At 42.3% G+C, this 124,670-nt stretch overlaps 1 protein-coding gene across 2 annotated transcripts; it reads right to left on the bottom strand.

Annotated features, from left to right (window-relative positions):
• Positions 1 to 9,292: 9,292 nt before the first annotated feature.
• LOC124550343 lies at positions 9,293 to 68,374 on the bottom strand. Of its 2 annotated transcripts, none has more exons than XM_047125306.1 (4): positions 68,250 to 68,374; positions 42,832 to 42,948; positions 19,089 to 19,380; positions 9,293 to 9,666 (listed from the first exon to the last, which is right to left on the bottom strand). In XM_047125306.1, the coding sequence occupies exons 1-4, from the start codon at positions 68,314 to 68,316 to the stop codon at positions 9,660 to 9,662; spliced, it is 483 nt and encodes a 160-aa protein (XP_046981262.1). In that variant the 5' UTR covers positions 68,317 to 68,374; the 3' UTR covers positions 9,293 to 9,659. The 2 variants fall into 2 exon arrangements, with proteins under 2 accessions (XP_046981262.1, XP_046981261.1); XM_047125305.1 differs by having other exon boundaries at positions 19,089 to 19,383.
• Between the last annotated feature and the right edge of the window lie 56,296 nt (positions 68,375 to 124,670).

Consider the following 124,670-nt stretch of genomic DNA (forward strand, 5'->3'; position numbering starts at 1 on the left):
ATCACTTTACACAGTTACTGGCCATTCCATTTACAATTTTTCTCATACATATGACCTTCTGGGCTTCTAGCACTCAAACGAAAACGAATTTCTAATGGATTCAATTAATTATTGAAAAAAAGCACACTACTGATGCTTTGTTATTGCTTCGGGATTATAATACGTACAACTCTTATTAGATTTCCGAAACTATAATTTTTCGTACGTTTGAAAATCATCAAAAATAAGTTCAAATGTCTCTGAGCACTATGGGACTTAACTGCTGTGGTCATCAGTTCCCTAGAACTTAGAACTACTTAAACCTAATCTAACCTAAGGACATTGCACACATCCATGCCCCAGGCAGGATTTGAACTTGCGATCGTAGCGGTCGCGCGGTTCCAGACTGTAGCGCCTAGAACCGCTCGGCCACTACGGCCGGCGAAAATCATCAACCGTGTATGAAATAGTGCAGGATCCGAAAGCATTAGAGCGGAATTGGCACGGTCGCTGCACATACATGTAGGATTCACATGTCTTAAATCTGAAAGATCTTCCTTGTGCTCCTGTGTTATAGTCAGACAGACACATTCACGTCATAGAGGATGCTCATTTGTAGAAAGTGCAGATTCAACTACAACACTTCTGTAGAACAGATTTCTTTAAATGATTAACAAAGACAATGTGCAAGGGCCTTTCAGTAAGTAATGTAATACCTTTTTTTCTCGCCCCATTTAGGTTAAAAAATGTGGAATTTGTTGTGAGATGTCGTGGAAATTCCTCCTTCAGCCCTTATAGTTTAATGGAGCTTCGATTAAGTGGCAGTACTGTAAGTAGTCTTCAAGTTGGCGTCTCTAACGGAAGGGAGTTCCCGGCGGAGAGCTGTAATTGGGTTTCTTCTGGGGGAAAACCAGAGCATCGCAGATATTTATAGATGTTTGCAGAATGTCTACGAAGACTCGACAGTGAACAAAAGCACGGTGAGTCGTTGGGCGAGGTATCTGTCATCATCACAATAAGGTGGCGCAAACCTGTCCCATCTTCCGTGTGCTGCCTGGCCGCACACAGATGTGACTCTATCAATGTCGGAACGTGCGGACATTCTCATTCGAAGTGATCAACGGATCACAAACCATCAGCTCACTGCTCAATTGGACGTCTCTATTGGTGGTGCTGACACTCTCGCCCTCCAGTTGGGGTACTCAAGGTGTCTGTCCACCGGTGGTCCTCGCCGTCTAACAGAAGACCATGAAGAGGAACGAAGGACCATATGTATGGAATTTCTTGCTCTTTACGAGGCTGATCGTGACAACTTTTTGTCGAACATTGTCACGGGCGATGAAACATGGGCTTATCACTTCCAGTCGGAAACAAAACGGCAGTGTTTGTAGTTTACACCACCTCTCACTAGAAGAAAAAGTTTAAGGCCACACCTTCAGCCGGTAAAGCCACGACGACGGTCTTCTGGGACTGTGAAGGGGTTATTCTGTTTGATGTCCCCCATCAGGGTGCAACGATCAACTGTGAAGTGTATTGTACAACCCTCAGTAATTTGAAGAAACGACTTCAGCGTGTTCTTTGCTGTAAAAATGGGGTACAACATTGTTTATTGGAATCCTTAATAAAAACAACCTGCTTTCAGAAACAAAATGTGCTGCATTACTTACTTAACAACTCTCGTACCACGTTTCCGCACAAACGTCATATACAGAAGATATCTAATCTACAACATGACTTCTGTCGTGGTACTCATGAGAAATTGAGACTCTCACAGTAATGTCAACACTGCTTAGGATTTACGAATTAATAAGCTGTTAATATCATACGACTTAATTTCAGCACTCAGTTTGTGATTCAGACATACTTGAGTATTTTTATGCGTTTGGATTCTCTTGTATTTTATTTTCGCCTTGTTTATTTTAAATCCAAATCGATACTTACCTTTTGCGAATTACATGTGTTTCTCTCTTCGTATACACCTATGTTTACATGATACGCTTGATGGCGATCAACTGCATCGGAGGTCTGTTCCAGATACAGCAGTCATGCCGCCGTGCCACATGACAGTGGGGTCGTCAGATCTTTTACTAGTCACATGAGTAATAAGAGCCGCGAACAGTGTGATCAGGACAGCAGATATCAGAGTATTTGATCGACACGAATCCATGTACCCGTTGGAGCTTTAACTGGATTTAGTATAAAAAATCGATCGTTGGTGACTCGGTTCAAATAAAACCATCACTGCCAAAGCTACCAGCACGGGCTGAGAATGGGGGAGCGAAGGCACTGCCGTCAATGACCTGAGCTTGAAAGGACAGGTAGAAAGCCCACAGTGATGTAAAACACTTATCAAAACGTCCGAGTAGGTTTTCCATTCGGAAACATTTCTCGCTTTGTGATTCGCCTCCAGCCACTCCTTCCTCCCCCACCTTTTTACTTACACTTTCCACGTACACACAAAAGCAACACTCCCTATCTCTCTTACCAGGCCACTGAGATTACTGGGGGCGCAGGGTCACCACAGTTTTACAAGCTCTGCGTGTGGAAAAAGATCTTATGTTGTGGTGGTTTGCGTTACACGACAGAGCACAGGCGTGTTGAAGGGGCGAAAGTTATCTAAATGCATATGCAATTAAAGGTATCTAAAAGAGTGGCTGTTAAGATAATTATCAAAAACAATAAAGTCATCTTGCGAGGTACCACTTTAGTCTTCGGAACTCAGTGGGTGTATTTTGCCCTTTTCCACTTACCAGAACGTCGAGCCTATCATTAAGTATAATTTTTCTGTGAAGAGTTGTGTAAAAAACAAATTTGTATCTTCTACAGAGTATCAATTGAGACGACAATGTTATGTTGCGTGTATTTATAGTACGTCGCTTGACAGAGCTTTGGCGACGAGAACATGGACCACAGATGCTGCCGGACGTCAAAGACATCGTTCGGGATCGAAATAGTGGCTAAATTTGAAGGCCGTTATTATTAAAAATAACGTAAAGTATAAAAATACTGTTCTTTTGAGCAAGAATTTTTTTAGTGAGAAAAATATTTTTTTTGGTTAGAGTTAAGCCTGAACCAGCTCATCGAGCACAACTTTTAAGTTAGTACGTGATAAGGTAAGAGAAGGAGCATACTTTGACTCTCAGATGTTGACGTGTATTCTTGAGTATAATTTACAAAATGCTGTGTGAGATAATAGTGAGATAGTTGAATGCAGTTCAGAATGCAACGTCTGAAATGGAAAAAGCTCTGTTCCTTTGGTAGGTGTCGAAGTTGCGAAGTCGTTTAGGATTTGTTCCGATTTTTGTTTTATTCTTTTGAGTAGGAAGCATAGTTCGGAAATACTACAGAATTAGTTGGATTATCAAATGTCTTCTATGGCTCAACACCACGCATACCGGTGTACTAATTTTGATCGACAAATCGCTAGTGGTCCAGTATCCTGTATTAATTCCCGTATGAATTCCTTTTATTTTGCATTTTTATTACGCTTTTGACGAGATACACCACATGCAATGCGTTCTCGTACTAATTGATTCTCATTGAAGCTGTCACCAACTCTGAACCATCTAAATAAAATGATCAGATTATAATTTTAACTTCAAAAACTTCTGTTCGGAATCTGAATGAGAATTATTTCTAATGTCACGCTAGCTGCCTGAGCATTATCTTTGCTTCAGAGATAATGCAGCGTAGCTGGTTGGACAAAAAGGAATATTTTTATTGTTTCACTGAAAAAAAAACCTTGATTTATACTTTAAATCTTCTTTTCCATCCGACTATTCTGAGTTAATGGTATGGAAAAGAAAAACGAGAAGCAAGAGCGAACAGAATTGTCGTTCAAGCATTCAGCAAATTTTTATAAAAGTTCACGACACATTATCACTAACTAGCCACAAATCAGCACTGGTAATTTGGACAAACAATGAACTTACTTGCGCGGGTGATTAACAAAAGGGAACAGCATACATAAAAAAGGTGTCGGAGCCATAAAATATGGGCTATCTTTCAAATACATCCCAAATGTTCGATGAGAAGCAATATGGACAATGATCCAACAGTTGCAATACGGGGCAGAAACTTTTCACGTCGTTCATATTTCCGTCGGCGACCCCAGAGGACACTGGCAGACCTTTCGCTTTGTGGACGCAGCAGCAGTGTCTCATTCACAAAGTATTTATCTGCGGAACGATCGGCGGAACTGGCGTTACATTCCTTACAAACTTTACAGAACTAATCGAAGCTGAGCACATGCATGGCTCAGGTCCGAAGACTTTCCAGCTTCAGGTGTGTCGGTAGCAAAAGTACATCTCTTTGAATTTGTGGATATCGTCTGCCAGAGCATTAAGAGCAAACAACTACGCCTGCAGAATTTTAGACTATTTAGAGGAGAAAAAATGCCATAATGTACCATTTCCCTGTTTGTGGTCCACGAAATTTTTTACTCTAGTGATGGTCAGAGATTGTATACATACTTCCTTCTGATAAATATAGTTTCAGAGATGTTGCTGGAAATATTCGTTTACATTAATACATAACTGGCATGTGCGTGCTAATGACTGTCTAACATCTTCAAAACAACGAAGTGATTCACAAATAATGGCTGCAGCTTTAGTCAACTGGGCAACGAGCTCTTCTGTAGTGTACGTCGGTATCTTGTACACCAAATTCTTCATCTTCCTCCACAGAAAAAAACACACAGGACTGACGTCAGGAGAACGTCGTGGCCACGGTACTGGCGCCCCTCCCACCCTAACCAATCCGACAAGTGGTGAAAATATTATCCAAATGTTCTCTGACAGCTGCACCAAAGTATGGCGGCGCCCCGTCATGCTGGACCGCAGTCGATACCTGATTGCTAGCGGGATATTCCTCAGCATTTCTATGTAGTACTTCACGGAGATAGATACGGTACTTTCCACCACCGTCAGTATTATGTAGAAGGTACAGCTGTAGTGAAAACGTACCCTTTCTAGTACTGACACGTAATTTCATTGCAGATTGGGTTCCAATGTCAGAGTATTCCATACGAAGCTAAATGCCTTTCAAGTGTGCAGTTCATGTTGATGATGGTATTCTCATGGGGGAAACGGGTATTTACGTCGAATGGAACGGAACTTCGCAAGGGTAAACGATTCAGTGATCTCTTACAAATCTCATGCCCTGTTCATTCATCTCCAGCAATGCTCCAGGGACATATACTACAAGCAAAATATTTCTCCTACAGTCGACCAGAGACCAAAACCTTAGCATTTCATACAAGTTTGATGACTGTTGTGCAAATGTGAGTATACTATCCTGGCCATCCAGGTTGCCATCAATTCATGTTCCCATCGAGCGCACCTGAAATGTTTTATTGTTCTGTCCATTCCCAATGAGCTGTACCTAACTGCGGAGCGACTAGATCAGATTGTCTTTCTAACAGTTCGACAGTATTGTTGTCTCCATTCCGTGATGAATCAGAGTATTTATCAATGAGAAACTGAATGAAAAGAATGCCTCTAATCGAATGGCTCATCATTCTGTGTTCTAGATAGCTTCACAGAAGAAAATTAATGTCCTGATAACATAAGGGGCGATCAAAAAGTTTCCATTTGAAGGCAGAGCAGAATCGGTATGCCGATCGGGTAAAATGACTTTGAGCATTGACGCAATCATTCCACCGAAGCACTAGATTGAAGGTACTTGTTTGGTGCTAGCGTTGCGTTGCACATTCCCTGCAGAAAGTCCCTCAATCGGAAAATTTTTGATCTCTCCTTATATATCTCAATCACATCGACTAAACTTTAGAGGGTTCATGGTCGATCACTTGGATTGGTTGTTTCACTCCTTGCCCTCTCCTCGTCTTCTACACTTGAAAAGAATGTTCCACCCATTTTAGACAGATGGGTATAAGATGGCAGTAATGTTCCTACATCCACTTTACTTATGTTTCGGTATCAGTGAAGTAAACTCACCATAAACGTATTACTATTAAAGCCACTGGTGTGATGCCGTCATTCACTTCCATATTTTTTTTACTTTTATGAACTTCTTAATTTAAGTATTAGCTATTATTATTGGCAACATCTTGTACCCCTGCTAGTGTAATATTTTTACCCGATGTACCAGTGTGTCTATTGATATTATATAGGATTTCAAAGTATTTCGTAGAGCAGGACCTGACACCTCAGTGCTGTATTGTATTCACCTTACAGAGTAGATACAAATTTATCATGTTTATAAACTGAAAGAGTATTTTACCTCTGAAAATGCCGATGTGTGTGATTTTCGTTGCTGCAGTGCTACAACAGCTCTAATTTCAGTCTACATAATTTGTTACTAAAATTCTTAGTCACTAATAAATTTTCTCGTCTGTTCCTTCCCTTACTTCTATTGTATTCCTTACCATTTCAGTTTTTATACCATAAAGCTGTAACTTAACCTCTTATAGTATCAGTAACAAGGTCCAAAGTACATATGCCAATCATACAAGTTCTGACGCTGTTTATGTGATGTAAGAGGGAGACTAAGACCATAATCGGGATGTGTAAACAATTCGAGAACAAAATGAAAGCAGATTCTGAATTGCATTACAGTTTAGATGTTCGTATAGGATTTAGCAGACATTTAACAGTATTAGCCACTCTTAAGGTAAAGACTTTCCATATACGACAACTGCCAAGTTATAAGATGATCTACAGCTCAGTAGTAGCTGCACATTGGGCTCCTTTACTTTTCATTTCTGCTTCTCTAATGAATTAATGAAGTAAAATAACTAAATTCTGATCATTCAAGAATGAAAAATATGTTGATGGATGTGATACTGGAGTAGTTGATGGTGGACAGGCCGAAGTAGAAAATGGACCAAAAATGCAGTATTCAGTCATTTTTTTGACAACACTTCGTAGTATGATGAAAATCTGAGAGTACTCGATGACCAAAAACTATTGTCAGTCGTATTAACAACGATGTCAATAAAACAAGAAATGTATTTCATATTTATATATGTCAGTTTTCTTTAAAAAATCCAACATTTTTTTCTGAATTTTTATCTACAACTACCTATCCACCTTTCATTGCGTACCTACCATTTGCCTCCTGCAGTTCGTGGTAAAAACGGCAATTTTTTTCTGTAAATTGTTGGTTTCCTGGCGTTTTAAAAATATATTCCCTTTCGAAAACGCAAAACAATTGTGTGTTGATTATTTGATAAGGAAGTTAACTGATGCAGTACAACTTTTGTCTCTCCTTGTACGTCTCTGTTTCTTACCTGCAGATGACTGCTGCAAAAATGTCATTCAACGACAAAATAGTGTAAAATACAACTATATAAGCAATGAATTCTGTGATATCATGCAACAGGAAACAGGAAGAGACAATTACAAGCATAATAACTTACAGGTAAGGTCAAGGTATAAAATAATAAATGTTCCATACTACATAGAAAACTAAGTAAATGAGCAATTTGCGACAAAAATTCCCAAAAACGGCTATCACACATGCAAATCATTATGTGCTAAGTACAATGATGTTATTACCAAGAACAAAGCATGAAGGCAGAAAACTGTAGAAAAACCTACAAAATAAAAAGTTAATAGTTAAAGATGAAGTACCATCCTTTGTTGCAAAACAACACATACTAAGTAATCAAGTTACCTTCAGAAACATGATAACTGAGTCATTCTCATCAGGGTACTTTGCAGAGTATTGAAAGCACACAAAATTTGTGCCTCTGCTACAGGAATGTAATGCAGAAGATATGGAAAGCTAATAAGCCCATTTCCCTGCCATCATCATTGTAAAAGATAAAAGACACATTAATGAATTTTTAAAATAAATACAATCTTGTATGTGAAATATTGTTTTAGTTGCGGAGCCGTAGAAGAATAGAATGAGCCATAGCACAGCACAGAAGGGTGTACTTAAAGCTCCTGGCAAGGTTGAGTGTCTCACAGGCATAGTCTCGGATCTTTCTACGGATTTTGATGCTGCTTATCACATGGTTCTACTAAATAAACTCAGTGCATGTAGAATAAAACTAGCAGTGCCAGGCATAATGAGTCTCCACTGTGCCTTGGCTTCAGGTAATAACATCTTGAAACAGGATCTGAACTTCACCAGATTTTAATGAAGGACACAGCTGCTTACGCTGGGAATGCAGAACTGGAATAAATACTTTGCTATACACTACTGATCATATTCGACCTTCAGTCGTTCACATATGCACCTACAACATAACATCAACAACCAAAATAGAAAAGAAGTGAAATCAGTGAAAAGAATGAAGGATCTATAAAGTTCAGCTCGATGTAACATTAGGTACGGTGGATGCCGCTAGTAATAAACATACATATTATTAGATTTTAGTCATAGCGTGGAAACGGTGTACCAACAAAGATGTTTGCCATCTTCAGAACATTACATACCCATTGGCCTCTGTTAGCCCTCGACCATTTTAACAGTTAATTCAAACCACGAAGTATGTCCAGTGGTACAGAAACGCAATATTAACACAGGCACTCTCTGAATAGAATTTAGTCTTTCCATAGTTCACGGTGGTTTTGAGGGACACGCAGCACTAATTTTATATTGTCAGACTTAAGTGATTCCTCAGAGAGCGCTTTACTGATTTACTTATTTTATTGTACGTTATCGATTTCGGGACATCCTGTTCCATCGTCAAATCTATCTGAGTGATCAGGCACAGGTGATGATGTTCTTAAATCTGTGATATGAAATATAATAATAACTAATACAGTGCAGTCTGAGTAGTTATTTAAGTCCAACAACGTCTCTGAATAGACTGCATGGCGACTATTTTCGGCCGGCCGTTGTGACTGGGCGGTTCTAGGCGCTTCAGTCTGGAACCGCGTGACCGCTACGGTCGCAGGTTGGAATCCCGCCTCGGGCATGGATGTGTGTGATGTTCTTAGGTTAGTTAGGTTTTATTAGTTCTACGTTCTAGTGGACTGATGACCTCAGATGTTGAGTCCCATAGTGCTCAGAGTCATTTGAACGATTTGATTATTTTCGAGCATATTATGAGGCAACAAAATCTGCATTTAGCACCTTAAGATACACACTTGACAGACAATGAACATTGCACACAAAGAAAAAGAGCAGGCACATACTTCGTTAATGAAAAATATTTTTAGAATAATTGATTGCGTATACTCAGCTTTTCTTTGGTGTTGTTGGTATTGCCAGTGATTTCTAAGAATGTCTTGACATACAAATAAAACCAGTTCTGCTCGTCGTTAAGTAATCGACCTTATTTTGCATCATAGTTATGAGGGACATGAGAGGAAAATGCAGGTAAAGATCTGTCAGCAAGTTGCAATATCTGCTAGAATCCTTTAATTATACGGTTACCAACAGAAGCATTTTCTGTGTTTGTTGTAAGGAAACATAATCAATACATAATTTACATAGAAAGTCCCTCGCACTACTTTGAACATAATTTCTTAGAACACATGTATTAAAAATTAAATTCTGAAATGCTTGATACTTTTCCCCCTGTCTTTCAGATAAACGGTTGAATCCGTTTTTTCAGCACACCGTGCACAGTTCCTGTCTTGCCCAGTGGAAGTCTCGACAGTTCCACTACGACCGGGAGATGAACGATGTAACAATGGAAAAAGTGTGCGGTGACAGGGGGCATAGTAGCGTCAGTTGACAATGATGTTGCTGGATCATTTCCTTTAACCGCTGAAACAGAGGAATATAGTTGTTAGTTTACAACTTTCCACAAAACATTTAAACAAGTACAAGTCGAAAGAAACAGTAGGACGTTATTTCAATAAGGGTATTATGTTGTCTGCATCTACATCGGCAATCGAAAAGCCATTTTACATTAAGTTATGCAAAGAGCTTTGCTTGTCGCTATAATATCCCCATTTATTGTTCCAATCTCAAATGATAACGCAGGAAGAACTAAAGTAGGGAAGCCTCCGCATGTGCTCGAACTTTGTTATATATTGTTGTTGCTGTTAAAAAGCTGTTACTTCTGACACCTAATGCATGTCGTTATAGTCAGAATAAGTGAAACGGCTTGGAGTAAAAGTGTGATCTATGTTTTTGAGCGAGGAGAAATACGACAGTGCAGTGCAGTGTGAGTAATGGAAGTATTCTAGCAAGTGAATAGTCAATGTATACCAGTAAAAAGGGAATATACTGGAGTAATATTCGAACTGTGATTCGTGGAGATGAGTTTTATAGGAAGTAGTTGAAGTAGAAGGATACAAAGTGAAGCTAACCTGAAATGTTCGGCTGTACGTAGAAGAGTATGGTCAGGCAATGGGTAATGGTGTCGTGCTAATAAGGGTCGGTAAACTTCAGTTTGAACAATCAGTTACGTGAAACTATTCAGAGGCTGTGGAAGTACAAGCGAAAGGCAAAAGAGTAGACTGGAAATGAAAAGACAGAGTTACTTATTGGAGAAGATTTTACGAGCCAGAAGAGAAGAGCCGAAGAAACTAGAATTAGATTGTTACGTGGAAAATAAAGAACGAGAACATTTCAATAGATAATGACCCCCAATTTTTTTTCTCAGAACATATTTGTTTTTAAGAGCTAGAATTTGGTGACAATACCAACCAATATTCCTTTTACATGTACTGCTCTTCTGCACTGCTCCACCAACTTCGATGACCTCAACCCAGCGTTGTGTAAGAGCGTATATTCCTGCCCTACGCTCATAGCCATGTTTACCTCATAAATTGCGTTCTCATCACCTCCAAAGTGTGTTCTACGAAGAGAATCCTTAAATGGTCCAAACACATGAAAGTACGAGGACGCCAGGCCTCGGCTATAGGGTTGATTAGGCAACGACTTGTGTGTTGGCGAGTTTTGTCGTTTTGGAGGAAGATTACTTTTGGTCACTTGTCAGACTGAATGAGTCGGAAATGGTTCTAGAATTTGTTCAGAGACTTCACATATACCTCTGAATTAATAGTTTGCCCTTTTGGCTACATATCCACGAGAATCACACCATCACTATCCCGAAAGACTGTCATCATATCTATGTCTTGAAGTTCTTCTTTTTTGGTGATTTCGGATGGTGCCATTGCAGTAACTGCCTTTTTGCTTCTTGCTCAAAGTGATGCAACCAGGTCTCGTCAGCTATAACGATTCATGAGAGAAAGGCCTCTCTATCGGTCTCAGATAGTTCCAACAGTTCAGATGAAATGAATTTTCTTTGAATTTTGTGGCTTCCTGCGAATATTTGTAGAATCCATTTCGAGGTAATCTTGGAGTGCCTAAGAGTGTCAATCACTTCACACGCACTCCCAGTGTTCATCGATAACAGCAGAGCCAACTGTCGAGTTGTAATGTACTGAACTCCACGAATAATTTCATCCCTGCGATTCATCATGTAAGAAGCAGTAGCTGTGACAGGAACATCCCGATGATGGATCTCAGTTTATGGACATCCAGCCAGAAGAGAAGAGCCGAAGAAACTTTGGGAACGTTAATGATGGATAGCATTTGTTTTAAATTGGCCAAGTTTAGTAACTGGTGGACACTACAGAAAGACGTAGGGCTGCAAAGGAGTGGAAGAAAGGATTACGGTCAAGCATTAATACTCTTGTTGGAAAAGGAATTAAAACGTGAACGAAGTGCAGCTATTGGACAACTGTCTATAAGGTTAATGCAATGTCAAGTGAACATTCGAAAAGATAATTAGTCAAATTATCTGTTGTAAGGGAACAATGTAGTGTGCTTAAAAATAAATGTGCGGTAAATAAATTTATTCTTGCGTGTACTGTTACCAATACAATACTGTGTTCTGCTGAAAACAACAAGCCATATCCAGTCCATCAGTTTCCATGTGATATTTAAAAATTTTATTCTCCATCTCAAGACGATTTGGAGAAAGACTTCAGTCACATAATTTTCAGTGAAATTTTTTGTAAATGGTTACCAAGGGCCGCCATATGTATCAGATTGTGGCATTCAGCTATTACGGGAGAGGACCAGAGGTTCACGCAGCATCCTGCTGCAACCAGGTGACATCACCCAGGCAAGAAGCACAGAAAAAGCACTTCACTGGTCAGGAAAAGAGAATAACGACCGAACATGTAAACGGAGTATGAACATCGCTATTACGATCTCAACTTCTGCAGGTATTCCCACTGGCAGTTGCGTCAGTTAAATTATCAAAGCTTAGCCATACATTTAGAAGCAAAATGAAATAGTTAAATAAAATAAAATAAATGTTGTAACGAGAGACCTTGCGATGAGATCACTGAAAAAATCTGACAGTTTGACTTGTTCGTTACGATACACAAAGTGTAATGTTTCTAGCAGTCCAAAACTATCTAAAAACACTACGTAGACTTAGTTAAATTCTTGACATTCATGGGAATTTTTGAAAGCGCATGCTGTAGCAGTGATGTCGGAAAGTAGGTATCAAAAGTTTCGGGGTTTAACTTTGTCATACAGAGTCCATCCTAGTTATCAGCGTTGTTCACACACCATTAATTACAGATACCTCTGTTTTAATTTTAATTCGTACATATACTCACATCACATTATATCATCTAATTAATTTTGATGTCTGCATCTGATTCGACTAATGTATTTGTGGTAGGTTTTGGATAAACGAGTGTGTATGTGTGTATAAATTCTAGTGATGAAAACAGAGGCATTGTTTTAACAGAGAACTGGTTACCTTATACATGTTACATTTCATCATATTTATATATATAGAAGAATAATAGAATTTCGTCAACGTTAGATTAAGCTCTGAGCGGATGTATAAGAATCAGTTTACTTGTGCAGATACAAGAGTATACAAAGAGAAGGTAGCAGTTTTTTTAGCGAAGGGAAAAGGATTAGTAGAGGGGATAAATTTTCTACACTATATTTGGCGAACATGGTACAGCAAGCTGTTATTTCACAACTGTAATAGCTAACTGTTCCGGGCCAGTTGAGCAATCTTCATATTTGAAGTAGTAATTGGAACATAATTTTTTATTACCAGGGCCCGAGCTAAATTAACAGAACGCAAGACGTCAGCGGTAGAAGAAACAATAGAAGGAATAATTACGGGTAGTACTTTTCAGGAATAATGGGGGCACGTGGAACATCTAATAGTCAAACCTGATCATCTGTAACAAACACAAAAGTAGAAGCAGATCCAACAGGGGAAATGAACACTAATTTTATATTGTGTCACTTATTTAATATGATGGCAGAGATGAAAGTAGGCCAAAATAAACTAGAAGCTGCAATAAAAGATAAAAATAGAAATGCCGGCCGATGTGGCCGTGCGGTTCTAGGCGCTTCAGTCTGGAACCGCGAGACCGCTACGGTCGCAGGTTCGAATCCTGCCTCGGGCATGGATGTGTGTGATGTCCTTAGGTTAGTTAGGTTTAAGTAGTTCTAAGTTCTAGGGGACTGATGACCTCAGAAGTTAAGTCCCATAGTGCTCAGAGCCATTTGAACCATTCTGAAAAATAGAAATAGATTTGAGCAAACTATAAGCTGAGGTGAAAGCAAGCCAGAGAAGCTAAAACAGAAAAAGTCAAAGCAAGACAGAAACTGAAATTAGAACGAGTGAAATCGAACTCCAACATAAAAAAAGTAACCGGTCAGATTAGACTGGAGGGAGCATCGAAAAAGTGCAAGTTGGACTGTAGGCAGAAATACGAAATGTGAGACAAGAATTAGGACAAATCAGTTCTGGAAAGGAAGAGACTGAAGAGACTGGAGAGGAAGATTTCAGGTGTCGTAGATCAGCTGAGCACGTTAGGCTGATGGAAGCTAGTGTGAAAGAACTTGTAGGAAAAGGGGAAAAAACCAGAACTGATAGAAGCCTTACAGGAACGAACTACAGCTATAGAACAAGAGATAAATAGGATAAGGCAGGACTTTTGTTGTATTTGGAGTGCCACACGAAAACTTTGAACGGCGCTGTGAGACGCCAAAATTTATCAATTTGGAATTTGAAAGAGGAGGGTTCGGTGCATCTTACGGATTTCCATCAAGGGCTGAAGAGAAATATACCATGTCATGGAAATGAAGTGAAGAAAATAGAAGTAACTTGCACTTTAATGAAGGAAGCCAGAAAAATCTGTTAAATGTTTATTTGACACTGCAATAGTGAAGCCATATTAACAGTAGATAAAATTTTTCTTTTAAAAAAGGAATTACATTAACGGTTGCAACGAACTATGTCATCAATATCAAATGTATAACATCAGTTGGAGAATATACGAAGGATATTCGTAAAGTAAGTTCGGATCGGTTAAGAAATGGAAATCACTGTGAAAATCTAATAAAGCTTTGCACATATGTGTTCGAAAGTGTCTCTAGTATGCCTGTCGGTTGCATCACTTCGCCCTTTTCAGTTCTGAGGGCATGGCGAGGACATAAAGACGCGTAGAAAATAATGTCCCTCGCCATGTATGAGGTCATTTTGAGAGATTTCGTCTGATGTTATGCAGCCCACATTAGAGAACTGTTATACAGTCCCACTTCGTAAGACTTCTCGGTAGCAATCTGCAGGGGCAATGAAAATGCTCCTGCAGCGTTTTCGATGGGAAGTGTTTCATCACCCGCCCTGCAGCGCGTAATTGGCTCCTTCTGTGTTTCATCTCTGCTCACATTAATTACTGGCTATGAAAACAACATTTTCGCACAGACAACGAGCTATAGATGAGCGTAGAGAATTGGCGGGAAGCAGAGGCGGCTGCCTTCTATGACGAGGGTCTTGGAAAGTTGGTACAACGCAATGAAAATCCATAAGTCGGAGTGGTGACTATGTAGAGCAGTGGCTGGAAGCTGTAACTAACTATTGCAGATAAAATATTTCTGATTATCACAGTGTTTTCCATTTCGCCATCATTCGGAACTTACTGTCCGAATAGTCCTAGTATAATGGGATTTGTGACCGTACATCTGACATCAATTATGAAAAATAATGAGACGAGGCAACTGAGTCAATGGTGGCACAACCACGTCACTACAAGTTATGCCCATGCTTGCCCAACCGTTCATTCCATGTCCTAATGTAGAATAGATTAAAAACTACACAGGGTAAATTGCCAAGGATTCTTGCAGTGTGTTTTGCCATGACACAACAGTCGTATGGCTGAATTAAATTCACAAGTTGTAAATGATTCAAACACAGCAAGCTTCCCTATTTAATGTAGCACATAGTTTTGCTATGTTCCAAAAAAATAATCTCAAAACATGCTGTACTCTCATGTAGGACTGACATACTACTAACTTCCTAACATACCATTGCTCCATTTGCCTGGTAACCCATTCTGTCACTAGAGGGCATGAACATAGTAGAATTCTACGAAAACAAAGTAAGACCAAAACTGAGCGGATCGCTGTGATTAAGGAGGATCATAAAGTAGCCGGTATAACTCAGGCAGAATTTACAGATAGAAAATCATTCAGACAAAAGATATTTGATTAGAAAGTTGGTCAGTGGAAAATTAGAAAACGGACTGGAACACCGTGGTCTGGTGAAAGAAAGATACTTCATTCTAAAAGGATAGAACAAATTTGGACACAAAGGAGGGTCAACCATTAAAACTGATGAATGTACCTCGCGTTGTCCTATTGGATCCATAAGGGAATAATAGTTATAATGGGAGGGTTATTCGTAAAGTAAGGAACGATCGGTCGCGAAATGGAAACCACAGTGAAAATTCGATGAAGTTTTGCACAGCTGTGTTGGCCAGTGACTCTAGTATGCCCATCGATCGCGTTACGTCGTTCTTTTTAGTTCTGAGCACACAGGGAACACATAAAGATACCTAGAACAGTAGTGTCTCTCGCCAAGTACGAGGGGCTGGTGAGAAATTTCGCCTGAAGCTATGCAGCCAACATTACGCAACAGTCGTGCGTTTTCTTCTTCAAGACAATTCTCAACAGCATTCTGCAGGGGCAATGAAGATGCTTCTACATCGTTTTCAATTGGAAATGTTCAATTGCCCAGAATACAGCCCGTAATTGTCTCCCTCTGAGTTTCATCTCTGCTCACATGAACCGCTGGCTATGAAGCCTACATTTTGGCACAGACAACGAGCTGTAGGCCAGCGTAGAGAATTGGCGGAAAGCACTGGCGGCTGCCTTCTGTAACGAGGGCATTGGAAAGTTGGTACAACGCTACGACAATGTCTATGTCGCATCAGCGACTATGGAGATAAGTAGCTGGAAGTTGTAACTAACTGTTGCAAATAAAACAGTTTTGATTTTCACTTTAGTTTCCATTTCGCGACCTATCGTTCCTTACTTTCCTAATAGCCCTCTTTTAACCCTATAATCAGTCGAGTAGCATGCGTGGGACGTTTTAGCATTTTCGTAACGTTTGCTACTTCTTTTTTAATAGTAGTACAAGAGAACACCTTTGTAAAGAAATGGGGTAAAGACTGGAATCAGTGTATTCCGCGAGTAACGAGAATAATGGGCAAGGGGCACTACATTAGTAGTGTGTGAGTAATTTGAGAGTTTTGGTCTGACAGAAGGCGAGATATGGTAGATCTTGCAGTTGCGATGGTCACAGTGGTCAGTGAAAGAAGAAGAGCTGGGTTCGAATCCCGGTCTGGCACAACGTTTCCCATTGATTTAATCAATGACCACTCCCTGCCAGTGTCTGTAATTCTTTTGTGTCTTAATTAATAGTGGTTGCTGGACCAAGACAGAGTCTGAAAGAACTAACACTAAATATACGAGGGTCGTTCAGTAAGTAATACTCCACTTTTTTTTTTCTCAGAACATACTTATTGTTAAGCTTGAGAACCTGGTGACAATAGCTGCTGAGAATTCTTACTGGGTTGTATGGTCGCGCCGGCCGTTGTGACCGAGCGGTTCTAGGCGCTTCAGTCCGGAACCGCTCTGATGCTACAGTCGCAGGTTTAAATTCTTCTTCGGGCATGGATGTTTGTGCTGTCCTTAGGTTAGTTAGGTTTAAGTAGTTCTAAGTTCAGGGGACTGATGATCGCAGATGTTAAGTCCATAATGCTCAGAGCCATTTGAAACATTTCTATGGCCATGGTGGATGGAACTCTTCCATCCCTGACGTTTCATCCAAAGCTACGTCGGACACTGGAGGTGCTTCGGAGGTGGTTTAGCCAGGTGATCACGTAGTGAAATTTTCGGAAACTGAAGTTTTTGTACTATGACGAACTATTATCCACGGTCATTTAGAGAAGTCATCGAAATATATAAACATGGGCATAATTTGAACAGAAAAGAAGGAGCTATGAAACTCAGCGGTATATGGACAGTGGGGCTACAGAATCGGCGAGGTGTTTTTATCTTTGACGTACAATGATCGATAGTTATATTTTATATTTGATAAGGTTTATCTCTGATGTCATGTGAAATCCAGACCGTTCCCACTTTCCACGGTGTTGAGGCCGCTCTTCGACATCCGACTCGTCTGTCGGCAAGACTCAGCACAACCAGGAGTACCTCCGAGGATGTCCAACGTAGCCTTGGCGAAACGTCAGAGATAGAAGAGTTCCATCCACCATGGCCATACAAATGGTTCAAATGGCTCTGAGCACTATGGGACTTAACTTCTGAGGTCATCAGTCCCCTAGAACTTAGAACTACTTAAACCTAACATCACAATCTGCCTTGGTTCAAACTCAGATTGTGCGACTTCCCCATTCTACACACTGACAGTGCGCTCACTGTTATTCCTCGCCAGATGTCTCTGCTATCGCATGGACGGGTACATATCGATAGTAGGCAGGTGGTCGTGATTTTCTGGCTGATTAGGGTGTGCTTTTAACAATTTGTAAATATTGTAAATGAATATTGTCATGTTTTAATCATTTATTGATTGTTTATATTGACTACGCCACTTCTTGTAGCTATGGACAATAAAATTGGTTGCTGGTTTCACAATAAAATTATTAAAAATGGAAATAGCATTGATACAGCACGTACCACCCATCGTATGTCTTTCGAATAACAGAAGCAGATGCAGAACTTCAATTTCTGGGTAAGATCAGGGCCACCATGCATCTGAGTGACAGCGATTAAGATGAAGGTAAAAACTGAGCTTCCTACAGCGAAGGAAGAGCATTGACATCAGGCAGCGCTGTTGCCAAGTTTCAACTGCGAAACGCAAAAGGCCATTCGCGGTACCGAAGCTATGTGACTCAAAACAATAGTCGTCTATACTGCTGCAGCAACACACAGTCTTTGCCACAGCGATATATACAGAAGCGTGGTACACAATTGGTTAAGGTAGAAGCGCGAAGCTGCTGTGCCAAGCCCAGTTTAACTGTCAGGTCTCTTCTTTCACCGTAGAGACAGTAAAATGTGGTCAGGAACAATCTGAAAAGCCGGTCGGTGTGGCCGAGCGGTTCTAGGCGCTACAGTCTGGAACCGCGCCACCGCTACGGTTGCAGGTTCGAATCCTGCCTCGGACATGGATGTGTGTGATGTCCTTAGGTTAGTTAGGTTTAAGTAGTTCTAAGTTCTAGGGGACTGATGACCTCAGAAGTTAAGTCCTATAATGCTCAGAGCCATTTGAACCATTTTTTAACAATCTGAAAAGGTTGTAAGGATGTTCACGATAGATTGTGGCGAGAAATAATTGTTATAAAATGCAGATTTGATTAGCACTGCTATGCGGCTGGTCAAGGCGGAGGTTCGAATCCTCCCTCGGGCATGGGTGTATGTGTTTGTCCTTAGGATAATTTAGGTTAAGTATTGTGTAAGCTTAGGGACTGATGACCTTAGCAGTTAAGTCCCATAAGATCTCTCTCTCAGACACAGCCACACAATTAGCACTGAAATTATCCTATCAGGCCGCTTCGTGTGCAATTTCAAGCAACCGGGCAGAGATTTTGTCGCCAAACGTGATATTCGCTTGGTTTCCTAAAAACTGAGAAGAGAAATACACAAAAATGGACAGGGGATGGCAAGAAGGATCGAACCCGAACCAAAGGGTGAGCAGTATCGTGCACTGTCATAAGCGCTGTGAGGACAACTGACACTAACTATATCTGCTCGATTTGCGCGCTCATATGCCTGATTGGCTAACTTGAATCCTAATGAGCCTGCAACATCCTTGAAAGCTTTTCAGCTTGTTTCTGACCACTCTGTGTTGTTACATTTGACTTTGTAGAGTTTGTGGATGCTGAGCTTACTAGCTGTAGGAGCGGCTGTAGCTGAAGGACTCGGCATAGGAGCCGCCCCCGCCGCCGCCCCCGCCGCCGCCCCCGTAGTAGCGCCTGCGGCTGCACGGGTCGCAGTAGCCGCCGCGCGGCCGTTGACGGTAGTAGACGGGGCGCGGCTGCACCACCACCAGCCTCACCGGCACCACGACGGCGTACGCCTGCCGGTAGCCGCCCCCGCGGCCGCGGTAGCCGCCGCCGTAGCCGCACTTCTTGCAGAAGAAGGTGCGCTTCTGCCGGGGGCTGACTGCCCCGTCCGTCGATTCTGCTGTCAACACAGAAGGCCATCTGAGGCGTTCCGATCCACTCCAGTAGTGAAGTCGTACGGGGTTTAGCCATAAAGTTTTAATTATCATCTCGACAGAATAAAGCTTTATTTTATCTTAGTAGATCATGCATGTAGGCTTGCTACACATTGAAATTCATGCTCCACAGATCTGTGAATATTTTGTGGGATTCGTTTTCTTCATCTTAAGGAAACAACACTGCAAGATTTCGTATTCAGATGGTTGAACTACAAGGTGCAATAGTAAAGTAATGAGACTGACTTTCTTTGCGAGATGTGGCAAACCTGCAGGCATACGCAGGCCTTTGACCTTGGTCTATAAGCTGCTTCTAGTCCAAGCGGCACATCGATGCAACTGCTCAGTCGTGAGTTGTGCTGTAATAAGTTAACACGTGTTTGTGTCTCTCGTCACGGAAATGAAACGGCGTAATATTGCGCAATGGTATGCCATTTCTTTTTGCGTTAAATTGGGTGAAAACGTGACGGCAACTTACGGTAAGCTTCATAAGGCTTTTGGAGACGATCCAGAGAGAAAACGCCAAAGTTCGCAATGGTGCTCAAAGGGATCACCCAGACCAAAAAAGCTCGCATACCAAAGTCAAAAGTGAAATGCATGCGTGTGTGCTTCTTTGCTTCCAAGGGAATTGTTAATAAAAAATGGGTACCTCCGGTACAAACAGTTAACCAAATTACTACAAAGAAATTTTAGAAAGACTTCGTAAAAGTTCTTCGTGCCCTACCAACATTGCTGATAATTGGATTCTGCATTACAATAATGCGACATCCCATACTGCTCTGTCAGGACAGCAATTTTTAACCTCAAAACAAATTTTAGTTCTACCACAGCCACCTTATTCACCAGATATCGCTCCATGCAACTTTTTTTTCCAAGAGTCAAAACGGCGGTCAAGGGACACCATTTCCAAACACAAAATTCCAAGAAGATGTGACGAGGGTCTTGGAGGACATTACAGAGGATGAGTTCCATTAATGTTACCATCAATGGCAGAAGCGCTGGAAAAAGTGTGTGCAATCAAAAGGGAACTACAAGGTGCATTCAAGTTCTAAGGCCTCCGATTTTTTTCTCCAGACTGGAAAGAGATAGAAACATGCGCATTGTTTTAAAATGAGGCCGCAATCATTGTCAATACATCCCAGAGATGGCAGCACCGTACGGCAGATGGAATTTTGCCGCCAGCGGCGAGAATGAGAACTGTTTTAAATACTTAAAATGCCGACGTTTTCCTTACTTGAACAGCGTGCAATCATTCGTTTTCTGAATTTGCGCGGTGTGAAACCAACTGAAATTCATCGACAGTTGAAGGAGACATGTGGTGATGGAGTTATGGATGTGTCGAAAGTGCGTTCGTGGGTGCAACAGTTTAATGAAGGCAGAACATCGTGTGACAACAAACCGAAACAACCTCGGGCTTGCACAAGCCGGTCTGACGACATGATCGAGAAAGTGGAGAGAATTGTTTTGGGGGATCGCCGAATGACTGTTGAACAGATCGCCTCCAGAGTTGGCATTTCTGTGGGTTCTGTGCACACAATCCTGCATGACGACCTGAAAATGCGAAAAGTGTCATCCAGGTGGGTGCCACGAATGCTGACGGACGACCACATGGCTGCCCGTGTGGCATGTTGCCCAGCAATGTTGACGCGCAACGACAGCATGAATGGGACTTTCTTTTCGTCGGTTGTGACAATGGATGAGACGTGGATGCCATTTTTCAATCCAGAAACAAAGCGCCAGTCAGCTCAATGGAAGCACACAGATTCACCGCCACCAAAAAAATTTCGGGTAACCGCCAGTGCTGAAAAAACGATGGTGTCCATGTTCTGGGACAGCGAGGGCGTAATCCTCACCCATTGCGTTCCAAAGGGCACTACGGTAACAGGTGCATCCTACGAAAATGTTTTGAGGAACAAATTCCTTCCTGCACTGCAACAAAAACGTCCGGGAAGGGCTGCGTGTGTGCTGTTTTACCAAGACAACGCACCCGTACATCGAGCTAACGTTACGCATCAGTTTCTTCGTGATAAAAACTTTGAAGTGATTCCTCATGCTCCCTACTCACCTGACCTGGCTCCTAGTGACTTTTGGCTTTTTCCAACAATGAAAGACACTCTCCGTGGCCGCACATTCACCAGCCGTGCTGCTATTGCCTCAGCGAACTTCCAGTGGTCAAAACAGACTCCTAAAGAAGCCTTCGCCGCTGCCATGGAATCATGGGGTCAGCGTTGTGAAAAATGTGTACGTCTGCAGGGCGATTACGTCGAGAAGTAACGCCAGTTTCATCGATTTCGGGTGAGTAGTTAATTAGAAAAAAAATCGGAGGCCTTAGAACTTGAATGCACCTCGTACTTTGAAGGGGACAACACTAAACTTGACTAAAACGGTAAGCATCATTTTTTTTCACATCAGTCTCATTACTTTATTGTCGCACCTCGTACATGGCAACACTGTGGTATCATATGACACAGTGGTTAAGTAGCGCAGAGACGTCTAGTACAATATAGAAGTTATTCGCCGTGGAATCCCCCTCGGCACATATAGCCGGTGAGTGTTCTATCAGCGGTCCATAACGCTCTTTCGCCAAGAGCTATTTAAAGAATTTAACAAGGATGAGACAAAGAGCATGAGACCTGATTAACTATTTTAAATTAAAAAAATCGAAGACGTACATCTAAAAAACCGGAAATACATTTTAAAAACACGGCACAGAATGGTAAATTCTTCTAGGAAAAAAACACGGAAGCACAGGACTTTTGCTTAAAATCTGAAGGATCTGCATTCGGGAGACAGAGCATCTTTCCCGAGCCGTGGCGTGCGATTTTTCTACTAAGGTTGTGGCTAGTAAGATATGTTTGCTCTTGATTCATAGGTGCATATTCGGTGGTTGTCACCAGGGGCAGGCGGAAGATGGGTAGATCTCTCCGGCGACAGCGCTCTTAGAGCGGTAACAAGTAGTCATGCTTTGGTCTGCAAGCAGTGTGGGGGCGGTGTTCACGCCAAGAACGCTCAGCTGTGTTTCCGGGTTTGGCCTAGTGCAGGAGAGGCCAGTACAGCGTGGAATGCAGCTGATAGCCGGCAGTGAGCTTGAATAATTCTGTACAAAATTTTCTCTGTGGTCATACCGTGTTGAATCTAAGTTGCAACCTGAGGTTTCGATGATGATTCAAAATGGTTCAAATGGCTCTGAGCACATTGGGGTTTAACTTCTGAGGTTATCAGTCCCCTAAAACGTAGAACTACTTAAACCTAACTAACCTAAGGACATCACACACATCCATGCCCGAGGCAGGATTCGAACCTGCGGCGGTAGCGGTCGCGCGGCTCCAGACTGTAGCGCCCATAACAGCTCGGCCACCCCGGCCGGCGTCGATGATGATTATTCTTCGTTAGGAGATGACTGTCTTACAAGAGAAAAGTTTGCTTCTTTTACAGTGGCGTTCAAGCCTGTTATTGGTCGTACGACGTCACTTGGTATTCTAATTTCTATCCGCAGAGGGGCACCTCCTGTAGGGTGGGCTCCACATGTGCAAATGTGAAAAATCGGCAGCGAGGCAGTAAAACTACCTCTCCTCTCATATTAATTACATATTTGTTTTGTTTTATTTCTTTCAAGATGCTCCGACAATCGGTAAAATTGTTGGTGCGTAAGGGAATTTCGAGAGCTTCTTTTATTACAGAATCACACCAAGGTGATGTGCGAGAGAGGATCTTCGTATTCTCAAGGTTAATGCCCTTCCGTAAAGCTGTGTTCCGCTATCGCTAGTGATTCAAAATTTCTGTACTTGATATACCATCTTCTTCAATGCAGCGTGTTTCTTTTTATTTTATTTTTGTTTGGAAAATAGAAGAAGAAAACAGGCAGATGGAGCGCCGGGTGCTTGAAGATCAAAGTATTAGTATCGAGGCGGTAGTGGAGAAAATAGAATTCAGTTTCTAATGTCGAGCATGCCATAATAGGACGAAGCAACGCTTAGTTTTGTGGTACTGCAGAGGTATGATGCTAACAGATTATGCTCGTCTGGAGTAAACAGTCACAGAGGAGCGTGGTAGCACAGTCTCCTGCTGAGTTTGCGGAAGGTTGTCAAGACGAAGCGTCACAGGAAGTTGTCCAAGCGAGAGCTTTGTGCTCCACAGGACACAGTCAAACGTGCTGCTTGTTTGGACTATCAAATTTCTCCTCAGCCGGTACTCTCGGTACATGGCACCCAATGACTTGTTCCTATTTCCTCCGATGAAGAAATCATTACATGTCGGGCTTTTTCAAAATGAAGACTAAACGATTTTCGAAGTGGTACGTCCATGAACAACAGCAATGCAGACTGCTACAAACTTGTCATTCAAGGTTGGGGAGAAATATGTCGCACTGTAAGGCGAATTATGTAGAGGAAGACTAACGCCATCGCCAAATTTCATGGTAGCAGGCTTATATTATCAGGGTGATAATTAAAAGTTTATGACTACCCCACGTATGTGGTTCTCTACACGGGCTAAGAATAGGAAACGTTATAAATGGCTAGAAGGTAACTGGTGTTAGGATCACCGGCAAACAACATATAAAAAATTGGTGAGCGGATGATTGGTGGAGTGAGTGATATATCACTGCTAAAGGCTGAGTAGCTTACTTATTCCAATCATCCTGTACGACACACACTCGAAGAGGCGACTGTGAGTGCTGAGACCGTAGAAGGAAGACCTGCAGATTATCAGTGATTTATTCAGGGACTTGCAGTTGCCCTAGAAAGTAAATATATGTAACACCCACATCTGCTTTTGCGAGAATACTTTGTGATTCACACTTAAGAGCCTGGCAGAGGAGTTTCGAAACACCTACCGCTCCACGCTCTAACAGTGCCTGGGAAAATTAACACTTAAATTTTTCCGTACGAGCTCTGATTTCTCTTACTTTTTTACGAAGAACATTTCTCCCCATGTAGGTTGGCGAAGGTAAAATATTTTCGCATTGAGACAAGAAAGTTGGTGTTTGAAATTTCGTCAAAAGATCTTATCGTAATTAAAAACGCCATTGTTTTAATGATTACTACCCCAAATCGCTTATCATGTCCAAGACACTCTCTCCACTGTATCACAGTAATAAACGACCTGCCCTTCTTTGAACTTTTTCGGTGTAGCCCGTCTATCCCATGTGGTAAGCATCCCACACTCCACATCAATACTCTAGCAGAGGACGAACAAGCGTAGTGTGGGCAGTGTCTTTAGTAGACCCATCTAGTAAGTGTTCTGCCAATAAATCGCAGTCTTTGGTTTGCCTTCCCCGCAACATTATCTACGTGATCGTTTTAATGTAAGTGTTGATAATTGTAATTCATAGATATGTAGCCGAAATGACGTTTAAATTTGTGTGATTCATGGAATGCCGAAATTTAAGATATTTCTTTTAGTATCCATATCGATAACCTCACACTTTTCGTTAACGGAGACAACTGCCACTTTTCGCACCTTACAGATATCGTTCCTAAGTCATTTTTCAATTGGTTTTGATCTTCTCATGCCTTCACTGGGCGGTAAATGACGTAGATCAGGAAAAGCAGATGCCCTGTAATACTTCCTTGGGGAATGCCAGTATCACCTCTGTTATATTCCTGTTAGATTCGATAAGTTTCCGTCGATTACTGCATTTCATCAGGAAATCACGAATCCAGTCGCACAAGTAATCCTCTGCTCCATATGTACGCAGTTTGATTCAAGTCTATTGTGAGGAACATCCATGGAAATTTAGAAATATGCATTCAATTCCCCTACCGATAGCGCTCATTACTTTTGCGAATAAAGAGCTAGTTGTGTTTAACAAGAAAGATATTTGCTGAATCCATGTTATGTATTATTAGACCGCTGGTTTCGAGATAATTCATAATGTACGAACAAAGCATATGTTCCAAAATCCTACAGCCAGTCGATATCAGTGTTATGAGTCTGTAGTTCATCGGATTACTCTTGTTTCCTTTCTTGAGAATGGTGTGACCTGTTCAATTTTGCAGTCTTTTGGCACGGATCTTCCGTCGAGAGAGTGGTTGTATATGCATGCTTAAGTATGGGGCTATCGTATCAGCGTATTTTGAAAGAAACCTAATTGGTATACTATCTAGACTGGAAGACTTGCCCTTATTAAGCGGATTAAGTTGGTTCGCTACACCGAGGATACGTGCTTCTAAATTACTCTGCTGGCAGTGCTCTGTTGGCAGTGCATTTGATTACCGTTCGCTTAGGTATAAACGGCGAGATCTACTTAAAGTGGAATGACCACATGGAACTGCAGGGAGTGCAAAATAAAACTGGCCCGCACTATATTTCATGCACCGAAGACAGGTATCCCACATACATCATCCACATCAGGGGAAGGTGATGTGCATAGGGTTTCCCACCCCGTAGAAATCAATTGTTGGGAAAGTGTATGAGATACATTATTTTAAGGAAAAGTAATTTGTCTACCAAAGAAGTGGTCTACTAAATACTTGTAAGATCAATTACTAAATACCGCCCATGTCTGGAATCCTTACCTGTTTGGGTTAATAGGAGAGATAAAGAAGATTCAATTAAGAGCGGACGTCTTGTTGTGTCTAGCAAGTGCGACAGCTTTTTGATATGCTCGACAAACTCCAGTGACTGACATTAGATAAAAGAGTTGTGTATCACGGAGAAGTTTACTGTTGAAATTCCGAAAACGCGTGATCGAAGAACAGAGACGTAAGTCTCGTGAAACGACCACGACCAGAGAAATTAGAGGTAGTACGGAGGTTTGTCAATAATCGATCTTCCCACGTAACATTCAATTGTGGAACAGAAGCGAGGTTGTGACAATACACTCATACTCATAAATTAAGGATAATGCTGATACATGGTGAAACAACGCTCTATTGGGCGGTTTGCGGGTTTAAATCACCTAGGGTTATGACCATTTGACCTGCGGTCGTTGCGCGGTGACGCTGGCAGCATTCCACATATGCAGAGGTGTGTTGGTGCATGTCAGAGTACGGTGCAGCGAGTAAGTGTGCAGACGTTTTCAGACGTGCTAATCGTTACTGTGTGTTGAAAATGAGTCAAAGAACACATGTTGATGGCGTTATGAGGGGTAGAAAACTAGAGCGACTGGAGGCTGGTCAAACACAGCAGGTCGTAACACGGGCCCTCCGTGTGCCACAAAGTGTGATCTCAAGATTATGGCAACGATACCAGCCGACAGGAGACGTGTCCAGGCGCTACAGTACGGGACGTCCACAGTGTACAACACCACAAGAAGACCGATATCTCACCATCAGTACCAGCAGGCGGCCGCAGAAAACTGTACGTAACCTTGCTCGGAACCTAACGGCAACCAGTGTGACAGTTGTCTCCAGACACACAGTCTACAGACGGCTGAACAGACATGGTTTATTCGCCCGGAGACCTGCAAGGTGCATTCCACTGACCCCTGGTCACAGAAGAGCCCGTAAAGCCTGGTGTTAAGAACACAGTACATGGTCATTGGAACAGTGGTCCCAGGTTATGTTCACGGACGAGTCCAGGTATAGTCTGAACAGTGATTCTCGCCGGGTTTCCATCTGGCGTGAAACAGGATCCAGATACCAACTCTTTAATGTCCTTGAAAGGGACCTGTATGGAGATAGTGGTTTGATGGTGAGGAGTGGGATTATGATTGGTGCACGTACACCCCTGCTTGTCATTGACAGAGGAACTGTAACAGGTCATGTCTATCGGGACGTAATTTTGCACCGGTATGTCCGCCTTTTCAGGGGTGTAGTGGGTTCTACCTTCCTCCTGATGGATGATATCGCACGGCCCAACCTAGCTGCCATCGTGGAGCAATACATTGAAACAGAAGATATCAGGCGAATGGAGTGGTCTGCCTGTTCTCAAGACCTAAACCCCATCGATCACGGCTTGGATTCTTTCGGTAGACGTATCGCTGCACGTTTTCAAATCCCTGGGTCACTTTTGGAGCTACGACAGGCACTGGTGCAAGAATGGGAGGCTATACCCCAGCAGCTGCTCGACCACCTGATCTAGAGCATGCCAACCCGTTGTGCGGCCTGTGTATGCGTGCATGGTGATCATATCAAATATTGATGTCTGGGTACATGCGCAGGAAACAGTGGCGTTTTGTAGCACATGTGTTTTGGGACGGTTTTCTCAACTTATCACCAATGCCGTGGACTTACAGCTCTGTGTCGTGTGTGTTCCCTATGTGCCGATGCTATCAGCGCCAGTTTTGTGTAGTGCTACGTTGTGTGGCACCACATTCTGTAATTATCCTTAATTTATTAGCATGAGTGGAGTTTCAGAAGTACCTACTGTTACACGCCGTAACGTAGCTTTTGGAGAACAGATGTTGATGTAAATGTACATGTAGATGTACACGGTCTCCTGTGCGTTGTTTATCACCTCTAGACAGAACATCCCGTTTCCATGCGACGTACACAAGGCTGATGGCTGCGTTGGAGACTTCACCCAATCTCTTCCTATTTTTTATGCTTTGTTTTCTCTCACTCTCTTTCACGTAGTCCTCAGTTTTCCGCGTAGTTCATATGTTTTAGATTAACTAATAATACACTTCACAAATCACAACTGGGTTGCTGTTATACCATCATTCTAATTTCATACTATAAGGGGCGGTCAAAAAAGTAGCCGTTCGACGACAGTACAGTCCAGTATCGGTATGCCAGTCAGACAAAATCGCTGTAAGCATTGAGGCAATCATCCCACTGACGCACCAGGTTGAAGATGCCCGTTTGGTAGAACACCGTGTCCTGCTGTACGAAGAAGACCGTAACTGCCAATGGCACATCCTCGTCAGACAGGAATCGTCGGCCCTCCAAGGCCTAGTTGAAGGACACAAAGGCGTGATAATTGCATGGGGAGGAATCCGGACTAGGAGGCGGGTACTCCAGCGTCTCCCACTTGAGTTGCTGTAACTCCGGCATTACGAAATATACGACGAAGCAGTAGCACTCTTTGTCGCAAAACTTGGCGCACCAGCTCAAATCGGTGGGTTTTGACAGACACACTGCCCCATACGCATTTTTATTCTCTAATGGAGGTCTACCGGCGTTTGCCCTCTAGCAGACAAGAAAAGAACAGCAGCACGTTGGTCCTGTTTGGACGCCTTTGATAATAACGATGCCATAGTTCAAGTTTCCACATTTACCGACGCACATTGGAGAGGCACGAATGCCACACTAATCCTTGCCTACGTGCCTATACCCGCATCGGAGTCACACTTAGTTGTATATACGCCCAGCAATGCCCTCAGTCAGAAACTTTTTGGTCGCTCCTTATCCACTTTATACATGAGTTGTGACTGACTACCATAATTGTACACTCAAGCGCCAAAGAAACTGGTATAGGTATGTGTATTCAAATACAGAGATATGTAAACAGCCAGAATATGGCGCTGAGGTCGGCAACGCCTATATAAGACAACAATTGTCTGGCGCAGTTGTTAGTTCGCTATCTGCTGTGACAATGGAAGGTTATCAACATTTAAATAAGGTTTAACGTTGTGTTGTGGTCGGCGCACAAGCGATAGGACACAGCGTCTCGGAGGTAGCGATGAAGTGAGGACTTGACGTATGACTATTACATGAGTGTACCGCGAATATCAGGAATCTGGTAAAACATCAAATCGCCGACATCGCTGCGGCCGGACAAAGATCCTGCAAGAACGGGACCAACGACGACTGAAGAGATTCGTTCAACATGACAGAAGTGTAACATTTCTGCAAATTGCAAGTGTCAGCGTGGGAACCATTCAATGAAAGATAATCGATATGGGCTTTTGGAGCCGAAGGTCCACTCGTGTGCCCTTGATGACTGCACAACACAAAGCCTTACGCCTCACCTGGGCCCGTCAGAACAGGCATTGGACTGTTGATGACTGGAAACATGTTTCCTATTCGGACGAGTTTGGTTTCAAATTATATAGGGCGGATGGAAGTGTACGGGTATGGAGACAACCGCATGAATCAATGGACCCTGTATGTCAGCAGGGAACTGTTCAAGCTGGTGGAGGCGCTGTATGGTATGGGGTCTGTGCAGTTGGAGTAATATGAGACCCTTGATACAGCTAGATACAACTCTGACAGGTGACACGTACGTAAGCACACTGTCTGATCAGCTGCATCCATTCACGTCCATTGTGCATTCCGACGTACTTGGGTAATTCCAGCAGAACAATGCGACACCCCACACGTCCAGAATTGGACAGAGTGATTCCATGAACACTCTTCTGAGTTCGAATGCTTCCGCTGCCCGCCAAACTCACCGGATACGAACATTGTTGAGCACGTCATTTATGCCTTGCAATGTGGTGTTCAGAAGAAATCTCCACCCCCTCGTACTCTCACGGATTTATGGAGAGCGCTGCAGGATTCATGGCATCAGTTCACTCCAGCATTAATTCAGACATCAGTCGAGTGCATACTACGTCGTGTTGTGACACTTTTGGATGCTCGTGGGTGGCCTACACGATATTAGGCTGGTCTAGCAGTGTATCTGAATATATTATTATAACTACTATAGACGTATCGATTATGGAATCTATAGTCCGTATTAATCTGTAGGCGGGCGGAGTATGAAGTGCTTGCCTGAAGTAAATAATAAATAAATAATAATGTCAACACATGAACTTCATTATACAACTATATTGATAACGTTAAATTTTTGTAGACTTACGTAGATTGCTTTATGCTCACACATTGTCAGTTTCAGAGAACAAAAATTCCTCTACAAAAATCAATAGGAGTTCCGAAGGCAGATGTCGTGCGAAATTAAGCTCGATTTTTCGTCGTTATACATCTACATCTATACTTCGTAACTCATCTGACGTTGTATTGTGGGGGGCACTTTATGTACCACTGTCACTTAGCAACTTTCCTGTTCCAGTCCTGTATGGCTCGCTGGAAGAAAAATTGTCAGTAAGTCTCCCTGGGAGCGGTAAGCTCTCTAACGTTTTCTGCACGTTCTTTTCACGAGATATGCGTAGCATGGATGTACACTTGATTGATCTAGGAACGTATGCACTCCAAATTTTAAAGTAGGCCATATCGCGATGCAGAACGCCTCTCTTGCAGCGTCTGCTACAGCAGATGTCTGAACATCTCCGTAAAGATTTCGCGCTAAATGAACCTTTAACCAAATGTGCTGCTCTTCTTCGAATCTTGTCTACTTCCACTGTCAATCCTATCTGGTACTAATCCAAGACTGACAAGCAACACTCAAGTGTTCCTATTTGTAGAACGAGGATTTCGTACGTTTCCTTTGTGGTGGACTACATTTCTGAATATTCTTCCAATGTACCTCAGACAGGCATCTTCATTACCCGCGATTAATTTTATGTGGTCACTCCATTTTAAATCGCTCCATACGCGTATTCCTAAATATTGTATGGATGCGTCTGCTTCCAGTGATTGTAATCGTTTAATCATAAAGTAATGGGTCTTTCTGAATATATATATGCGCAGTACGTTACATTTGCTTAGGATGAGAGTCCGTTGCCAATCCTGCACCACGCGCCGATCTTCTGCAGGTCTTCCTGCATTTCGCTACAATTTTCTGGCGTAGCGACTTATCTGTATACGACAGCATCATCCGCGAAAAGCCTCGTGGAAATTCTGGGATTATCCACTTGGTCATTTGTATTCCGAAAAGTAATGGGCCAATAACAGTGTCCTGCCGTACGCTCGAAACTGTTTTTTACGCCTGAAGTTATTTTTTCGTTGAGAATGTTTTCTGTCTGCTAAAAACCCTTTTATTCAGTCACACAGCTGTTGTCATATTCCGTACTCTTGTATTTTGTTCATTAGGTGGTAGTGTGAAACTGTACTGAACGCCTTTCGGAAGTCGAGGAACACGGCATCAACATGTCTGCCGGTATCTATTGCTTTTTCAATGTCGTGGAGAAACAGAGCGCTGTATACGACTGCACCGAGGCTGCAGCCATGTCCCCTGAGGATGGGAAATGAAAGCGACTCTCTCGAGAAACTCGAGAACTTCCAGAGCCGTTTCTCTCAAAGCGTGCGACATGAGTATCGGAAATGTAGCACGCTTCTGATTTCGCGATTTTGTGCCCCTCTGAAATTTCTAGGAGAACCAGAGGGTCATAGGTATAGCAGAATGGACCAATAGCCTGTCATGGACGGAGTTGTGGCTTTCTGTTCTGAGAGAATAGCTTGCGTTTCATATGATCGGCTTACAACAGTAAACACCACGAGAGGAAATTTTGTACAATTCATTCAAGCTTCGTGCGATTGAGAGAGAGCTCTGAACGGACTGCAGTGCATATCAGTGGCAATGATGAAGACAGCATGGGCCAGCGAACATTTCATGGTAGTCCCAGAAAACTAAAGAGAAATACTGTATTCATACACGATATATTAGTTTATAAAATCGAATTACAACAGGCGTCATTCACCATCAAAAGTACGAAGAAATATGTTTCGGCAGTGAGCTGTCGACATCGTCTTAGCAGGTTTCTACTTATTGCACTTCTGGCACATAACGGCAGGGTGTAACTCATTTTCTGGGGGTGAACTTCGTGTACGTTAGGGTAAAAATCATTTCATTATGTCGCCATAAATAATGCAGAATGAATTTGCTCGATTTTCTTTGTGACAGGCTTATGTAATTAATTTACGTGCTCTGTCTTCACGTATATTAGATGTAAAATGTATCTGAACCCTTCGATTTTCATCTTGGTTTAATTTATTCTATTTGGTTTCAGGGAGAGCCCATTTCACTAGATATATTGATGCTTGTTTAAGTGACAGGTCACTCTGTTAACAAGAACATACTTAAAATAATAACAAATGAAGTAGTTGGTTAAATAATACAAATTTTAAGCCGTTATCCATTTTAGAATCGCATCAAACGTTCACACACTTATGGTACTCTATTCTTATTTCCATTTCCGGTAATTAAATGTGTATCGTGTCTGTTCTTTCAGACATGTTATGTAACTAAATCGACTGATTGTATCTGCCAGAAGGCCAAATTGAGGTTAAAACTTGGCTGAGAATTTTTCGTGTGGATGAATAACTCTATCTACACACAGAGAAAAGTGAAAATTCGAAATTGTGACAAGAATAGACACGGGAAACTTAAAAAGCGAATACAGCGAACATTGTGTCAGTTTTAATTGGAAGAGTCTGAACCACACAAGAAAGTAGTAGGGTAAAGCCAGTTGTAGTAAATTTTGTTAGAGTGCGCTTCATATGTTCAGGGCCATACTAGATTGATACATTATACCCTCCCTCTCCCCTTAATCTGTTTTGTTAATTGGTTTGTGACACCCTGGGGTTTGATTTATGACCTCTTGGGGATAATCCTTCAGAGAGACTCCCACCACTCCTTCTCCACCTCCATCACCCCTCTACGAACTTCCAACCCTCACCAATCCCCCACACCAATAAAAGCACACTTTCATGTCTGAGGTATTCCAATAGCCACCTCCAACTCCAAAAATCTGATTACTTAACTAATTAATTAAATTAATCACTTAATTAACCCCTCACAGTCTTGGAAATCCCCCAGACACCCTCCCTTCCCCTCCACCACAAGGAAATGTGGGAAAAAGACCCAGTTGACTGGCTATTTAATGGGAAATCGATTACAGTGCATGGAATATTGTTAAAACAACTTCTGGTAGATAAGGAAATGTATGGAATATTCTCTATTTAAACTATTTATTGGATACAAGATGGTGTCTCGAATATACTTTATTTATTTAAATAATTTGGCGAGATATCAATTGCAGTATATGGAATAATGTTTAAACAGTTTTGGGTAGACAAGGAATGCATGGAATATTGTTTATTTAAAAGATGTATGGGATACAAGACAGTGTGAAATATAATTTATTTATTTGTTTAAAGAAATTATTGGGAAATTTTCTGCAGTGTATGGAATACTGTTTATTTAAACTGTTTGTGGGTAACAAGGCAGTATGAAATATTTAAACAACTGCAGCATTTATTTTCAAATTGTGCAAGGAATAAAATCACAAGACTGATGTCAACATAAATCATCACATGTAATTTCACTGTTAAAAATCTTTCACACCGACCACAGAGCTTTGCATACCCATGCCCTGACCATTTCTCTGAGCTGCACCTTGCGCCAGTGTCCAAGAAACCAAACTAAGCGTGCCCAGCCCCACGACCACTAGCGGGTCCTGCACCACCAGCCAGCTCATGCAGTGCACAGACCATAAGTTGCACTAATCCCCAAACAAAGCGTTAGGTGGCGGCAACCCTTTGATATTGATACCTGAGAAATCCAGTGATACTACAGAAGTCAATACATTGATTGATAAATTATTTAAATCTATACCCTTCGTGTGCAGCCAATTTTTCCTTGCCTCCTACTGGTGGATACCGGCACAGTAAGGTCACTTGGTAGGATATCCATTACGTTTGAGGAAGCTGAAAATTTCAGATTTCAGCTCAGTTACATGCTGTCTCCTTAAACAATTTGCTGGAGTGGCTGTATAGACGCTTGCTCGCATACCACTATCAGAAACAATAAATTGAACAATTGGGAATTTTACATTGTAACTGGGTTTTTAAAGCACTACAATTCGCAAATTGGTCCTCTCTGCTTCATTTATAAGGATAAGGGAGGGTCTACTGCGTGATAGCATAGATACAACAACAAATACCACTGCATGATAGAAATGGTTCAAATGGTTCTGAGCAATATGGGACTTAACATCTGAAGTCATCAGTCCCCTAGAACTTAGAACTACTTAAACCTAACTAACCTAAGGACATCACATACATCTATGCCCGAAGCAGGATTCGAACCTGCGACCATAGCGGTCGCGTGGTTTCAGACTGATGCGCCTAGAACCGCTCGGCCACATCGGCCGGCATTGCATGATAGAGTCCACTGCAATGTATTCAGAAGCACTGAGCACAACACACTTAAGCCATGATCCACTCTGTAGTAGTAGTTGTCGTGGATACATTACAGAGATTGCTGAAACACTTGTACATTCAATGCGCCAATGTCCTGATATCTACACGCTGCGCCCGTCCAGAGACTCGTGCAGTGCTAGATTACTCATAAAACACGTGATCGCGGGGACAACCCAGTGCATACTGACTACTAATTCGCCGTTCACCGACCAGAGGGCGACATGGTTGTACCCCACATGACCAGTTCAGGAGACTCAGCGACGGACCCCGCCTTAAGCTGGAAACGTCAGTTAATTCTGGTTACAGGCTACCTCTGCCACGCAGCCACACACCAGGCAGAATCGTCCTAGAAAACCAGCCACATATGTTTCAGTGTAATTATAATTAAATATCACGATTGTAGCGCCGATCTGGTGTCACTCGACGTGAGCGAAGTATCGTAAATACCTCCTCCTGACGACTTCAACTCTGCAAATATCGATATCTCTACCATTTTTATACCTGTACATAATTTTTCATGTAAAACCTTTCATCCTCCTTAGCTATCGATGCGCTGAAATCGCAATTTTCCACGACAAATCCCTACCTCTCTTACAACCGGACACAGTCATTTTCTTTGCACATGTCGAAAGCCAGACCACAGTAATTTTACATCCAAACATATACTGTATAAGCCTGATGACCACAGCGAATATGTCAAACATCCCCTACTAAGTATTATGCTTTGCCAGTAACTGAATGCTGGTGACACCAAACAATATTGATCGAAACTACGTGATCGATGGACATGATCCATTTTTTTTTCTTGTGAGTGGTACCAGAGCGTCTTGGGAAGAGAGACATAATCGCTTTATAAGCGACCGGCTATTAAAGAAACGATGGTAACGACTATACACTCTCACCCTGCATAAAATGTGGTCTTGGTTCTACAGGCTCACAAGTATCACTAACGATTTCCATGTTAAAAACTATATATGCTTTATAAATCGAGCTATGGTATTCCTTCAAAATCAAGAGGTGTTTCACATAAACTCCAAGACAATGAGTAAAACTTAACAATCATATACAACCGTTCCCTCGACGAAGCTTCCGTACCCAAAGACTGGAAAGTTGCACAGGTCACACCAATATTCAAGAAAGGTAGTAGGAGTAATCCACTAAACTACAGGCCCATACCGTGAACGTCGATATGCAGGAGGATTTTATAACATATAATGTGTTCGAACATAACGAATTACCTCGAAGAAGACGGTCTATTGACACACAGTCAACATGGGTTTAGAAAACATCGTTCTTGTGAAACACAAGCAGCTCTTTATTCTCGTGAAGTACTGAGTGCTATTGACAAGGGATTTCAGATCGATTCTGTATTTCTGGATTTCCAGAAGGCTTTTGACACTGTGCCACGCAAGCAGCTCGTAGTGAAATTGCGTGCATGTGGAATATCGTCTCAGTTATGTGACTGGATCTGTCATTTCCTGTCAGAGAGGTCACAGTTCGTAGTAATTGACGGAAAGTCATCAACAGAAGTGATTTCTGGCGTTCCCCTAGGTAGTGTTATAGGCCCTTTGCTGTTCCTTATCTATATAAACGATTTGGGAAACAATCTGAGCAGTAGCCGTCTTCGGATGTTTGCAGATGACGCTGTCGTTTATCGACTAATTAAGTCATTAAAAAAAACCTGCAAGACGATTGATAAAAAATATCGGAATGGTGCGAAAAGCGGCAGGTGAGCTTAAATAACGAAACGTGTGAGGTCATCCACATGAGTGCTAAAAGGAACTCATTAAACTTCGGTTGCACGATAAATCAGTCTAATCTAAAAGCCGTAAATTCAACTAAATGCCTAGGTATTACAATGACGAACAACTTAAATTGGAAGGAACACATAGAAAATGTTGTGGGGATGGTTAACCAAAGACTGCGTTTTATTGGTAGGACACTTACAAAATGTAACAGACCTACTAAGGAGACTGCCTACACTACGCTTGTCCGTCCTCTTTTAGAATACTGCTGCGCGGTGTGGGATCCTTACCAGATAGGACTGACGGAGTACATCGAAAAAGTTCAAAGAAAGGCAGCACATTTTGTATTATCGCGAAATATGGGAGAGAGCGTCACTGAAATGATACAGGATTTGGGCTGGACATCATTAAAAGAAAGGTGTTTTTCGTTGCGACGGAATCTTCTCACGAAATTCCAATCACCAACTTTCTCCTCCGAATGCGAAAATATTTTGTTGACACCGACTTACATAGGGAGGAACAATCACCAAGAAAAAATAAGGGAAATCAGAGCTCGTACGGAAAGATATAGTTGTTCATTCTTTCCGTGCGCTATACGAGATTGGAATAAGAGAGAAGTGCGAAGGTGGTTCGATGAGCCCTCTGCCAGGCACTTAAATGTGATTTGTAGAGTATCCATGTAGATGTAGATGTAGATGGTGATTGCGGGCTGTGTATTAACAGACCGGAAACGTGGGTGCACTACGCCAACGGTGTATACTCGTAATAAAACCACCCTTCTCACCGAATTTAGAAAGCGATTCGACTAAGAAAAGTGGTATTAAGCCGATATTTGCAACTCCCTCATGCTGCTGCTAGATATTTCCCACTGAAAGAAACAGTATTTGTAGTGCATTCTATCTCGATGACATGAAGACAGTGTAACAGAGGTTCTGCGATATATGCACAGTGTTACAGGCGAGGTATGATGATGGTTGATAGAAAATGATCACATACAATAGATGGTGTGCTATGTGATGAATCACTTAAAAAATGCAACTCTAGATGGAATATTAAGAAATGTACGAAATCCTATGATGATCTATAGTGTTACACTTTCTTGTAGAAAGTCTCTTCATTCAACTGGACACTTGCGTCGTATCCTATGGAGATGCCTTTTAATGATTACAGTCACTGATGGGTCATATTTGTAGCACTCTCATATCTCGAAACGAATCATCTTTATCCATCCTGTTTTTTTCCATTGTTCTCTTGGAGTATATCTGTTGTGTGGTATAACTTGCATCTGACTCGTTTACAGTTGCATGTTCTGTGTGTGACTTAAAGCGTTATCTACCTGCAATCGTTAACAGCAAACCTGTCCATATCACACACAGCAAACGACTTCCAATGCATGTCTGATGAATCATGTCCATCGATGGAAAACCTATTTCAACACCCTCCTCTAGATGAACAAAGGTGTATGTGAAGTATCCATTTCTCTCCCACAGCCTGGACATAAATCAAGTCTACTTTTTCTCAACTGTGGCGATTCTAAATTTGTGACAGGGGTTTGCGAGGTACTGCAAACCCTGTGTACAGGTTTGCTTGACAGTTGTCCTGTTTATGGAGTTAGTGCAGCATGGCATGTAATTTCACATTTAAAGCACATCTGCTATGTGTTTGTCTCTTATCTTGTAAAATGCATATTCTGTTACTTATGATCATTTCATATGACTCATACGAGCTCAGTATGATTTTTGAACCACAATAGAATGTGAATCATGGGTGCCATCCACCTCCAGGAAGCTATATTGTGCATGTATCACAAAGAATCTATGTTTCTCTTCGGTGTAGGAGGAAGTAGTTTCATCATTTTAAAATTTGTCACAGTAGTGAATAAGATGGAAAACTTGCAGGGTAAATGTATGTCAGATGTTAGACATATGTGTCCTGCGTTAAAGTATTAAGAACGTTTCACTCCATGTGACTAGTATTTCAGAAATCACAGGCATTTAACATTACAGTGTGTTTCAGTGTGCAGTCGTGTAGCCTTAGGAGTGCATGTGTTTATGTTTCACGATCATTACTCTCACAAATATCTTCTTGGTACTGACCTCAGACACCAGTACAATACTTTAGAATTGATAACACAGTCGATTTACGTAAAATGCTTCAAAACCCTGTCCATCTAGAGCTCCACCATGCATAAACCTCACGTTTTCCCTTATCCGTCTGTTATATCACCAAAACACTCTCATATCTCCTATACATCGATAACGGATGCTAACATCCTCAACGTGTACGCACCTGGAGAGATCTTGTGCGCTTGGATGGCTTCCGTGAGTAAGGTTTGCGCAGAACAATCTTCGCTGGACAGCAGTTACTGACTCAGCTAGCTCTGTTCCTTAATGAAATGTGGAATGTAGTGTGTATAGTAATGTTGCATGGAGGGTTGTTCAAAGACGATGCGGAGGGATCTTTCAATCTCCAACTTTATCCTGTAAGTGAGAGAATACTCTATGGCACCCATTCACATAGCGAAAGATGGGGAATCGTAATCGTAAATTCCAAACTACGATCTATGAGTCAGAAATATGTAGAAAATCTAACTACATCGGCATACAACACTGTCGGGTATACTTTGGTGTATATGTTTACGAATTAACCATGAATGGATGTACTGCACAGTTCTCTATCTTGATGGGAGGGAAACCTTCTGGAGACGGCCATCACTGAAACAGCGATCATGTACATAACTGCAATCTGAGGAATGAATGCTCTTGGTATCTTTGAAATGAAACACCTAGACATTTGCTATCCTGGCAATGTGAAAGATGAGATTAAATGCAGAGGTCATCACCTTCAGACGGCTGCTTGGAAATGCTCCACAATGCCACAATCGCTTCCAGTTTCCATATGTCCTCCACATTTTTATCAATAAGAAACACCACTGCCATGTGTTGTGGGAGCAGATATTTTACAGCATACGATGTCTGTGAGAGCAAATGGATCGAAAATGTTAATGTCGGCTTAGCACCTGACACAGACTTCGAAGGTGTGGTGGAAAAACAAAATGTATGGTGGTGCAAAAAGCTTTTGTCATACACTGATCTATGTGTTACAGCAGAAAAACAATGTATCAACTGCTTACGAGAGAACAACGTGGGGAATCTCTCTTGTGACTGATAGTCTGTGTTGTATGGTCCTCCTACAGCACAGTCGATGAAACTTTACATTGGTCTGTGACAGTGACTTCTTTCACTGGTCACCTGCTCCACTGTACCAATAGATGTATATTTAACAGGATCGTCACACATACCCGATGTCAGCATGCAGATGGTATTTCTTTTTTGATGTGTCAGAAGAGAAGGATGTGGTAATATCTTACTGAGTTTTCTACTGCGAGGTTTTAGTAGTTTGTAGTTTTCCTCTGTTGGATGGTACAAAATAATGAGGAGGGAGAGAATGTTCAGGTGACAGATGTGAATGCACTATGAAAGATACAGATCTCCTTCGAATTGCAATACCTGTATGTATCTCGAAAATGCACCACATTGCAGTTGCAATATCATGCTTCTTACAGTTCCCATATGTGTTGAAGGAGAAAGATTCTTTGGTGCTGGGTGCTGGCCTTACACATTGTACGCTGTTGGCCGAGCTAAGACAACACGTCCCTGTTTCCACAGAGTGGTCCAAACATGGGCCCTGTCACATTAACTCATCTCACCCTGTTTCTCCATGGGATGCAGAATGTGGCAGGCATAGCGCTCTTGGTCTTCCGCTCAGTTCCGACTTAAACTGGAACGATCACATCGACAAAGGTGCGAGGACGGCGGGGCATAGACTGAGAAACAACTACAAGATGTCTTCAGGCCACAAGTGGCCCATAGGGACCATCGGACCGCCGTGTCATCTTCAGCTGAGGATGCAGATAGGAGGAACATGTGGTCAGCACACGGCTACTATTTGGTCAAGGAGCTCCTCAATTGGCATCACAAGGCCGAGTGCACCCCAAAAATGGCAACAGTGCAAGGCGGCCCGGACGTCACCCATTCAAGCGCTGGCCACGCCCGACAGCGCTGAACTTCGGTGATCTGACGGGAACTGGTGTATCCACTGCGGCAAGGCCGTTGCCTACAAGATGTAAAGAGACTGTCTAAAACCACGCTGGAGTTTTGCTGTATGGGGTCTGATGTGTCGTAAATGCCACCAAATGCCGACACTACAAGTCAATGCACCGCCATTTGGTTGGTTCTCACCTCAGCCCCTGCAACTACCCGACATGCCAACTCTGTTATTTGCAGGTCGACCTGCAGAAAGCTTTCACATACACTGGAACACAGTACAGAGGACGTGTAAAACACCGAGAGAGTTTGCTGCCAGCACATACCTTTCGCTACACCTGCAAGTGTCATGGGCAGCCAGTCAGGAAGAAGAGTACCTTCACCATGTGGGTATACTACAGAGCCTGTGTTATCTACATGTTACTAGGATAGAACTAGGCACCATCGCTGAGATGTGGATCCACAATGCCACTAGGGCTGCGCAACTCTCTGGCCTGGGTCACTGAGTGTAGACATTTTGAATGAGTGTGAGGGATGTACAAGTGTATCAGTGATCTCCTACATTTAGCCATGACAACAACTGCTACGGACTGGATAATTGTTTAAGCGTGTTGTGTTTCGTGCTTCTCAATACATCACAGTGGACTCTGTCCTGAAGTGGTACTTGCTGTTGTCTCTATCCTAACACATCCTAACACGTGGTAGACCCTTGCTCCTCCTTCCGAATGCAGTAGAGAGAACCAACTTAGGGATTATATAGTGTTTTAAGAACGCAATCGCAAAGTTTGAATATTTTACTTTTTCCAGTAGTGGTATTGCGAGCATGTATCTGTCCAGCCCTCCTGCAATTTGCTTAATTTGAAATTTACAGCTACCTCCAATGTAATGGACTTCCTACGAAATTACCTAACTTGCCAGTATCCACCAATAGGAGACAAGAGCAAAGAAAGGCCAGAAAGGTTTGGAAACTGAACACTTGTTGGGATCAAATCCCGTCAAATGCACCTGTCCTAGTATTCACCAATAGCATGGAAGGAGAAATTAACCATGTGTATCGATTTCATTAATTAGTCACTTAGTTTACTGACTTCAGCAGTATTTCCAGATCGATTCGCAGTCAGGAATTTGCTTTGGAAGGAATTCTTGGATGCACTGATACCCCACAGGGGAAGGCTTTGGGGTCTCCCAGGTAAACCCTGATTTGTTTGTGGATTGTTCTCACTGTGACTCATGGTGCACACAGTGTGAGCAGTTGCACATGACAGGACATGGCCACTTGAGAGAGAGAGAGAGAGAGAGAGAGAGAGAGAGAGAGAGAGAGGGAGGGGCGTGATCTGTGTTTTGACAGGAATTTCTCAGGTGTCGATATCAAAGGTTTGCTGCCTCCAAACACTTTGCTCGCAAACTAGCACGACTTCTGGTCTGCAGGCCACCCACACGAGCTGACTGGAGATGTAAGGTCTGGGCATAGGTAGCGCAGTCTCCTGGACGCCAGAGCATGGTACAGCCTGGAGAGGTGGTCAGGGCATAGACGCGCAGTGCCCTGCAGCCTGAGTAAAAGATTTCTGAGTGCGATTACGTGAGGTGAATCATACTGACGTCGACTTCGTGACAGTATTACTTGGATGATTGGAAAAAAGCGCCACAATTGTTAAAATATTCCAGACTGTCTTGTCAGGCACAAATTGCTTAAATAAACAGTATCCCAAACACTGCAGTCAATTTCAAAACCAGTTCTTTAAATAAATTGGTAAACTATATTCCAAACCAGCCTTGTACCCCATAGCACGATTAAACAAACCATATTCCACGTCTTCTTTGCCTACCAGAAATTGTTTAAACCTTATTCCATACACTGCAATCGAGTTCCCCACATATTCTTTAAATAAGTAAACTATATTCCACAAACCGCCTTGTACATAATAAATTGTTTAAATAAACAAAATTTCAAACATTGTCTTGTGCATACTCTGCAATCGATTTCCCACCAGACAGCCAATCATATGAGTCTTTTTACTGCCAATTTCCAGGTTAGGAAAGGAAGAGGTATTAGGGCCAGGGGAGGGTGGCTGGAGAATTTCTCAAAGTGGAAGGGGTTAATTAATTTAACAGTTTAATTAATTAGTCAATCAATTTGATAGAAGATGCCTATTCGAATAACTGAGGTCTGAAAGTGTGCTTGTATTGGCAAGGTGGAAGGTGGGAGGATTGGAGATTTTCAGAGAGCAGAGGAGGTTGAGGGGGAGGGGAAACGGTGGTTGGTTTCTCTGAAGGGTGGATTATCCCTAAAAGAGTCATAAATCAACCCTCAAGGAGTTATAAATCAATTAACAGAACAATAGGTCAAATTGAGGGGGAGGGGGCCATAAATCAATATAGTCTGCCCCCCGAATGTATGCAGCCCACACTAACGTATTGTGTTACAGCTGACTTTCGTCCTAGTACTCACTAACACATAGTGTTGCTTTTCATTTGCGTGTGGACAGGTACGATGTGTAACAGGTCCACTTCAGCTTGCCTCTATCCCTTTATGGTGGAAATAGTTAGTACCCGATTAAATCATAGTACCATCAACGGAAATTAAAATGTTTCTTAGTAGACACGTATGCGGCACCATAATCGACAGCAAACATAAAAGTACTGAGTGCGGTACATTAGCTCACAGAAGTACTAACAAACCACCGTTTGCTTACCTTCCAAGGGGTCTTGACCAGTGAACTGGCTGAGCAGCGGTATGACGTTTTCACTAGTGGGGTGACTACCCTGCTCACTCTGAGATGAGATAACCGATGTCACATTTGCGTTGGCACCTGTAACATCAGCGGCATTTTATGCAAAAGGAGTAGTTTAAAAGTTTACCAAAAAACTAAATTACATCTTTAATTTGCCTAGAGATTTAGAAATGTAACGCTGCTGTAATAAACAGTTGTGGTAAAGTGGGAACGTTATCAGTGTAATAACGTAGATCCAGAACGTAAGGGGGGGGGGGGGAGTGGAAGAAAAGAATTAGCATCAACGGCAGTCAAATGTTTCGAAATGACAAGTTTTTTCTTTTAGCCTGAAGTTGGATGTCAGTTAAGAAGCGGCTCGATGAAGTAGAATTTGAATTATAAAATCTAGAAACGCTTATTCAGTGCATTTATGTCTGTGGTGATTAAGTAGTATTTTCATGCATTAAAACATATTAATTAATCCCCGCACGGTAAGTTAAATAAAATGCGTATTAAACGTGATGGGAGGGACTCAATAGATATCTAAGTAACTCTCCCGACAGGTTGTATGTATGCATTACAACGTTCTGAATTGGAAGGAGTGAAACTGATCCACGCCATTAAACTCTATTAAGTGATGAGGGGAGGAGACACAATGTGTACAGAAAGGAAATGATTAATTCATGGTTCAAATGGCTCTGAGCACTATGGGACTTAACATCTATGGTCATCAGTCCCCTAGAACTTAGAACTACTTAAACCTAACTAACCTAAGGACAGCACACAACACCCAGCCATCACGAGGCAGAGAAAATCCCTGACCCCGCCGGGAATCGAACCCGGGAACCCGGGCGTGGGAAGCGAGAACGCTACCGCACGACCACGAGATGCGGGCAATTCATGTAAATGATTAATTCATATTACTTCCGATAATTTAATATTCCTCATGGGGCTTTAAATGACAAACCAGTTTATATTACATTGCCAAACGAATTCAAACGATTATTAATCGCCTTGTCGTATTGCCAGTCCAACACATAATACTCCCATGTGCGTGGGACACAGGGAAAGTGGGTAAATCAAGAGAGTTGGAAGTCCGTCCTCTCTAGTAACAGGATCTTAAGACTCGTATGATCAGATAGAACCAAAAACAGTTGCATGGATCATCATATTATGGCTACTTCAATGTTAATCATTCATCTAAAGGGAACCAAAACCACGAATTCGGCATCTGTATGAGCAGTTCTTGAAAAATAACTTCGGGACATGAACAGCTAATTCATAATCGGTTCGTGAACAAAGTTTCAGGACTTTAATGAATTACCGAAGTTTATCTGCATCAAAACTAGCGTCTCAGAATGAAATAAGCCAACACACAACTCTCAGAGCTGTGCTTCCCACCAAGCAGTTGCTGCACTGCAATTAGAACTGTCATCCATCAGGACCTGTATTTCTCTTAGTCCAACGGCAGTGGTCGCAATGCTGGTAATATCAGAGTTCCGCGTCTCCCTCCAACCTCCAAAACCGATACCTTCTGTTTCAGAATCTGAAACCTGAATGAAGCTGATGTTTCCTATCTGAGATCCACTTAGGCTCTGCGAAAGAAAGCACATAAGTTAGTTTACTAGCGAATAACATGCTGTACAGAGTAGCAGCCAGTGAAGGAGTATTTAGGGAATTGGTTAAAAAAATTATTTCAAAGGCCCCAGTAAATTCTGTACAAGTTTCTTCCCAAAGCTGTGCTGCTGGTCCCGGCGGAGGTTCGAGTCCTCCCTTGGCCATGGGTGTATGTGTTTGTCCTTAGGATAATTTAGGTTAAGTAATGTGTAAGCTTAGGGGCTGATGACCTTAGCAGTTAAGTCCCATAAGATTTCACACACATTTGAACATTCTTCCCAAAGCAACTTATTCTGTGCCTGCGTGACACAAGTTGCCTGCCTTTGAGAACAGCGGCAGTTCTGTCTAGTTGAAGGTGCTGCCAAGAGATGCCTTGAGGCCTCTGCTGAAACTACTAGCGAATTCACGCCGTAAGTTTTAGCCAATAGCGTGCGTGGGACACAGGTCACGTGTGTGGACGCTGGAGGGATCTGCAGTGGAGAACACAGTTGCTTCCCTCTCTTGTGATCCAGACCTCGAGCAGAACAGACGTCTTTCTTGGGAGGCAGAGCATCTGGCTGTGCGCCCTATGGCCGGCCGCCAACATGAACCGCCTCCCCTTCCGTTGCCCACTATTTAGTTTTTCGTCCTCCTAGACCGGCCTATACCCGGTAGCTCTAGGGGCGCCCATTGTATTCCGTTTTTATTTTTTTACTTTTTTGGTCATCAGTCTACTGACTGGTTTGATGCGGCCCGCCACGAATTCCTCTCCTGTGCTAACCTCTTCATCTCAGAGTAGCACTTACAACCTACGTCCTCAATTATTTGCTTGACGTATTCCAATCTCTGTCTTCCTCTACAGTTTTTGCCCTCTACAGCTCCCTCTAGTACCATGGAAGTCATTCGCTCATGTCGTAGAAGATGTCCTATCATCCTGTCCCTTCTCCTTATCAGTGTTTTCCACATATTCCTTTCCTCTCCGATTCTGCGTAGAACCTCCTCATTCCTTATCAGCCCACCTAATTTTCAACATTCGTCTATAGCACCACATCTCAAATGCATCGATTCTCTTCTGTTCTGGTTTTCCCACAGTCCATGTTTCACTACCATACAATTCTGTACTCCAGACGTACATCCTCAGAAATTTCTTCCTCAAATTAAGGCCGGTATTTGATATTAGTAGACTTCTCTTTGCCAGAAATGCCTTTTTTGCCATAGCGAGTCTGCTTTTGATGTCCTCCTTGCTCCATCCGTCATTGGTTATTTTACTGCCTAGGTAGCATAATTCCTTAACTTCATTGACTTCGTGACCATCAATCCTGATGTTAAGTTTATCGCTGTTCTCATTTCTACTACCTACGTCTTTCTCCGATTTACTCTCAAACCATACTGTGTACTCATTAGACTGTTCATTCCGTTCAGCAGATCATTTAATTCTTCTTCACTTTCACTCAGGATAGCAATTTCATCAGCGAATCGTATCATTGATATCCTTTCACCTTGTATTTTAATTCAACTCCTGAATCTTTCTTTTATTTCCATCATTGCTTCCTCGATGTACAGATTCAAGAGTAGGGGTGAAAGGCTACAGCCTTGTCTTACACCCTTCTTAATTCGAGCACTTCGTTCTTGATCGTCCACTCTTATTATTCCCTCTTGGTTGTTGTACATATTGTATATGACCCGTCTCTCCCTATAGCTTACCCCTACTTTTTTCAGAATCTCGAACAGCTTGCACCATTTTATATTGTCGAACACTTTTTCCAGGTCGACAAATCCTCTGAAAGTGTCTTGATTTTTCTTTAGCCTTGCTTCCATTATTAGCCGTAACGTCAGAATAGCCTCTCTCGTCCCTTTACTTTTCCTAAAGCCAAACTGATCGTTACCTAGCGCATTCTCAATTTTCTTTTCCATTCTTCTGTATATTGTTCTTGTAAGCAGCTTCGATGCATGAGCTGTTAAGCTGATTGTGCGATAATTCTCGCACTTGTCAGCTCTTGCCGTCTTCGGAATTGTGTGGATGATGCTTTTCCGAAAGTCAGATGGTATATCGCCAGACTCATATAGTCTACACACCAACGCGAATAGTCGTTTTGTTGCCACATCCCCCAACGATTTTAGAAATTCTGATGGAATGTTATCCATCCCTTCTGCCTTATTTGACCGTAAGTCCTTCAAAGCTCTTTTAAATTCCGATTCTAATACTGGATCCCCTATCTCTTCTAAATCGACTCCTGTTTCTTCTTCTATCACATCAGACAAATCTTCACCCTCATAGAGACTTTCAATGTACTCTTTCCACCTATCTGCTCTCTCCTCTGCATTTAACAGTGGAATTCCCGTTGCACTCTTAATGTTACCACCGTTGCTTTTAATGTCACCAAAGGTTGTTTTGACTTTCCTGTATGCTGAGTCTGTCCTTCCAACAATCATATCTTTTTCGATGTCTTCACATTTTTCCTGCAGCCTTTTCGTCTTAGCTTCCCTGCACTTCCTATTTATTTCATTCGTCAGTGACTTGTATTTCTGTATTCCTAATTTTCCCGGAACATGTTTGTACTTCCTCCTTTCATCAATCAACTGAAGTATTTCTTCTGTTACTCATGGTTTCTTCGCAGCTACCTTCTTTGTACCTTCGTTTTCCTTCCCAACTTCTGTGATGGCCCTTTTTAGAGATGTCCATTCCTCTTCAACTGTACTGCCTACTGCGCTTTTCCTTATTGCTGTATCTATAGCGTTAGAGAACTTCAAACGAATCTCGTCATTCCTTAGTACTTACGTATCCCACTTCTTTGCGTATTGATTCTTCCTGACTAATGTCTTGAACTTCAGCCTACTCTTCATCACTACTATATTGTGATCTGCTCCTGGGTACGCCTTACAATCCAGTATCTGATTTCGGAATCTCTGTCTGACCATGATGTAATCTAATTGAAATCTTCCCGTATCTCCCGGCCTTTTCCAAGTATACCTCCTCCTCTTGTGATTCTTGAACAGGGTATTCGCTATTACTAGCTGAAACTTGTTACAGAACTCAATTAGTCTTTCTCCTCTTTCATTCCTTGTCCCAAGCCCATATTCTCCTGTAACCTTTTCTTCTACTCCTTCCCCTACAACTGCATTCCAGTCGCCCATGACTATTAGATTTTCGTCCCCCTTTACATACTGCATTACCCTTTCAATATCCTCATACACTTTCTCTATCTGTTCATCTTCAGCTTGCGACGTCGGCATGTATACCTGAACTATCGTTGTCGGTGTTGGTCTGCTGTCGATTCTGATTAGAACAACCCGGTCACTGAACTATTCACAGTAACACACCCTCTGCCCTACCTTCCTATTCATAACGAATCCTACACCTGTTATACCATTTTCTGCTGCTGTTGATATTACCCGATACTCATCTGACCAGAAATCCTTGTCTTCCTTCCACTTCACTTCACTGACCCCTACTAAATCTAGATTGAGCCTCTGCATTTCCCTTTTTAGATTTTCTAGTTTCCCTACCACGTTCAAGCTTCTGACATTCCACGCCCCGTCTCATAGAACGTTATCCTTTCGTAGATTATTCAATCTTTTGCTCATAGTAACCTCCCCCTTGGCAGTCCCCTCCCGGAGATCCGAATGGGGGACTATTCCGGAATCTTTTGCCAATGGAGAGATCATCATGACACTTCTTCAAATACAGGCCACATTTCCTGTGGATACACGTTACGTGTCTTTAATGCAGTGGTTTCCATTGCCTTCTGCATCCCCATGTTGTTGATCATTGCTGATTCTTCCACCTTTAGGGGCAATTTCCCACCCCTAGGACAAGAGAGTGCCCTGAACCTCTATCCGCTCCTCCGTCCTCTTTGACAAGGCCGTTGACAGAATGAGGCTGACTTCTTATGCCGGAAGTCTTCGGCCGCCAATGCTGATTATTTATCAAAATTTAGGCAGTGGCGGGGATCGAACCCGGGACCGAAGACGTTTTGATTATGAAGCAAAGACGCTACCCCTAGACCACGAGATACTTAAGCTTGTATTCCATACACCGAAATATGTACTGTTGTTTAGACTTACATAATTTGACGGCAGCCGTGGATGCCCACTCAGAAGTCCTGACAGCTCGACCTCCTGTACACTGTCGTCGGCAGCCTGCTGCATCAACCTCCTTCTGTCTTCCTGCACATGTACAGCTCTAACAACAATTGCTCCGCAATCAAAAGACTGTTTTCTGTTCAAATTCCATCTAGGTTAAATTTTCGGAGACTGGCCTATGGGGCAGACAGAAGCCGACGTTCTGTCATGCCCTGCTAATGAGATCTAGAAGAAATTTCCTATGAACGATGACTAGAGAGGGAAGTAGGAAAGCAGCGCCCAGGCGCCTACTCTACAAGGAATTTGGATTGTTTTAGAAAAATTTCTACTGTTAAACTCTCATCGGAACTAGAAAGAGTGCTTCTCTTTTCCCCAGCTTAATCTGAGACGATTCCAAGTGTCTGTTTAGAATAATTATTCCTTTATTCGACCCTTCCTCTCTAGACACCTTCAAGTCAGAGAGTGTGAGAAGCACCCATTACTAGAGAGAAGGGGCGTCGCTAAAGCTCGGCATTTTTGCTCTCTGTCACAGGGTAGCCAGACACCTGGAGAATAATGTTGCTGTCCCACTCACCTCAGACCACTTACGTAGCACACGTAACCATGGTCTTATTGTCTAAGCGCAACTTCCCGTGGCGTTGTCGCAGTGAGAACGGTCTGCCTGTCTATTCACAGTGCGTTCGAGGGGTGGGGCTCTGTCTTCCGTGACCAATGCGTTTCTCCTCCGTAAGGACTAAGACAAGGCTGAAGCCAAAACTAAAATTAAATTACTAGTTAAGAATTCGTTCTCTTATACAGAGTAATAAAAACTGTTCATACACTATCCAGGCAAGGAATTCCATCTACGAGGGTTGCCCAGAAAGTAATGCTCCGCATTTTTTTTCAACTAATCGGATTCGAAACGTTATGTATGTATTATTTGAAGTCTCCTGAGTGAGCGAAAAACGTCTGGAGAGGTAAAGCAAAAGAAATACTAAACGCAGAAAGACTCAAAGAGGTGCAACTGATTTGGAAAACAGATTTATGGAAAAATGGATAAAAATGAGGGAAGGACTCATGGACCCTGCCGAAGAAATACTAAGAATTAGAGTATCCCAAAGTACCAGGAAAGAACGGATAACAGAAAACGTGTTGAAAAAGATGGAAGAGCGGATAAAGTGGAAAAATGTAGAAACTGAAGAAGGCAAAAGGAGGTACAAGAAACTGAATAATGAATTAAGATGAGAAACTGAAGAAGCAAGGGAAAAATGGATGAAACAGAAATGCGACAAAATACAGAAAATGGAGAAAGAGGAAAAGTATGAAGTGATATATTGAGTGAGATAGTTTTTGAACGGAAAAGGAATAGCAATAACATGGAAATAGAAAAAGCGGATGCTACTCTAGCAGAAGAACCACTGGAGGTTTTCAACAGATGGCAAGAATATACTGAATGTCTGTATCAGGGAGATAAAATACAAAGCGAAATTAAGGTTGATGGGGAGCAATATTTGCCGGAAGATGGAAAGAGATTCACCATCTTGGAAGCAGATGTAATTAAGACGCTGAAGGAGATGGAGAATAGAAAGGTATGTGGAATTGATGATTTGCCAGCAGAACGGTTGAAGAGTCTGGGAAACAGGGCAGGAAAAGAAATAGTCAACCTCTATAATGAGATATATGGCAAAGGGGAATGGCCTGAGGACTTCTGTGCAACAGTTATGATGCCAATAGAGAAAAAGAGGAACACTAAAAACTCTGAAGAGCATAGAACCATCAGTCTCATTTCTCATACAGCTAATGTGTTGCTGAGAGTGCAGAATAGAGGACCACATGGCAAGCTGGACAGAGGGATTGCAGAGGAGCAGTTCGAATTTAGATGCGGAAAAGGAACACGAGATGCTATTGGCCTGTTAAGAACTATAGGGGAAAGACGTATGGAAAAGGGTAGAGAAATCTTCGCTGTTTTTATAGATCTAGAAAAGGCTTTTGACAGAGTTCAGTGGAACAAGCTGAAGGGAAGAGGAAGGAGTAGACTGGAAAGAATGGTTCAAATGGCTCTGAGCACTATGGGACTCAACTGCTGAGGTCATTAGTCCCCTAGAACTTAGAACTAGTTAAACCTAACTAACCTAAGGACATCACAAACATCCATGCCCGTGGCAGGATTCGAACCTGCGACCGTAGCGGTCTTGCGGTTCCAGACTGCAGCGCCTTTAACCGCACGGCCACTTCGGCCGGCGACTGGAAAGAGAGACGACTGATACAGAATCTATATTTACACCAGAAAGTAAGGATAATGATTGGAAATGAAATGTCAGAAGGAAGCAGCATTGGATGAGGTGTTAGACAAAGTTGATGCCTTTTCCCACTCTTGTTTAGCGCAAACATGAAGAGATTATTGCGAAAGACTTAGATGGGAAACGTATTTGGATTGGATTGTTTTGGGGGAAGAGACCAAACAGCGAGGTCATCGATCTCATCGGAGTAGGGATGGACGGGGAAGGAAATCGGTCGTGCACTTTCAAAGGAACCATCCCGGAATTTGCCTGGAGTGATTTAGGGAAATCACGGAAAATCAAAATCCGGATGGCCGGACACGGGATTGAACCGTCGTCCTCCCGAATGCGAGTCCAGTGTGCTAACCACTGCGCTACCTCGCTCGTTCGGAATGTGTGTTGGTGGAAAGATAATAGAATGTATAGCGTTAGCTGATGACATTGTATTAGTGGCAGAAAGTGAGCGGACAGTGAATAACATGCTGAAAGACCTGAATAAAGCTTGTGTGCAATATGGGATGCAAATAAACACAGAAAAAACAAAGAGCATGGTCATCAGTACAAGACACAGACAATCCAATATTAAAATAGGACAATCTACCATTAGCCAAGTAAGTGCATTTACATGTCTTGGAAGCACAATAACTGAAGACTTGAGATGTCACCAGGAGGCGAAAACTCGAACTGCTGTAGCGAGGGAGGTATTCAACAGAAAGAGGAGATTGTTATGTGGCAAATTAGATAGAGGTCTAAGGAAAAGGCTTGGCAAATGTTTGTCTGGAGTGTGGCACTATATAGGGCAGAAACATCGACGCTGAGACGAGAGGATGAAAAAAGGTTAGAAGCATTCGAGATGTGGATGTGAAGGAGAATGGAGAGGATAAGTTGGATGGAAAGAGTGAGTAATGAAAGAGTATTGGAAAGAGTTGATGAGAGAAGATGTCAGAAAGAAAAAAAACAGGTTGGGACATTCATTGAGAAGGGTGTGCTTGCTAGCAGATGCTTCGGAAGGACTGGTTTGTGGGAGGAGACTGAGAGGAAGAAGGAGACACAAGATGATAGATAGTATAAAAGGAGAGGAAATTATGCAGACATGAAGAGGATGGCAGAAGACATGGAGAAATCTCCAACTGCTTGCTGAACATCTTCGTCTTATAGGACACGTCGACCCTTCTACGCATTTTTAACGGACAGAAGTTGTGACAATTGCGTGGGGGAGTTTGGGACTATAGAGTGAGTGCCCCTATGTCTCCCACTCCAGTTGGCATAACTTCTGCGTTACGACATTTGCGATATGGCGACGTGCGTCATCATGAAGCAGCAGCATCCAGCACTGAACTTCGCGCACCATTCCACAACAGTGGTTTTCGACAGACATGCTGCCCCTTACATATTTTCCATTCTCTGTTAGATGTCTACCGGTGTTTGTGCTTCAACAGCCAAGAAAAGAATAACAGCACATTCATCCTGTTAGGATGCATTGGGTAAGAGCGTCGCCATAGTTGACATGTCCACATTTACCACACACGAATGCCAATCTAATCCTTTGCCTGCATGTCGGTACTTATGTACTCACATCGAAGTTACTTCACGTTGCATATACGCTGCAGCAACACCCTGAGACAGAAACGTTTTGATCGCTCCTTATGCATTAAAGTCAGAGGACTGAATGACGGAAATCTCACACATCGATCTTCCGTATTGTTGCGGCCACATGTAGTAAGCGTTGATCCACGCAATGGAGAATGGCAAAATAGAGGCACGCCGGCGACCGAGGCGTTGCGAAGTAGGCAGGCACAGATAGCCTTGCTGACAGCATCAGTCTACCAGCAGGCTGACGCAAGGACGCACACCGACCGAGTGCCGAGTGAAGCCTGGAGCGTGCTGAGTAAGGGGAAGTGAGGCCAGCACGCTAAGTTACGCTGCAATATACTGCGGAAGTAATAACAAAAAGTTACCACTGAGGGCTAAAAACGTCCTCCTGCCGGATATAAATAGTGGAGTGCAGGCAGCAACAGACAGAAGCCATTAGGAAGCAGTTCGGATCTGAGGACGGACGTGGTCCATGTCCCAATGTTCAATCTTCGTAGGTGACGATTCTGGAAGTCTGTTCCAACTCGCAGGAGTCATCCGTTCGCCGCCAGATGTCAACCTCGGCTCTGTAGGTCGGCCCGAGTTCGGTCGGCACCATGGCTTACTGACTACAGCGAGAACTTCCAGCAGGACCGGCCGCAGAACGGTCTTGGTCACAGGCGCAGCCGGGGACTGACGCCCGGACTTCACGGCAATCCGGCCCCACGGCGCGTGGTCCGTCCATGATGGGACCTCGCGGACATCGCGACAGACGGCTTGCCAGCCGCCTGTGCAGCAGGCGTTGGAAGCTGACCTCACGGCGACGCGGGTCCATGGGCGTGCCCATACTGGGGCGCCGGGCGGCGACGAGTTCATCTCAACCACAGGGCATCCTGGCTTCAGCGGAGCACTGGTGGCCTGAGGCTCCCGAGTGCGACCAGCGGCGCGCGTTGCGCTCATTGTCGGTGAACCTACACAGCAGTAGCCAGGCGGAGGGATCCGCAGGGCTGGGCAGCGACGACGAGGGAGGAATTGTAAAGAAGGTTCAATAAATAATTGTAAAACTCCACGCCGTCTCAGTCTATGGCGCAGCCACTGTGTCTGCTGCTAACAAGTGGTGGAGAAGACGTAACAGTGTTTTCTTCTGAGAGTAATCATCACTGCCTTGCTCATTCACTTACTATTAGAGGGCGCAAAAATTAAACGGAGCAACACAAAAAGAGGCTGCCCTCAACGTAAGGACCTAGCTATCAAATAACAGGACCCTTCCAGAATATATTCTTACTTTCATCTACATCTACATCATACTTCTCAAGCCACCTAATGGTGTGTGGCGGAGAGTACTTTCGGTACCACTATCTGATCCCTCCCTCCTTGTTCCACTCGCGAATAGTGCGTGGGAAAGATAATTGTCGGTAAGCTTTGTTGTGACAGCTGAAGCATTTTAGACATTGCATCATATAATATACTTTTGTTCCAAGTGTCTGATTAAAAATGGTTCAATAGAACAGTTCGTAAAATGAACTAAAATTATTCTGTTGTAACTACACTCCTGGAAATCGAAATAAGAACACCGTGAATTCATTGTCCCAGGAAGGGGAAACTTTATTGACACATTCCTGGGGTCAGATACATCACATGATCACACTGACAGAACCACAGGCACATAGACACAGGCAACAGAGCATGCACAATGTCGGCACTAGTGCAGTGTATATCCACCTTTCGCAGCAATGCAGGCTGCTATTCTCCCATGGAGACGATCGTAGAGATGCTGGATGTAGTCCTGTGGAACGGCTTGCCATGCCATTTCCACCTGGCGCCTCAGTTGGACCAGCGTTCGTGCTGGACGTGCAGACCGCGTGAGACGACGCTTCATCCAGTCCCAAACATGCTCAATGGGGGACAGATCCGGAGATCTTGCTGGCCAGGGTAGTTGACTTACACCTTCTAGAGCACGTTGGGTGGCACGGGATACATGCGGACGTGCATTGTCCTGTTGGAACAGCAAGTTCCCTTGCCGGTCTAGGAATGGTAGAACGATGGGTTCGATGACGGTTTGGATGTACCGTGCACTATTCAGTGTCCCCTCGACGATCACCAGTGGTGTACGGCCAGTGTAGGAGATCGCTCCCCACACCATGATGCCGGGTGTTGGCCCTGTGTGCCTCGGTCGTATGCAGTCCTGATTGTGGCGCTCACCTGCACCGCGCCAAACACGCATACGACCATCATTGGAACCAAGGCAGAAGCGACTCTCATCGCTGAAGACGACACGTCTCCATTCGTCCCTCCATTCACGCCTGTCGCGACACCACTGGAGGCGGGCTGCACGATGTTGGGGCGTGAGCGGAAGACGGCCTAACGGTGTGCGGGACCGTAGCCCAGCTTCATGGAGACGGTTGCGAATGGTCCTCGCCGATACCCCAGGAGCAACAGTGTCCCTAATTTGCTGGGAAGTGGCGGTGCGGTCCCCTACGGTACTGCATCGGAACCTACGGTCTTGGCGTGCATCCGTGCGTCGCTGCGGTCCGGTCCCAGGTCGACGGGCACGTGCACCTTCCGCCGACCGCTGGCGACAACATCGATGTACTGTGGAGACCTCACGCCCCACGTGTTGAGCAATTCGGCGGTACGTCCACCCGGCCTCCCGCATGCCCACTATACGCCCTCGCTCAAAGTCCGTCAACTGCACATACGGTTCACGTCCACGCTGTCGCGGCATGCTACCAGTGTTAAAGACTGCGATGGAGCTCCGTATGCCACGGCAAACTGGCTGACACTGACGGCGGCGGTGCACAAATGCTGCGCAGCTAGCGCCATTCGACGGCCAACACCGCGGTTCCTGGTGTGTCCGCTGTGCCGTGCGTGTGATCATTGCTTGTACAGCCCTCTCGCAGTGTCCGGAGCAAGTATGGTGGGTCTGACACACCGGTGTCAATGTGTTCTTTTTTCCATTTCCAGGAGTGTATTTGGGGGGAGAAGGTAATTTGTTTATTTTTTTAGTAGAATTAACTTCATTATAAAAAATTAAACTCATAACGATGAGTGAAATCCATAAAAAATGGGAAATCGACGCCGATTGGTAGACATAACTATCTGAGTAAATAAGAGAGCCGAGATTGGCTGAAAAGAAGAAGACACAGTCTTTACCGGGTGATTATCAACAAGTGAAAGAAACAAGGAAGAAGTTTTCTGCAACGAAAACAGTTCCCGTGGGAATTCTAATTAAAATTAGTAGAGATTGCTGAAACAAAATTATAAGGGTTATGTATGGCTTTTGTATAATTCATTAAGGTGTCTGTAAAGAACTATAGTGATCGCGAATGATGATAGAGTGGCACTACATTTCACTAACCGAAAATGAGTATGTGCAAAAGTATCTTCAACTCATGAAAAACTATGACGATGAATGAGAGAAGGAAATGAACCTTACCCCGTATTGCTTGCTTTAAACACGATGAATTACAGAACGCACCTGGGAGTGAAACTGTTTCTCAACTATCATAATCAAAATATCCATAATCATACCAAGGTTTCCCACTGTGAACTGGTAGTGCGTTTACGAATGATATCTCTTGCCGCTTTCGTAGATTCAGCTGCTATTATAGCACGTCACTGCATTTATTTCTTCTACACAATTTTGTAAAATAGTTTCTCTAGATTCCTTATTATCGTTTGTGCATTTTGAAGTGACTGCAAAGAGATCGCAGTTAACGTATTCACCACTCTATTCAACAAACGAGTATCACGACCCGTTAGCTCTCTCGTCTGCACGCAGAAGTAATTGATACCCTTTCTTCTACTTCCTACAAACATTGTCATTAGATATCAAATTCGAGATAATAGTCTTTAAGGAACGCTGGCGTCACACCCAGAATAGATTTTCAGCACGGACCAGTCTACTGAACAACAGGAGGTTGCGACAGAAGATACGCTATGTGATCAAAAGTATCCGGACACCCCTAAAAACATACGTTTTTCATATTGGGTGCACAGTGCTGCCACCTACTGCCAGGTACTCCAAATCAGCGACCTCGGTAGCATTAGAAATCGTGAGAGAGCAGAATGGGGAGCTCTGCGGAACTCACGGACTTCGAACGTGGTCAGATGATTGGGCATCAAGGTCCACTGCAAGTACTATGACAGTTAGGCGGGAGGTGAGAAAACTTGGATTTCACGGTCGAGTGGCTGCTCCTAAGCCACACATCACATTGGTAAAAGCCCAACGACGCCTCGTTTGGTGTAAGGAGTGTAAACATTGGACGATTGAACAGTGGAAAAACGTTGTGTGGAGTGACGAATCACGGTACACAATGTGGCGATCCGATGGCAGGGCGTGGGTATGGCGAATGCCCCGTGAGCGTCATCTGCAAGCGTGTGGAGTCCTAACAGTAAAATCCGGAGCCGGTGGTGTTATGGTGTGGTCGTGTTTTTCATGCAGGGGGCTTGCACCCCTTGTTGTTTTGCGTGGCACTATCACGGCACAGGCCTACACAGATGTTTTAAGCACCTTCTTGGTTTCCACTGTTGAAGAGCAATTCGGGGATGGCGATTGCATCTTTCAACACGATCGAACACCTTTTCATAATGCACGTCCTGTGGAGGACTGGTTGCACGACAATAACATCCATGTAATGGACTGACCTGCACAGAGTCCTGACCTGAATCCTACAGAACACCTTTGGGGTGTTGGGGAAACGCTGACTTCGTGCCAGGCCTCAGCGATCGACATCGATATCTCTCCTCAGTGCAGCACTGCCTGAAGAATAGGCTGACATTTCCCAAGAAACCTTCCAGCACCTAACTGAACGTATGCCTGCAAGAGTGGAAGCTGTCATCAAGCCTAAGGGTGGCACAACAGCATATTGAATTCCAGCCTTACCGATGGAGGGCACCACGAACTTTTAAGACATTTTCAGTCAGGTGTCCGGACCCTTTTGATCACGTAGTGTAAGGTAGAGAAGCAACGTAGCGACGCCGGCTAAGCTCAACATTTGAGACAGGCGGAGAGCCAACAGCACGTGCACAGCGAGCATAACAGCAACACAGCATCAACATCTACATCTACATGATTACTCTGCAATTCAGAATTAAGTCTTTCATTGAACTATCTTCAAGGTGTTTCTTTACCGTTCCACTCTCAAACACCGCGCAGGAATAACGAACATTTAAATCGGGGCTCTGATTTCCGTAATTTTTTTATTATTATCGTACCTACCCATGATGTGCCATTTATCGCTGAGTGAAGAACTGCGATTCTTCGCTGTACTCAATCTCACGCCACTCGTCAGCAGTCCATACTTCTCGGTCACGAGACCAGTCCAACCACAGCCGTTTTTGTTGCCGTGTTAACGCCAGCCTAAGATTGCGAAGGTAATTGCCTCGTCCGGCTGCTGCTATTCTGCGACCAATGGTGCGGAATGACACAGACTATCTGGAGTCCATTACCTATTCTCGGATGGCAGATGCAGGTATGGAGGCGTTTAGTGCACGACACGGCAATCTTCCCTTGTGGTGATAACACTTAGTCAACTTGGATCCTTGACGAAGAGTATACATGGCCTAACGCTATGATGGACTTCAACATAAGGTCGCTGTCAGATACAGTTGCCACAAAAAAACTGGACATTGCATGATTCCAAAAACCAGCCAAATGGAGACCCAGAATGACGCCCCTTTCAAACTCTGTCAGATACTGAAAACGTTGTCTCTCACGATTACGCGGCATCTCCCTGTCCTTTACAGTGACAAATCAACTTCTACTGCCCCTTATGTAAGCTACCAGGCCTGGAGTCGACAGTAATCACAAATAACAATACCGCTAATACATTCTGATGGCCGTTCTACCTGTCACAGAGAACCATAACTCTAATCGTTTACATATCCGCCAATTGCGTGTTCGTGTACGAAAGTTGCATGTGAGAATACTGTTCTATAGCACACAAATTTACTTGTTAGGCACATTCAACGAATAATGGACACATACTTGATAGGATTAGTTTCAATACCGTGATAAAATTTATAGGTATACAGGTGCGCTAGAGCAGATTTTTATTCTATTTGTAGTACGAGGTCCAGAATAGAGATGTTGCACGTTTTCGTACCTTTAAGATGCCACGGGACTGCCGACATAAATATTCCAGTTTCGTTTCGCTTTCTGTTTTCATGTAAGTTAGCCTGCAATTTCGCATCAGTTACAGTAATTACGAGTTGGCCTTTTTTCCACAAGAAGTTCATGTTGTCCAGGATCTAGGGAGTATTAGTCGGGTTCTAGCACGACCGTCAAATAATGACTGTAATTCCTTCACCAGATATTATACGTTCGTGCCGACCAGTTTGTTCCATAGTAATTAGTCTGACTGTCAATGGATGTCAGACGTAGATGTAACTTCACTACCAGTGAACAGCATTTTTCATGCAGTTTTTTGTCGCCTCAGTAGGTTTCCAAGATCATGATTTACACGGTGGTTACTTTCCTCGGACCTACGGCCTTCTGCGGTTGTTCACATGCTCCCGGGTGCGTTAGCACCAAGGTTCCACAGTCCGTGACCGTAGTGACGCTTTTATTGCCCATAGATGAACAAAACGCAGAATACACACACACACATAAAAACACACACACACACACACACACACACACAGACACACACACAAGGGGAGGGAGACCAAGATAGAACACAGTCGAATATTGACTCTCCTCCCTTAAGCGACATGAATTAAATAAAAAAAAAAGTGGAAAGAGAGAGAGAGAAAATTGTACCTCTACCTGTGTACGAGGAACGAAAACATGTACTGGGAATTCAAACTTGGTCCTCTGCAAAAGTCACATGCGCGGAGCACGCACCCAGACGCGGAGGTGGACAGTGTGATGACAATATTACCCGGAAATGAAATGACAGTGACTTCCAATTTATCGAAAACGACTTGAGGGAAACGATGACCTGCTTGCTGCATCAAAATATTAATGGAGATAAAATAGAGTCAATTTATTGGTAATTGATTTGGAAGAGTTGTTTTCATAAACATTTAATACTGATTCAGACTTACAGAAATAAGTAAATTCTGCAGTAGATCAGGATACAGAGGCACGTGTTTGTGGGTTAATATTGGACAATTTAATGCTTGTCGTTTTTACAGTATACAGGTTCCCACTGGATAAGTGAGGAATTTCCATGAAAAATTTAATATTTTATTTTGATGTTTGTCAAAAAGAATGAAGGGTCTATTGATTTTCATGATGTTCATATAATTTTTTAAACAGATCTGGTAAGAAAAGTTATCTAGACGTATTACTAGCCAATTACAGTTTACTTTAAGTTATACATTTTCCTACTCCAGTGGCTTATGTAGCAGTGCTCTGATAGGTAATGTACTGATATACTCACATAACATGATTTAGCAACATTTACAGTCTACAGTCATCTAAAGAAAACAATGATAATGGTTCATCAAAATACTGTGAGAAACTTTTGAGAAAGGTTAAAAAATGTTGACTGAGGTGAAGCTTACAGTGAGTCTAATGCTACCTCTGAAATGAATATATCTTAATAAGTTCGGAATCTTTCTGAAATAATTTTTTCCAAAATAGTAATTAAAGAAGATACCAGGAAGCTTAAAAAAAGCCTTGGATTGCTGTAGATGATCAAGTTATCTCGAGAACAGGAAGGGAAATTTACAAACTAGCACGATAAAGTGAGAATCCTGTAGTAATTTCATGTTAATAGTAATATTGTCACATGTTACGGAAATTTACAAAACACCAAGAGTAGGCCTGCGTATTCCTTGTCAGAAATTTTCTTTCCACTTTTCTGTAGGAAGAGTGTGTGTACTGGCACTCTTCATCGAATTCAATAAACATCAATAAAAACTTGACATTGTCGTTTGCTTGCTGTCAAAACAGTCACCACTACGCAATACACTTCGGCGTACGTAGTTGCCAATATGCGCGAATAAACAAAATATTTCCGCTCCAGCAACTCAGCCTGTTACGTGGTTCCTCACAACCAACAGTTTTACTTCTTATATGACGAGCAAGCAAAAGATGTGTTATTTCGCGTAGTACCAGTCCCAGAGATTTCGACGCCCCGTGCGAAAATGCTAGGCGCCGGCGTCACCTCCACATTCCCTGAGTTTTCAGGGCATAGTCAAACTTTTTCACAATGTTGTTCACTCATTAGACTTATTTTCACATATAACTCATACGTTTTTCTGACGTGGATACTTCTGGTCTCTTTAAGACCAGAGACAGGCGTGGGGCACCAGCGAGTTTTGCAGAAGTGAAATGTTTACAGGACATATTTTACTTATTCTTTACTCATTGCAAAGTGTTTTTCTCAGCTATAGGTATTTAAGGTTGCTTTATGGGAACTGTTACGCCATCATATATTGACTTTCATCTTTATTTCGTCATTGTAATGCTTTTCGTTTCTCTAGGGTCTTTATAGCTGACTTATGAACATTTCAAGTGTTGCGTAGTTACAAGGTAGAAACTGAGGTGGCAACACTGCCATTAGCAAGCTTTGCTATTTTGAAAGACGCAGCCCAGGAGACTAAATACAGCGCCTCCTTTGTCATCTGTTTCAAAATTCCGTAGATACTTTCTGGTAAGACACTAGATTTTGTGAATGGTTTGTATTTCCAATTTATTCTCACACTTCTTCATTTCTGTAACGAGTTTCAAAGTTTTGTTCAATTCATCCTTTGGGACCATATTAAGGAGGCGACCAGCAACAGAATCCCAAGCCACCAAAAAATCCCTATTTCCTCCTTCTCTTTTATGACGTGCTGTTCTGCATTTCACTATCGTTCGGCAGTGACGTGTCACAAAGCTTCATGCATTAGTTCAAGTACGTTTGGAAGCTTAAATGTCTTGTCAAATTTGAATAGTGTGCTCGAAGCCGTGAAACTTATTGTTTGCATCATTTCTACGATGCTTATCACTCTGTGAGATGACATCTGTCCTAATTGTCCTAAAAAGTGTGAGGTGTCAGGCAAATCCAACATCTTCCATGAAAACCCTGACATGATAAGCAAATCCGGCAGTATGTCACATAGCTCCGAATAAATCCTGACATTAAATTAACCAAAGTAATACGATCAACGAGTGAGCAAATGGAATACCACAGACTAACACAAGAACGCCTAAATGCATGTCATATCTTCACACCGTGAAACAGACGCATTTCCGAGGGAAGAAACGAGAACAGAAGCCCAGAGCAGAACCGTGTTAAGCTAGAAGGCCCTACGATAATGGACGGACACCCACGTCGCCAGCCAACCACCAGGACCACCCCTCAACCCATGTTAAAAGATAGAGCCCTCCAGAAGAACAGTAGAGATCTTATGATAACACTAAAACGGCCGCACCAGCTGCAAGTTTTATCGTGAGACTTTTTCGCGTCTCTGTTACGTTGCAAACTTTAAAAACATTGCCCCGCCACGAAAAGTAACCACCAGGACCACCCCCCCAGCCCATGTTAAAAGATAGAGCCCTCCAGAAGAACAGTATAGATCTTACGATAACACTAAAAGGGCCACACCAGCTGCAAGTTTTAGCGTGAGACTTTTTCGCGTCTCTGTTACGTTGCAAACGTTAAAAACATTGACCCACCACGAAAAGTATTACGTTTCTCATTGGATAGACAGAATTTTTGTTGGCGGAACTTAAGGTTAACATTGAGACCCTGATTGGTCAGATGAAAACACAGCCAGATAGTTTTTTTTAAACCAACTTCGGTAAATTGTAGTAAGGGGAAGTTAGGAGAGAGTTGCTTCCGAGACGGCGAGGTGTGTGGAGCTGTGCCATCCGTCGTCCCCTGACGAACAACGACAAGGTAATGAACGCACGCGATGCAGCATTTTTGAGCGCATAAGGCTTCACTCAGAACTGCAGAAGTCTCATCTGTTACATCCACTTTTTACGTAATACTAGTGTCGATCGTCAATTGAAGCTCATGGTATTCACATTTGCTCCGTAAGTTAAAATCTGAAACGCGATGATTTTTCTGATATATAATTATTGAGAAGCCACATCAGACACTGTAATTCACGACAAGTTTGATAAGTAATTAAAGATAATTGAGGGTCACTGTAGACCATTTTGATAGTTTTCTCTTTTGTGAAACTTAATTTAAACCTAGATTATAGATGTGATATGGCATATGTCATCCTTCGATCCATTGTAGAACTTGGAAACCCACGAAGGGAATATTAGTTCACATTTTGTTGAACGCAGTTGGTTTTTATCATCCTGTATTACAATATTTCCTTTTATCAATAGTGCAGTTTATAAACAATGTTTTGTGAGTAGAATAATATTTCCAGTGGTAAACTTAACTGCTTTTTCGACGTTATTTTACCAGCTAACTAAAAATAGGAAAGCCTTGAACCCCTTCCACTAAATTTAGTTATTATTAAGTTTCTTTTACAGGGAGTGCAGTTGAGCTGACGCTGAAATCGTTAAGTATTTGGTTATATCATCGCTAGTCTCACTGAACTCTTCTGAACTCTACATGTCATGTGTGGTCTGGCGTCTCCTTACCAGCAACAGGTCCCAGGTTCAAACTAGTCAATTCCCTAAAAAAACACGCTCAGAGCGTCGTTGTGCGGAAGTGGTAGGGAGACGCGACTTAGAACAAACAGACACCACGCAGAATGTTAGAAAAGCAATGGGCATATTCAAAGAGAGAGTGTTTGATTTTTCATTATTGTCCAAAAAATTGGATCGTGCAATGTTTTTTAACTTCAAAAACCTTTAACAATCTTTTATGAAATGTCGATACTTAAAATGTGTATTTGCAATGAAAACCAGAATTTTGTGTGAAGTATGCAATTAGAAACTAGAAGACGTGCATTTTTCTTAAAAAAATGATGGTTAAGTATGAGTTAATTCACACACATTTGATGGATTTCATATTTGAAAGAATTAGGTATTCATATGGAACAAAAAAATTGTGAACCACAACGGTTTTCGAATAGCTGCCCGACGGCACGCATGACTCTACACATTACGCCACCGATTAATTAATTAGCCCTCCCTTATACTTAACACATGGCGTTTTTCGAAAACCTTTAAAGCTGATTTTTCTCTGCAATCTTGTGAAAAACATTAAGAACAACTAGTTTCTACCTATTAAGCGTGTTCCGCGCTCGTGTTTCACTATGAAGTAGGAAGGAGTGTCATCTATTTTTCACTGTACGTATGAACAGCAAGACAATCGGAGCACAAGGAGCGCTGACAGGGATTGTGGCTGTATACCGTTTTTGAAATAAAAATTACGTCGCTAAAGTATGATTAAGAAATCTTTGATGGCTGTTAAGGCATCAGAATGTCTTAAAGTTTCATTTATAGTGACATAACAATAAGATATCTAATACGTAAGTTGGATCTACTTCAAAGAGCGGAACAACACCAGGGTACGAGTGCTACGGCTGCTGACCAATCATCGCGTTTGAGTTTGTTTGCACCAGATTCGTTCTTACGATGAACGAAATATACATACGAAGCAAATAGCACTTGTTTTGTCATTATCCTTCTGTTTCTTCTCTTCACTATCTAACTGCTATTTTCTATAAATCTATTAATTGCGTCTTCCCATTTTTTTGTTATTGCTTGTGCTCCATTCGAAGTAAACATCCAGATGTCATTGCACATCATAAAGCAGATGTGCTTGTACTGCCACCGAAACCATGAAGTGCACTGAAGTGTGTGCCATCGAAAATTATGGAATCCCCTTTGTCATCGTTCACTAAAAAGAAGTATTATCCCGTAAGCTGGCCCCCTGAATTCCTGTAACAATCTCAGGGAAACCGGTGTTAAGGTACTTTGTGCTACAGTGATGATATGTGATTTGAAAGTAGCTCTCCAAAACTACTTCTGGGTAAGAAAGGGATGTCTGCCTGCACAAAACAGTTACTGCTGGTTATCTTCTAATTTAGTAGCAGTGGATGTGGAACAGTGCTGCGTACCTTTTTTGCGAAAGACTTCTATAAACAGCGACATATGTTATCTCCAACCATCCCTCTTCTAAGGACCTCGAATTCTAATACGAAAGCATTTAAAGAGATTATGTCTTGATAGATGAAAAAAGTTACGGGTTAAGAATGGCCAAAATGAAACGGTAGAATAGATACTATTAAGCCGCACAAGAAGTTTTGAGTGAGATAGAATAACAAGACAGTGTTTGTGCGACACTCTCACAAGTGAGAAGAAGGGAGGACAGTCATCAGACAGTGAAACCGTTTGACAAATCATGTACAGCGCTGTATCGACACCAAGGAGCAGTTCTTTCCATTTGGATATGGAAAATAGATTACAGAAGAAGCTGGGTGTAACACTTACGTAGAAATTAAAAGTTTGGGAAAAATTGGAGGACAGCATCAAAACACACGAAAGACTCAGGAACTGAAGATGAAAAGATTATTTACTGCCAAACTTACAAATATTTTCTTGGTTAGTTTTGTTTTAGCCACTCCGCATTAACCATACAGTGGTCATTGACGTACTACCACTGCTTGAAATCCTTCTTTTGCTGTATTGAAGCATTTGTGAAATATCAGTAGTGTACAATTTAACTTGGACATTTTGTATATCGAAAAATACACTATCCTTTTGCCTTACCGATTATAGGCACATGTAATCCTCGTACTGCTAACCATTTCCAGTCCATAATAACATACATAACCTACATGCTGAAAACTCCCCGAACTGGTCACTTACTTGCGAATGTACTTTGTATCCTGTTAATCTGCCGGTAGATTTTCCTCCCTTCACGGATGCATTGCTGGAACAGTCAACTACCCAAATGCGCCTTACTTACTACAACCATTATCTCTGGTCTCTAAGATACAGCTACTTGTTGCCTGAATGTGCTTCATACTTTATCTATTATTATTATTGCTGTTATTATTAATTTTTGTTTTCTTCATCTATATCTACGCAAGGCACCTTAGAGTGGCGAAACCATAATGTGTACCACAGTCCACTCCTTTCTTTAGTATTTTGATCGCGAACGTTGCATGGGAAGAACGATTACTGGGAAATTTCTGAGTGTTACTTAATATCTTGAATTTTACCTTCACGGTCTTCTCGCGATGTATAAGCAGAAGGAAGTAATATATCGTTAGATTCTCGTAGGAACTTATGCTCTTGGAATTTTAACAGTAAACAACACAGTGATAGAAAATGCTTTTCTTATGGCGTCTGCCACTCGATTGGGCTTGAGCATCTCCATGCCGCTTCCGTGCTTACTAAACGAATCTGTGACGAAACGCACTGTCCTTTTTCGCACCTTATATATTTCATCTACGACTGCCACCATGCAGGCATCCCAAATTGATGACTGTTACTCAAGTATCGGTCGAACCAGTGCTCTGCAAGCTACTTCCTTCGTTGATGGACAATACTTTCTAAGGATTCTTCCAATGAATCTCAGTTTGACATCCGATTAATTTTACGTGACCGTTCCACATTAAATCGCTCTCAGATATTTAATGGACGTAACTTCGTCGAGTGATTGCTCGGCAGTCCTGTAAAGAAACAATAATGTGTCTTTCTGTCTATTTGTGCATAATATGTTTCAGTTGCTTATGTCGAGGTCAACTGCCAACCCTTGCACCGAGCGCCGATCCTTGGCAGCTCGTCCTTCATTTCTCTACATTTTGCTTCCTTTGTGACTTGTATATGTACAACAGCGTCATCGGGAAACAGCCTCAATGACTATCTGTTATTAGTAACTATTATTAACAGAGTCATAAACTGTTGTTTAGTTTACTTATAACTTACATCTTTTATGTTATTACAGTAGCACAATTTATGAAGATAACGTATTCAGCGGTAACGTGTAGTCCCTCGGCAATCATCTGGCAGGTGAAAATACCAGGTGTACCGGTATGAAATGAGCGTTAAGATACAAATGTGTCGATAGGGAACATTTGTTGTGAATGAGCCTTAATTTTTTTTGTTTGGTTGGTATCACATTTGTCAAAGATATTTAGTATAAATCAAGTCATGTAACAAAGAACATCATATGTTTTCATCGTGTTAACAATGTCGATTTTGTACCAGAAAGTGATGATTTGCAGAAAGCATTAATTTTTTGTATTCATTTGAAAAAAAAAGTGCTGCAGAGTGGCATCGAATGCCTGTCGAGTCATTTGGTGATCATGCTCTATCGGAAGCAACATGCACAAGATGGTTTCAACGGTTCAGAAACAATTATTTTCATGTAAGAAATGAAGAACGTGGAAGACCACCAAAAAAGTCCGAAGACGCCGAATTGTAAGCAATATTGGATGAAGATGATACTTTGAGTCAGAAGCAAATGGCAGCAACGCTAAATGTTGCACAACAAACAATTTCTGACCGTTTGAAACTTATGGGAAAGATCCAAAAGTGTGGGAAATGGGTGCCACATTAAACTGAATGAAAGACAGATGGAAAACCGAAAAACCATTTGTCAAATTTTGCTTCAAAGACATAAAAGAAAATCAATTTTGCATCGAATTGTTACTGGCGATGAAAAATGGATTTATTTTACGAATCCTAAACGGTAAAAATCATGGGTCGATCCGGGACAACCACCAACATCGACTGCAAAACCAGATCGATTCGGCAAGAAGACAATTCTCTGTGTTTGGTGGGATCAGAAAGGTGTGGTGTATCATGAGCTTCTAAGACCCGGTGAAACTGTGAATACTAATCGCTACAGACAACGAATGACCAATTTGAATTATGCATTGATCGAAAAAAGACCAAAATGGACCAGAGGACATGGAAAAGTATTTTTTTTTACACGACAATGCACCTGCACACAAAACAAAACTGGTTCAGCATACAATCAAAACACTTGGCTGGGAGCTGCTACTCCGCCGTATTCACCAGACTTGGCCCCTACCATTTGTTTTCATCAATAGGACACGCATTGGCTGAAGAACACTTTTATTCCTACAGAGAAGTCGAAAATTGGGTGTCTGATTGGTTTGCTTCAAAAGACGAACATTTCAAATGGCGTGGTGTCCAGAAATTGCCAGAAAGGTGCTCAAAATGTATAGAAAGCAATTGTCAGTACTTTGAATAAAATGTTTTTACTTTTCAATTCAAAATTAGTGTTTCATTTTCACAAAAAAAACGCTCGTTTCATACTGGTACACTTGGTAAATAGTTTTAATCTGATAATTTCAAATATGCTGGGTGTTAAGGGTACAAGTAGAGCTAAGGGGAGATATTTTGATCAGTGGTACCTTAATATGTACCCACGCCAGTGTGTTAGTTGTTTTCTCTGCATCTGACAGTCTTCTTGCAAACACATCGTATAATTTAGTACGTGATGTTTTGTGCACAGTTGTACCGGCACAACTAAGTGGATTACGCCTGTCAGTATAGATCAACCATGTTGTGGCCACACGTCCACACCTCAACACCTGATCTGCTGTCCACGGGAAAAGAAAGCGTTGATGTCCTTGTCGCATATACTTGGAGGTACTAACCAATCTAAAAACGTATCACTCCTAACAGCTACAGTTATTAGTCTGAAAATGAATTAAATACTGATGTAATATTCAGTACGCTGTCCTCAGTCAAAAATGGTTCAAATAGCTCTGAGCACTATGGGAGGTCATCACTCCACTAAAACTTAGATCTACTTAAACCTAACTAACCTAAGGACATCACACACATCCATGCCCGAGGCAGCATTCGAACCTGCGACCGTAGCGGTCACGCGGTTCCACACTGAAGCGCCTAGAACCGCACGGCCACACCGGCCGGCTGTCCTCAGTCACCAATAAAAGTATATGCCAATACCCGGTATGAAAGATGACCTCCTCCTGAGTGATACGAGAGAGCCGAGTGGAAATGTTTCCAGCATCATTAATAGAGCAGCCACTGACCTGCTTGCGCGGCGGTGGCCAGACACAGCGCCGACAGACAGCACAGGGCGCCCAAGGCGGCCGCCATCCCTGGCCTGTGACGGGCGGAGAGTGCGGCCGGCGTGCCTGCCTGCGTTGTGCAAGCTCGGGTCATACCGTCCGCCACGCCGTGTTTTATAGCGACGCCATGCCGCGCCACGTCATGGCGCCCAGATCACTGCTACATGACAGCACTTCACAGGCGCCGCAGACCTCGCTGCCCTGCTTCCACCTTTGTATCGTCGTCACCAGCATTACAGCCTTCGAGAAACGCAGAATTAACCCTTCGTTCTGGAGCGTCCGCAGTAATTAAAGTTCGTAGCAAATAAGAGTTTGTGATGAACCGCAGTCTGAATACTTACCTTGCCGTGCAACTGAGATTGGGAGGAGCACACCACAGAACTGCAGAAACGCCTTAACAAATCTGCAATTGCAATTCGAGTGTTAGCTGACATAGGCGACATACAAAAAGAAAAAGCTTGCATACATTGCCTACTTTCATTCCATAATGTCATATGGTATAATATTTTGGGGTAACTCTTCAAATCAAACAAAAGATTTCAGAGTCCAAAAGCGTGTAATACGTATCAAAAAAAAAAAAAAAATGTTCAAATGGTTCTGAGCACTATGGGACTTACGTTCTGAGGTCATCAGTCCCCTATAACTTAGAACTACTTAAATCCAACTAACCTTAGGACATCACACACATCCATGCCCGAGGCATGATTCGAACCTGCGACCGTAGCATTCTCGCAGTTCCATACTGTAGCTCCTAGAACCGCTCGGCCACTACGGCCGGCGTAATACGTATCATTTGTGGAGTAAATCTACGGACGTCCTGTATAAAACCTCTTCAAAGAACTGGGTATACTAACTACTGCCTCTCAGTATATTTACTTCTTAATGAAATTTGTCCTAAATAATATATCTCTTTTTCCAACAAACAGCTCAGTTCATACATACAATACCAGGAACAAAAATGATCTGCACAAGGACTTAAAAGCACTTACTTTAGTTCAAAAAAGCGTCCACTACTCAGCAAACATAAAAAATTTAATCATACAATGAAGGCTTTCACGATCGGATGATACTGTTGTCGATAATTCTTCCGGGTTATATGGCCGTGGTCCATGGAATTCTTCTATTCCTAACGTTTCGTACAATACTACGTTAGACATCCTCAGAGGTATGGCTGGCAGGACTCAGCAGGACCAGCCATACCTCTGAGGAGGTCCAACGTAGTATTGGACGATACGTTAGGAATAGAAGAATTCCATGGACCATGGCCATATAACCCGGAAGAATTATCAACAACAATAAAAAATTTAGTTACAAATAAAGATCAGTTCAGAAGGAGCCTGAAAGGCTTACTAGTGGCCAACTCCTTCTACTCCCTTGACTAATTTTTTAATAGAAGCAAATGATGTATATATTCATACTATTAGTATTGTTATTTCAGCTTAAAAAAAATAAATATTGACATGTTCCACATCCACGAGGATCTCTTCAGCATGGATATATGAAACGAAAAACTAATCTAATCTAATCTAAGATATTCAGCTGCACCTACGGTTGAAGTTTTGGAACTACGCATGAGGCACTTCTGGTTAACTGAGTGGATAAGTAAGAAATTATGTAAAGTCCAAAGCAGTTCCACTCTGGATCATCGCACAGGTTTAATCTGTCAGGAAGTGACTTCCTGAGTTATCTTTACGGTGTGTTTACAGGCTATCTGATGGTTTTGCTACCTGTATCATTTCAGCCGTTCCTCCACGACAGATGTCTTGGTTGGTTTACAGTGGGCCAATTAAATACGATGATTTTTCTGCCGCTAGTTGCTCTCAACACAAATGTTAGTGATAATGAGTAGTTTCAGTGTTTAACACCCAATTGATATCGACGTCATTATAGACGTGTACATTTTTCACTGGGAGAACGATCAATGAGCAGTCAGTTGTCGCGCCGTTGAAGCGATTTTTATAATATGCGAAATAATTTGGGAAAATTAGGTAAACTATGAACCACACTGGTCTGCCAGGGATTTTAAGGCCACCCCTCGAGACAACGAGTCACCCTGTCGTAATATTTCGAAACTTCTCGGCAATTTCTCACACTTCCAACCTAAATGTAACTGGCTATTGGGTCCAACTATGTAGACATTTCATTCATTTTCTACATGCAATGGCAAATGATTTTGAAACTTCCTGGCAGATTAAAACTGTCTGCCCGACCGAGACTCGAACTCAGGACCTTTGCCTTTCGCGGGCAAGTGCTCTACCATCTGAGCTACCGAAGCACGACTCACGCCCGGTCCGTACAGCTTTACTTCTGCCAGTATCTCGTCTACTACCTTCCAAACCTTACAGAAGCTCTCCTGCGAACCTGCAGAACTAGCACTCCTGAAAGAAAGGATACTGCGGAGACATGGCCTAGCCACATCCTGGGGGATGTTTCCAGAATGAGATTTTCACTCTGCAGCGGAGTGTGCGCTGATATGAAACTTCCTGGCAGATTAAAACTGTGTGCCCAACCGAGACTCGAACTCGGGACCTTTGCCTTTCGCGGGCAATTCTGCAAATGATTTTCCCAATTCCCACTCCAAACTTCAAAGCACTTTCGAATTTTCTTGACATCATCACTTCAGCTGTTCCGAGATCGTCTTGGTGTTTCCTTTCTTTCTTTTTTGTTTCAGGGCACTATTACTCACAATCTGAAAGATCCATTCGTCTTTTGTCCGACCCTACAGGCAAAAATCAAAATCATTAAGGTCTGGGTATTTTGGTGACCATGAAACGTGATCATTTCTGCCGATTTACTTTTGGGTGGAATGTAAGGTTTTCATGATGTACCACGTGACGACTAGAATATGAACAGATTCCGGCTTGCTGGAAGAGTATATCCATCCCAAAGGAACGCCTTCCTATAATCCTGGAGACTCGTTTGCTAGTCTCGATGACATGCTGTAACGCAGCAGGTCCAATCGACTGATTGTCCATAATTGTCTATCATACTATACCCCAGATTTACGGAGAGGCATTTTTGAAGTTGTGTCTCCTCAGAAAACTGTCTGTTTTCATTAGTAAACATTAATGAAATTAATCGGTAATTCTAAATTCACCAATGATAAAATTTCTATCGTCTACTATTGTCTTCTTCTCCCCTCTCCCCCAAGTTATTGAGGTGATGACTCTACTGAAATTGTAAAGGGCGGAGGTCGTGCATACGTAATGTCTGACATTACTGTCTTTTTGTGTAGGATTACTGATACGTCTAGAAATTCTGCATGTGGTTGCTGAAAGACTACCTTGTACCTACTGAATAACGTCTTTTACTTCACCCACACGCAGTTCATCTGCACTTTCGGATGAAACGTGCCTACAGACACGCCACACACGTACGAATTAGCGAAACTGCGAGTTGACAGTGTTAAATCTGGTATTCTGCGTTTAGATTACAAAACTCGTATCCAAATATCATAGCAGCATAGTCAACATTTGTGAATACGTGTGACGTATTTAAATGATACAATATAATTGACCAACAAATGGTCCTGACAATCAGTTGAACTCAAGCACAATGACACAAGTTGAACTTTAAAACAAATAAGACGACTGATGAAGAAACCCAAAGCAAGTGCAATACCTACACGTATAAAGGAAACTTATCTTTGGATCCATGTGTATCTAGCTACACAATAAATATTGGATATCTACATCTACATCATGATGATGTAGACGTAAAGGTACTGTGCACCAAGCACATCGTAACTCCTTCACATACGGACCTGTCATCAGAGAACAATCAATGGACTCCCTGCAACGTCCTGTGTCATCCCACACTGTTAGTCGGAAATTAGTATCAGCTTTACTAGGGACCTACCGTCCCCTGTGCCTACCGTCCCATGCATCTACCGTCCCCTGTGCCTACCATCCCCAGTGCTTACCGTCCCCTGTGCCTACCATCCCTTGTGCCTACCATCCCCTGTGCCTACTGTCCCCTGCATCTACTGCCCCTGTGCCTACCGTCCCCTTTGCGTACTGTTCCCTGTGCCTACCGTCCCCTGTGCCTACTGTCCCCTGCGCCTACCATCCCCTGTGCCTACTGTACCCTGTGCCTACCATCCCTTGTGCCTACTGTCCCCTGCACCTACCGTCCCCTGTGCTTACCATCCCCTGCATCTAGTGTCCCCTTGCCTACTGTCCCCTGTGCCTACTGTTCCCTGTGCCTACCATCCCCTGTGCCTACTGTACCCTGTGCCTACCATCCCCTGTGCCTACTGTCCCCTGCGCCTACCATCCCCTGTGCTTACTGTCCGCTGCATCTACTGTCCCCTGTGCCTACCGTCCCCAGCGCCTACTGTCCCCAGCGCCTACCATCCCCAGCGCCTACTATCCTCTGCATCCTGTTAGCATGACAACACAAAAAGTCGTTTTTGAAGTGGTGCCGTGACCACGAAGTGGTGCTGCACTCTTCCAGATAACCGTCGTCGGCGAGTGGAGCTGCAACGTGGAAGGAGATCCCATTCGTCCTGTTTTTAGCAAGATCCCACGTTTGTCCTCGACACGACATTTTCAGGACAATCTGGAACGTCAACTCCGCCCAGTAGTATCATCCATTACATCAGGGACCAGTTACAACAGTTCTGGACCAGCTTGCCTCAGGAGAGGATTCGAGGCTTTATAACACCCAACCCAATAGAATCATCACATACATCCAGACCAGAGGCATGCAATGTCGTCTCATACGGCCAAATTTTTTTGTAAATTTGTAATCACTGATCAATATCATACATCCTCTCAACGAGTGAAGTTTCATTTCCTTCTTCCCTTCTGGGAGCTTCACTTTTGTTTGTCATGTAATAAATCTACTTTGCTAAATGCTGACAAAACGCAGGAAACGACTCCTCAGAGCATAAGGAGCAAAGAAGCTCTCTGGACATTCGGCAGGAATTGCATTCCAAGGGGGGTTCACATACTTTGCTAATAAGTGATCTTTGATAGTATACGCTGCAAAGAGAAGTGGAAATGTTCTGTTCGTCTTTTAGCTCCGCACTGAACAGGTGGTCGCCAACAATCCCAGCCCACGCTTAGGGGCTCAAACCTTGCTGACGCTTCGCTGCCACCACACTTGGTGGATCGTTCGTGTATCATTCTCCGAAAAAATGAACATAGTTTATGTAGTATAATTTATCAGAGAGTTAAAACTACGAGCTGTAGTTCTTTTAAAGAGAACACGATTTTCTCTCTCATGTATCTCATGTATTTAAACCAACTGTTTCTGTCAGTTTTAGTAATGGAGCTAAGTAATGTTTAAAGTTTTAGCCTTGGATGTAAGTTGATCTACACAATTGGCTGCACTGAGATGGATGTTCTGGTGGCGGGATGTTCATTTAATTGAGGTGCTTAAACGAGTGCCCCTTTTTCTGACTGCACGACTCAGTGCGCCCTGTGAAAGACCTGTAGACGAGATCTAAAGGTGCTGGTGCCACGGGGCGACAAGCTTCAGCGATGCACTGTCGTCTGGGGTTGTGAGCTCGGTGTCATAAACACCATTCATTAGAGAAGCTCACAAAAAAGTCGTGTCATCCTTTCGGTATTCGTGAAGCATCAGCAACATGTTAACGTACTCGTTTGTGCCATTTTTATCCCATTTTAATGTCAGTGACAGACCGAACTTCGTTTACTTACTTCCAGAATGCTGGATGGCAATAGGCAGCAATTTACTATGATTTAGTAAAATGTAAGTGGTGACCTGGGTCCGACTTTAGTTCATTATCAAGCTATCCACATAAGTCTTACCATAACTCCACAATGCGTGTACGCTGACCGCATAGCTTGTATGAGTAGCTAAGTGGAAGGTACTACTTGCATACGAGACTCTTGTGCAGCAAAACAGGCTCGTCTGCGCTTTAATTTCTACGACAGCACAAATAGTTGAATGTGAGGTCCGGCAGTTATTCAAAACACCGTTTTTTCTCGGTACCCAAACATGTTTCGGCACCACTGTGCCATCATCAGTGGCTTTTCGTTTTTATTTATGTGAACATTTTTGTCAAATGATTATGAAATTATGTGCATCTTTAGTTCAAACACTAGATCGTTTCCTTTTGTAAATACCTTTACATTTGGTGTGCATGAATTTTCTGGATCACTTGTGTGTTAATTCCTACAGGTAGCTTGTCCTCTGCAACCGAACGATGTTGATGAGAAAGTTTTTTCTGGGAGTTTAAGACCTGCAATAGCAGAAGGAAAACAGGTCTTAAACGAATACACTACACTGCAAGGGGACACTATTTAATACATTAAAGGAACTTTACAGATGAAATGAGCACAAACAGATTAAGTCAACACACACGAAAAATAGATACACTAAAATCTGCAAAGACGCACCATTTACACACAAAAGGAATACCGTATAAAAGACAAAACACAGAGCTTAGAAGCGCACAGAATACACACACACACACGCACACACACACACACACACACACACACACACGCACACACACACACACACAAAGATAAAATGCAAACAAAATTCAAATTTGGCGCCGAACTCTGGTGAACAAATGAACACTGACTGGGCTGGGACACACACCAAATCACTGATTTGGTGAGGCGAAAAGTGTTTTACTAGGTCATTTGGTTAAAATACTTGTTATAGTTACGTGTGCATCACAACACCTCAGCATGATGAAGAGAATGGAAGTGCTTGCCACATGAAAACGTAAGGAAAACCGAATATAGGCGCGAAAGCATAGCAACAAACTAAATTACATTCTACAGGATAGGTGAACTCCCATCAAAAAACTTTCCCATCAACATCGTTTGGTTGCAGATGACAAGCTACATGTAGTAATTAACACCCAAGTGATCCAGAAAATTCATGCACACCAAATGTAAAGGTATTTACAAAAGGAAACGATCTAGTGTTTGAACTAAAGATGCAGATAATTTTATAATCATTTGACAAAAATATTCACATTACAGAATAAATAAAAACGAAAAGCCACTGATGATGGCACAGGGGCGCCGAAACATCTTTGGGTCCTGAGAAAAAACGGTGTTTTGCTTAACTGGAGGACCTCACATCTAACAATTTTAACTGTGAACACGGCCAACTAAGGAGCTGCAAATCAAAATGATGAATATAGCTAAAATATTTTCCGTTCTGCACTCAGCACTGGACTGTCGTATGGAAATAGCACCTTGTACTTGCCACTATCACAAGCAATGTAGCGAGCGTGTACGCGTTGTCGTGTTATGGTAGGACTTATGTAGATGGCTTGATAATGCATTAAGGTCCGAAACTGGTAGCCATTTAAATAAAAACAAACTTCTGTTCAACTTCGACGGTTTTGGACTTTCATCGAACTTTGTTTGTTTGTGCATACCGGCCTGCTTCGCTTACAGCGCTGTAAGAATATATTCTACATGGCTGCAAGCTGCGCATCGATGAAGCTTGTTGTTTCAATGCATCCTTTCATGTTAGATCATCATACTTATATACAACTGCGTAGCACGCATATTGCAACGACGCAAAAGCGTCGGGACGTCAATGCGTAACTTTCAATTTACTGCCCGCAACCACTACTGACAATTTCTTACATTACATAATGGCCGAGCGTGAATTTCTCAGGTGTTTACCATCGGCCAGTAACGGAAAATTTATTAGTTGCCGTAAAAGTTAACGTGCAAACGAGCCCCCACTGATATCTGCATACTGTTGTAGGATATTACTATTCTCATTAATCAACTCCATTCGAAAAAATTGCTTTCGCAACACATAACGTGAGGATTTAATTGTTTGGTGGTCTCTAATTTGTTATGCTGGATCGGTAGTTTTGAAATATTCACACTCTTTTCACCTGCAGCTTCGACTCATTTTTCGACCGTGGCCAAGATTGTTCCTCTCTGTGTCCGCTGGAGAAACAGCTCCTCATTATCCTGTCAAATGTACAATTTTAACGCAATCGGTTGGGCTTTTTGTAGGGTTTTCCTTTTTTTAAATTTCGTCGCTGTTCTAATCATCGGACGAGTCAGTTGGGATCGAGAATGACTGGTTGGTAATGAAATAAAAGTAGAACGAAGGTTGGAACTTAAATAGTGGCAACTATTAATTCACAACCGATACAAAAGACTTACATGTTTGCATCTGTTACTGTCCTTCGAAGTGGTCACCGATGTTGTGTAGAACCCGTTGCCAGCGATGTGGAAGGCGTAGTATACCGTTAGTAGAGCCTGTTCTGTTGATGGTGCGAATGGAGCGGTCTACTGCCTGTCAAATCTCTAGAACAGTTCTGAAGCGAATGCCACGAAATGGTTCCTTCATCATCGGAATCAAATCAAAGGCACAAGGACTTAAGTCCGGGGAGTATGGTGGATGGTACAGTAATTCCCAGTTCCATCGACAGAACAGACCATCCACAGCTTGCGCTGTATGCTCCCACGCATTGTCGTGCAAAATGATGGGTGGGTCGCGCAGAAACTGTCGCCGCTTCTTTCACAAAGCTGGTCGCAGGTGATGCTCCAAAAACGAACAGTAATACTGTGCATTGACGGTCTGCCGTGGAGGAACGTAATACGTTAGGATAATATCAACACAGTCGTACGCGAGAATCACCGTAACTTTCACAATACTGGGGATCTGACGCACTTTCGACTTTCGCGGCGACCTATAATGACGTCATTTGTTGGATTTACGTTTCAGTTTCGGCTTCGTGGCATTCGCTTCAGAACTGTTCCAGAGATTCGACAGGCAGTAGACCGCTCCATTCGCACCATCAACAAAACAGGCTCTGCTAACGGTATACTACGCCTTCCACAACGCTGGCAACGGGTTCTACACAACACTGGTGACTACTTTGAAGGACAGTAACAGGTGCAAACATGTAACTCTTTTGTATCGGTTGTGAATAAATAGTTGCCCTTGTATATGTCCTCTGCCGACTTCACTACATAACGCGTTCACTGGGTACATGCTCTCCCGATTATTGCACACAGCTGGAGGCACTAGAAGCCTGTCAATTGTACACAAACTTCCTTATACCCTGTTCCGAAACCATTTAGTTGATTTACTCGGGGACAATAGGTTCGCTCTGTGGCAGAGCTGAGTACAACTGTCAATGAAATACTGAGATATACCCTATATAAATTTATCGCATTTTTCCTTCAACCAGCACCTAATTGTTTTGTGTTAACTATGTTGTCCGACGTTTTTGGACTTTAGATGTTGACAGCGACATAGATATCGAAAATTCAACAGTTGGGTTACTTGTTGCACGAAATCTAGGAAGATGAGAGAATTTGTATTGACAAAAAGAAATGACTCATGCTGAAATGACGGAAGCTGTCGTTGAAAATACAAGGAATACGTTCCCGGATTTATTGAGTCTTTCGTAAGTAATGCAGATGTCTGAAACTGACTGGCGTGTTTATAATTACGCACTCATACTTCATAATGGTTCATTTTCACCTTTACCATATGGGTACCTCGACAATCGACCTTGAAGTTTCGAAACGTGTTCAAAGTTTACTGTGCTTTACAGAACAACTTGTGATAACCTTGTTGAAGCGTGAAAGGGAATAAAAATTACACACTCCCTTTCCTTACAGGTTCTTGATCATGTCACAAAAATGCATGTTTCTAGTCATCCAAAGTCCGAAGGTCTTGCTCTCTGTACCTCCAGCGTCGCTTAACACTACAGAAATGTATTTCTTGTGAACAGCTCCTAGACCTTTGTACCACATTCCTTTTAACTCCCAATGCACAGTCATTGTGCTACAAGAACTCACGAGTGATTACTTCCACGGATTTCGTTAGATTTTTTACAGCCACCCTCACCAATATTCGGCGGCCCTAGTCCGTCAGCACACACGAGATCTTCCTGGTCTTGGTTTAGCTGTCGTTGTTACTTCGCTTTTCCACTTCACGGTCACATACTCCACAGTCGATATGGCCAGCTTTTGAAGGGCTGAAAAGTCCCTGATGGATTTGTTACTTGAGGGACGTGTAATGACTAGTCCACATCGAATTGACTGAAGTCTCGTGACCGGCCCATTCTCATATTACCTTTTCTCCACAGACTACACAGTACTCAACGTCTCTTTATTTTTACTGGCAAGTCAACCTCTCATGACTTTCTTTCTTTCTTTCGCTTACGCCATAGCCCCGCAGCGATCGCAGGGTCGGCGTGGTTACAGCGGATTTGGCAATGTTAGTACTAGGGATGGCCGGATGCCCTTCCTGCCGCCACCCCGCACCCCCCCAGGACGGAATCAGTGTACCCCAACTGTCTGCGTTGGGTGTAAAGCGTGAAATAGTGCGGACGCGTCTCAAATATCTGCGACGCGTGTAACTGAGGCGGAACGTGGGGACCAGCCCGGTTTTCACCTAGCGGGATGTGGATAACCGCCTAAAAACCACATCCAGGCTGGCCAGCACACAGGCCCTCGCCGTTAATCCGCCGGGCGGATTCGATCCGGAGCCAGCGCGCCTAACCGAGTCCAGGAAGCAGCGCGTTAGCGCTCTTTTTTTTTTTTTTTTTTTTTTTTTTTTTTTTATAGGAAAATATTTCTGTTACTGCGCAACTACACCTTTTTTTTTTTTTTTTGCTGTCAGGTGTACCGAGTGCCGGTAAAGCTGGCGCCCTTTTTTTTTGTTTTTGTATTCTTTATTATTGAACAAACGGAGAGTACATATATATATACACAAAGCAAAAGTTCTTCAAGGTACCAGTTAAACATATACAAATGAGTGTTAGGTAAACAAATTATTAGAATAACATGAAATACAACAAATTAGAACATATCCTGTTTTCCTTTTTTTTGTTTTGTTTTTGTTTAAAAATTTGTATTGAACAAACTAAAAGTACATATATATTCACTATGCAAAAGTTCTTCAAGGTACCATTTAAAAATATACAAATGACTGTTAGTTAGAAAAAAAAAATTAAATACAACAAAATATAACATATTCTGTCTTCTTCCTAAAAAAAAATTGTGTTTGTTTTTGGTCGATGCATGAGAACGTGGATAAGGGTGTTGCATCATGTGACAGGTAGGCATGGTACACCCCAACTTTGAGGGGGGTCAAGGAAGACGCTGCGGAGATAACCGGCAAAAGTTTGTCGGTAAGATGGTTTTCGGGTGAGGGTGCTATGCGCGGTCACAACTTTGTACCAGAAGTCAAGGACTGTATGCGGACCACTCCGAAAGAGATATTCTAAAGCCTGTCCTCGAAACCAGATTAGGGTATGGTGCTTAGCAAGAGGGTAGTGAAATGTCTGGGGCAACAACAGGAAATCCGGGGTTACCGTCGTTGGCGGGGCACGGAGGTAAAAGCCCACGATTCGTTGGATGAGGAGTCATACGTTTTGTTTCAGGGGGCACGTAAGACGGTGCTCGTCGGTGTCTTCGAGCTGACAGTCAGGGCAGAGTGGGGAGGTGGCCAGTCCTATGCGATAAAGTCGACTATTAGTCGGGAATTTTCCATAGACTAAAACATACCAGAGTGCAGACACAGACGACGGTAAAAAGGGTGCATGCACACACCCCCAAACCGTGCGCCAGTGAATGTCAGGATGCTGTAGCACCATGGGGTCGCAAGGGTTGGACAGCATAAACAAACGATAATAATCTTTTGTACGGGGAGGACGGGTGACTGGAAGATCGGCCCGAACGTAGCTGAGTTCTATGAAACAATTCGCGACGTAGTACAATAATGGAGAAATAGGTGCCACATTGATCGGTGGATCGAGAGAAGCTGCTCGGAGGATATCTAAGAGACTGCGTGTTAAGGACGGGACCGGCCCCTGCCAGTGCCGCAACAGAGTGTGGACAAAGAGTGCAGAAGAGCGTGCCCGCACGTTGACGAGTCCGAGGCCACCTTTTGCAGGAGGGAGTGTTAGAGTGTTGTAGCGGACTTTGAAAAGTGCCCCTGCTGACACGAAATATCCAAAGGCTGATTGGACGCGGCGGCCAAGGAGTAACGGCATTGGGAGGATCTGGGCGACGTGTACCAGTTTAGGGGCGACATAGATGTTGACATAGGACACACGTTGGAGTTGGTTTAAGTTACGGTGCACTTGACCGCGAACATGGTGCCGAATCGACTGCAAAAGCCGCCGGTAAGCCAGGGCCACTGTGCGGTGTGTGGAGCTCGTAAATTCGATACCCAAGTAACGAAGGGTGGCACTAACTGGGAGTGGGGTCGGCACCATAGCCGGGAGGCCGCGCCCAATGTGCATCATAGTCGATTTACTGACATTAAGAATGCTACCAGAAAGACGTCCATACTGGTGGATCCATTGGATGGCGTCATTGAGTTCCGTGGAGGAGCAGGTGAGAAAGAGGAGATCGTCCGCATAAGCCCTACAGTGAAAGGTGTGGTCACGCAAAGTGAGGCCCTGCAGTCTAGAGGTAAGTCCAGTGATGAGGGGCTCAAGTGCAATGGCATATAGTAAAGTAGACATAGGGCATCCTTGACGCACAGAGCGGCGTATAGGAATCGGTCCTACAAGCCTGCCATTGACTTGTACCATCGAGACCGCGGGAAGGAGTAACCGGCGAATGGCATCGACAAAAAGCAAAGGGAACCCCATACGTGTCGCCACCATGAGGAGGAATGGGTGTCGAACGCGATCAAAGGCACTCGTGAAATCGACGGATACCAGTGCTGCACGAAGGCGACAAACCGACGCCAGTGCAATGAGGTCACGGCATTCTCCTAGGGCTGTTTGTAAGGTGGCCCCACAACCACGTGCAGTCTGCTCAGGTGAAAGGACCGTAGGTAAGACGGAGCGTATGCGCGCTGCTAAGAGGCGTGCATAGATTTTATAGTCTGCATTCAGTAGTGTAAGGGGGCGATATGCAGAGACATGAGACCCTCCCTTCGGTTTAGGCACAGGTAGAAGAATGCCAGTGACGAATTCAGGTGGAATTGGGAAGGACGGAGTAAAGAGTTCCTGAATCATTTCCGTCCAGCGAGGAAGCATTAACGTGGTGAACGCCCGGTAAAATTCCACTGGGAGACCATCTGGTCCGGGTGATTTGTTCTTGGCCCCTTTGTTGATCGCATCTACCACCTCTTCTGCGGTGATTGCAGACATCATGGACGTTGACTCCGCTACGGTGAGAGTCCGATCAGGGGAAGGACGGAGATCATCAGGAATGGGCGTCGCCATCGGTTCATCATCATAAAATTGGCGATAATGTTCAGCAAAGGCGGACACGACCGCCGCCTGTGTTGTGTGGTGAACACCATCGGAGGTCGTGATGTTGGGGACGAAAAGCCGACGTCGACGACTATGGTCGGATGCGGCATGGATTGTGGATGGGGTTTCGTCGTGGAGGAGGTCTTGTCGTCGGGAACGCACCACGACACCATGCAGTCGCGCACGTTGAAGAGAGAGGAGACGAGCTTTAGTACGTTGTCGTTCCCTGTGGGTGTCAGGTGATGGAGGGAGCGCATCGAGCTCACGGAGGACGGCGTAGTGAAAATTTGTGGTGTCTCGATGCCATGCTGCTGCTTCCTCGCCACATTGTATGAAGGCCTTTCTGATCGCAGGTTTGGCACATTTGAGCCACCAATGGAACGTGGATGTGTACTGCGCAAGGCGTCTTTCGCAAGACGCCCATGTGGTGGCAATACATTGTCGGCAGTGTGGATCATTAAGGAGGGAGGTATTAAGCTTCCAGTAACCTCTGCTGCGCCACACTGACTGAGGTGGCACTGGCCAGAGAGCAAATGACGGCGCAATGGTCCGAAAATGCAAGGGGCCATCGTTCAGCTTGGGCGACTTCATTGCCGAGGTGAGCAGAGACATAAAACCGGTCCAGTCTGCTCGCAGAATGTGCTGTATAATGGGTAAAACCGGGGGTATTGCCATGAATTTTCTCCCAAACGTCCACTAGATGAAAATCTTCGATTAAGGTGAGCAGCGCCGGGCATGGCGAATAACCAGGTACTTGGTCCTGCGGATGGAGGACACAGTTGAAATCGCCTCCCATGACAAGGCGATCATAGCGTCCAGAAAACAGGGGCGCCACGTCATGTCCGAAGAAAGTGGACCGCTGCCGACGGTTCGTGGAGCCAGACGGAGCGTAGATATTGATGACGCGCGTGTCGAAGATGGTAACAGCCATGCCTCTTCCACAGGGAAGGATTGTCGTGTCCGTGAGTGGGATTCCTTCGCATATGTAGAAAGCCACTCCACGCCCTGATTGATCACATGTGGACGTGTATGAGTCGTAGCCGTAGACTGGTGGTAGTGTGGCAACGCGTACTTCCTGAAGAAGGGCGACGTCGACGTCAGAGGCCCGAAGCATGTCACATAGGAGTTGCAGCTTGGGTGCAGTGCCGATCATGTTGATGTTGAGTGTGGCAAACCGGTATGTTTGTTTCAGTGGTGGTGGACGCGCATCTACCATCACCAAGGGAAGTAAGAGGAGGGCACCGACAGGAAGTCCCGTCCCATCAGCTGCAATGCCTCGCTTTTGATGTTAACAGGTAGCCTCGTCCGGCGGAGGTAACTCATCCGGAGGAGGGGGCGTACCTTCCTCAATGTCGTCGGCCCATGCTCCTGTGCCGTGGGTCTGTCCAATGTCCATGGGAATTGCGTCGTGGTGAGAGAGATCTGGAGTTGTCGGCGGGGAGACAGGCGTCTCAACCGGCGCACCGATTGTTACATTGTGCGTGGTGACCTCCATAGTGGTCCCGTCCTGCGAAACGTCTTGTTCATCGTGAAAGTTGTCCGCCGACCTCTGCGTGGAAATGTCGGCTGCTTGGGTGTCGTCTTCGTCGTCGCGGGTGGCAACGCTCTGAGAGTCCGTGGGTGAACGGCGACGGCGTTTGCGCCTACGTGGCAAGCGTTGTTTGCGCACGTGTTCCTCAGTGTCGGACGACGGCAAGGAGGAGCGTCGACCTGGTTCGAAGGCGTCGGTGGGTACAATGAAATTGTCAAACAGGTGTTGTGAAGATGTACTGGTCTCCTCAGCATCCGGTGCGGGAGCCTGTTCGGTGGCAAGGTTGTCAGGTGGGACGTCTGTACCGTCCGTTGGTGACTGGGACGGTGGGACGTGCCGATCGGAAGGACCGGGCGACGGACTGGACGAAACTGTAGACGTGGCAAGAGCCGCTGCGTAAGTGACCGGTAGGGCGGTCATCGTGGGTGTGACGGACGCTTCCGACAACGGGAGCTGCGCGACACGTCGTTGAATGCATTCAGACCGTAGGTGACCTTCTTTCCCGCAACCGGAACAGGTCCGAGGTTGGCCGTCGTACATTATAATGGCACGGCAGCCTCCGATACGTAGATAGGAAGGCACGTGTTTCTGCAACTCGATGCGGACCTGTCTAACACCGTTTAAAACTGGATAGGTCTGAAATTGGACCCATCGTTCGGCAACATGTTCCAGAACGTTGCCATAGGGACGGAGCGCCTCGATGACGACGTCTGCAGGTAGTTCGAACGGCAGTTCGAAGATCCTTATCGTCCGTGTGCCGAGACCTGCGTGATCGACGGTAACGGGTCCGACGTTGCCGTCGGAATGACAGAAGCGCAGTCCACGTTTTGCCTCTTGAAGCACCTTGTCGCACGCCGCATCGTTGATCATTTTGACGTAGACGGTACTGCTAACTATGGACAAGTGGATACCAATTAGATCCGTTGGTGGTATTTTAACTTCATCGCGTATAAACCGTTCTACCTCCAGGGCCTTGGGTCGGGCGAAGTCGGAACAAAAGTTGAAACGTAATGTCTTCTTCCGATAGTTGTGCGCCATGGTGGTCTAGAAGGAAAACGGCACTTACAGCGGCCGAAGTAAACACAAACACACCGTGCGCGCCTCGCCCGCAGCGCTCTGGCGCGTGACCGCCTCGCAGCACTGCCGGCGGCAGACTGCGCTCTCGGCTACCCTGGCGGGTGTCAACCTCTCATGACTTCTAGTGGCTAATTCCGCAATACATAGGGGTACCCTAATACTTTTGACCAGATAGTGAATTTCTTGAGCGAAAACTGTAACTTAGAAGTTGTCTGCCTAATTTAATGAAGCGTATCCCAAAACGCAAAATAAGTCAAGAGATTTATGCTCGAAATTAGCGTCTGTTTCACGTTTGAAGTCTGAATACTGAATGTGCCGTTTCTAAACAATCCAGAATCGCAGTAACTAGCCATGACTATAATTCCACAGAAAAAGAATGTCAGTCGGCTTGCAAGGTTTCTCTGGCAAGAGTAGGGTCTGGACAGAAGGACTATGACCAGAAACACAACTTGGTTACATAAACATCAATTACTTTCTCCTTGACATATCTGCGTGGATAAACAATGAATATTTTGTATCCAACATATCGCCTCACATACAGAAAGCAGTTCTTCTGCAAGCGTTTGGAGTGATAATAGGTAGCAGCTTGTAGCGAAAAAAATATAAGTACCGGGAGCGGCCTACGTATTGGTGTGGCTACAGCAAAAGCTACCCCTTCCGTCGAGAAGTAGCTGTTATATTCTTGCAGCGGAATGTGTTCAAGTCGGAAACATCCCAGTTTTTCTTAGATCTTGATTTCTGTCTTTAATCTGGCTTTATTGTGATTTTTTAACTCCTTCGTTCGTCAGATAATTATTGTCCTAGAGGCTGGATGTGGCGGTTCTGGAACTGCCGTGACTATTCCTACAAGAATCGTGCAATCTTCCGCAAGATATTCCTTACATGAGGAAACGTCTGTGACTCGCTGCATTTACACTTTGCAGAATTCTCTTGGCGGATGTAGTACCTGTCGCAGTACGCAATTACAGATTTCTGTATGAGGTGCGTTCCTCTAGATTACGCCAGCGTGCTTCAGAATCTGTCGGAGCAGCAACTTGTACAAGAGGAGGCCAAGATGTGGTGGTATCGTAGACCTTGAGTGTAGCAGCGTGCAGAAGCCCTAGCTTGAGCTCAGTATCTCCTTCGAAGTTCTTGGACATGCTGGCGCTACGTTGACAGAGTGTCCAACGTGATGTCGAGGTTTCGGACTGGAGTTTCACAAGCGTCGATGAGCCGTAAGTTGGTCGGTTTGTTCCGTAGGCGGATGATAGCGGCTTTCTGTTGTCAGTATTGAACCCAAACGACAATGCAGGGTGATTAATGGCATCCTGGACTTGGCGGCGTTCGTGCTCCATCTGAAGACTGACATGTCGTCTGCATAGAGTGAGCAGTGCATGTGGTCGGCGACTGGTACGTCGACAATGGAAGTATCTTCCGCAGCGTGTATGTAGCGGACTGAGGAGGTCCCTCGTCTACGCACTGTCAGACTGCTTTTCCTTTGAGGGATGTTCGAGGAGACAGGTGAACAAGATTAATAAAAACTTTTAAAGAGATTGCTTTGATGGTTCAAATGGCTCTGAGCACTATGGGACTCAACTGCTGAGGTCATTAGTCCCCTAGAACTTAGAACTAGTTAAACCTAACTAACCTGAGGACATCACAAACATCCATGCCCGAGGCAGGATTCGAACCTGCGACCGTAGCGGGTTGCTTTGATGACCACCTTCATAAACACTATGCCATCGTGAGTCGTTTCAAGGACAATCTGCTATCGTCGGTGTCTTTGCGTTAGATGAATTCTTCCACTGTGAAGTTGAGCATGGATGATTGCTCTTGCTGTCAGCAGAAACGTCAGTGCTAATAGCTTGAAAAGAAAGAACATACTCTACTATGACAGTGAGGTATACTCATTGGGTGGAATGGTGGTTCTGTTCCTTCCAGTGTGTAACAACAAATATCGTGTATAACAACAAATGTCGGTCGTCCGCGTGTCTCGTGATCCCCGGCCGTCTTTGGTTATCCATTCGTATGTCTGTCTTGCTTATAGGAATTGTTTCCAAAACATTCTTTAACCATATGGCAACATTTGGCAAACCTATTGTCTGAAAATAACCACCGAGTGCAGTTCGTTCAGAAGCTCTATTACATCAATTTTGATTTGTTGACACAGCCGTTCCCCTTCTCTGTTTCTCCACACTCTTTCAACTGCAAAAGCCGTTCCACTCTAAAACTGTACTTTTTTATAAGTCAGATATGACATAACCTGATTGTGTAAGCTTTACTGTTACGCATTTTGTAGTTTTGTGCACCATAGCTGTCGAAACAACGTACCCTACTTTCGTTTCAACTTTTCTATGTTCTCCCGATGTATTGGAGTTGTGCATTTTACTGCGTATCTAGAAATTACTATGTCACTTAGGAGCAAAATTTATCGTCTGAAAATGCTTTAATATTGATTGACAGAAAAAAATAAATTGCGCTCAGTAGGTGGCAGATTTATCAAGCTTTAGAGGCATTGAAACTGTGTCAGAGGAAACGTTAACAAAGGTGAGGAATAAAACATAGTTTAAACTGTATGAAGTGTTAATGCCGTAAACAAAGGCAGGCCTGGAGAAGCTGTTGAGACTGAATGGGCAGCCGCCCAAGAGAGCAGGTGAGGAGGGCGTCTGATCGGTTTGGAAGCTGCCAGAAGAAGACAGCGAATGGCCTGTCCGCTCCTGGCAGCTGGCCGCGGCTCCACCCCCACTTGACCACCTCCAAACCTCCCTATAGGTCTGTCAGATCGTAAGACGCGTAGTTCGGTAGCGTTATCTCGTCAGTAACCCCTGAGTTTAGTTGCTGATGGCCAACACGTGAGTTTCAGGGTGGTTCTGTCCGGTTTTGGGCAAGGTGACTGAGACACTTCAACTTACCGCCAGGAAGAATGCACTGACGAACATCAAGTAAAAAATAAAAATCAGATTTTTTGTTCTAATTAATCCATCCAGTATCGGCCCCCACTGTACATTGCGCAGCATGTCTACGAGTATTGTACAAGGGAATGTATGGATGATTTAATGTTTTTCTCTTGATATGCATACATTTAGATTGTTGCATATCTACATCTACATCTACATTCATACTCCGCAATCCACCATACGGTGCGTGGCGGAGGGTACCTCATACCACAACTAGCATCTTCTCTCCCTGTTCCACTCCCAAACAGAACGAGGGAAAAATGGCTGCCTATATGCCTCTGTACGAGCCCTAATCTCTCCTATCTTATCTTTGTGGTCTTTCCGCGAACTGTAAGTTGGCGGCAGTAAAATTGTGCTGCAGTCAGCATCAAATGCTGGTTCTCTAAAGTTCCTCAGTAGCGATTCACGAAAAGAACGCCTCCTTTCCTCTAGAGACTCCCACCCGAATTCCTGAAGCATTTCCGAAACACTCGCGTGATGATCAAACCTACCAGTAACAAATCTAGCAGCCCGCCTCTGAATTGCTTCTACGTCCTCCCTCAATCCGACCTGATAGGGATCCCAAACGCTCGAGCAGTACTCAAGAATAGGTCGTATTAGTGTCTTATAAGCGGTCTACTTTACAGATGAGCCACATCTTCCCAAAATTCTACCAATGAACCGAAGACGACTATCCGCCTTCCCCACAACTGCCATTACATGCTTGTCCCACTTCATATCGCTCTGCAATGTTACACCCAAATATTTAATCGACGTGACTGTGCTAGCGCTACACTACTAATGGAGTATTAAAAAATTACCGGATTCTTTTTCCTATTCATCTGCATTAATTTACATTTATCTATATTTAGAGTTAGCTGCCATTCTCTACACCAATCACAAATCCTGTCCTAGTCATCTTGTATCCTCATACAGTCACTCAACGACGACACCTTCCCGTACACCACAGCATCATCAGCAAACAGCCGCACTTGCTGTCCACCCTATCAAAAAGATCATTTATGTAGATAGAAAACAACAGCGGACCTACCACACTTCCCTGGGGCACTCCAGATGATACCCTCACCTCCGATGAACACTCACCATCGAGGATAACGTACTGGGTTCTATTACTTTAGAAGTCTTCGAGCCACTCACATATTTGGGAACCAATCCCATATGCTCGTACCTTAGTTAGGAGTCTGCAGTGGAGCATATATCCAGAATCATGTTTCAGTTGAATAGAATATTATCTTTTTGACACACATCCTACTGAGGACGTTCTATTGCACAGACGTTCGGCAGAGTGAATCAATTTCTGGAACTGTCATCAGTCGTTCGTCAGTAATTATGCGCTTAACTTTATGAGTTTTAAATGATTCCGTGTAGGTGTCAAATAGTAATATCAATAGGATATTTTATTTCTGGTTTCTTCACAGTATTTCATTCTAGTATCTCACGTGTCATGCATAGAATTTACGTAAAACAGTTATGACACACAATCGAGATTTAATACTGTAACTCGTAAGTAATATTTAAAATATTTACATTTCTTTTTATTTTCAGAGTTAACCAATAGTGAATTCTTGTCTGTGAATGAAGCTAATTCGCTGTGACCAACGATCCATAGGTATGTTCAGCATCAGCCACAGTAGCAAAAATAACCACCTGCTGGATCTGGAATAAAAAGAAAGAAATAAAACAAAACACTGTAGCGTGTAACAGAAGTTGCTCAAAGAGATTCAACGTCCAGCGTGCTGCATGTACTGGGAACGCATTACATCTGCAGGATGTAATATTTATGATGATGGATGAGCACTTCTTGAGAATGACGCCTCTGAGTGGTTAACTAGTTAAAACAATGAACACATTTAAGTAACAGGAAATGACGGCAGAAAGTAGTGCAAGTCACTGCATCGCTCTAATACCTCTTATGTAAGGCCTATTCAACGCATATGTTTGAATAATGTAAGTTCGAGTTACTTTAAAAGCAAATGTAGAGAGAGAATGGATGTATTTTAAAGCGACTGCTTGGATTGTCAGCTGCTAAAAGTGATGTGCAAGACACATATAAGAGACACAACATATTTTTCGTGTTGAATACTTTCTCTAGACGAAGAGAAACATTTTTTCAAGGTGACAGTTGTCTTGAAAGTGTGTGGTTTTACTTGCCATGAAACATGTTAATATGATAAATACCCAGTTACTAACTTCGCGAAAAACATAATTTTCAGCTTCCTCTGTCCATGACTGATGGTTTATTGTCAGTAATCATATCCACAAAAATCCATTACTTTGTCTATTCCTACAGATTCAATGCGTATTAAAATAAAAAATACCAAAAATATCAAGAATTCAACCGTTTTGATCTCACTTTGTAACTTCTTGAGATATAGGTAATGCAAGGTCCCTCAGTGGGTTATGAAGACTACTTAGACCACAGTTTTCGGCACGTTTTATAAATGTGATATGAATCGAGAGTGCATAGAATGACCTCGTCGATTATACGTTTTTATCTCAACTGTGTATTTAGGACATGATTTACACACTCGATCATGTTTTATGTAAATTTCCTTGTATGGAACGAACTCAGTTACGTTAAAAAAGTAATCCTGCATGTTACACTGTACACATCCCACGCTATATATGAATTATACAGTAATGTTTTTGATAGTTACAAGTCCCATTATCTTCCATCAATGAATGATTAGTACGGCTACGGGCATTGCAGGACACCACTGGAGTGTGGTTACTTGACAACTTTGGAGTGCAAGGAATGATGATATCACCAAGCTCTACCTCTCTCAATTAGTGTGTCACCAAACCAAACGTCCTTGAGAGGTGGCATGAATCTCTCATTTTAACAACATTGTCAGTCAGATTAACGTTCATATTTTAGGTTATGATTTCATTGTTCCCCAGTATTATATTCGGTATGTGTGGTTTATGACTTTCATACACGAGGAAATTGTGGACAGAATGTTTTTATAATTGTCTGTGTAACCTGTAGAGACTGGTCATAGTGGAGGCGATAGAGAGCAGGGGGAGGGATGAATGCTGAGCGCAGCTATATAGCTGTGTGATTGATGCTGGGAAGCGTTTAGGGTCGGACGGAAGGGCGATGGTTCGCACAACACTTTACCTGGGCTGGGCAGCAGTCCACCATGAAGATGGCACTTAGCAGGAAGTGGGTGGAGGAAGCCATTTAACAGAGACTGCTAAAAACTGATCCTCTGTGCAAACGGTGGGAAAGCTATACAACTCTGTGCGTTCTCATGTTAGAAACTGAGACGATGTGGACAGAGCGGCAGGCGAACGTGTTTAGTGTAGGCTAAACTGTAACCCCCTTGACACCAGAAAGTCGCCAGTTTCTTTTAGAAATCGGCAAAAACATATACTTCAGGGCCACAAGTCTCTGGGAAGCTTAACAGTCTTTTTTCAGAAGTTGGAAAAAGGCGTCCCCTGTGAATCAGGGGCTGTTGTCCCGCCTAAGAAGGGTTTTTATCCCTTGAGAACAATACATCCCTAGTCTAATATCTTCACGAGGATGAACTTATTCGTCCTGAGTCGGCCGTCTGAAATTTGACATTTCCAGCACGTCCCGTCGTGCCTGTGAGTCAAACTGCTTTGGCCAGACCAGCGAACGGGTGCATCTCACACAGAAATCTGCCAGGATTTCAGAGCACTGATAATCAGAACGACTGACGGCGTAGTTTCCAAATTTTCATGGACGTGTCAGGACATTACAGCTGCCGCAGTGCATCGCTACTCGCCCACAGTGCGCCGTTCTCTGCTGCCGCCTGAATCAAGGTGAAAGGGTAAAATATTGCTGCACCAGCGTCGGGTCGATAATTGATATTCACAGCTCTCTGTTCTTAGGTGAACCATAGCTTGTGAAATACTTGATCGTAGTTCATTCCATTTAAATATATCTGGGCCTCACAGTGGATTCATGTAAACAAACTCGGATTGCGCTGTATAAGGGATTAACTCAGAGGAGAATTTATGTAGCTTCCGCCCAAATTTATCCTTTGCCAATCAAACACCATTACGTTTCTGATTTGTTTTTGTCATTTTTGTGAATGATTTATCAGCTAGTTGTAGTTAAAAAAGGGTTATTAAAACTTTGCATCATTTCGTAAACTTAAATACGCCACTGTTCTCATTCATATTCCCTCAACTACTCAATGTTTTTATTTTATTGTGGTAGTACAGGGGTACACCAGAAATTTAAGGTTCAATCTTATTAAATTAATTAATATGATTATTAATTTGAGTTTTCAAAATGTTCAAATGTTGTGAATTCCTAAGGGACCAAACTGCTGAGGTCATCGGTCCCTAGAGTTACACATTACTTAAACTAACTTGTTCTATGAACAACACTCACACTCATGCCCGAGGGAAGACTCGAGCCTCCTGTGGGAGGTGCAGCGCAATCCGTGACATGGCCCCCTCAGACCGCGTGGCCACTCCGCAAGGCAATTTGAGTTTTGAAAGTGACCAAAGGCACAGGTAACAAAAGTGCCATGAATAAATTCCCTAATTCATCTATAAAACCTAAGGGTGTAGCACACGATTTAGAGGTTACTGAGAAGATATTACTTTCATTTATGTAAAAATAATAACATTTGCTATCATTCAGACACATATTTATAATTAAAGCAAGCGACAGTTTGCACCGTCTCATCGCCGCCCTTTCCGCTTTTGGCTCAGCCAATTACACTGTACTTATGAAACGTTGCATAAAGATGACAAGTTCAAAAAGACCACTCACCCCGAAAAGCAAAAGCGTTGAGTTTTCGATAGGCACACAGTAAAAGAAAGGCAACTTGCCAACTGTTGAAGTAATCCTTTTATGAGCTAGAATAAAATACATACACGGAGAACACACGTACACACACACGCACGCACACACACAATCGTACACATGCCTGTGCCCCTACGTGGTGCCACCTGGACTGACAGTGACAAAGCTGCATTGCAGTGAGTGGAGTAGGGGTAGTATCAGGTGGCGTGGGCAGAGGATTAGGCAGGAGACTGGGTGAGTGACTGGGGGTGGGTGGCTAGCAGCTCGACGGGAGGCAGGCAGATAAGAACGAGGGAGGGAGTGGTAACAGTTGTACAGGCTAGGAGTGTGCTGCTTGACAGTAGGAGCTAGTGGGGAGTGACGCCTGTTGAAGGTGACCTGGGAACGAGAACTGGGAGGGGTTTGGCAGGATGGAGGAAGATGAAACTTGGGTGAAGGGTATGGGGAGAATTGGTTACCTGAGATTGAGGCCACGCCGAGTATGGGAGCAGAGCATGTGTTGTTAGGATAATTCCCACCTGCGTACATCAGAGAAACTGATGGTAGAGTGAGTGATCCAGACAGCCCAGCTTGTAAAGCAGCCATCGAAATTGAGCGTGTTGTGCTCAGTTGCTACTGTGCTCTGGGTAGCCGATTTTATTCTTGGCTGCAGTTTGCTTGTGGCTACTCATCTTTGTGGACTGCTGGTTGGCAGTTATACCTACACAAGAAAGTTGTGCAGTGATTGCATCAGAGTTGGTATATGACATAGCTGCTTGAATAGGTGGCCCATTGTAGGATAAGCCTGTGACATGATTGAAGTAGGAGGTGTGTGTGGGTGGTTGGAGCAAGTATTGCACCTTGATCTGCCACAAGTACCATATTTCTGATTGGGGTTGGGAGTGGTACACGGATGCACTAGGATGTTGTGTAGTTTGGGAAGGTGACAGAATACCACTTGCAAAGGGATGGGAACGATCTTGGGTAGGATGTCTCTCGCTTCAGAGCATGATGAGAGGTAACCAAAGCCCTTCCGAAGGATATGGTTCAGTTGTTCCTGTCCAGAGTGATATTACTGTTTTGCTCGTTAAGAAGCTTTAAACCTTTCGACTGCGGAAAAATTTAAAATTTGTGCTAAGATCTTATGGGACCAAACTCCTGAGGTCATAGGTCCCTAAGCCTACACACTACTTAATCTAACTTACGATATGGACAAAACACACACCCATGCCCGAGGGAGGACCCGAACTTCCGACGGGGGAAGCTGCGCGGACCGTGACAACGCGCCTTTGACCGCGCGGCTACCCCACACAGCTTTTCGACTGAGGACAGACGATAATCTCTCAGAATCCTTTCATCGCTTACATATTCTTGGGAGAAAATTCCTTGCAACTATACTGAACTCTCGATGGTTGGGATAGTATGTCATCATTATCTTGAGTTCATCTGGTTGCTGCTATTGCACACACTTTTCAGTGGAGTGTGTCAAGAAATTTAATGAATGGATAAACCGAACATTTAAGCTGAGTCTCTTCTCCTGATGCACTACTTTAACACTCTTGTAAGTGATTTATATTTTCCGACTTTCGACGGCAATACAGAAACATGATCTGCATTCAGCTTAACTTCTTTCCATCACCATCTTTTACCATTTGTTGGTGAATACATGTGATCAAGAAATGCACGTTGTAACTACACAGATTGCACAATACGATGGGTACAGTAAACATCTACATCTACGTGATTACTCTGCTATTCACAATAAAGTGCCAGGCAGAGGGTTCAATGAACCAGCTTCAAGCTGTGTCTCTACCGTTCCACTCTCGAACGCCGCGTGGGAAAAACGAGACCTTAAGTTTTTTCTGTGCGAGCCCTGATTTCTCCTATTTTATCGTGATTATCATTTTTCCCTATGTAGATGGGTACCAACAGAATGTTTTCGCATTCGGAGAACAAAACCGGTTATTGAAATTTCATGAAAAGATTTCGTCGCAACGAAAAACGCGTTTGTTTTAACGATCACCACTCCGATTCACGTATCATGTGTGTCGCACTATCTCCCCTATTGCACGATAATACAAAACGAGCTGCCCTTCTTTGTACTTTTTCGATGTCATCCGTCAGTCCTACCTGATGCAAATCCCACACCGCTCAGGAATACTCCAGAATAGGACGGACAAGCGTGGTGTAAGCAGTCTCTTTAATAGACCTGTTGCATCTTCTAAGTGTTCTGCCAATCAATCGCAGTCTTTGGTTTGCTCTACGCACAACACTAGCTACGTGATCGTTCCAATTTAGGTCATTTGTAATTGTAATTCATAAGTATTTAGTTGAATTTACAGCCTTCAGGTTTGTATGACTTATCGCGTAATCGAAATTTAGCGGATTTCTTTTAGTACTCATGTGAATAACTTCACACTTTTCTCTATTCAGGGTCAACTGCCACTGATATCGTATCTAAATCACTTTGGAATGCGTTTTGCTCATCTGATGACTTCACAAGAAGGTAAATGACAGAATCATCTGCAAACAATCTAAGACGGCTACTCAGAGTGTATCCTATGTCGTTAATATAGATCATGAACAACAGAGGGCCCATAACACTTCATTGGGAACGCCGGATATTACTTGTGTTTTCCTCGATGACTTTCCGTCTACTACTACGAACTGTGACCTTTCTGACAGGAAATCACGAATCCAGTCGCAGAACTGAGGCGATACGCCGTAGGCAAGCAGTTTGGTTAGAAGACGCTTGTGAGGAACGGTGTCGAAAGCCTTCTGGAAATCTAAAAATATGCAATAGATTTGAAGTTGCCTGTCGATAGCACACATTACTTCATGAGTATAAAGAGCTAGTTGTGTTCCACAAGAACGATATTTTCTGAATCCGTGCTGATTATGTGTCAATAAATCGTTTTCTTAGAGGTAATTCGTAATGTTCGAACACATTACATGTTCCAAAACCTTACTGCAAATCGACGTTAGTGATATGGGCCTGTAATTCAGCGGATTACTCCTACTTCCCTTTTTGGGTATTTGTGTGGCTTCAGCAATATTCCAATCTGTAGGTGCGGATCTTTCTGTGAGCGAGGGGTTGTATGTAATTGCTAAATATGGAGCTATTGTATCAGCATACTCTGAAAGGAACCTGACTTGTACACAATCTGGACCGGAGACCTTCCCTTTATTAAGTGATTTAAGTTGGTTTGCAACACCGAGGATATCTACTTCTATGTTTCTCATCTTGACAGTTTTTCTTGATTGGAATTCAGGAATATTTACTTCATCTTCTTTGTTGAAGGATTTTCGGAAAATCGTGTTTAATAACTGCTTTTGTGGCACTGTCATGAGTAACTTCATCGCTGTTGTCGCGCAGTGAAGGTATTGATGGCATCTTGTCACTGGTGTCCGTCATGTATGGGTTTTCTGCCAGATTTCGAGACAGAGCTTCGTTGTGGAAATTATTGTTATCATCTTGCATTGAAGTATGCGCCATCTTTCGAACTTCTCCAAAACTTCGCCAATCTTGGGGATTTTGCGTTCTTTTAAATGTGGCATGCTTTTTTCGTTGCTTCTGCAACAGTGATCTGACCCGTTCTGTATACCATGGGGGATCAGTATCATCACGTATTAATTTATGTGGTCTATATCTCTCAATTGCCATCCACTGAGGGACGAACCGCACGATAACCCTGGGTTCAGTGTGGGGCGGCAGTGAGGTGGCCTGATGTGGGGTTGTGAACCACTAAGGGCTACGGCGGGACGAAGCCTCTCTGTCGTTTCTCGGTCACCTAGAAAAACGAATAGCGTGGAGCGAAGGCAAAAGGCGACATGCGCAGAGAAAAGTTAGCTGCTTTAGCAGTGACTGGTACAACGAAAGCTTAAGTTAAAATGGCTATGGGTATGAATATAATCACGAAAATAAGAAGAAGGAGAAGAAGAATTCAGAAAATATAAAGAATAGAGTAATTAAAACATTCCGACTAGTCTAAAATGTACGAAGTCAGGCAGTAATCTCGTAGCAGCTGTGAAAATGGTTCGTAAAATTCCTTAACAAGTGGCTACAAAAGGTAAATCGCTCGACAGGGTGTGTATAATACCCATCCCCAAAACACATGGAATATTCTGTCACATTCAAAATCTGGTGCACTATCTGTACTTGGAGGATTAACAGCATGTGAAGGAGGTGTTGTTTAGGCTGCAAATGAAGCAAAAGCTTCTCACAAACAGCTAACTGAGATGCAAAGAACTATCATGTAATGGAACTTTATGAAAAGAAAACGAATATGGTCTATATTTAAATAAAAAAATACTTTCTCTTCTACAATGTCTTTTCACCAAAAGTGCTTGCTAACACTGAGTTAGCATACTGTGGATAAAAATCCGGGGAATACCACTGTTTAGTGGTGTGTTTATATGAGACACTTTATGAAAAACGCCTAAAAGACAGGATAGTACAATTGTTAATCTCCAGACGGAAAGTGAACCTGGTTCACATTGGTTAGTTTGGAAGATAAAAAGATAATGTTGTATTATTCTGATAGCTTTGGCACCTTAACATCTAATCAGGAATCAATACACTAACTACAGGTCAAAGTACAACTATAACATATTTCCATCAACCAAGAGGTATGCTTATCTTTGTTTAAATTTTCCGAACCCTAGATAAATTAGTAAGGTTCTAGCACATACAGACGAAATCACCATCGATGTCATCGAGTATTGTGTAACTTCTAACGTATAGAGTAAAAACTCGATTATAAGTAAGTTCTGCCTTTAGCCCAGTACTAAATTCATCTCATTACTCATACAAACTTGCCTTACCCAACATATTTACCTAGAATTCCACGCCGAATATTATGTCGAGATACAGTCACTTCTACTTTTACAATGGAATAGGCGATGTGGGAATTCTGGAGAGAGTTACATTAATACCTGGAACTTATGAACTATATGACACTGTTTCCAACTTCTTGGCAGCGATAGCCATACAACGTCATAAATGACAGCGAAATGACGCAGAGAAAAGAAAAAATGTAAAACTTAAGATCATCTACAATAAAACACTCATCTTACGTTTTGAGAGATATATAATTGAAAAAAAGGAACCTTAAGGACTGCTGAACATTCAGTAAATGTTCAGAACGTTACCCTCCTAAGCACTTACTGTAACATTTCTGGGTTTTCGTTCTACATTGCTTTTCCTACATACACATGTTACATCAATTCTGGCCCCCATTTCCAAGTTGATATAAGATTTTGGAATCATCAGATTCGCCCATCTACATGCCAGTTGTGATTAAACAGTTTTCAGAAGTAAGTGCAGCAGTTAGAAATCAAGACGAAGATCTTCTGGGTTTCGATAGTGGAGAAATATCTGTTCGGTTGCACTTTAGGAAACGTAATAGGCATCGTATTCAGGCAGCTGGTTATATCTGAACAGAAAAAAACATATACAAAGAATAGGGACCCAGTATGGTGGATGTGCCTACTCCCTGCATAAATGGGACAAGAAATTGACGTCCTGCGAGCGTGGTGATATGCAAACCATAAAACACATCATAGAAGAATCCCTCGGACAGCTTCTAAAGGGAAACCTGAAGATTTCCTGATGGCGACTCCAGAAGCAATAGCCTATTAAATACGTTAGATGTTTGTCAATAAATATAATTATTTCAGGTTTAGTTAATTGTATTGTCATTTGTGTCTTACGCTAAATAAATAAATAAACAAAGAAGCTGGACAAGAAAAAGAAGAAGAAAGTGAGAAATATGATGGCTCCTCACAATCTAAATACTGTCATTGCTAGGTGTAATCGTCCATCCCATTATTTTTGGAGATCCGACCGTCATCATAATGGTTGGCTATCGGACTATATGGTGAGAGACTTAACTTCAGCCACGGTAGCACAGAACATCTAAATTGTAGTCTGTCTGTTCTCAGAGTAACTGTAGTTGTTTGCAAAAAAATTTACTATAAGAGCTGGTCAGAAATAAAAGATTCCGTCCTATAACTTGATTTATTCATCTTCAAACAATGGAAAACACATCTAAGTGTATCACATTAATTTCTTTGATGATACTCGAGAACAGACACAGATGATCCAATATTCCTATTACAACCAAATATTTTCCTCACTACTCTGCTAAACACTTTATAATTCAACTTCACTTTATTACATTTTCAGTTGAGCGACTCTCCCCTGCCATTGCCTTCGCTCTCTCGCTGCTAAATCCCATACAACAAGACAATTCTTTGTCCACTGGAAAAAGCTCTCGAACGTAAGCCTGCTGCTTCATAGCTCGGTGGTAGGGCTATTGCTCTCGAGATCCCTACATAGGGAATGCATTGCTATAAATATTAACATCATTCACTGCGAGCTGTCAGTTGATTTCATTGTGGGAGATGGAGCACAAGGAGACGAAGAAGAAGATGATAATTATGAGTCCAATACTGAATGTGAGCGACAAAATTCTCGTTGACAACTCTATTACTTACTTTGAATATGTTGTGTACATAGTTCCGCGTAGTCAGCGCGTACACAACTTTCCCACTAGAGCATGCCCCGCTAAGCACAACAGCGCAGGCGCAGCGCTCGTCCGTCTCCGCACTACGAGATGGCGCTGCCATAGAGACGGACCAAATTCTGCTTCCGCCGATCCACGTATTAATATGTAACGCAGCCAGTGAGATTGCTGCTAATGTAGAACCTTTTCTCCTCGCGGATCACACTCGCGCAGTGAAACATGAACGCGTGAGGTATTATAATGAGTTTAAAGACCTCCGATTAGTCAGTTTGTCTGCACCAGTCTGCATTTGTCTGCACCAGTATGCATTAGTCTGAACCAGTCTGTACGAGTCCTACATTTGTCTGTACCAGTCTATAGTCAAGTTTCAGTCTGCGCCTAATAAGATTACCATATTCCTGTATATAGCCATGAAGATAAATGTATAGACACTTTTGTCAGGTATCAGAGATATATGTGAGAATAAGATTAACGTACCAATACCAAAGGACTTCAGAGTGTCAATTGTAAATAGCATCCAGAACCAAGTTAAGTAATATTTATGCTTGTTATTATTTTAATAAATGTGTGTGAAAATTAATCAAGATCTGTTTAAAGTTGGTCACCGTCAATCTGCTACTCTAAGCGTGCAAGTGGCATTTCTATCGTCTGACCTAATGGCAGAAGATAAACACGCCACGATAAGACCACGAGACATATTGCTGACACTCGCCTTCTTTGTTAGAGCGACAAGTCAAATAATCTGATGGTGTGTGTACTGAAGGTCTTACAGTATGCGCACCACAGAATATCATAAGTATAAACGATTTGGTCAACATGTTTTCACTCACAACGATTCCATATTGATTGCGATAAAAAATGAAAACACTTACCTACCGTGATGCGAGAAGTGCCTATATCTCTATATAACGAAGGAAGACTTCTCAATGAAAAAAGAGTGCTGAAAGCTCCTGTCATTGATTTAAATAAAAACTGCCCACTTCATTTGTTTTCAGAAATTCAGTGTGGTTTGAATAAATAAATTATTACTCACGTGCACAATCTAGGAACTGCAGTGCTAATGAAAGGATATGCGTCTTTTATACGTAAGGCGCAACGGCATTGCAGAATGCTAAATGACGAACGAAAAATGAACTAAAAGAATTTGATGAGTGAGATTGACGTTTCTGTTTCTCTATCACAGTCAATAATGTACTTGGGTTTGCAGAGAATTACACGAAGATTATTTTAAACTTTCGCCTCGAATTGTACTGATTCGCAGCAGATAAGGCACTAACTGTATTATACCAAATAATGCAGAGACTGAGTCAAAAATTTTGCTTGAAAAAATGTATTGGGAAGTGCTAGAAATACGCGTGTCCTAGAAAATCACGAAATTTCTCCTCTAAATGCGAAAATATCTTTATGGCGCCCACGACCATAGGGAAAAATGGTCATTGTAATAACATAAGAGATACCAGTGATCGCACGGAAAGATTTAAGTGTTCTGTTTTTTCCGCACTCTGTTCCAGAGAAAGGCAGAGAAAACGCTTGAATGTTGTTCGATTGTTCGATGAACCCTCTGCCAAGCACTTAATTATAAAATGCAGAGCAGTCTTGTAGAAGTAGAAGAGCAAATATTGTTATGGAACATCTTAAGACATGATCTAATGTTGACTCTAGCATTCCATCATTGTGGTTTAATTGAATGCGTTGCAGAAGAAGTTAGCACATTTATGTGGCAAGTTAAATTCAGTACAGCGATCCAAACAGCAAAACACGAAGTTTTAGTTTTTCAGTCAAGAATTCGATTTCAGGTGAGCTTATTCGATACAATCTACCTGACAGAGTTGCGGGTATGTCTGAATTCGTCTAGATACCCTGAAGAGAACTATTTAGTTGATTCCAGCACAAAATATAATGCGCAAGCCTATGAAATGCTCTACAATTTATGGTCGCTATTATGGAGAGAGAAGACAAAGGAGAAATCCACTCATGAGTCCTACAGAGTTCCAGAAGTGTCCCACACATTTCAGCGATTGTTCACATCAACGTGAAGAAACACTGAAAAAATCTGTTGGTGATATGAGAACTGAAATACAAGCAGGTAGCTTGCTCGGTCCCGGGTTCGAAACCCACTACTTCATAAGTTTTGATTCTAATCAGCATTTTCGGCCGAAGACTTCCGGCATAAGAAGTCACCCTCATTCTGCCAGCGACCTTGTGAAAGAGGGTGGAGAAACGGGCAGAGATTCGGGGCAATCTCTTGTCCTTGGGGTGGGAAACTGCCCCTAAATGCGGAAGAATCAGCAATGATGACAGAATGAGAATGCAGAAGACAATGGAAACCACTGCATTAAATACACATAGCGTGCATCCACACGTTATGTGGCTTGTAAGTGGAAAAGCGTCATGATGATCTCTCCATTGGTAAAATATTCCGAAATAAGCTCCCATTCGGACCTCCGGTTCAAAAAATCAAATGGCTCTGAGCACTATAGGACTTAACATCTGTGGTCATCAGTCCCCTAGAACTTAGAACTACTTAAACCTAACTAACCTAAGGACATCACACACATCCATGTCCAAGGCAGGATTCGAACCTGCGACCGTAGCAGTCACGCGGTTCCGGACTGAGCGCCTAGAACCGCGAGACCACCGCGGCCGGCTCGGACCTCCGGGAGGGGATCGCCAAGGGGGAGGTAACCACGAGGAAAAGATCGAATAACCTTCGAAAAAGATAACGTTTTGCGAGTCGGGGCATGGAACCTCAGAGGCTTTAACATGATTGTGACGCTGGAAAGTCTGAGAAGGGAAATGCAAAGGCTCAGTCTAGATATAACAGGGGTCAGTGAAATGAAAAGGAAACAAGGCAAGGATTTATGGTCACATGAGTATAGGGTAATACCAACAGCGGCAGAAAAAGATATAATGGGAGTAGGATTCGTGTTACTGTGAACAGTTCAGTGATAGGGTTGTTCTTATCAGAGTCGACAGCAGAGGAACGCTGACGACGATAGTTATACATGCCGCCGACGTAAGCTGAAGATGAAGAGATAGAGAAAGTACATGAAGATATCGACAGCGCAATGCAGTACGTAAAGGGAGATGAAAATCTAATAGTTATGCGGGACTGGAATGTGGTTGTAAGTGAAGGAATAGAAGAAAGATGGTTCAAATGGCTCTGAGCACTATCGGACTTAACATCTATGGTCATCAGTCCCCTAGAACTTAGAACTAGTTAAACCTAACTAACCTAAGGACATCACACAACACCCAGTCATCACGAGGCAGAGAAAAATAGAAGAAAGGGTTACAGGAGAATTTGGTCTTGGGACAAGGAATGAGAGAGGAGAATGACTACTTGATTTCTGTAACAAATTTCAAGTGGTAATAGCGAATACTATGTTCAAGAAACACAAGAGCAAGGGGTATACCTGGATAAGGCTGGATGAAATGGGATGATTTCAGTTACATTGCATCATCGTCAGGCAGAGATTCCGAAATCAGATACTGGATTGTAAGGTGCACCCAGGAGCAGATATAGACTCAGATCACAGTTTAGTAGTGACGAAGCTTAAGAGATTATTCAGGAAAAATCAATATGCAAAAAAGTGGAATGCGGAAGTACGAGTACTAAGCAATGACGAGACACAGTTGAAGTTCTCTAAGGCTATAGATACAACAATAAGGAATAGCTCAGTAGGCAGTACAGTTGAAGAAGAATGGACATCTCTAAAAAGGGCAGTCACAGAAGTTGTAAAGAAAACATAGGTACAAAGAAGCTAACTGCGAAGAAACCATGGGTAACAAAAGGAATACTTCAGTTGTTCGATGAAAGAATGTAGTTCAAAAATGATCAAGGAAATTCAGGAATACAGAAATGCAAGTCGCTGAAGAGTGAAACAAATAGAAAGTGCAGGGAAGCTAAGACGAAATGGTTGCGTGAGAAATGTGAAGAAATCGAAAAAGAAATAACTATCGGAAGGACTGACTCAGCACGTAGAAAAATCAAAACAACCTTCGCTGAAATTAAAAGCGAAGGTGGTAACATTAAGTGTGCAATAGGCATTCCGCTATTAAATGCAGAGAAGAGAGCGGATAGGCGGAAGGAGTACACGGAAGGCTTCTGTAGGTGGTAAGATTTATCTGCTGTGATAGAAGAAGAAAGAGGAGCCGATTGTGAAGAGTTAGGGGATCCAGTACTATAATCAGAATTTAAGAGAGCTTTGGAGGACTTAAGATCAAATAAGGCAGAAGGGACAGATAAAATTCTATCGGAATTTCTAAAACCTTTGTGTTAAGTGGCAACAAAACCACTTTCACGTAGATTTTTAGAATGTATGAGTCTTGCGACATACCATCAGACTTTCGGAAAAATATTTTCCAAACTATTCCGAAGACCGCAAGGGCTGACAAGCACAATCAGCTTAACAATTCAGGCACACAAGTTTCTGACAAAAATAATATACAGAAGAATAGAAAAGAAAACTGAGGACATATTAGATGACGATGTTTGGCTTTAGGAAAGGTAAATGCACTAGAGAGGCAATTCTGACGTTGCGGTTGGTAATGGAAGCAACACTAAAGAAAAAATCAAGACAGGCTCACAGGATCTATCGACCTGTAAAAAGGGTTCGACACCAACATGGTGCAAAATGTACGAAATTCTGAGAAAAATAGGGGCAAGCTACAGTGAGAGACGGGTGATATACAATACGTACAAGAGGAAATATTAAGAGTGGACGACCAAGAACGAAGTACTCAGATTAAAAGAGATATAAGTCAGATATGTAGTCTTTCGTCCCTTCTGTTCAATCTGTACATCGAAGAAACAATGATGGAAATAAAAGAAAGTTTCCGGAGTGGAATTAAAATACAAGGTGAAAGGATATCAAACGATTCGTTGATGACGATGATATCGTAAGTGAAGAAAAATTACTTGATCTGCTAAATGGAATGAAAAGCCTAATGAGTACAGGACATGGATTAAGAGTAAATCGAAGAAAGACAAAACTAATGAGAAGTAGGAGAAATGAGCACGGCGAGAAACTAAACATCTGGATTGATGGTCGCAAAGCAGACGAAGTTACGGCAGTCTGCTACCTAGGCAGCAAAACAACAAATGACGCACGGAGGAAGGAGGACATCAAAAGTAGACCAACACTGGCAAAAAGGGCATTCCCGGTCAAGAGAAGAAATTGCTAAGAATGTACATTCAGAGCACAGCCACAGACTGTGGGAAAAAAGGAACATAAAAGAATCGAAGTATTTGAGATATGGTGCTACAGACGAAAGTTTAAAATTAGGTGAACTGATAAGCTAAGGAATGAGGAGATTTAACGCACAATCGGAGAGGAAAGGAATATGTTAAAAACACTGACAAGGGGAAGGGACAGGACGACAGGACATCTGTTAAGACATGAGGGAATGACTTTTCATGGTACTAGAGGGAGCTGTAGCGGACAAAAACTGTAGAGGAATACAGAGATTGCAATACATCCAGCAAATGATTGAGGACATAGGTTGCAAGTGCTACTAGAAGATGAAGAGGTTGGCAAAGGATAGGAATTCGTGGCGGGCCGCATCAAAGCAGTCAAAAGACTGATGACTCAAAAAAAAAAAAATCTTATCTAACAGACCCTGCTAAACACAACTAAATAGTAGTCTGCCGGATAAGTTACTGAAGGTAAGAGCGAAAACTTCTTCCGTCACTTTTTTTAAACAAAATTTATAAGTAGAATATTTTTGCCTGTTTTTTGTCTTTCCAGCCTCCTTCCTTAAACATTACGTAAAGAAACATTTTATTATTGACGCATTATTCCAACAGGATATTGCTTTTCTTACTGACTGTATTGTAATCAACGTGTAAGCTGTAATAGATGCAAAACTTCACCGTCCAGCACGTAAAGTCTATCCAAGGACAGGGTTATCGCAAAAGGAATTGATGACCTTCAGCAAGCCGATTTGGCTGCCTGATCGCATATTCGAAATAAAACTCAGGTTATAAATATTTCTTAAAGGTAATTGACGTATACTATAAATACGTATGGGTCGCTACTCTAAAGACTAAAACTGGTACGGATGTTGCAGATGCATTTAGACAAATAATGGGTTGGTGCATAAGTTCGTAGCGATTTTTCATAAGTTTAATAAATACAACACATAGACATAACAGAGGCTTCAGTCATAAATCATATATTATCCTTTACTATTTACGACAGTGTGCCAACGCTGGGGTAAGTTTTAGATTTTGGGAGTGTAGAAATCACGTGGTTTCGAGGCGAAGAATTTGTCGAACCAATTTCGGGGCGCATTTTCATCCGGAAAGAAATTCCTTAAAGGTTATTCGATAGAGAGCGAGAACAGTGAAGATCAGGTGAGTATGGTGGTGGGTCAGGAATGACTTCCCAACGCATCTCGTTTTCTGTCAGTCCAGCAGAATGCGGGCAGGCGTTATCGTGGAGCAGCATCACTTCACGCACTCTTCCTGGTCTCTCCTCTTGGATGGCGTCTGAAAGACGCCTCAGTTGTTGACAGCAAATGCCAGCATCGATGGTTCAACTTAATGAAGCAATTAGTAGCACATAACAGAGTCGCGGTTCCACCAGACTCGTAACATTATCTTTTGCGGATGCCACAGGTCTTCGAATGAGGAGTTGCTGCTGTGTTTGGCCTCAACCATTCCTTTCTTTCTCTTGTATCAGCATAAAATACCTTTTCTCGTCACCAATAACGACACAGGATATAAATGGTTGGTGTTGTTCAAGAGCCAACTGATGACGAGCAAGCGGACATACACATATGGCAACTTACAGGTTTTTGTGACTTTGGCTTAGAGCATGCAGTTCCCGTGCACTCAATTTTTCAACCTTCCTATTGCATACAAATGTCGCACAGTGGTAGAATGATCACAGTTCATCGCATTCGCTAGCTCTCTAATACAATGGCGTGAATCATTGTGGATTAATATATTTAAAACATCATCATCAAATCCCGAAGGTCTTCCTGAACGTGGAGACTCAATAATGTCAAAACGATCCTGATTAAAAAGAGAAAACGATTTGTTTCCGTGCTCTTTCCAGTGGGATTATCCCAATGTATGCCGCAAATATTTCTGCCTACTTCCGCTGTTATCACAGAAGAATATGCCGGAAATGTTCCAGTTTCTCCACTTGGCACTCCATTTTCTAGCGTCCATAGCTGTAGTCACTATCTCCAAACGACAAAATGACAATATGCAAACTTAAATATCAATATCAGACTACAAATGAAAAGTGACAATCTACAGACAAATCCATAGCAACTGGAGTGACAACATGAAAAAAAAACAACGCTGCCACTAATTTTATAATACTCGTTTCAAGAAGGTTATAAGATTATTCACTAATCATCGTTTTCTAACTGGAAAGGTTCATTTGCCGACCAAGTCAATGTAACTCTTAAAGGAAAGATGTTTAAAGGTGTTAGTGATGGTACTTTCAAATGGTATAATGTAGTGCATGATCTAATCAATCAGCACAATCACACGAAAACAGAACAATTATACTTCATTCATCATAAGAATAAACCTGGTGTAAATAAACACAAACGCGATGATTTGTCGGCAGCCATAGCTCTCGTACACGGGTGTTTTGTTCTGCTCTTGGAAGTAGGTCCAACTAATGTATTAGATGTCTTTTTAGTATGTGATTGTAAATGAAACTTCAAAACTTTCTGGTGTATTAACGGCCGTCAAAGTTTTCCTTAATCATACTTTAGCTACGTAATTTTTATTTCAAAAAATCGTCTACAGTCACAGCCTCTATAAGCTCTACTTGTGCTCTGATTCTATCGCAGTTCATATATACAGTGAAAATGGACGACACTGCTTCGTGCTCGGTAGTGAAAAACGCACGCGGAACACGGTTAATGGCTAGAAACGAGTTGTTCTTAATGCTTTTCACAAGATTACAGAGAAAAGTCGGCTTTGATGTATTTCGAGAAACACTATGTACTAAGTATAAATGTGATCAATGTAATTATTTATATGGCGTAATGGGTAGTGGCATTGATTGAAAATCGAGTTTGTAGGTGATCAACGGAGAAAAATGAAAAATTAAATACTCTTTGTTTGAATATGCCCACTGTTTTGTAGGGCAGATGTGGTCTCACACGAGCCAGAGTGATAAGCGTCGTAGAAACATGAAGAACAATTTTCACGGAATCGAGCACACTATACAAACGCTGCATTTTTACAGTTGTACCCTTAACACTACAATCTGAACCCAATAGAATTGATTTGGGACCAAGTTACAGGTTCTGTTACGAGAAAGGACAAGACATTTAAGCTGCCAAACGTACTGAAACTGATGCACGAAGCTTTGTGCCGAATGATGGCGAAATTCAGAACAGCACGTCATAAAACAGCAGGAGGAAATGAGGATTTTTTGGTGGCTTGGGATTTTGTTGCTGATCGCCTCGTTATGAACGTAGCAGCACTGAACTGTATTCCTTGGAGTCCGAAAAGGGAGAAGTTCATATATTACAGACGACTGAATGTCAGTGGCTTCAATATTTAACTACATGGCGAAATCCCAGCAGTGATACTTTGCGCCGCTCATAACTCAAGCAGAACAATTACCCTAGTTAAAGACAGGAATTTTCGTCACTTTTGTTTTTAATTACAATACCATGTTAGCTAAAATCGAGAGCATCTTACGTTTCTCGTTCGGTCACCTAAGAAACGTAACGCCTGAGATTTACCATTATTTCCTTCTGTTTAAAAATTAAATGACATTCAAAGCGACGTAGTTCTCTACTCGTCTATTTTTACGTCTTTACTGCAACTATTCACATCACTGCAGGGTAGTTGGATCACTTACCTGGCCAGTACTGACCAAGTTACATGCGCCGGTAAGGCTGTTGCCTCGTATTGTCGCTGAGCCGATGGGCGCGCAACGTACAGTTCAAAACGTATCCTCATCATCTTACTTGACTGTACTCGAGACGGCTTAGCTTCCGCTCCGTGTGAAACGTAATCCAATAAGGTTCCAGCTAACGCGGAAGAATACGTAGTAAAATGTTTACAGGATGTTTATTCTTGTGATGTACGGCGTATAATATGAAACATAGTGATGTGAAGGATAAAAGCCTCTTGTTAACTGGGTGGTTGATAGACGAAAAATTAAATTCAAAGTCGGCGATTTTGTTATAACTAGTAAACATAAGTAAACGTTCCGGAAATGATTCACTCACGCCGGCCGCGGTGGTCTAGCGGTTGTAGGCGCTCAGTCCGGAACCGCGCGACTGCTACGGTCGCAGGTTCGAATCCTGCCTCGGGCATGGATGTGTGTGATGTCCTTAGGTTAGTTAGGTTTAAGTAGTTCTGAGTTCTAGGGGACTGATGACCACAGATGTTAAGTCCCATAGTGCTCAGAGCCATTTGTCTCACTCCAAAGTGGTCTACAGACACGGTCATAATTCGAGCAGTTCAGGAGGCCAACCCCAAAACGTATTGCTATATGATTTCACACCTTGACCTGAAACAGTTGGTTTCTAGAGCACAGAACCACAAAAAAAACATTCATCTATCCACATACCTAGTTTAAAAAGTCATACGAAGGAAAGAAAACATAGTTTTTGTATAATGGCTGTGATTTGGTAAAACACAAAATTCCCGGATTACTTTCTACGAGAGTGTATGTGTAAGGAGTGAGGCAACCAGATGTCGATGTTAGTGGTGCTCCAGATTATGAGATTATAATGAGCAGTACCCTCTTTATTTTCCGCGGCGTCAGATAAGCCTTAACACCATATATGTTAATTTTCAACTCAACATCCCTTTTTCTCAAGACATAGTAGTCATAAAGGGATGAGTCAGGTATCGTTGGTTTCTAACCGGCTTCTAAAACTGTATACCGATTTTCTGTGAAAACTTGCTGTTTGTAGAAAATTATAACATAAAAGAGACTTTTAACTCCCATAGGCCCCACGGGGCACCATGGATACGCAGCTCCATGACTATATTTGACAAAGTTAACTTATTAATGACGAATAAGAGACTCCCTTTTCATATTATCTTGTTTCAGATACCATTTCATTTGTTTTAAAGTACTTATAAACTCAATAATTTCTGTACACCATTGTCAAGGATAATAACCGTGACCAATGAGGTAGTCCATCATCTCTGTGCATTGTACAAGTTCACATTGATAAACTTGTATAGTTTCCACAATGACAAACAAAATTCTCATCTACCCATTGCTACTAAGGCCTAAAATGCAACTGAGAATGCTCGTTGAGTTTGCAGTTATAGGTTATGTGGCCCTACTGACAGTCCATGATCTTTGCCCCTCGTACAAGCTGGGACAAACATTCTGAATACAAAACACAATTTTGGATACAGGGAAATGTGTATACAAAGAAGTACCATTCTTATTATTTCACATCGTTCAGTTCATTTTTAAAGTTTTTTTTCTCTTCTTTTCCACAACTACCCTTACCCAACGACTACACATATTCCAAATACTGTCAGTACGTAAAAATATAAAAATGCGGAAGTTTCACGTGGCTCTGCTGGTGTGATTTAATTAGGTAATTTTCTTATCTGGTCTTTGTACTGAAATGTTGTCTTCGTGTCTGTTTCACGTTGTAAGGAGGAGATCCATGCAGGTTATATACAAGTTTTCCACCAACACTGCAAGTCGGCAGTGCGCGCTACTGTGGTGTTTCAAAAATCTAATCAGGAAACATCGCGTTTCTTTACCGCTTGAGCGACGCCAGGTAAGAAATGTTAATATATATTGTAGTATGTTAAGTGGAGACTTGTTATTTAAAAAGATTTTGTTTCTTTTCTTTCATGTCGCGCGTGGCAGCAAGGTGATCCAGTGGGGACTCCAGACGCGGCGGAAGACGAGAGCTAACCACTATTGCATCGTGGTCGACGGTCGGCGCCTGGAAGAACCGTTGAAACATCATGCTGACCATTATTAAAATATGCTTTATGTTATTTTTATATATGTAAAGGGAAAAGGAGTTCAATCTTGAAGGTGGAAGGATGAAGTTTTTAAGTGGACGTCAATTGGTTATCAAGTGTTAAATAAACTTCGAGTTGGAAGTTAAAACAGTCAGTTGAGTCTGTTGTTACGACATACATCGTAAATATTACTTATGTATGAAATTTTAAATTTTATTAAATTTCAGACTGCTTGAAGAGATCCTGGGAGAATTTTATCAGGAGTGTTGACGATTTTCAATAATTAACTAGTTTAAAGTTTTATTAATGAGACGTCGACACTTATTGACATTTTGAAAATAATCGATGCTGTAAAGTATATTAAAATTATGTTTTAAAACTTAATCGGCGACTGTGGTCTAGAAGATCGGTTTTAAAAAGGAATATTTCGTTAAATGAGAACAAGATTGATTCTTGATGTTGTTGTGGTCTTCAGTCCTGAGACTCGTTTGATGCACCTCTCCATGCTACTCTATCCTGTGCAAGCTTCTTCATCTCCCAGTACCTACTGCAACCTACATCCTTCTGAATCTGCTTAGTGTATTCATCTCTTGGTCTCCCTCTACGATATTTACCCTCCACGCTGCCCTCCAATACTAAACTGGTGATCCCTAGATGCCTCAGAAAATGTCCTACCAACCGATACCTTCTTCTAGTCAAGTTGTGCCACAAACTTCTCTTCTCCCCAATCCTATTCAATACTTCCTCATTAGTTATGTGATCTACCCATCTAATCTTCAGCATTCTTCTGTAACACCACATTTAAAAAGCTTCTATTCTCTTCTTGTCCAAACTATTTATCGTCCATGTTTCATTTCCATACATGGCTACACTCCATACAAATACTTTCAGAAACGACTTCCTGACATTTAAACCTATACTCGATGTTAACAAATTTCTCTTCTTCAGAAATGCTTTCCTTGCCATTGCCAGTCTACATTTTATATTCTCTCTACTTCGACACTCATCAGTTATTTTGCTCCCCCAATAGCAGAACTCCTTTACTTCTTTAAGTGTCTCATTTCCTAATCTAATTCCCTCAGCATCACCCGACTTAATTCGACTACATTCCAATATCCTTGTTTTGCTTTTGTTGATGTTCATCTTATATCCTTCTTTCAAGACACTATCCATTCCGTTCAACTGCGCTTCCAACTCCTATGCTGTCTCTGACAAAATTACAATGTCATACGCGAACCTTAAAGTTTTTATTTCTTCTCCATGGATTTTAATACCTACTCCGAATTATGCTTTTGTTTCATTTACTCCTTGCTCAATATACAGATTGAACATCATCGAGGAGAGGCTACAACCCTGTCTCATCCCTTCCAAACCACTGCTTCCCTTTCATGCCCCTCGACTCTTATAACTGCCATCTGGTTTCTGTACAAATTGTAAATGGCCTTTCGCTCCCTGTATTTTACCCCTGCCACCCTCAGAACTTGAAAAAGAGTATTCCAGTCAACATTGTCAAAAGCTTTCCCTAAGTCTACAAGTACTAGGAACGTAGGTTTGCCTTTCCGTAATCTAGCTTCTAAGATAAGTCGTAGAGTCGGTATTGCCTCATGTATTCCAATATTTCTACGGAATCCAAACTGATCTTCTCCGAGGTCGGCTTCTACTAGTTTTTCCATTCGTCTGTAAAGAATTCGTGTTAGTATTTTGCAGCCGTGATTTATTAAACTGATAGTTCGGTAATTTTCACATCTGTCAACACCTGCTTTCTTTGGGATTGGAATTATTATATTCTTCTTGAAGTCTGAGGGAATTTCAACTGTCTCATACATCTTGCTCACGACATGGTAGAGTTTTGTCAGGACTGGCTCACCCAAGGCTGTCAGTAGTTCTAATGGAATGTTGTCTACTCCCGGAGCTTTGTTGCGACTCAGGTCTTTCAGTGCTCTGTCAAACTCTTCACGCAGTATCGTATCTCCCATTTCATCTTCATCTACATCCTCTTCCATTTCCATAATATTGTCCTCAAGAACATCGCATTTGTATAGTCCCTCTATATACTCCTTCCACCTTTCTGCTTTCCCTTCTTTGCTTAGTACTGGGTTTCCATCTGAGCTCTTGATATTCATACAAGTGGCTCTGTTTTCTCCAAAGGTCTCTTTAATTTTCCTGTAGGCAGTATCTATCTTACCCCTAGTGAGATAGACCTCTACATCCTTACATTTGTCCTCTAGCCATCCATGCTTAGCCATTTTGCACTTCCTGTCGATCTCATTTTTGAGACGTTTGTATTCCGCTTTGCCTACTTCATTTACTACATTTTTATACTTTCATCAATTAAATTCAATATTTCTTCTGTTACCCAATGATTTCTACTAGCCCTTGTCTTTTTACCTACTTGATCCTCTGCTGCCTTCACCACTTCATCCCTCAAAGCTACCCGTTCTACTTCTACTGTATTTCTTTCCCCCATTCTTGTCAATTGTTCCCTTATGCTCTCCCTGAAACTCTGTACAACCTCTGGTTCTTTCAGTTTATCCAGGTCCCATCTCCTTAAATTCCCACCTTTTTGCAGTTCCTTCAGTTTTAATCTACAGTTCATAACCAATAGATTGGGGTCAGAGTCCACATCTGCCCCTGGAAATGTCTTAGAATTTAAAACCTGGTTCCTAAATCTCTGTCTTACCATTATATAATCTATCTGAAACCTGTCAGTATCTCCAGGCTTCTTCCATGTATATAATCTTCTTTTATTATTCTTGAACCAAGTGTTAGCTATGATTAGGTTGTGCTCTGTGCAAAATTCTACCAGGCGGCTTCCTCTTTCGTTTCTTACCACCAATCCATATTCACCTACTACGTTTCCTTCTCTCCCTTTTCCTACTGACGAATTCCAGTCACCCATGACTATTAAATTTTCATCTCCCTACACTATCTGAATAATTTCTTTTATTTCATCATACATTTCTTCAATTTCTTCGTCATCTGCAGAGCTAGTTGGCATATGAACTTGTACTACTGAGGTAGGCGTGGGCTTCGTATCTATCTTGGCCACAATAATGTGCTCACTATGCTGTTTGTAGTAGCTTACCGGCATTCCTATTTTCCTATTCGATATTAAACCTACTCCTGCATTACCCCTATTTGATTTTGTGTTTATAACCCTGTAGTCACCTGACCAGAAGTCTTGTTCCTCCTGCCACCGAACTTCACTATTTCCCACTATATCTAACTTAAACCTATCCATTTACCTTTTTAAATTTTCTAACCTACCTGCCCGATTAAGGGATCTGACATTCCACGCTCCGATCCGTAGAACGCCAGTTTTCTTTCTCCTGATAACGACATCCTCTCGAGTAGTCCCGCCCGGAGATCTGAATGGGGGACTATTTTACCTCTGGAATGTTTTACCTAAGAGGACGCCATCATCATTTAACCATACAGTAAAGCTGCATGATCTCGGGAAAAATTACGGCCGTAGTTTCTCCTTGCTTTCAGCCGTTCGCAGTACCAGCACAGCAAGGCCGTTTTGTTTAGTGTTACAAGGCCAGATCAGTCAATCATCCAGACTGTTGCTCGTGCAACTACTGAAAAGGCTGCTGCCCCTCTTCAGGAACCACACGTTAGTCTGGCCTCTCAACAGATACCCCTCCGTTGTGGTTGCACCTACGGTACGGCTATCCGTATCGCTGAGGCACGCAAGCCTCCCCACCAACGGCAAGGTCCATGGTTCGTGGGGGTAGGATTGATGCTTTAGTGACATTAATTAATAATTTAAGGAAAAATTGTGAGAATTTCAATTTATTCTGGCACAGATGTCAAGGAGTGTCAGACCGCACAACGAACATATAGAAACTCTGTGACTGTTGAATTGTCAAAATTTTTTTTTTACGATAAAACGTGTCTACAACAGGGACTGGTGAATTTTGCTGCGTCTATCCTTATCTTCTAGGTTGGATCTGCTACAGCTTAATCTTTTGCTTTATGGATTTTTCATGTAACTGGGAAAGGAACTTGTAATTTGATCTGCGGCGGACCGTCGGTATTGGGTACACGGCTAGGCTGTTGTGAAGCCTATTAGAGTGCAGATTGCCTTTCTTTCCCCTGCTGCAGACATCGTTGCTGAGTTGCTGCGACAGGGTCGGCGGTTCAGCGCACTACTAATCACAAGAGTGCTGACGATCCGCGACGGCGAGAATATCGGGTCATAATTACCAGTGTGTAATACTGAGATTGATATTTGAAATGAGGATATGAGAATGTGTTAGTGCACAAGCAAGTCTCGAACTTATATGAGCACGGAATGTCTTGTAAACGTAATGTAAATAGAAAAGAGTGATATTTAAACATTTGTTAACTACGTTTATTGTTTAGCCTAGTAACTATATCAAAGAACAAGACTAACATTGTTGCTGCAATGGGACTTACTTCGAGATAATGACTGACGCATTGATGGAATTATAAGTGTTCTGTTTTAAGCTTTTTCTAAGAAATGAACGCTACTTTGAAGTTAATGGGGAGAAAATCAATTTGGAAATGTTAATCGAATCATAATGAACTGAAATCTCGCTTAATTGAAATGAGTGTAAATTAGAATCTTGAATCATTAGAAACAGTGATAATTTAATTTCCTGGAAGTGAATATCGTTGAACAATAGCATAAAATAGTTTCATTTTGTTGCTTGAATGAATGTTTGATCTTGGTAGTCATTCCAAAGTAATCAATGAGCAATACTACTACGGGAAGTTTACGTGCTGCAACAGAATTTGTGAAGCTCACTTATTGACAGCTTCAGATTAGAGATGTGTTTGACTATAAAAGAGAAAATATTTATTTGAATGATTAATTATTCTTACATTCTAATATCAGATGTTAACTGACATTTAAGAAGAAAACAGTTTGAAGTGGTATATTTCGATGTTACGCAGCAGTGCCGTTAAAGAACATTTGTGGCCGATCGAATTTTATCATTATTATTGTTAATGATTAATGAAAACCACACCAACTGTATTTTTACAAATTTATTGTGTCATGATCGGTTTCATTCCGTTGAACGTCTTCAGGTTGCCGAGCTGTGCTGAATTTAAGACACAGAAGGGCTGGGTGTTGTACGGAATGTTAAAGACAACTATGTCTTAACTTTAGCTGAACTCGGCAACCTGAAGACGTTCAAAGGAATGAAACCGATCGCGACACGATAAATGTATGAAAATACAGCTGAGGTTGTTTCCACTAGTCATTAACGTTAGTGTCAGCTGTGGGCTCAACATGATTAAGATTACAAATTCTATCAAACTGATGCGTTATTTCTTAGAGAAACGGAAAAGCAATTATTGCATTAAGACGAAGATTTATTGGAAGTTTGAAAGACAGTCCCTTGTCAACTAGGCCGAATAAAAAATACATTCCATATTAAAGAAGTTACAAAATTATTTATAAAGAAATTTTCATATAAGGTGTGGTTCCGCTGAGAAACACGGTCGTTTGCATTGTCAGAAAGAATCTCCGAAGAATATTAACTGAATCTTGGTACATCTGAAAGAAGAGTACAACGTCTTGTCGTATCTGAATACACCAGTCTGGCACAGTAGATCATTGAAGGCAGGGAGACATTCAGTTATTCAGACTATGTTAAAGTATGGGGTACGCATTCTGTGGATGACAGCATCACGACCAGTAGCGGGACGGAACATCTCGCAATACATAATATAAGTTTGATTTCTGCGAAGTCAGAAAAATTCACAGCCGTCGTGATTGTTGACAAAAGCATCACACTGCTCTCTTTGTCTCCATTTACTGGCAAGAGAGTACGGTAATTGTGTGCATCTGTGCGTGTGTGTGTGTGGGGTGACCGGGGGGAGGGGGGGGGGGATGGGGGCCAATATTTTTGAAATTGTCATTTTTATGCATGTTTTAACAGTACATTGTGAATGGCTTGGGGAATGGGGTGAGGGGAGGGTGAGAGGATGGGGAGGAGAGGGGAAGGGAGGCCATGGGTTGTGACTTCATGACGTAAATGATAGGTAAGTGCAGGGCTTGATGACATCATCATTCCTTGAATTCCAAAGGGGCTATGTGACTGCATTCCTTGTATTTGACCAGTGTCGTGGAGTGCCCATAGTCGTAGTGATAATGATGATTTTTGGTTTGTGGGACACTCAACTGCGCGCTCATCAGCGACCGTACAATGCCCCAATCTTTACACAGTACAATTTTAGCAACGTTCACAAATGATGATGATGAAATGATGAGGACAACACAAATACCCAGCCCCCTGACAGAGAAAATCCCCAACACGGCCGGGAATCGAAATCGGGACCCCTTGGTCCAGAAGCAGCAATGCTAGCCACTAGACCACGAGCTGCGGACATAGTCCTAGTACTTGAATGGTCCATAATCGACTGCCTATAGAGGAATTGTGCGAAATGCCTGCTCTTTTCGTATGCGGAAACGCTAGGTCTGAAAATGAACTAAAGATGACCAGAGCAATGCCTACTCCGGTCGTTGTCTGTGGAGATAACTAAGGCATTACTTATTCAAGAAACCGCGTCGTACTTTATGTGAGTGACTACATGGTGTAATACACGAACGTGATGCAAAAGAATATTTTATGAACAAATATTAAATTTTTTCCATGTGATACTATTATATCATTCTCTGTTATAGTAGAATACTTCTAATAATACTGCTAAGTATGAAAAGACACCGTAACAATGAAAAAAAGGCGTGGAAAACTCGCTAGTACTACATCAAGTATGGCTAACTTCAATACATCTAGGGTCTCGCCTAATATACTTCCTGGGTGTAGAACTATGTTTTCTGAGCATACAACTTTCCACGCGTCTGTGTACTTCTGTCGTCGGCATCAGTTCGCCGTGTTGTAGTTAGGGAAAAAGTTTCGTCGTTGGTAATTTAGGATTATCTACTTATTTACGTTTATGAACCTTATGCTGTTGACTGTGACGGTGTCTCCACCAAGAAACTACCCGATCATCCCAATGCAATGTGCACTCATTCTGCTGCAGAGTGAAAATCCATTCTGGAAACAATTCTGTAAGCCGTGGCTAAGCCAATTCTTCACATTATCCTTTCTCCTGGGAGTGCTAGCCCTCCAAGGTATGTGGGAGAACATTGTGAAGTTAAGAAAGTTGGAAATGAGGTACTGGCGGAGGACTCGTTGTAAGGGTCGTTTTTCAGTCACCAATGTGTAGCTCAGTAGGTAGAACCGTTGCTCAAAAAGGACAAAGGCCCCACATTCGAATCCCTATCCAACACACGGTTTTAATCTGTCAGGAAAGTTCGATCTTCTCCTTGTTTGTCAAGCAAAAGAAATAAAAAGTGTCCCGTTTTCGCTGAGAGATCCGAATATTGTAATAATTAGCAGGAAAATACTCTCCTCTATTAAATGAGAGGTATGACTTTTTATTAGATAAGTCTTTTCTATGTTTTTAAATTTATACCGATTTTTTGATCAGCATGAGCATGTAGTTTTCACTTAGTCACTAGCACTAACATTTTCTATCCCTCTGCTTAAAACGAAATAGAGTCGAATGTTCCCAATTTTTGAATCTTAGAGACCTATTACTTGTTGTTGTTGTGGTCTTCAGTCCTGAGACTCGTTTGATGCAGCTCTCCATGCTACTCTATCCTGTGCAAGCTGCTTCATCTCCCAGTACCTACTGCAACCTACATCCTACTGAATCTGCTTAGTGTATTCATCTCTTGGTCTCCCTCTACAATTTTTACCCTCCACGCTGCCCTCCAATACTAAATTGGTGATCCCTTGAGGCCTCAGAACATGTCCTACCAACCGATCCCTTCTTATGGTCAAGTTATGCCACAAACTTCTCTTCTCCCCAATCCTATTCAATACTTTCTCATTAGTTATGTGATCTACCCATCTAATCTTCAGCATTCTACTGTAGCACCACATTTCGAAAGCTTCTATTCTCTTCTTGTCCAAACTATTTATCGTCCATGTTTCACTTCCATACATGGCTATACTCCATACAAATACTTTCGGAAATGACTTCCTAACACTGAAATCTATACTCGATATTAACAAATTTCTCTTCTTGAGAAACGCTTTCCTTGCCATTGCCAGTCAAGATTTGATATCCTCTCTACTTCGACCATCATCAGTTATTTTGCTCCCCAAACAGCAAAACTCCTTTACTACTTTAAGTGTCTCATTTCCTAATCTAATTCCCTCAGCATCGCCCAACTTAATTAGATTACATTCCATTATCCTTGTTTTGCTTTTGTTGATGTTCATCTTATATCCTCCTTTCAAGACACTGTCCATTCCATTCAACTGCTCTTTCAAGTCCTTTGCTGTCTCTGACGGAATTACAATGTCATCGGCGAACCTCAAAGTTTTTATTCCTTCTCCATGAATTTTAATACCTACTCCAAATTTTACTTTTGTTTCCTTTACTGCTTGCTCAATATACAGATTGAACAACATCGGGGAGAGGCAACAACCCTGTCTTACTCCCTTCCCAACCATTGCTTCCCTTTCATGTCCCTCTACTCTTATAACTGCCATCTGGTTTCTGTACAAATTGTAAATAGCCTTTCGCTCCTTGTATTTTACCCCTGCCACCTTTAGAATTTGAAAGAGAGTATTCCGGTCAACATTGTCAAAAGCTTTCTCTAAGTCTACAAATGCTAGAAATGTAGGTTTGCCTTTCCTTAATCTTTCTTCTAAGATTAGTCGTAAGGTGAGTATTGCCTTACGTGTTCCAGTGTTTCTACGGAATCCAAACTGATCTTCCCCGAGGTCAGCTTCTACTAGTTTTTCCATTCGTCTGTAAATAATTCGTGCTAGTATTTTGCAGCTGTGACTTATTAAACTGATAGTTCAGTAATTTTCACATCTGTCAACACCTGGTTTCTTTGGGATTGGAATTATTATATTCTTCTTGAAGTCTGAGAGTATTTCGCCTGTTTCATACATCTTGCTCACCAGATGGTAGAGTTTTGTCAGGACTGGCTCTCCCAAGACCGTCAGTAGTTCCAATGGAATGTTGTCTACTCCGGGGGCCTTGTTTCAACTCAGGTCTTTCAGTGCTCTGTCAAACTCTTCACGCAGTATCATATCTCCCATTTCATCTTCATCTACATCCTCTTCCATTTCCATAATATTGTCCTCAAGCACATCGCTCTTGTATAGACCCTCTATATAATCCCTCCACCTTTCTGCGTTCCCTTCTTTGCTTAGAACTGGGTTTCCATCTGAGCTCTTGATATTTATACAAGTGGCTCTCTTTTCTCCAAAGGTCTCTTTAATTTTCCTGTAGGCACTATCTATCTTACCCCTAGTGAGATAGGCCTCTACATCCTTGCATTTGTCCTCTAGCCATCCATGCTTAGCCATTTTGCACTTCCTGTCGATCTCATTTTTGAGACGTTTGTATTCCTTTTTGCCTGCTACATTTACTGCATTTTTATATTTTCTCCTTTCATCAATGAAATTCAATATTTCTTCTGTTACCCAAGGATTTCTACTAGCCCTCGTCTTTTTACCTACTTGATCCTCTGCTGCCTTCGCTACTTCATCCCTCAAAGCTACCCATTCTTCTTCTACTGTATTTCTTTCCCCCATTCCTGTCAGGTGTTCCCTTATGCTCTCCCTGAAACTCTGTACAACCTCTGGTTCTTTCAGTTTATCCAGGCCCCATCTCCTTAAATTCCAACCTTTTTGCAGTTTCTTCAGTTTTAATCTACAGGTCATAACCAATGGATTGTGGTCAGAGTCCACATCTGCCCCTGGAAATGTCTTAGAATTTAAAACCTGGTTCCTAAATCTCTGTCTTACCATTATATAATCTATCTGATACCTTTTAGTATCTCCAGGGGTCTTCCATGTATACAACCTTCTTTCATGATTCTTAAACCAAGTGTTAGCTATGATTAGGTTGTGCTCTGTGCAAAATTCTACAAGGCGGCTTCCTCTTTCATTTCTTACCACCAATCCATATTCACCTACTATGTTTCCTTCTCTCCCTTTTCCTACACTCGAATTCCAGTCACCCATGACTATTAAACTTTCGTCTCCCTTCACAATCTGAATAATTTCTTTTATTTCATCATACATTTCATCAATTTCTGTGTCATCTGCAGAGCTAGTTGGCATATAAACTTGTACTACTGTAGTAGGTGTGGGCTTCGTATCTATCTTGGCCACAATAATGCGTTCACTATGCTGTTTGTAGTAGCTTACCGGCATTCCTATTTTCCTATTCATTATTAAACCTACTCCTGCATTATCCCTATTTGATTTTGTGTTTATAACCCTGTAGTCACCTGACCAGAAGTCTTGTTCCTCCTGCCACCGAACTTCACTATTTCCCACTATATCTAACTTAAACCTATCCATTTACCTTTTTAAATTTTCTAACCTACCTGCCCGATTAAGGGATCTGACATTCCACGCTCCGATCTGTAGAACGCCAGTTTTCTTTCTCCTGATAACGACATCCTCTTGAGTAGTCCCCGCCCGGAGACCCGAATGGGGGACTATTGTACCTGCGGAATATTTTACCCAAGAGGACGCCATCATCATTTAATCATACAGTAAAGCTGCATGCCCTCGGGAAAAATTATGGCTGTAGTTTCCCCTTGCTTTCAGCCGTTCGCAGTACCAGCACAGCAAGGCCGTTTTGTTTAGTGTTACAAGGCCAGATCAGTCAATCATCCAGACTGTTGCCCTTGCAACTACTGAAAAGGCTACTGCCCCTCTTCAGGAGCAACACGTTTGTCTGGCCTCTCAACAGATACCCCTCCGTTGTGGTTGCACCTACGGTACGGCTATCTATATCGCTGAGGCACGCAAGCCTCCCCACCAACGGCAAGGTCCATGGTTCATATTACTTATAATTCATAGTTTTTGCCCCAATAAAATGATAATGAAGAAAATAATTTTACTGTGCATTCCAGTATTATAGGATACAACGATATTCTCTACTAATTTAACGTTTTGCACTTTTCGACTGTTGGGTAAACGTATGCACATAGCCTGATTTATCTCTCCAAACACATTGATTAATCTTTGTGTTATTATTCTCCCATGATCTACTTCTCTCCAGTGATAACGATAAAATTTCCGACTAATAATTCGATAAATTTTTATCTATACTGGTTATTCAGGCTGAGGTTATAAGTAATGTGTGTCATATAAGTCTCGAAAGAGAGTGTTTTTATTTTCGTACGAGGAGAAGATTTTGCTAATACAAACACTGCCAAATCTTAACTTTTTCGCTTGATAAGGTACATCCAACACTTTGACAGCATACACTTCTATTGATAACCAGGGATCAGATTTCCTAATAGCTCCTGGAGGTCGATTTGTTACTATCTTAGTTCCTTTTATTTCCTGATTATCATTTATGTACCGTATCAAGAAAGAACTCTGTTTAAATCTGAAGCCTTTCTCGCATTTTATTTGATACTTCCAACGTGGAAATAATCATAAGAAATATACTTCAACATAATGTATGAGACTGCATTATAGATTTAAAGAACAATACCAGATCATCTTCTCGAATTACCGTCTTTCAGTTGCCTGAAAATCAGATTCATGGACTTAAGATCTTAAGAAATAATTTCATCTCGATTATTTGACGAGCTGTTGTAGACATTCTATTTCCAGTGAGGTATGCCTTGGAATTTCACTCCCGCTAATTTACGATAGCTTATTTCTTTCAACTTTCTAAAACAGAGAAGCTAAACTGGAGAACTCGGTTTAGGGAGGAGAAATTGGAAATCTAATTTCAAAGTAAGAAATTATATATGTAACTAAATCATACGATAGAACCGGCTACCCGATCACAGTCAAAAACTGTATTAGTTGATTAGTGGACAGGATGATTTGACAGAATCTACAGGCAGTAATGAAATTTTTCGTAGATGCAGTAGTCCTTTTGAATATTTACATTGAAATATCTGGAAAATTAAGCTTCAGCAGAGTTGAGGTATAACACAAATACGCAAATCGCAGTTTTGAGTGTAATGAAATTGTTCATGTATGTAGTAGCACCTGAACAAAAGAAAAAACTTATACATTTTTATGACCGGATTCGATATGGAGCAGAAATAAGTAGAGTAAGCTCTTTCAGAACTCAAAATGTGCTCCAAACAAAGCAAAGACCCTATACAATCATAACTGAAATATTAAATAATAAATACAACAATAACTATAAATATAAGAATTTATAATAATAAATAAATAATAAATATAATAAATATAAATAATAAATATAAAATAATAATACTGAAATATAAAAAAAATGGGAAATTAAAAACAATGTAATAGTTTTATTTTCATATTTATAGTACAATATCCTAGGTATGATATTCTAGTGCGTTTCTGCATGTTTGAAAGTCGCTAAAGAAGTAACAGAACTGTTTACAACATTTCAGATGGGCAACAAACCACATAACGGTTTGCTAAAAAACTTATCCCATTTCTGCTGCATTAACAGCTGCTATACCCGTTATTATAACATCATTTTACATGCAGCAAAATTTCGGTACTTTCCTAATTTCCAATGGTCGGAGTTGTTTTCCAGTGATCGCCAGTGTTGTACCCCTATTAAAGACTGTTTGACTAATTTATTCACGCATTTTTCTTTTTACATCAACTATAATACATCCCAACAGTTAGGGCAAGAAAATCAGTGCTAGCGTATCCTGTTTACTTTGGACTGCCTGTTTGGGAAGTTCAGGTACTATGTTAACTGTATCGTTGGTAGTGCAGGTTAAATAATGTGCAAAACTAGAGAAATAGAAAATGCATGTGTCACAGCAGTAGTGAGTGGTAGTTTATTTTCCATTTTTCTATTGTCAAGCGAATGTGCATGTGCATGCAAAAAAATGATTCTATTATTTCTTCAGACTTGGCGCTGGTTTCTATTTTCGGATGTTATAACTTGTTCATATGATTCTATACTGTTTTAAGAACCTAATAATTCGTTTTAATGTGTGGTACTTCCAGCAATAAACAATTACGATACTTTGCATGTCTTCTCACAGTTATTTATAGTTTCATTACCAGTCACAAACTACAACTACTGACTGTCAAAAAATATATAAATTCTCTATTGCCTTTGAAATAATGCATAGAGGATACCTTTGAAACAGGCTAAGATTTAGACCATTGTGATGAAGCACATCATTCGATACTACCTTTTCATCTGAATATTTAAATACAGTTTTAGTAGCGAAACACGCATTGTATGATATTCATGAAAGTTTATAATACTCTGAAGTACTTACACACTTTCCATTTTCCGTTTTTGGTTATAAATTATGAGAACGAATTTTGTGAATTACAGTGTGTAAACATATAATGTAGAAAATGTAGTTATCCTATTAATTTCAATTTAAAAGTCAATGGAAGCATCATTTTGAGGAGAATTTTTATCTGTAAACAACGTCATTTGCATTATTTTCAGTCATTCAGTTGATAACGAATGTCACAGATAATCACCACATTCTGTTTATCAATCAATGGAAACTTCAAGTAGGAATATCAAAAACGTAGGAAAAGATATATTACTACTTACCGTAAAGATGAGACGTCAAGTCGCAGACAGTCACAATTAAACGACACATACACAAACCCTTTGGCCGCAGCCTTCATGAGAAAAAGAGAAACAGATACTATTCTCTCACACAAGCAAGCACGCCTCACGCAACTCCGGTAACTCAGGCCAGAATGCGTTCTGTTTATAAATGAAATCTTATAACTTACTGTTTTGACTTGCCGAGTATCGTGTTCCTTTCTTTGGAGCGTTGGCTGTTGCACTTGAGTCTTTGAATATTTAATTTGCTACTTTCGCTATTACGTATTTTCTCATATTAGTTACCACAGGTTAACTCCAGAGATACAGTTCTCTACTGAGATTAACGATTACAATCAACTTACGTCACCTTTGGTCAGTCTGTGAGGTGTACAGGAAATATGCTTTGAGTTCCGTCTGAGCCAACCTGTCAGGTCACTGCCCACCTCGCTAGCAATCCTGGATTGCGAGTTTGAATGAACACTTTGCATCCTGGCGTGCTTGGAGAAAAACTTATTCGGAGTCTGATGCCGCAAGTTGCTGCTTGTTGCATGGTGTGGTGCGATGCGTTGTTTGGTTGTGAGCAATACGGTTTTGTTCATCGTGAGCGCGTATGGTTCATGCATAATTATTTTCTCGTTTCAAATCGTGAAATTACTGAAACTTATTTGGGCGCATGTCTCACATGTAGACATCCGGTATTTGTGTCTTTGTGCGGAGATTATGATTCGAGGCCCTGTACGGAATATCGATGTTATTAATTCATTCGAATAGTAGAACAGTAAATTTCGTCACACTCCCTAACAGTGACGACTTGCCAATGCTTTGTGACTCGTAGCGATGCTGCTTTGTTTGATTTTCTTAAGTGTTGGAATTCTGTGGAACGTGTTTCTGAGCCCTAATATTACAGATGCCATTGGTATTCAATGACTTTTCTGAAACCAATTCCTTTATTTTAACTACAGGTATAGTTTTATATAAACTTTTCCTTTCCAATTATTTTACTATTCAGAAGACTTTGAGCCGACTCGCACTCGGAAGGCAGTGTAAGATTACTCATGTGAAATACGTTACTTACATTCAGCAATCGGTTAATATTTAGTTGCAATAGATATCCATAAACTTAAAAATTAGCATCCGCTACGGTCAATAGTATACTTCACGTTTTCTGCATGATTTTTGAGCGTGAAAAGTAAGCGTCGGTGCTGTCGCAGCAGACACGGCAGTAGTTATTGTTTCTAAAGAAACTGTGGTTTAGTCGACGTCTCGCATTTGTGATCTGTTATTCCCACAGCACTGCGCGGGTTTATTAACGCCGTTGAATAACACACTATCATGCTTGGTGAGATATTTGCTAGTCTCGCTCAGATTCAGTTAAATTCAATTTTCTTTTGCTATGCCCATCGAAAAATCGTTGCGTGAATTGTACGTTCTCTGTCTAGGTAATAATTCGTAAAAATTTTGCAGTCAGATGGGTTATTAATATGTTTCATGGGTCTAAACATTATATATGACGTCGCATTTCTCTTAATTCAGATCACGTTCTAACTTAGTTTCACAGACAATCCGTAACCTTGCACCTTCTGCCTTTATATCTATTTTTGCTCTGCTTCTTTCCAGCCTATGACAATTCACTATTCGGATATTGCCTAGAGCCATCAAATTCTGTATAGTTTCTTTGTTTTGCGCTTAAATATAAACAATTTCAGTGCTATTTCCATTTGGTGCTTACAAAGTTAATTTTATCTTTGTTTTCCCCTGGAGGAATTCGTTAAGGACAAATATGTTATCCTTCTCTGCGAATTTAACTAACCTCTGTCATTTATGATATTCTATCCTAGGTGTCATAATGAAGAAT

The sequence above is a fragment of the Schistocerca americana genome, chromosome 1 (assembly GCF_021461395.2).
Source record: "Schistocerca americana isolate TAMUIC-IGC-003095 chromosome 1, iqSchAmer2.1, whole genome shotgun sequence".
Lineage (NCBI taxonomy): Eukaryota > Metazoa > Arthropoda > Insecta > Orthoptera > Acrididae > Schistocerca > Schistocerca americana.

Bases quoted from the DNA above. Each gene is read 5' to 3' on its own strand.
- LOC124550343 (XM_047125305.1), bottom strand. From the start codon at position 68,316: ATGGCGGCCGCCTTGGGCGCCCTGTGCTGTCTGTCGGCGCTGTGTCTG. The intron at 42,949-68,249 runs GTCAGTGGCTGC...CTGATGTTACAG, and splicing joins GGCCACCGCCGCGCAAGCAG to GTGCCAACGCAAATGTGACA. The intron at 19,384-42,831 runs GTAAGCAAACGG...CTGTGTTGACAG, and splicing joins TGGTCAAGACCCCTTGGAAG to CAGAATCGACGGACGGGGCA.